This window comes from Phoenix dactylifera, unplaced genomic scaffold, assembly GCF_009389715.1.
Source record: "Phoenix dactylifera cultivar Barhee BC4 unplaced genomic scaffold, palm_55x_up_171113_PBpolish2nd_filt_p 000454F, whole genome shotgun sequence".
Classification (NCBI taxonomy): Eukaryota; Viridiplantae; Streptophyta; class Magnoliopsida; order Arecales; family Arecaceae; genus Phoenix; species Phoenix dactylifera.
The window spans coordinates 178,004-321,518 of NW_024067884.1; the positions used below are offsets into that span (position 1 = coordinate 178,004).

The 143,515-nt window shown below is 39.3% G+C and overlaps 8 protein-coding genes, 1 long non-coding RNA gene and 1 pseudogene across 25 annotated transcripts; 6 read left to right on the plus strand and 4 right to left on the minus strand.

Moving 5' to 3' along the window:
- Nucleotides 1–10,733: 10,733 nt before the first annotated feature.
- Nucleotides 10,734–13,615, plus strand: LOC103711885 (EG45-like domain containing protein). 2 transcript variants are annotated; one of them, XM_026806514.2, is made up of 3 exons: nt 10,734–10,985; nt 11,065–11,365; nt 13,169–13,615. In XM_026806514.2, the coding sequence occupies exons 1-3, from the start codon at nt 10,808–10,810 to the stop codon at nt 13,200–13,202; spliced, it is 513 nt and encodes a 170-aa protein (XP_026662315.2). In that variant the 5' UTR covers nt 10,734–10,807; the 3' UTR covers nt 13,203–13,615. The 2 variants fall into 2 exon arrangements, with proteins under 2 accessions (XP_026662315.2, XP_008796423.2); XM_008798201.4 differs by having other exon boundaries at nt 10,748–10,985; nt 12,417–13,611.
- A 1,947-nt stretch (nt 13,616–15,562) lies between these two features.
- Nucleotides 15,563–23,360, plus strand: LOC103711886. Its single transcript, XM_008798202.4, has 7 exons — nt 15,563–15,822; nt 15,947–16,144; nt 17,966–18,051; nt 21,077–21,223; nt 21,866–21,989; nt 22,417–22,703; nt 22,799–23,360. Exons 2-7 carry the CDS (start codon nt 15,961–15,963, stop codon nt 22,889–22,891), a joined length of 921 nt encoding a protein of 306 aa, XP_008796424.1. The 5' UTR covers nt 15,563–15,822; nt 15,947–15,960; the 3' UTR covers nt 22,892–23,360.
- A 5,423-nt stretch (nt 23,361–28,783) lies between these two features.
- LOC103711887 (3-ketoacyl-CoA synthase 11-like) lies at nt 28,784–31,881 on the minus strand. Its single transcript, XM_008798204.4, has 2 exons — nt 31,740–31,881; nt 28,784–31,124 (listed from the first exon to the last, which is right to left on the minus strand). Exon 2 carries the CDS (start codon nt 30,991–30,993, stop codon nt 29,449–29,451), a length of 1,545 nt encoding a protein of 514 aa, XP_008796426.1. The 5' UTR covers nt 30,994–31,124; nt 31,740–31,881; the 3' UTR covers nt 28,784–29,448.
- A 6,356-nt stretch (nt 31,882–38,237) lies between these two features.
- On the plus strand, nt 38,238–55,029 carry LOC103711888 (carbon catabolite repressor protein 4 homolog 6-like). 7 transcript variants are annotated; one of them, XM_039118967.1, is made up of 16 exons: nt 38,238–38,528; nt 38,626–38,781; nt 38,851–39,094; nt 40,263–40,429; nt 40,611–40,676; nt 42,978–43,030; nt 43,983–44,064; nt 44,185–44,234; nt 44,806–44,896; nt 45,806–45,898; nt 46,104–46,136; nt 46,233–46,327; nt 46,409–47,789; nt 48,264–48,349; nt 54,445–54,529; nt 54,743–55,029. In XM_039118967.1, the coding sequence occupies exons 1-16, from the start codon at nt 38,448–38,450 to the stop codon at nt 54,809–54,811; spliced, it is 2,832 nt and encodes a 943-aa protein (XP_038974895.1). In that variant the 5' UTR covers nt 38,238–38,447; the 3' UTR covers nt 54,812–55,029. The 7 variants fall into 7 exon arrangements, with proteins under 7 accessions (XP_038974895.1, XP_008796427.2, XP_038974896.1 ...); XM_008798205.4 differs by having other exon boundaries at nt 38,626–39,094; XM_039118968.1 differs by lacking the exon at nt 40,263–40,429.
- Nucleotides 55,030–57,668: 2,639 nt separating this feature from the next.
- LOC103711889 lies at nt 57,669–61,467 on the plus strand. 4 transcript variants are annotated; one of them, XM_008798208.4, is made up of 7 exons: nt 57,669–57,839; nt 60,282–60,324; nt 60,407–60,499; nt 60,592–60,654; nt 60,761–60,856; nt 61,039–61,116; nt 61,193–61,467. In XM_008798208.4, exons 1-7 carry the CDS (start codon nt 57,715–57,717, stop codon nt 61,277–61,279), a joined length of 585 nt encoding a protein of 194 aa, XP_008796430.2. In that variant the 5' UTR covers nt 57,669–57,714; the 3' UTR covers nt 61,280–61,467. The 4 variants fall into 4 exon arrangements, with proteins under 4 accessions (XP_008796430.2, XP_026662319.2, XP_026662320.2 ...); XM_026806518.2 differs by having other exon boundaries at nt 61,054–61,116; XM_039118969.1 differs by lacking the exon at nt 57,669–57,839 and adding an exon at nt 57,850–59,652.
- A 1,764-nt stretch (nt 61,468–63,231) lies between these two features.
- Nucleotides 63,232–65,066, minus strand: LOC103711890 (UDP-glycosyltransferase 73C1-like). The gene has a single exon (XM_008798209.4). The coding sequence runs from the start codon at nt 64,929–64,931 to the stop codon at nt 63,423–63,425; it is 1,509 nt and encodes a 502-aa protein (XP_008796431.2). The 5' UTR covers nt 64,932–65,066; the 3' UTR covers nt 63,232–63,422.
- A 6,549-nt stretch (nt 65,067–71,615) lies between these two features.
- On the plus strand, nt 71,616–78,497 carry LOC103707076. 6 transcript variants are annotated; one of them, XR_005508327.1, is made up of 9 exons: nt 71,616–71,730; nt 71,882–72,055; nt 72,177–74,931; nt 75,016–75,524; nt 75,732–75,811; nt 75,923–75,990; nt 76,102–76,222; nt 77,341–77,435; nt 77,985–78,497. It is a non-coding gene; the product is annotated as an uncharacterized LOC103707076 (long non-coding RNA). The 6 variants fall into 6 exon arrangements; XR_005508328.1 differs by having other exon boundaries at nt 75,016–75,488; XR_005508326.1 differs by having other exon boundaries at nt 72,160–74,931; nt 75,016–75,811.
- A 3,127-nt stretch (nt 78,498–81,624) lies between these two features.
- On the plus strand, nt 81,625–89,453 carry LOC103707077 (protein YIPF1 homolog). The gene is made up of 6 exons (XM_008791433.4): nt 81,625–81,950; nt 82,036–82,075; nt 82,177–82,257; nt 82,388–82,577; nt 86,386–86,653; nt 88,995–89,453. Exons 1-6 carry the CDS (start codon nt 81,891–81,893, stop codon nt 89,208–89,210), a joined length of 855 nt encoding a protein of 284 aa, XP_008789655.2. The 5' UTR covers nt 81,625–81,890; the 3' UTR covers nt 89,211–89,453.
- Nucleotides 89,454–95,043: 5,590 nt separating this feature from the next.
- LOC108511315 lies at nt 95,044–99,456 on the minus strand (annotated as a pseudogene).
- Nucleotides 99,457–114,457: 15,001 nt separating this feature from the next.
- LOC103720765 lies at nt 114,458–123,304 on the minus strand. 2 transcript variants are annotated; one of them, XM_008810637.4, is made up of 8 exons: nt 122,667–123,304; nt 121,044–121,351; nt 119,953–120,675; nt 118,960–119,088; nt 118,385–118,590; nt 116,229–116,427; nt 115,454–115,576; nt 114,458–114,989 (listed from the first exon to the last, which is right to left on the minus strand). In XM_008810637.4, exons 1-5 carry the CDS (start codon nt 122,932–122,934, stop codon nt 118,426–118,428), a joined length of 1,593 nt encoding a protein of 530 aa, XP_008808859.2. In that variant the 5' UTR covers nt 122,935–123,304; the 3' UTR covers nt 114,458–114,989; nt 115,454–115,576; nt 116,229–116,427; nt 118,385–118,425. The 2 variants fall into 2 exon arrangements, with proteins under 2 accessions (XP_008808859.2, XP_038974898.1); XM_039118970.1 differs by lacking the exon at nt 114,458–114,989 and having other exon boundaries at nt 115,054–115,576.
- Nucleotides 123,305–143,515: the final 20,211 nt, after the last annotated feature.

Here is a 143,515-nt window from a genome sequence, read left to right on the forward strand (position 1 = left end):
TGGGTATATCCTCTTGTTACTTGGTTCTCCCCTGTGCTCCCACTGAAAATGGATCATCCTAATGAAATCGGTACGATGCCTCCTCAACGTCTTCAAGCATGAAGACCAGCAGAAGCTGAACAACTCCTCAGCTTCTCCACCGTGACGACCTTCGTCAACATATCTGCAGGATTCTGACTTGTATGAATTTTCTCCAACTTGACGAGTCCCTGCTCGAGCAATGACCTCACGAAGTGGTACCGTATGTCAATATGCTTCGTCCTTGAATGAAAAGCTGAATTCTTCACCAGATGAATTGCACTTTGACTGTCTGAATATAACATGCAATCCTTCTGTTCCTTCCCAAGCTCCTTCATCAAGCCTTGAAGCCATATTAGTTCCTTGCACGCCTCTGTGGCTGCCACATACTCCGCCTCCGTAGTCGACAATGCAACAACTGGTTGCAACCTGGAAATCCAACTGACGGCTCCACTGCCCAAGGTGAACAAGTACCCTGTCGTGCTTCTCCTGCCGTCCAAGTCTCCTGCCATGTCTGAGTCCACATAGCCCTGTAACCGGATCTCAGAACCTCCATAGCACAATGACATGTGCTCAGTGCCTTTCAGATACCTCAGTATCCATTTGACCGCGCGCCAATGCTCCAAGCCTGGGCAGCTCATGAAGCGACTCACAACTCCCACTGCTTGAGCAATGTCTGGTCTCGTACACACCATAGCGTACATCAAGCTCCCCACTGCCGATGCATATGGGATTTTTGACATATTGAGCTCCTCCACCCGCGTCTTCGGACTTTGCCCTTTTGAAAGCTTAAAATGGGCACCCAGCGGTGTGCCAACAGGTTTGGCACCCTCCATGCAGAATCTCCTGAGTACTCGGCTGATGTACTCCGTCTGAGATAGTCTGAGGATATGTTTAGACCTATCTCTGCTGATCCGCATCCCAAGGATCTGTTTTGCTGCTCCTAGATCCTTCATTGCAAATTTTCTTGACAGCTTCAGCTTCAATTTTGCAATCTCATGCATGCTAGCTCCTGCAACTAACATGTCATCAACATACAATAGCAAGATAATGTAAGATGTACCGAAGTCCCGGAAGTAGCAACAGTGATCCTCCTGACATCTCCTGTATCCTATCTCAAGCATGTAACTATCGAACTTGAGATACCATTGCCTGGGCGCCTGTTTCAAACCATATAGACTTTTCTTCAATTTGCAAACCAAGTCACCCGTGCCAGCTGCAATGTATCCCTCCGGCTGCTGCATATATATCTCCTCATCGAGATCTCCGTGGAGAAAGGCCGTCTTCACATCAAGCTGCTCTAAGTGAAGATCCTCTACTGCCACCATGCTCAGCACCGCTCGAATTGAACTCATCTTGACTACAGGAGAAAAGATCTCTATGAAGTCGATACCTGCTCTCTGCTGAAATCCTTTTACAACCAGCCTGGCCTTGTACCGCTTCTTCCCATCCTGCTCTTCCTTCAGCCTGTAAACCCATTTGTTTGACAGTGCTTTCTTCCCCTTGGGCAGATCCACCAAATCCCATGTTTGATTCTGCTCCAATGACTTCATCTCATCATCCATGGCCAACTCCCACTCCTTCCTGGTATCAACCTCCAATGCTTCCGTAAAGCATTCAGGTTCGCCATTATCTGTGAGCAGCAAATAACTAAGAGTCCCATCATACCTTTGAGGAGGCTTCCCATGAGTACTACGAGTGGACCTTCTTAGTTGTGGAGGGGGTGCCAATGCTTCAGGTTCTTGCTCTGACAGAGTCTTCTAATCAGAATTTGCAGACTCCTCTTCAGGATCCACAAAACACGGCTCAACAGGTTTTATTTCTGATTCATAGCTCTACTGCATTTTCTCATTGAATACCACATCATTACTACGAATGATCTTCCTGTGTTCGGGATCCCAAAGCCGGTACCCAAACTGTTGACCTCCGTATCCAACGAAAATGCACTTCTTTGATTTGGCGTCTAGTTTGCTTCTTTGACTGGAATCAACATGGACATAACCGGTACAGCCGAATACTCGTAAATGCGCCAAATCAATCTTCTTCGCTGTCCATGCTTTCTCAGGAATCCCAAATTCAAGTTTCTTTGATGGCCCTCTGTTGATCAAGTAGGCAGCAGTGTTAACTGCTTCCGCCCAAAACTATTGTGGCAATCCAGCATGTATCCTCATGCTCCTGGCACGATCATTAATTATTCTGTTCATCCTTTCAGCAACTCCATTTTGTTGTGGTGTCCCTGGAACTGTCCTTTGCCTGACGATCCCAGCATCTGCACAGTAGTCCTCAAACTCCCTGCTACAATACTCACTACCGTTGTCCGATCTCAGGCATTTCAACCTCTTTCCTGTCTCGAGTTCTACCATCGTCTGCCATCTCCTGAAGACCCCAAATACCTCTGACTTGTGCTTCAAGAAGAACACCCAAAGCTTCCTGGTAGCATCATCAATAAAAGTAACATAGTACTGAGATCCACCAATGGAAGAAACTGGTGCAGGCCCCCACACGTCCGTGTGCACGAGATCTAGCTTTTCTTGCTTCCGAGGTTTTTCTTCTTTGTTGAATGAAACACGCTTCTGCTTTCCGAGAACACAATCCTCACAGAAGTCCATCTCAATACTCCTGAGACCCTGCAGCTTTCCCAACTGGTGCACACCTCCAGTCCCTGATAACTCATGTGCCCAAGTCTGCAATGCCATAACTTGGTGTCCACATCTGCTGCAGCAACTCCAATAGAGTTCTCCGTGCCGTTGGCGACATAAAGTGTCCCAACCTTCTTGCCACTAGCCACCGTCAACGAGCCCCTGGATATCTTCCACTGATCAGCTGTGAAAATAGTCTTGTACCCCTGGCTCGCCAACTGTCCAACAGAAATCAGATTCCTCTGCAGTTGAGGCACGTGCCATACGTCCTCAAGCTCAAGTGAAGATCCAGAAATCAACTTCACTTCCGCGCTTCCCCTTCCTTGTATGGTGCAAGGCTCTCCATCCCCTAGGTAGACTTTGCCGAAGTCTCCCTTCTCATATCCTCCAAGAAGCTTCCGTTGGGATGTAGCATGGAAAGACGCGCCCGAGTCTATCACCCAAGACTCGTCACAGGTAGATAAAGATAGAACGAGGGCATCCATATCACCGTCTTCAGCAAGATTTGCCAGATCCTTGCTGACTCCTTCGGTGTGATCGCCTTGCTTCCCTTTAGGAGATTTGCAGTCCCTCCTAAAGTGCCCCGTCTTCCCGCAGTTCCAGCACTTCACTCCCTTGTTCTGAGGTGCTCGAGACCTGCTGGATCTCGACTTCGAGTCGCTTCGAAATCGACCGTCCTTCTTTTGTCTTCCCCGGTCAGAGGTGTTTAGTACACTTCCAGACGACTCCGTAGCTCCAGAAGATTTCCTTCTTGCTTCTTCACTTAGAAGCACTCCCACAATGTCATCAAAGATCAACTTCTCCGTCGCCGAAGAGTTGCTCACCGCCATCACCAGGCCCTCCCAGCTGTCAGGCAATCCGGAGAGGATTAGCAATGCCCGAATCTCATCGTCAAAACTAATCTCCACTAACTCCAACTGGGCCGTGAGTCCATTGAATTCGTTGAGGTATTCAGCTATGCTGCCGCCATTTTTCATACGAAGATTAAACAACCTCTTCATGAGAAATACCTTGTTTGATGCTGAGGGTTTCTTGTACATCCGCGACAATGTTGCCATCAACTCCATCGTCGTCTTCTCGTTTTTGATGTTGAATGCCACTTGGGATGCAAGTGACAATCTAATGGTGCCGAGCGTCTTCCGATCGAGGACCTCCCAGTCTTCATCGGACATCTTCTCTGGTTTCTTTGCTCTACCTCCAAGAGGTAAATAGAGGTCCTTCTGGTAAAGGTAGTCTTCTATTTGCATCTTCCAAAACCCGAAGTTCGTTCCATTGAACTTCTCAATTCGCACCTTTCCTTCATCCGCCATCGCAGAAAACCAATAGCTCTGATACCACTTGTTGTCAGCGATCCGCACCGGAACCCACTCACACCGGCGCCGCCACCGACGTCGGACAAGTAAAGAGAGATACGAACGGATAAGCACTCTCTCGCTCCCTCGACTCCGGACTCAAGGATCACCTCTTCACTCCGCCTACGAAGGGCAAAAGATTACCCCGTGGTATCAGTAGGGTAAAACACTTGAGCACCGCAACGGATTATCAAAGATCAAAGAAAGGAGAAGGAAGAAAATAGCAAAGCAAACACAAAGATGTAACGAGGTTCGGCTACAAATAGCCTACGTCCTCCACCGCTCCAAATCTCAATAAGGATGAACTGATTACAGAGATAGCACACACCCGAACGATCACAAGCGATCGATCTACAAGAGATTCACACAGAATTCCCTTTGCACAAGAAGTAGGATCCCAATCCTCTTCTTCTCTAGAACCCTAGCCTCACAAACAAGAGTCTCTCTCAAAAATACGGCCAATCCACCTTACCCTAGGGCTCTCATGAGTCCTATATATAGTCTCAAGACCTTCAGATGATCATAGCCGTCAAAACGCCAACAAAATCCCAAAAGAAAGCTCATCCGTATGATTCCCGCGAGCCCGAGTCGACTCGGCTGAAGTCCGAGTCGTCTCTGGCACGTTTGGACAACTTCAGCTGTAACTGGCACGATCTCGAGTCGACTCGACACAGGCCTCGAGTCGACTCGACTGTTCCCGAGTCGACTCGACTGTAGCTTGAGTCGACTCTGACAGTCCAGACAGAAACATGGTTTTTGCGGTTTTTCTCCTCTCGGGTCGACTCGACAGGCCTCGAGTCGACTCGACTGTTCCCGAGTCGACTCGACTGTAGCTCGAGTCGACTCTGACAGTCCGCCAGACAGAACTATGCAGAATTGATTCTCCTTCAATTCTCTTCATCACCAAAGGTCTCCACATACCCCAACACCCTGCTCCATACCTATGCAGATTTTCCTAAAGAGCCACGCAATGTCAAAAGTGCCCTTTCACAACTAGGTTGGAAAGCAGCGATGATTGAAGAGCTGGAAGCCTTGTCTCAAAACAACACTTGGCAACTTGTTCCTAGAAAGTCATCCATGAACGTAGTTGGGTCACGTTGGGAATTTAAAGTCAAGTTGAATGCTGATGGTTCGGTTAGTCGGTTCAAGGCACGTCTAGTAGCCAAAGGTCATCTTCAAGTGGATGGGATTGATTTTTCAGAGACATATTCTCCGGTTGTTAAACCTGGCACTATCAGGTTAGTTCTGACTATAGCTACTATCAAAGGTTGGAGTATATGTCAATTAGACGTTAAAAATGCTTTCTTTCATGGTTTCCTCACTGAGGAAGTTTTTATGGAACAACCTCCGGAATTTCAAGACCCTCAAAATTCTGATCATGTTTGCTTGTTAAACAAAGCTATTTATGGATTGAAGCAAGCACCTCGAGCATGGTTTAATCGCTTCAGTTCTTTTCTTCTTGAAGTTGGTTTCATATGTAGTACAGTAGATTCAAGTTTATTTGTCCACTCTTCGGCTGCAGGGGTCTTAGTGTTATTACTTTATGTGGATGACATAATACTCACGGGCTCTTCCTCTTCTCTTATTGAGACATTTACAACCACTTTACATAAGGAGTTCGCAATGGAAGATTTAGGTCTCCTGCATTATTTCCTCGGTATTCAAGTCTCTGCAGTTTCGGATGGCATTATTCTTCACCAAAGTAAATATGCTGTGGACATTCTGGAGCGTAACTTTATGCATGAAGCCAAACCAATTGCTACGCTAGTGTGTCAAAAATCAAAGCCTGACACATAGTCCTCTCCTTATAAGGATCCCCATCATTATCGGTACATAGTGGGAGCTCTGCAATATTTAACTTAGACACGTCCAGATTTATCTTTCTCTGTTAACTATGTTTCCCAGTTCATGCAGGAACCAACTAATTCTCACTTCACTATGATTCGACGCATTCTCAGATATATAAAGGGTACAGTGCATCTCGGCATTCACATACAAGCTTCAAGTTCTTTGAAATTATATGCATTTTCAGATGCTAGTTGGGTGGGGTGTGCAGTCCCTCGTCATTCAACAACCGGATACTGTACGTTCTTGGGAAGCAATATTATTTCATGGTGTGCAAAGAAACAACCTACTGTTTCTCACTCAAGTTCTGAAGCTGAATATCGTGCAATGGCACATGCAATAGCAGAACTCACATGGCTTACGTTCCTATTCAGAGATTTACACATTCCTCTGTCACAAGCACCCGTGTTATACTGTGATAACTTAAGATCTTTGTTGATGACAGTAAATCCGGTGTTCCATGCCCGCATTAAACATATCGAACTTGACTACTATTATGTTCGAGAAAGAGTTGCACTGGGATTGCTTGTTACACATCACATTCCAACTCATTTACAGTTAGCCGATGTATTCACTAAACCGCAGACACGTGCTAACTTAGAGGAATTACGACACAAATTGTGCCTAGTTCCCATGCACAATTTGAGGGGGGATGTTAACAGAGAGGATCAAGTCAGAATAGAAGACCAAGTCAGCACAGATGGTGTTTCAAAAAACTTAAACTCATGAGTCCTAACCACTCTCAGATAACAACTCTTGTTCATTCTTGTTTTACCTTGACCGAGTCTTGTGTAGTAAATCTCGGGATATATGCTGTAATTGGTTATCCCAATACTCAATAAAAACAAGTATCCACCCACTCTGTTAGGTGTGGTGAGACTTAAAAAAAACCATTTTTTCTACTTTAGCCAAATCAAGTGAAAGTAAACAGGACAATGGGTTTGGAATACAAGCTAAGCTTGTCTAGACAAACTTCCCAGTATGCCGAGCGATATATCAGGCGATCCAGTTGGCTGCATTATTTGTCTCCCTGTACACATAAGCTATCTGACAGGAAAACAGCTCCCTCAATAATCTGCGTGTGTCCCGTATCAGCGGATGACCATCCCCGTACCTGTTTGCTCCCAGGATCCAGTCGATCACCAGGGAGGAGTCACCTTCTAGGCATAGGCAGTCGGCCTCCAGCACCCGTCTTGCATATAGAATACCCTCCTAGGTTGCCTGTAGTTCCGCTCCCACTGCAATCAGACCTAGGGTGCTTCTTCCTCCTGCTGCAATCAATCTGCCCCCATGATCCCTTATCACAAAGCCCACTCCTCCAGAAGCACCATCCTCTGCCATGCCTCCATCGAAATTTACCTTAAGATAACCAGAAAGTGGGGGTATCCAAGAGAAACAGATAAATCTGGACGCTGAGACAGCGGTGTAGGTACCCCAGATATCTCTAGCCCTCCCAGGTAATGACGATGAAGCCAAACAAGTAATCTCTACCACATGCCGCATTACTCTATCCATCACGGCTCGTGGAGACGACCTCCTGCTCTCAAACACGCGATCGTTCCTGTCCAACCATATATGATAGGACACATAAGCAGACACAATCCCGGTCTGTGCAGTACTCGGCCTCTAGAAAGAAACACTCAGATACCTGAACATGTCCTCCACAATCTTCCACAGCGAAGAAAGAGGCACTGGTAAGCATCTCCAGGTCTGCACAACTGTAGGGCAACATAGAAGAACTTGGCTGATGGTCTCCTTAACATCAGGGCATATCTCACATGTTGAGGTCATCCGCATCTCTCATCTAGCAAGCACACTCCTGGTCGGGAGCCTACCCCAGGCCACCTTCCAATGAGAAAGTGCCACCCGCAGATGCACCTTCATCCCCAGATCCATGCTCCATCAATTGGCCTATTCGGCTCCTTGGTGGTCCATGCATGAATATCTATGGCGCGCACCCTTGTCCGACCCGTCAGCATCCAAATCAATCTATCTAGCTCCTCCCGTAGAAAATTGGTAAGGCCAAAATCCTCTCCACCAGTTGCTCCCCAAAAGCCTTCCGGATCAATCCCTCATTTCATCTTCCCTCACCTGGAACAAGCAAATCGCATATCTTGTGTCCCACCAGCCTGCCCGAGTCCACCATAGTCGGTAGTGTACTAATCGGTAGCTCAGTCATCCAGCTATTCTCGATTAGAGGTCCCATCCCTGATAGCCCATCGTATCGCCGGAAGCACCAAAGAGGCTCTAGCACACATCTCCCTCTAGATGGGGGAGTGGCATCGACCTACCCGAACACCCGGCCACAAAGTATCATACTTGGCCCTCATCAAGGAGGACCAAAGACTGTTAGGCTCCAACAAGAAACTGGTTGCAAGTTGCGTCACTGATGCCTCCTGTCTCGCCACCAGTGATGGCACGCCCAAACCGCCATGTTTGACCGGCTGACATATTGCCTCCCATGCCACCAGATGGATACTGCCTCTGTCACCATGCCTCCCCCAAATAAAATTTCTAATGAGTTGCTCAGCTGACCTTAACACCGACACAGGAACAATGGAGTTGGACAATAGGTATATCGAAATAGAATAGAGAACTGACCGTGCCAAAGTGACCCTGCCCATCATGGATAGAGAAAGCATCTGCCACCCCTAAATCCTATGTTTGATACTGAGCTCAAGAGTCAAACATTCCCCTCTATGCAGTTCGCCGTCTAGAAATCGGCACACCCAAATATCTCACCATATCAACATGCTCACCTACTCCTATAATCTCCATAATCTCAGCCTTCACAGGAGGCTTGGTTTTCGGGCTAAACAGATGGTAGACTTGGCCAAAACACTATCTTCTTCTTTAAATACTTGTCAATGCCTTGTAGTGGAAGAGTGCAACAACAAGATCGTGGTCCTCGAGTCTCCCTCAACCTCTTCATCATCTTTCTGTATGGAGATAGCCTCAGTGATAGCATCGCTGGCCATAGCAGAAGGGACTACGTTCGGGTGGTCGTGAGCTGAGGAAGAGGATATGCAAACGAGTTTTTAGAGATACGACGCTCGCTTTAGCCTCGTGGAAGTACCGACAACCAACAACCTCAGAGGTGCCGGCATCCGAGAGAAGGGGAGGAGGGGAAGGACTAGGAACAAGAAGCAAAGAGGGTGGGTTTGTTTTTTTGAGTATTTCATTTTTTTTTATTATGAAAAATTATAAGGGCGCCTCCTCAACTTAAAAAATTTTAAATGAATTTTTTAAGTTTCCAAATTATTCAAAATTAATCCTGTTTTTCATCTTTAGTGGTATATAACAATCACATTATAGAAAAAAATTATTGTAGGACATAACTACTCTTGGTTGATATCAGGTGATCTCTATATTTCCCTCTTCATTCTCTCTTTTTCCTCCCAAGTTTTAATCCATTTTTTGCTGTAAAATTCTAAAAGAAATCTCCATTAGATCACCTGATCCTAAATGCATCTCGTGTGGACCAAAAAAATTAGATTTTGCTCATTAATTCTGAGGGGGAAGGTCCTCTCTACATTGCTATCTCTTCGCTGCAGTAATAGCCCTCGTTGATGTAGTATTGATTCCCTTCTTTGTGAGTCTATGAGCTCGTTTGATTCGCGGGAAAAGAAGAAGAGAAAATGTGGTCAACGGAAAAGTAATGAGATGCATCTTGTTTGGTTGGAGTTTTCAAATGAGAGAGATTGAAAAGTTGTATTCCCATTGGAATATGATTCTCACATTTTATAGAAAAGTCTTTCCCATGAGAAATATAGAAAAATTACTTTTCTATGAGATGGGAATCACTCCATTTTTATTTTTTTTCAAAAAGACCCTTCAGCATTAAAAAAGCATTAAAGAGGCTTTTCTATGAGATGGGAATCAGATATTGTTTTGTTTTTACGCCAATGCAATAGAGAACGAATACGAGAAAGAGACTTTCATTTCCAGTCTACCATTATTTAATATTTAATTTAGGGGCAGGAACAAATAGAAAATTTTCTGCATTAAAGACCTAATTTTTATTAAGGGTATAATAGGAATTATACATAACTTTCTCAGGAAAGTGGATGGTCAACCAAACATAAGCATTTTGGAAATCTGTCACTTTCCCATGATCAACCAAATATACCAAAAGTACTTTTCTAGGCATACTATTTCTAGGAATCTGCTTTACAGAAATCATATTCTTAGGAAGGAAAATGTTTCCTGCGAACCAAACGAGCCCTATATTGGAACAAGGGTGAGTCTCCAAGGCCTAATTGCTTCTTAAATTACGTTAAATCTCTATGTAAGTCCTGTTTTTCTTGTGCTTCTCTTCTTTTTCAAGGCATTTTGATGATTGCAATGGGAGCAACCTGAGAATTTGAATAGGATTCGTGTGGAAAAATTTGAGCTTTTGGATGCTCTGTTTGTGCGTATTGTGGAATTTTGGGATTTGGGTTTGGAGCTTTCCTGTGATAAACTAAAGGAAAGGATTTATGAATGATTTCTTTTACATTATCATCGAATTTTTATTTGACGGATCTAAGATTTAGTTGTCATTAGAATCCGTCAAACTTCTCGTCTACAATTATTCTCCTTTTTCTACGGCCTTTCTCCCCTTTTTTTTGAAGCTTCTGGCGATGGAAGAATACCTAGGATACAATTCTAGTGGAAAAACTAAAGCTTGGTTTCCTTGTAATGTTATTGTTAAAGATTGGATTTTTAGAACGATGACTTTGAAAATCTCTAGTTTTGTTCAATTTTGGTTTGGGACCTCGGGCTTGCATGATTGCATCGGACAAAAAAAAAAAGAAAAAAGAGTTGACTGGTCAGCCCAGACATATTTTATAAAATTATCGCCAAATCCAGGCCGGAAAACATCTAAAAGTCGTTGACGACGACGGTTGACCTGGATCATAAAGAACTGGATTCGTGGAGGATCGCGATTGGAAACGATTGAATGGCTCCAGCATGTCTTATCTAGCTTCGTTCACCTCCGAGTCATCGGCGCCGTTCACCTCACCTATGGGAAAGCCTCTGCCTCTTGGCCTCGGACACCTGCTCCCATGGCTTTTGAGCTTCCTGCTGCTCCCCTCTCCATCCCTTGCCGATGTCGGCACGGCCTCATTCTACGGACCGCCGTATCTTCGTAAGTGCCACCGCCGCCCAGAAAAAACCACCGCCATCTCTCTCTTTTGTGCTTGATCGTATCGTTCTCTCTCCAACAGCTACTGCATGCTACGGGAGCGACGAGGGCCAGTTCCCTGCGGACAATCTCTACGCGGGCGCCGGGGAGGGGATTTGGGACAATGGCGCGTCCTGTGGGAGGGTGTACCTGGTGAGATGCCTCAGCTCAGCCACGCCGGACGCGTGCGTCGAGGGCCAGACGATCCAGGTGGTGATCCTCGATCGTGCGGCCACTCTGAATTCGATCCCTTCGACGAACGGGACCACTATGGTTCTCTCGAGCCCTGCTTTCGGAATGATAACCCAACAGTCGGTAGGGGTGATCAACATCGAATTCACACCGTAAGATCCTTCTCCCCCTTTTCTCCTGTTTGATAAAAACAGAGTATTTCCGTATTCTTACCATGCTACGAGGCTCTTTTGTCTTGAGTGCTCATCTCCATCTCCCCTGCTACCCGAGAATGCATTAATGTTCTTCTCAGAGACCTGATAACATCCAACCAATCACTTAACATCCTCCGTCCTGAATAATCTCGGTCCTGAATCATCACACATAGGCAAGTCTTCGCTCATCGAGTGGAGTTTGGCTATATGACCCTACTTGTCATCAGTCAATATTTAAAGCCAGACCCTGTTAACATCATCCCTTGCCCTTCGCCTTTTTTTTTTCTTTAATCTCTATATTTTAGTTCATACCTTCATATAGGCCTTTTTTTGTTATGTTGTATCAAAACAAAAAGGCGTTATTCTAAGATTTTTGTTTTTTGGGCAAATTCATTATTGTAAGGTTGGCGTAATTATAGGAAGTCTTTAGATGTGAATCGTCATGCAACTCTAGCTGCACAGCCATCAGCTTTCGCTGCTGGATCCCTTGTGCTGATTGCAATGACGCTAGTGAAACAGAGTGCATTAGCCACCGCATTGCACTGGATTAGAATTTCTTTTTAATTATTTTTATTATTTAAGGAAATGCACCTGCGAGTTATATTTGTGCTAGAAGGAGCTTTGTTTTTTTTTTTAAAAAAAAAAAAGAAAACAAAGATGAGGAGTGATGTCCTGGTATTCTCTAACAAGCACAAAGCCAAATCCAGGTTAACCCCATGTACCTAAGTTCCAGCCGCCTGAAGAAAGCTACTCTGGCTAATATTTGTATAACTAGTTGCGATTCAACGGTCTGGTATTATTTAATAATATCTTATTGTGAGGCACCGTGAGAGTCTCAAACTTGGTGCTGCAAAGATTAGTGCAACCATGTTACGTAGAATCCTTTCATATCTAATGCTGACCTTTATCTCTTGAACTGTTTCTTTCTTTTCTTTTTCCACTTGTTTGCCGTTCATTCTTGAGATTGTGGTGCTATATGTACAACACTGAATGTTGTTTTATTTTGCAGTATTTGACAGCCGCCAGAGATCCCAAGATCAGACCAATTTTGAAGCATCGTTAAATTAATTTAATGTTTCAGGAAAAACAACAAAAGAAAGTATATTTTTCTTTCTTTTTTTATTTTTTTATTTTTTTGCTAAAGAAAAGTGTATTTTTCTAGTTCCTGAATTGTGCGTATGTTTTTTCCCCCTTTCAACTAGGTCATTTTTATTTCTTCTTCTATACTTTCTTTGCTTTGTAATGCTCTTTTTCCCCTTCAAAAAATGCTTCAACTTGAGCGTTATTGTTTCCCTTCGTCTCTCTTTCCTCTTTCTTTTTTTTATATTTTTTTATAAAAATTTATATAGACGTATATTCTTTCGGTTAACTATTTTAAATGAGATCCTAGTTAGATTGCCACACTCTTTCTCTCGCAATTCGCTTCTGATGTGCCTTTCTTTCGTTTGGTTAATAAAGTCGCCGGACCCTCTGCTCCTCTCTTCCCCCCGCCCCCAAAAAAAAACAAGGGATGGGAAAGAACCTTGCGTCTCGAGCCTGCCAAGAGTAAACGGGATGCGAGTCGCTCATATTGCGTGGTGTCTTGTCATTGCTTTCTTTTGAATGGGCATCGTCAAATGTGCCACCGAGACAGGCAAAGTGATTGGTGCAAAGCGATTTTTTTTTCTGGGAGAACGTAGCATCCGTGCATCCGAATGAGTGCGGTTCTATTTGATGCGGTCGTTTTCGGTTCTCAAGGCCTTCATCCATCATGCTTTTCAGGTTCCATGAAAGAAACAAAATCTATCAAAGCTAAACCGGCCGCCGGTGCAGCCAGGTCAAGTAGGCAGGTACAAATTGGCTATTCTCCACACGGCATGAGGTCAAGGCGTGCTCGATACGGCGGCATTTTTTCGCCCGGAAAGGTTCGGAGGAAGCGTTGAACAACGGAAGGCAGATGTTTCTTGGAAGATTAAAGGACTTAGGAAAATTCTATCCTACGGACAATGTACATGCCCCATCACAGTTTGATGATGGTGATGACACGGGTCTCCAGATTTTTTTGGAAACTGATCTCAAACGGCAGGAGAAGATTTTTTTGGACGTCATGCATTGCTGCATGAAGATTTGCGCGTGCCGATGGGACACGGCTGTATTTTCCGTGCAAAAGATTTGCTTCAAGATGTATGCAGGTGGTGAATAAAATAAAACTGGACGTATTTTGAGATCCGTGCAGATCACGATCTGATGGGCGACGTCTCATTCTTTTGTGTCAGTGATACAACCACAATTCGTGCCGATAGCACCGTAGATGATAAGCGGTTAAGTCCCCTTTGCGCAAATGCACACCTTAAAAGCAAGAGAGATGGTGAATGACAAGGGTTTGTTCGGGGGTGCTGTGATTTTGTGCTGCTTTTCCATAAATTAGTGAAATATTGTAGGGAGATTGGCGTTGAAGATAGCATTTGCATTTTTTTTTTTTGTTTCAAACCAATAAATCTCTGCTACCAAATATATCTTAAGATTTTATAAATAATTTGAAAAAGATAAATATTTTCTAGTTCATGGATTTTTGAAAATAAAAATAGGAAAAACTATAAAGCACTACTAAATGAGTCCTAAGAAACTGGATTTTGATGCGTGCCATCTTGTCCCCATGCATGCATCTGAGTATCTTTATAACCATTTTTATAGACATTTAATTGTAACCTATTATAATGCTCAAAATGCACATGACCACTACTAAAAATTACATGTTTTGAGATTTATTTTAGTAGCTATGGTCTTGATTTAATTAAATTTGATATTTCTGCAGATGTTGGAGTTTTATTATGCGCAAAATCATAAAAATGCTGGCTTCAAAGGAGTTTTCCCCTCAACTGGCTGTTTAGTTACCTCTAAGTTTTTTAATATATAATCATAAAAATATGATTTCCTGAAGCACCTTTTATGGAAAACAAAAAGGATTTTGTTCGTAGCAGAACTCATTTTTTTAAGTTTTATGACTTAGCCAATTTTAGCCGAAGGAGTTTTACAGATAGCCCTCATGCTCATTTTCTTTTATAAAAAAAATTGGCATACTTTAAATTATTGAGAGAGATCTAATCAAGGTCATTATGGGAATTGTAAAAGAAAATATAAAGTATCTATTTGCGATCGTTCATAAAATTATGGAAATCCCAACTTTAAGGGGGAGTTCTTTATGAGGCTCCTTCTTCTGAAAGTGTAATATGAAGATTTCTTTATTACTATTATAACGTTTAGTCAGATTTAAATCACTGACTAGGATCGATCATTGGGAAATTCTAAAGTCGGAAAAGATAGCTTCTTTTATGCAAAGTCAAGTCTCCCATACTCATAAACTTTAAATGGAAGAGTTGCAAAAGAATTACACAAAAAGCTATCTATTTTTCCTTCTCTATAAAATTTATGACCAGCGCGTTGCAATAAGAAAACTTACTTGGTACCGTACCATATACTCCATCAAAGTCTTGTATGCCTCATATGTCTTGACAGGAGGTCATCAAATCCTATAAGGTATGCAAGTTACATTAGTTGTGAGCCCCTTGCAACTTACCAGCTAAATTCCAATATATTAACCAACATTTAGGTGTTTTTGTTAATTGTAGGAAGAGATAAATAAATAGATAAATATTTTTTTAACCAAAAAAAATAGATAGATAAATAAATCAATTAATAAATAATAAATGAATCAATTAATTAATTATTGGAAATAAACAAAATGAAAGAATAGCAATGTCTTAATCAAAATTTTAGGTGACGAATCTAAAATTAATGAACTACTAAAGGTGTCAAACTCAAATCATCAAACTGAGAACTCATCTAATTAATGAACCTATATTACAAGCATAAACTCAGAAGAATTCCCCTAGCGTATGTTCATAAATCCACGATTTGCGTTCTCTTTTGCTCGCATAGTTAACTCATGATGAGAAATGAAATTAGAATAGGGGAAAAAATTGTAATTTTCGAATCTATTGGGCTTAATAAGCAAACAAGTAGATACTACAAACGAGTACTCTAAGTGGACCCAATCCTTTTCTTGGGCCCGGCCGGCAGCGCCGGCCATCGGGGGGCCCGTTTCCCTACAAGATCCGTCCATCAAGACCGTGCATCAACGCGAAATGTCGGACAGTCCAAACTTTTTGATTGGAGGCCAGGGATCGACGAAATCCCAGCCCTCAGATAGTCCGATCAGCGAGGCCCGGGGGGTGTACCCAATGTCGCAGCCGCGTCGCGTTGCGAACTCTACGCCGCCCCACCGCACGTTAGAATTCTATGGGCGACGCGGTCCTCTTCTCCACTCTTCCTTATGCGTCTTCTTCTTCCTCTTAAGCTCCATTTCTCTCCCCCTCCAAAAGGAAAATCTTGGCAGCTCATCGTTAGATAAATCTCGATATTTCCCCAATAGAAAGGTTTGTTTTCTTGGATTTTTCTTCATTTTGTTTCTTCTGAAGTCCGATGCGAATTTAGAGAGAATTATGGCGATTAATTTCTTTATCCTGCCTCTGACTTGATGGTCTGTCTCGTGGGTTCTAGGGTTTTAGGGTTCGATGGAGATGCAGGTGGAGTCGGAGGTGCAGCGGGACGGGGAGCCGAATCCGAAGGATTCCGACCCTCTCCTCGAGAAGAAGGACGACTCGTCGTCGGGGACTTCGGACGAGATAAAGGACGAGGAGATCGAGGCTTCTTCCTCTGCGTGCTGCCGTATCTGCCTCGAGAACGACTCCGAGCCAGGTGACTTCATTTTACTGGCTTCTCAGATGATCGCTTCTTTTGATTTTAGGTGGTTTTCTTTTTTGTTGGTTGGAGCTTCTGTAATTGACGTCTTGACTTCTCGGATTTGGGATTTCTTCGATATTTCTTTTCTGAAAATACTCAAATTTCGATTTCAATTCAGCAATTTATGGTCAGCCCAGTTATTCGTTAGGTTTGTGCCTTTCATCAATTGTCTTCTGAGTCCTTGACTATGAAAGTGTCGGATGACAAATTGAGTGCATGCGCAAAATGCGAACTCTACGAACTGTAAGATGTCATGGCTGCTTGCCAGCATCAGTTGCATGCGATGATAAAGGAAGAATACAAAACCCCTCAATTCTTTAGCCTTAGATCAATTTGAACATCTCTTTGCTGCCAACTTTGAATATGTGGATTATGACATCAATAAAGGTTTTATTGTCTAGCAAAGAATAGTAGAAAGAACTTGTTGTACAAACTGACAACTTACTTCTTTTATCATCGATGCCGGCTAACTAGGTTTCTTTTTTTGGAATGGGGAATAACAATTGTTTTGTGGTGACCCCTTGATGATAATCGCCTCTGCTTCATGGCTGGACCCTATATTGGAAATGTATCTCAGTTGGAAGAGGGTGTGCTGCCAACAAAATTGGGCCACTAGAACAATGTGTTCGTGGTGAACAATTAGGGAAATGTGGTGGAAGGCCTAACCGTTGCATAAGCAGACAGCATGGCTGGAAACTGTAGGAAATTTAGACCAATCTAGAATTTTGGCTGAATTCTTGATTTCACCTTTATAGAGTGCTAGAGTTGTTCCAGTCTGTTGCATCACCGGCTTTGGTATTTCGTGCTTCTTATCCTTGTTGGGACCCTTAATAGGGTAATTGTGGATGTGTTGGAAAAATCTCTAAGAACCATCTTGTGATCCAATCGCCAAATTTAGAGTTTTATACTAATGATAGTTCATTAGTCTGAGTTGTATTTTGCTTTTGGTAAACTATATAAACCTATCCTATCCGTGGAAAGAAATCTAAAATGGTATAAAATAAACAGAGCCTTTTTAAATCTCATTAATGTGTTCTGAAAGTGCGAAAAAATATGACCTTGTTTAAGTAGTTGATCCCGGTAGGGCTTTCATGTTTTTTTTTCTTCTAAGTCTTCTGTTTCATATTCAATCAACATCTCATGAGAAGCCTACTTATTTTCATGACTTTACCAAGGTGGAAGTCAGTGCCTTTATGAGGAAACATGTATTTAATTTTGTTATATCCTTATAATTGTCAGGTTAACATATGTGCATGTCTCTTTGTGCAATATGTTCATGTATTTATGCTTATTGGTTTTGACCTTTTATTTAGTTCCATCTGTCTTGCCAATGGATAGCTAAAACTGAAGAGTAATTTGGGACAGATGAAGATAGATATAGATTGTTAGATCAAGGGCAGTCAGAGGTTTGCATCTCTGCTACTAACATAATGCAGTGGTGTAGATTTTACAGATAACATAATGCACCAGACACTCCACTAATTTCTGCACAAGCACGAGGCTAGGCGTCAAGGGGGTAAGAATCTTATTATGACTTATATTGCATTAGGTACCGTACTTGAAGCCAGCCTTTTATAGAGCTTTCAAAGGTCGTGCTGTTGCCTCTTTTTTTTTGTGGCTAAGACCACTTTATGATAAGAACATGCCATTTCCCTGTTAAGTGACTGCTTTGCTTCTGAGGAACTACATATTGTATAAGTGTGACATACTGTAGCAGTTGGCAGTTAATATCATCATTAAAGTTAGATGACATATGTTATTGTTACTTTGGTGTAGGTGATGAGTTAATATCTCCATGCATGTGCAAAGGCACTCAACAATTTGTTCACCGTACATGCCTTGATCATTGGCGCTCAGTGAAGGCAATTTTCTTCCTTGGCCTTTTATTATGTTAAAACATTGTGTATATGTATTTGCAGATATCAGCATGCCATATTACTCTTCAATTTGGCTATTTTGCACCTAAGGTTTTAAAAGGCAAAAGACAGATATAAGGTGGTTCTAACCTGGTGATATGAGGTGTAAGCCTGGGGATGGCTTGAGCAATGTCTTATTAACTGTAATTAAATTGTTAATACAAGCACCTTAAAATATTTCTAGGTGGAACATATTATGATGACCTCTACTCACAATACCAGAGGTCCAATGGATAACAGGGTTTTCGACCCATATGGAACAGAAAATCTAAAGTAGGGATAAAGTACGGTTAATAACAAATGATCAAGGGAATGTTTAAGTATTGTGATATATTGTTTTCTTATTACTAAAAATACCAGTTCATCAGTATTTTATCAGAATGGTTGTATAGAATAATGATAGAGTAAAATATGCAGGTAGCATGGAGCATGCCAGCATTATAACTGATGTTTGAACGAGTAGAAACTGGATGAAGGATGAAGTTGAGAGGGGTTAAATTGTAGTAATATTATATTTGAAATGTAGATGGTACTAATAGAAATATTTTTAAAAAAGGGTGAACTTTTGCAAATTTTGTACCTGCCTCATGGAACAACCAGTAATGTGTAAACTTGAGCAACCTGTACTATCTTGTTTCTTCCCATCTTCAAGATGCAGATAAAACAAGGGCTTTGTTGCTGTCATAGCTATGGGTTTCAGAAAGGGTGGGCATCATGGGATTTGGAAGTTTACTGATTGATAGGAAAACAACTTGAACTGGTTGATAAGCAAATAGCTTGAAAGCATACTTATCCCAATATTGATTCTTACAGGTCCCAGGCTATACTCCTTTATTGAGAGTCATGTGCCTCGGTCCAGTGAGGTGGTGGTGGTGCCTAGCAGCCATAACAACCTTGTTAAGCTGGAAAGCATTTTTCTCCCGACTTGCTTAAGGCGGTGGGTTTAAATAACTCTTATATTTCATCAATCATTGTACTAAAAAAAGATCAGATCATTGTCAGCTATGAACTTTGGAATATACCATGGAGGTACTAACACCTTTGGCCCCCAAAATACTTTTGACTGGGAAAAAAAATCTGTACATTAGTTGATCCCATCCCCCCCCCCCCCCCCCAACCGAAAAAAAAAAAGAAAAAAATCATGTAATTTTGTTTGACATCATGGGATGCGAAGATGTTTCAATTCCTAATAAAACACGACTATTAGACAGTTTCCATTCATGGCATGATCTCTGTCTGCACGTCTTCCCCTCCCCCCCAACTTCCCTTCCCCTCCCCTTCCTTCTTTACATTTGATATCCTCTTTGCTCAACCCTTGGACAAGTTCCATTCTTGATAGAACTTGACTTATAAATGGTTTCTATTCTCATTTGTCTCTATTTTATATCATAGGTTTCTGAAATTGACCATCTTAATTGATAAATGCTTCATTAATTTAACTTGAGTTTAGATATGGTTGCTGTGAGGCCCAATAGTCCCACATCGGAAAGACTCGTTCCAGAGCCTGGGCATATGAGGCGGGTGTCTCCAAATCCTGCAGACGCGTTTTGGGTGGAAAACAAAACCGGGGAGGGGTGAAGGACGCTTGCGTGAAGCCCCGGAACCGGACAATATCTGGCAGGGGAGCCCCGCGGTCCCCCCTCATGTGGCCCCCACGTGGGCACTGGGTGCCTCACGTGCTCCGCAGAAGCGGGGGCATGACATTTGGTATCAGAGCCGAGGACGGCTCTTGTCCGATGGTGGGAAGGGTGTGAGGCCCAATAGTCCCACATCGGAAAGACTCGTTCCAGAGCCTGGGCATATGAGGCAGGTGTCTCCAAATCCTGCAGACGCGTTTTGGGTGGAAAACAAAACCGGGGAGGGGTGAAGGACGCTTGCGTGAAGCCCCAGAACCGGACAATATCTGGCAGGGGAGCCTCGTGTTCCCCCCTCATGTGGCCCCCACGTGGGCACTAGGTGCCTCACGTGCCTCGTAGAGGCGGGGGCATGACAGTTGCCTTCCCATGAACCACTCATCCTCATGTTCTTTCCCTTAATTAACCAATTTTCGTATATACAATCATTGCCTTGAGCATGTAGGTTTTATATTTTCTTGGACATGCACATACCCATTTTACTAATGCCTATACACATATGCACAGCTATATCACTTATTATTATTAGGGTCTTTTGCATATATACCCCTCAAAGCATCTTTCTTTTTGCATGGATGCCCCTTTCATCTGATTTTTGACTGATTGTGTTAATAAATAACCATTTTAACTGTAAAACAACTTTATTACCCTTTTGCATTAATACCTTTGAAAAATTTATATACAATTGTAGCTTTTTCAATACAGGTTGAACGTTCATTTTTTCAGGAGTATTAACATAAAAGAGAAATAGTGTCAAATGATACTCAAAATGATTATTTGTTGACGTTGTTAGTTAAAAATCTAAAGAGAGAGGCATCAATGCAAAGACAAGATGATTCGAGGGTGTATACACATATACATATACATATACATATGTAGTTGTTGTTGTTACAACGTACGAATAGACATCCATATAGATCCATCAGATATAAGGTGGGCACCTTATTCTCAAATTCAATTGCAATTCCCAAGATGAATTGGCATACCGTATATAAGAATTTAGCCAGTCTTTTTTGGACTTATGTGCATAAGTCAGCAATTTGTCTATGCATTGTTTATTGCTCCTTCATGAATAGTTTGGCGATGTCTGCCAACCAGTGTATGTGCATCTATGTTTATACTGCATAAATCAACACAAGCATCTAGTGTAAAAATATCTATGAACTCAAAATTAGCCAATTTCTGTTTACATTTTGGCTAAGTCATATGTATTCATGATCATGATGTTTGTGCTTCTTTTCTGTGATCTCTTGTAGAATGATTAAATGCAAGATGTTAATTTTTGTCTGATAATAAAAGATCCGCTGATGGTTCACCCGTTTAGTGATTATTTGCAGGAAGGATTTGCCTTCTCTCACTGCACAACATGCAAGGCACAATTCCATCTTCGAGTAGAACAGTTCAAGGATTACTCTTGGCGTAAAATGAAATTCCGCATCTTTGTAGCCAGGGATGTATTTCTTGTGTTTCTTGCTGTGCAAAGCGTAAGTGAAGGCTTTTAATCACCCACTTTTAGCACTTATCTAAGTGGTTGTTTAAGTTTCAAGATACATGCATCAGATTTAATTTGCTGGATATGGTTAACAAATGCTGGCTATGCTTGATTGGTTTGTCAAAAATGTTCAAGATTTAGTTCATATTTATAACTTTAAATAATAGCTTTAACAGGCGATTTGTCATGTGATATCTATCAAAAGAAGTGAAGGATGACATATAATTGCATTACCTGGTTGTTTGGGGCCTGTTTGGATGCGCACACAAACTATACCAGGGATAAATTCCCCACACAACTGAGTTTTGAGAGAGAGGCAGTCATGATAGACAAAAATGAGGCAGCGGATACTTGATTCCTTCTAATTGCTCTGCAACTGATCTTTGACATTCTCAGATTTTTTTTTTTTTTGGATGCATTTCTGACCAGTATCTATAGCGAACTTTTAAAGATGGTTCTCCATGTATTAGAAATGCGTGAAATTTCGATTTCATTTCCCTCTTCAACTAAGGTGCTTGTGGAGATTGTATCCCCATAGGTGGCTTAGTGTTGTTTAGCATTTCCTCAAGAATAACTTGTGTTATCAATATGATGACTACCAATGACTATTTCTCATTTCATGTCTTGTTTGCAGGTCATTGCTGCTATTGGTGGATTTGCGTATTTCTTGGACAGGAATGGGAGCTTCAGAAATTCCTTCAGTGTTGGTTGGGACCGCATACTGTCAAAGCATCCGATACCCTTCTATTACTGCATAGGTGAGTATTGCAGCATCTGTAGTTCAGATTAAGTTGTCCTATTTTGCTGCAGTTTGGAAACTCTAGGCCTTAACAAGAGATATTGAACACAATTTTGTTTGACCAACAAATTGTTCTTTATGTGGAGCTGTTAATTTGAACCTAAAGTTTTGTTGGCTGATATCATGCGTGGTTGTTGAGCCTTCTACGCAAACAGAGGCAGTTGGCTCTTTGCAAATTTTGTACTTCAAAGCTGCGGTGACAAATTCAAATTAGTATGATTTTGGTGTGCTTTGGAGTATTGGTCCCTAATGTGCTGGTTACTTATTGTGTCAAACGTAAGGTTACCATGCTGATAACATAAATAGCAGGAAGCAGGAAAGCATTTATGACAAATCAGTAGTTTTCTTGCTTGATAGTTTTCATGACATTCTGGCAATTGTTTCAGGTGTATTGGTATTCTTCGTGCTGCTGGGATTTTTCGGGCTGATACTGCACTGCTCATCCTTCAATACCAATGATCCCTTCATGGTAGGATGCCGTAACTGTTGCTATGGTTGGGGCATCCTGGACTGCTTCCCAGCTTCAATAGAGGCTTGCTTTGCTCTGGCAGTCATCTTTGTCATTGTGTTTGTCATCCTAGGCATTGCCTATAGCTTCCTCGCAGCGACCATTACCATCCAGAGAATCTGGCAGAGACATTATCACATCCTTACCAAGAGGGAACTCACAAAGGCAGGCAAACCGCATATGATGCACTTATTTCTTCTTTGGGTTATTTTTTTTCTCGTCTACTTTGTTTATTTGAGTTTATTGGCCATCCAATGCAGGAATATGCGGTAGAAGACCTCCATGGGTGTTACACACCCCCAAAGCTGGATCCTGAACATGAAGAACGCCTAAGATTGCTCAAGCTTCTCTAGAGGCAATTGTGTTGGTTGAAGTCAGGAGCATCACTGCACCTTTTTGAAGTTGCTATTATCACCTGGGTAACCATGACTGGAGTGTGTGGTTTCTTTTTTCCTTCATCATGAGGACTTAATGGTACAATCCTCCTAGAGTATATATTTCATATTTTGACTCCTGAAGGTGTAATGGCTGTGTGCAGCAGGACGTGGATAGCTGAGGTGGTAAAAGCCATAGCAGGGTTGTGCAGGTTCTATGTATATTGCCTGCTAGCATCTCATCATCTCTGTAGACTGTAGAACTGAGAAGCATGTATAGGAGGTTGATGTATCAAATTGAGAACTTGCTCCCATGCAAGCATTGATGTACACCATCCATGTCGTGTCCGTTACCTTATGCCTCAGGCCAGCATAATAGATATGGAAGCTGCTGACACCAAGATGCCAAGCAGGGGAGCCTGGTGTTTGGTGCCCTCTGTTGTGACCATGTCCAACACCCTGATGGGTCTACCATGATTCGCTGCTGGCCTCTTCCTTCTACGAGTTTTCCAGGTGCATCAGCGTAGTGTCCATGCAATAAAATGGGCCGGTAGATGGACTTCCTCGACTGTTCGCTTTCTAATTTCTATATAACTCACTGAGGGGGGCGTCCCTAAAATTTAGGCTGCAGTTTGGCCGCACTATTACTTTTCTTTGGAAAAAAATAAAATAAAAATATTTTTTTTGACATTTCTAATGACAGAAACATATTTGGTAGCCATTTTTAAAGAAACAAAAAAATGAAGGTAGGGAATCCCACATACTAAGCGTCTAATAATTAGGGATGGCAACAAGCCAGGTACGAGTTGGGTTGAGCGATGTTCGTATTTGCCCTGCAATTAAAAACTGTGTTTCCTTGCTCGCCTCGTATCCTTCTCGAGTTGGGTAAAGTAGATGGGGCGGGCTATGACGGATGAGGTCGGATCGGGTTAGATAATTATAGTTTATAGCAATAATTAATAAGATTGTAGCTACTATATAAATGAGAGAAGCTTCTAGTTTATTCTCATATGATCTAATACTTTTATTCGAATAGAGAGAATTCTAGCGTATATCAATAATTATAATATATTTTAATAAGAAATAATTCATACACGAATCAAATTAATTGAGTGCTTAGAAATAAAATAAACAAAAATAATCGACTATAGTGATTTTCGCTCTAAGCTTCAACATAATAAATTTCTAAGAAGGGAGGGACAACCAATGCGAACAGAGCTATAAGGCTTATCATCTATCGAGTAACCCAGAGAGGATGGGTGGGATTTAAGTTATATTATATCGGGGCTGAGTATACTATTACCCCTATCCAATCTAAACCTGTTTCGAGTATTATATCTAAAAGCAATACTTGCCCTTGAGTTTAAATGGGTCAGGTAAAACCTACCCTATGTGGATTGGATCCGGTTGGGTACCTCATAGGTCAGCTACAATTGCTATCTCCAGTAATAATATAAACCACACGTATGTGCTACATCAAAGTTTTAATGTGTGGAGGAATGTCAGAGTAGGAGAGAAAAATCTTCATTTGTCCTATCAGCCGGTTGATCTGCCCCCTTGAATACGTGAAATGCGTGACAAAAAGAAAGTGACCGTTTGAAGTGCATGATCTGCCCCCTTCCATTTGCACCACTTTCTATGACCTTTGACGATATAAGATACTACGTGGACATACCAGAGGTAATACCATTGGCAATACTTCGAGTGACTATCGAGGTGATATACTTAAATCCTGGCAAAAAAAATTGAAAATTTCCGGCAAACTTGTAGGACATGAAAGCAGGAGGTGCGACAGAAGACCGATTGGAACTCCTGAAGGGGGTGAGCAGGTCTTTGAGGCCAGGAGTGCTCACAGCTCTAATGGGTGTTAGTGGAGCCGGTAAGACAGCACTGATGGATGTGTTGGCTGGAAGAAAAACAGATGGATATATAGAGGGAAACATTACCATAGCCGGCTATCCCAAGAAGCAAGAAACATTCGCTCGTACATCACGATACTGTGAACAAAACGATATCCTGCTTGGTAACATATGGAATTTATTGGCAAGAGCCTGGTTGGGGAGGATACCAGACGCAGATGGAAGTTATGAGCACAGGTATTCCGTACTGCTGTTTTGACGGGAACTCTTGAAATTTGCATTGTACCTCGAGTACGTTTATGGTGGAATCCCAGATCGTCGGCAATCCTCTGTTGCCCACATGAATCTCTGCTTGGATGTTGAGGTTCTCATAACGCGCCTCAATGATAGGAAGTTCTATTCCAACTCTGGAAAAGAAGGGTAAGAAGCAGGATTAGCAGCCTTTTGGGGATCCAGCTGATGCGAAACAATAAGGCTACCGAGTTCTCACCTGTCGATGCGATCCCTTAGCTTCAACAACAACTTTTCGTTGTCCTTCTCTGCAACTCTAACGAGTCTCTCCAGCAATGTCTTCCTCTCCTGCACCCCAAGGCTCTGGATGTCGATTTCTTTGTGCTCTCCCTCGGCTAGAGTCAGCATGCCCCTCCTCGGTCGGTCGTAGGTCGGCAGTTTCTCGAGAGCAGCCACTTCAGGGCCGCCTCATCATCTTCTTCCTGCGAAGACCGTGAAAAGATGTCGTCTCGACTCCTCCAAATCGAATTGTTCCGCCGCAAACTCCCGGCTCTGAATGCATCACCGGCATCCAGTGAAGCCATCTCCTTCCAGCCAGCCAGAAAAGAAAAACCGAGACCGGAAGAAAGAATGAAAGAGAGGAGCTTCTAAAGGGATGGGAGGGATTTCATAATTTCCAGATTGATGGGATTGATAAGTGATGAACAGCCAGCTAGATACAACTGGCTGTCGTGCAAAGATATCAAAATATTTGAAGAAACACGTCGAGCTTTAATTTTCTCCTGTCTCTTTTTAGTATCATGCCATACATTACTCTGAAAGCATAAATGGACCGGGCCTCTTTTAAGCAATCTGTGACCAACAGTCAATTGTGCCTGTATAAATTCTTTGCTTCTTTGAGTTCGGAGCAGCCATCATTCTACTGATTTATGGCAGTCCACCGAGTCTGCAGCTTACCCCAAGTAGCTCAATTGTACTAAAAACGAGACCATTGCCTTATTAATGCTCAATGGTTTCATGGCCTTATTATCCCAAGTAGTTCAAACACATCATGAATGTTGCACTGATCAGCGATCGCGTGTAGCAGAGATGGAAGACATGCCCTTATTTTTTAGCTAAAATAATGGCTCTTTTTTCGTGTCCAATGGCTGTCACCGCCCAATTTATCATTGTCATTGGTAGTGAATATGCATCAGGAAAATATGCCCTTACTTTTTAGCTAAAATAACGACTCTTTCTTCGTGCCCAATGGCTGGCACTGCCCATTTTATCATAGACACTGGTGTTTAATATGTATCATTAAGTATTTGAAATTCTCCATTTTTAGTTATGTAAACGGAAAGAAGAAAATGCTATATAAGGACCATGTCGAATTGCGTGTCATATTTTGCCTTCTTCGTGCCCCTAATTTGTCTTGGCCTAGATGTGCCAGTGATTACCAGGAAGTATTTGCTCCGACAGTATTCAAGTCATCCCAAGATTAAAAAACCCAAAGAAATAACCACCCCACAAATCGGGAGTTAGAGTTGGAGACCAAGAAAAAGAGAACAGAGACATGTTTAACTTAGAGTAGGAGATGGGAAAAAAAGATAGAGCCCTAATCGACCCAAATAGACCCTCACATCCTTTTTCACCTCACTGACGACAGATTTTTTTCAATTATCATAGTTAGACCACCATTGGTTCTTTCTCTTTCTCCTCTTAACTTCTGACAATCTTGGCTCACGGTGCTCACCAGAGATTTCAGTTGAGCACGCCGGAGTTTTAGATTTTAAGAGGGATTGTCGAAATTATTTAGACTTACAATTCGATTTTGCTTATAAGGTAAGTAATGATCTCTTTTCTTAAATTTTTTCATTTATATAATATTATTTTTATATCAAAGAAGTTGTTAATCGATGTATATATGATTTATGAATTTTATAAGATGGTGTTTTGAATAAAAAATAGATATATTTTTTTGGACTATTATTATATTATTCACTGATATTACATTATATATGTACATTTTGATTGGATTATGATATATATGTATTTTGAGCTTTGACATGTATCAAATTTGAACTTTCATCCTAACTATATTCTAGACCTTGCCAATTTAGGATTATGCATTGGCACTTAGATTATTATTGAGCTCATTGATTTCACTCTTGGTCCCGCCACATATTATAAATGTGGTATTTTAGTCTACCATGCAGAGTATAAGTATAGTATTTTGGGCTACTCCGTAAGGTATAAGTGTGGTTCTGCTTCTAGCCTAACTATAAGGTATAAATATGGCCATAGTTAAAGACTGTTGAGTTGAATGTGATTTATTTTGAATCGGATTTATGATTATGTATATAAATATTTTAAAGATATGAATTTTAATAAATTTGTGTTTTGAAACAGTTATGTCTTTATATTGCTTCGTGATAATTTTTGTTTTACTATTGTATCTTATGTCATTATATGAATTATCTAGCTAGGGTATTCATTACTTACCAGGCTGACAGGCTGTCTAACTCATTATACAATTTCTTATTATTTTTACAGATTCGAAAGAATGAACTTGACAGTCTTGACTTGGAGATTTACCATATAAAGGTGATTAGATGCCAAATTTGACATCTCTAATTTAGACTAGAGTTTAACTAGTATTTAATATAAAACCTTTTAAATATTATTGGCTCTGTGAGATATTAAAATTAGATTCTAGTTATATAAATTAAAGTTTGGACATTGCTTATTTAAATTTATTCCGTTGCTTGTTTATGATATCATGATGAGATGCCTTATATGCTTGTGGAGAAAGTTTTCTATGAATATGTGACGGTTTTAACGACCTTTATATCGTAATCTCTGATCAGGGGTGAAATAGGTATTCTTTGTCTCTTCATTTTCATCGTCTTCTTATTTCAAAGATTTTTATGTGCTTTATGATAACGGTCTGGTACGGGCCAGTCCAAGAGCAAACTTTTATATTTTACTTTCGCAATGCAATCAGGGGTAGCTTTGATTCTTCTAAGTATTAGTTTAGTTTCTCCAAAATTGTCTCTCGTCTCTATTCATTTACCTCTTCTTCTTTCCAACTCTCCAATACAAACAGTGTAATCATGTTTGAAAACAGTAGTTCTAGATGCTTGTTATATATCTTTTGTAAGTTTAAAAGTTTTCTTTGGCGACTCCATTGTCTGATATTAATTGTATCAACATAGTAATTCTGGTGGTGTAGTACCAGCAGGCATGCTTAACAAACTTGGTTTCTGTAGGTGAGCCCAAGTTACAGTCTGCTATTGAAGGAACAGGATCTCTTTACTCATGCAAGCAATATGTGCCCATAAATCCTCATGCAGATCCATTTTGGAATTGTTAATAAAAAGCAATTCAGTAGCTTGCAAATGTGTATTTAATCAAAATGAGGAAGCCCTGCGAGATATTGAAGGTAATATGGATCGAACCTAGGTTTACCTATGTGGAGTCTTTCGGTATTCAAGCAGGGTGATTAAGATGATTCTCATGCCAACATGGCCACAGTTTATTCCTCGTATAATTACATTATAGACGATACTTCTAATCAAAGTACAAAGTGAATACAATAATTCCTACAAGAGATATCATTATTGATCTAGAAGAGTTGGTTCTTGGCATCCCAAGTTTTCCTGACATTTGACTGAAATTTTTTTCCTTCTGTTTTTTTTTGGCCATCATTTCATCCATGCCTCTATGGCAGCTCACCGCCACTCGTTTTCCTGTTATTATTTATGAATACCACATCGTAGCATGACCACTTTTATTAGCATAACAAAGAATTCAAATACCCCTTAATTAGTAGTAGCAGTTTTGGGAAACATAATACATGTCAGGCACATAGGTGTTTTAGCTCAGTGCACATAGCCTTGACTCCCATCTCCACTCTATAAGATTATTTCTTCTCCACCACAAATAGACCAATTCTTTTCAAGTACTGGCATTGAAGTATTAATAGCTACGAACAGCCACTTATCCAATATAAACAAAATAGCTTGGTCCTACAGCTTTCAGAATTGTCTGCAGTGTAACAGTTTCTGGTGCCAATTGCGAAAAATAAAATCGGCAGAACAGGCACAGTGGATTAAAATCAGCTTCCAATTCCTTAAAACCAGCCTACTTGGCATCAGGGAAAATACAATAGAACAAAGCAGTCATCCATGATCATTTACCAAGTGTCTGATCACTCTGGAGATCAACCCAATATTTCTCCTAACATGGTGATCTAAATAACACCACGCCCGCCAAAACGAAAGCAATCTCATGCCCCCTACAGATGTTAGAAATCAACTAATCTTTCATCCAACAGCTTAAACATAAAACAGAAGATCCTTCCCTGCCTAAATAACTTCACTGAATCGCGAACGATTCGCCTGCCGAAAAGGAGTAGTCTGCCCTAATATCAGGAACCAGTTAGTCAGTTCAATCGAACAGAATTCAAAGTGCAGACACTCTAGGAACCACCACCGGGAACTTGTCGATCTCATTAATCCAGGGGTTCTTCTCCTTTGCAGGATTTACAGTCCTGAGAGCCTTCCAGACCGCACTGTTACACTTGAATCCAGATCCAAATGCAATTTGCCATATCCTATCCCTCCTCCTAATCCTTCCTTTAGCCTCTGCATAAGCCAATTCGTACCAAAGAGAGCTGCTTGATGTGTTCCCGAACCGGTAGAGCGTCATCCTCGATGGCTCCATATGCCACTCGGACAGCTGCAGGTTTTTCTCCAACTCATCCAAAACAGCTCTTCCACCGGCATGAATGCAGAAATGCTCGAAGGCCAGCTTAAAGTCAGGGATGTATGGCTTGATCTTCATCTTGAAAAGCTTCCTCCCCACCAATGTAGCAAAGAACAGCAACTGTTCGGACATTGGCAACACAAGAGGGCCCAGCGTGGTGATGTTAGTCTTCAGAGCATCACCAGCTACCCCCATGAGATCTTTTGATAGAAGAACACCGACTTTCCCGTCGGTATCCTCCTGCTGGGTGACGCAGCCAAAGCACCTGTCATCCGCACCTTTATGGGTTCGAACAGTATGGATCAGCTGATACTTGGAGCGCCACCGATCGGACCTCTTGTTTGATAGAAAGATCGCAGCCCCGCCCATTCGAAACAAGCAATTGGAAACGAGCATGGACCGGTTATTGCCGAAGTACCAATTCAAGGTGATGCTCTCCATGCTGACAACGACAGCATAGGTGTTGGGGCAAACCTGAAGAAGATCTTTTGCAAGAGCTATAGAGAGTAGGCCAGCGCTGCAACCCATTCCACCAAGATTAAAGCTAACGATGTTACCCCGAAGCTTGTAATGGTTCACAACCATGGCGGAAAGAGATGGGGTAGGATTGAACAAGCTGCAATTCACTATCAGAATCCCTATGTCCTTGGGCTTCACATTAGTCTTAGCAAAGAGCTCGTCGAGGGCTCCAAACATCACGGCCTCGGCTTCCTTTCTGGCCTCTGCCATTGAAGGATCGGGAGGACTGCTGAGGAGAGCATCAGGAAGGTACGTGGAGTCGCCAAGGCCCGACCTTTCAAGGATCTTACGCTGGAATTCTATGCTCTCCTCGGTGAAGGTGCCCAGAGACTGAGACAGTTGCAAGAAGGTTTCCCGGGTGCATTTCCGGGCTTCCTCGGGCTTGTAGCAGGAGAAGTCAACGAGGTACACCGATCGTGGCCGGGTGAGGAAGTAGAGGGTGGAGAGGAAGACAAGGAGCGCGGAACAAACAATCGCGGATATGAGGTTGAAGCGGAGGTGCTCCCAGAGGGCATGAAGGTCTTGGACAGAGAACGTAGACAGGTGGGCAGCGATAAGGAGGAGGAAGGGCAAGAGGAACAGGTACATGCCATGGGTGATGACATAGTGGTAACCGAGCTTAACATACTTGAGTTTGATAGATTTCTTGAAGTCAGGGAGCTTGTACGAGGATTGTTGGAGCAATGGCGTGTCGTCTCTTGGTCCGGAAGGGGATTTAGCCATGCCTATTTGTTGATTATAAGAGCAGCGATCCGAATATTAGGACGAGGTTTGCGAGCAAAACGGCCCAAGGGGATGGATTGAGCTTGGCAAATGATGGAGGAAAATTTGGAAGATATAAGAGAGCACGGAGCCTGCACAGAGGCAAAAACGAGGAGTATATGATCAGAAGTTCAGAACAGTAATTACAATTGATGATTTCTTCTTGTTTTTTGAAAGAAACATGGAAAGCCCCATCACCTTTTCATAAATAATTCATGATTTTATTGACATTTTTTTATATTCTCTCTTTCTCCTTCGAATCCATGAAAACAAGACATAGCACTTTGACATTCAATCCCAAAATTAGATTTCTTTTTTAATTCAAGATGCAAAAAATTTAAAATTAACAGCAGAATTTATTCATTAAAAAAAGCAGAATTCACAATTAAAAAAAAAAGAAGACAAAACGAAGGACAACTAGAACCCGTTTTATTTATGGAAAGATGAAATTTCGAGAACCAAGATGGCAGCAAAATCCAGACTTGGAAGAAGATTTAATGGGCATCGAGCGGATTTCAGAGGAAGCAAAAAAGGCTAATGTCGAACGACATCCAGAAAAAATCACCCAACAATCAATCTAAATGATCGAGATGCGACCTATAGAGATGAGACGAGATGAAACAGTCCGAGAATCGGAACACACCTGCATTCAAAAAAATTAAAGCACAAAATGCAATTTTGATGGCACTTCAGAGAGAAATACTGACCTCTGATTCCAAATGAGGTCGAAGAACGGTCTGAAGACGCCTGAAGTAGCCCACCCAGAATTAGGGAAAGGAAGGCAGAGAGGGAAAGAGAGGAGGGGGGGGCTTTTTATTTCTTGCGATCCTTCCTGCCCCTTTCGGAACCTCGAGGGAGTCTTTTTATTTAGGGAATGTCGAAAAATTAAATGGAAAGATATTTCTATTTTATTATCATTATTATTATTATTTTATTTGGGGCTGGGAGCGGCGGGAAAAGCGTGGGGGCGACCGGCAGTGCGAACGGCCCGCATGTCGTTTTGAATGCCGATTCTTAGTGCCTCCTACATGGATCCGTCCGCATATTGCACGTCAAGAGGGTAAATTTAGGACTCATTTGGCTCGCATAAAAACTTTTACCTTACTCAAATATATTTTCTACAAAATTAATATATAGATACATAATATCTAAAAAAATAATTTTTATGTATTTGGTTGACTATTTAAAAAAAATATAGAAATCATACTTTTCAATATTATTTATGTTTAATTAAGCAGCTTTATATATATATATTATATTATTAAATATAATATTCTCGTTTACAATATTTAGATCATCAATATCGGCAGTATCAACAACAGAAAAAGAATGCTAAGATATTGATATCTCTATCAGAGCTTCGTTACCCAACTAAGTTTACCAACCAGAAATGCTTAAATTAGGAGAGAAATTATTATCGATGCCTTCATAGCTACTTTTTCTCATAATTATTTTTAAAATAATTAATTAATAATAGAGCATTTTTAGTTTGTAGTGGAACTAGTCATACATGATGGTTGCACATATTCCAAAATATTTAAAGAGATTAAATTTTATCCATTTTAACATGATCTTTTGAGGTACTTTTACAAAAATAAAAATTACTGCGATTCCAACCCATAAACAAAGTAAATTGTCCGTACCTTGTAAAAATTTTTCTTTATCACACAATATTGAAAAGATTATATATATATATAATCTTCAATCAATATAAACTATTTTTTTTATTTGTTAACCACAAATCCCTCCTCCTTCTCCCATAAGTCAAACGAATCAGAAAAAACTATCGATCAGAATAACAAATAAGGATATAAGCCAGTCATCAATATCACTTATTGACTAATCCATGATCTTCGCATTCTTGGTTAGCGGGTGATTGGCAGCAGTACTCCAAATTTAAGAACACTGCTTCAGTTTTTAAAAGTTGATGACTCCTGTTACGTCATACCCATGCAAATATACGATACGACTAATGACTAAAACATATCAGTTACGTAGAATTAACCATATAACTTAGTATCTTTACCTTAAAATAAAATAAAATAAAATAAAAAAACTCAGGAAAGCATGGATGGCCTCAAAGAGCTCATCAGCGGATGGCAGCACACCGTGCAAAGAAATATAAATATTTTCAAATTACTTTTGTGGCATGACACATATTGTTGGATTTATAATGATTAAATATTTTAATTTTTCACCATCCATTGGTGGTACAGCTGGTTGGTATGTGGGATAGTTCTCACAAGGATTTTTGTGTCACCCTTTCTTCCTGCACGAACGTAAAAGCAGCATTTTTGTGTCACCCTTTCTTCTTGCACGAACGTAAAAGCATTTGCTGCTTTTACGACCGTGCAAAAGGGGGCTGCACAAACGTAAAAGCAAGTGCTTTTACGACCGTGCAAGAGGGGGGTGCGTTCTTGAGGGGCGCGTGCTTTTACGACCGTGCAAAAGGGCGTGTTCGCGAAGGATCGCGACCGCGAGAACGCGTCCACGCGAAGGATCGCGACCGCGAGAACGCGTCCACATGAAGAGTTGCGCCCCACAGAAATAAGTCCCGTATAGGTCTATAAATAGACGATCTCTACAGATTAGAAAGATAATTCTTCAGACAAAAAGCAAAGAATTCTAAATTCTTTTCCTTTCTCTACTCTCTTCCTACCAGTTAAAATATTTCTTCCAAATTCTTTTTAAACGGGCTTGCTGCATATTGATTCTGGGTTCGAAGCCTTCTTTGATATGTACAAATCATCGAGGTTGAAGGAACGAGAGGCTGTTGTATCTCAGGAGTAGAACGCCATCCAAGCCTAGTGCACTGTAAGGCGGCGAAATCTACTTCAAGGAAAGTGACCAACATACCACGCCTCAGCATCTCGGGTTCCATTTTTCCTACTTTTACTTTTAATTTTTTATTTTAGCCTATTACTGCCTATTATTTATTGAAGTAGAATAGTTTAGTTTTATTTCTGCTTCAAACATTATATGCAACAATCTTGAAGTAGATTTTCGTACGTATAATAGGCTAGTAATTAGAGTTACCCCAATGGCCAATGCAAGTGACCCGGTTCCTCCTGAAAAGTTTAATGGAACTAATTTTAAGCGTTGGAGAGAGAAAATGAAAATCTTCTTAACCACGCTTGGATTATTTTCCATAATTTTTGACTCTCCTCCAAATGAGGATGAGAATGAACCGGCTAGGACTTGTAATTTAGAGGAATTTAAGAAGAAAGACTACCTGTGTAGGGGTAGGATTTTGTCCTATCTTTCTGATCCCCTTTTTGATGTTTATTGCACTCTGAAAACCTCTAAGGAGATTTGGGATGATCTTAATAAAAAATATGGTATCCAAGATGCCGGAATGGATAAGTATACTGCTAGTCAATTCCTGTCTTATAAGATGGTAGACACCAAGCCCATAGTTGACCAAGCTCATGAGCTAACTGTGATTTATCATGAATTAGGCTTAAGGGGAATGGGTATAACTGAAAGCCTTCAAGTTGCTTGTACCATTGACAAGCTTCCACCTTCTTGGAAAGATTTTGGGTTGTCCCTAAAATATAAGACCGAAGAAATGAGCATGAAAACCCTACTATCTGCCATTAGGATCCAAGAGCAACATCTTGAGAAAGACAATGAGCAAATCATGAACCCTGAGTTTCTAACTAAGGTGAACTTTGTAGAAGGCCAGAATAAAATCTATAGGTTCAAAAACTCCAAATTTGAAAAGGGTGGACCTAAGAACAAAGGAAAATCCATGAAGCCAAAATACCAGATTAATAAGAATGATCGGAGGCCGATTTGCTACAATTGTGGAAAATCCGGTCATATGGCAAGAGTATGCCGGATGAAGAAGAAGAAGTATCAGAACTATGAACATGCACCTTCTCAACCTGCCAATCCACAAACTCTTAGCGGCTTTTCATTTATCAATCTAATTGATTATTTGTGATTCCTAATCACATTCAACCATTGGATCGGTCAATACTTCTAATGTGTGTGACCCCATAGGTTCTATTCTGACTGGTAGTGAGATATATTATGATCTCTATCACAATATCATTGAAAACTCCTTTCAATGGGTTGAAACAATTCCAACTCAACTCACCAGGGATTATCGACCATTGAGATGATCCCTGTGAGTCTCACCATCCACCAGTGACACCTAGCAGTATGTAGTGGCCACCCAGCAGAATAGAATGATGAACCTCTAGGTGCAGCAATCGTATGATACAGTCCTTCTATCGTGGATCCCTACAGATCGGAGGTCATGGAAAACTCGTCAAACCTCGTCGTCTGTCATATGTCTAGATTTATTTGACTTGAGTTCGATAGTAAAAAACTCTTTCTCCACTTTATATTTCTGCCCTGGCCAAGGTCTTTGAACTCAGTCTAACAAATCACATAGGATCACTCCTCTTCTATCAAGGTCGATAGATTCCATGTAAGTGCATACCCTACTCCTACAGTGAACTTACTGCAGCCAATCTACACTACAAGGACCCATATGGCTAGAGACCATGTATACGTGTAGTTAAACTACAATAACCTCACTGTGAGTAGCCGAAGCACCGCAGGTCAAAGGACCAGTCATACTACTGCAACATCAAGCAAGTCACTGACGAGTGGATAGACATCCAAGTGACTTCTTGTCTTGGTCACGCTCAGTACCCTTGTTCTCTAACAAGCACCTGCACTATCACTTCAGTGTCCCTACACTGTGGACTCGAGTCTCGTCCATCCAGAAGAAAAGTGATCTGTGCACTGATCGGATCGATCACCGTCCTCGTGATGATCCATTGATCAGGAGCATCTAGAAATTAATCACCAATGATACATGGCTCAAATTCTCAACTCTTGAGAATATGTATCATAATCTTATTAATTCCTTGGACGATTCATAGACACATAAACAATATGAATGAAAAAGATGCCCATTTATTATTCAATAATAATAAAGTCAAGTACAAATTTATGTCCTAAAATTAATAATGTGTCCGCCAGATTGGCTTCTAGGGCATACATCTAACACTCGGGTTCCATTTTTCCTACTTTTACTTTTAATTTTTTATTTTAGCCTATTACTGCCTATTATTTATAGAAGTAGAATAGTTTAGTTTTATTTCTGCTTCAAACATTATATGCAATACATATGATGTATTTGCATCAAAGTGACTTATGCTCTACCCTTGCTGTGACCAAGTGGAAGTTGTAAATACGGTTAATGAAAGAGGAGCAGCAAAAAAACAGGGGCTGCCTAGCTAATATTTAATATCATGCACATAAGACAAATGTATCATAATTTACGGCAACTTGACTCACCTAACTAAGTAAACATTAGACTTCTTTCTTGACCAAGAAGTACGATGGTGTAAAAATTAATACAAATAGTACCACCATCACCACTAATATCACCAGCAGCCTAATCCTTAATCATAAATGCATTCCATACGTATAATGCCGGGCAATAGTTTTAATGGAAGTTTTCTGGTGCAGATGTGCTCTGCTTAATACTAGATGTGGTTTCCATAGTTAGTGCTGCTTTAGCAGTTATTGTCTTAATGGTACTGGTGTAATGTTATATATCATCTCGGCATAAACCTGAATTCCACAGACCTCACTACCTTTTGGATTGGGCATGGCAAGAGAAAAGGTTATTGGTAGTGCCTTGGATGACATAACTTGTCTTCAAATAATATTTAATACATTATCGAAGTTGATTTTTTTTATGTATTATGTATAATCAATCAAATGATTGAAACAAGCCTAGTTTGATAATTATGAATATGATTTTATTTGTGCATAATATGCACCTCACTGTGTTCAGATACTATTTGTGCATAATATGCATTCGTTATTTATGTTGATATTTTTTTTTTCCCTATCCGATATCATTTTTAGAGGGTTGATAGATTTTATGAGCTCCAAGAACTAGCAATCCGAGGATACACATGTAATAGGAAGGTTGTCATTCTTAAATAATATAAATTCCTTAAATAATATAAATATTCTTAATTTATACTGAAAATAGATTTAGATAGTACATGAATACTAGTTATTTTGAAGCCTCTTGCTCATATCTCCAACCAAAAGACGTTTTCTATAAAGAAAGTCTTTTTGATATGGTCTTTATGTTTCATGATCCCTATCACAAAATATAGATCCTTTTAATAATATGAACATTCTTAATTTAGATTGAATAATATTTAGAAGATATCATTTGGTACATGGACACTAGTTTTCTCTAAGCCTCTTGCTCAGATCTCACATCAAAGGATGTTTTCTATGAAGAAAGTCTCTTTAGCAGATCTCCCACTAATCCAAAATACCGACATGGGGAAGACAGATCAATCGGAAGCATATCATCCCTCTAAAGATTGAAATGATTGTTGTTATTGAAATATTATTTTAAATAGAAGAAAAAACTAACTGTTAAATGAAGGTTTGATAAAGCACTAAGAACCTTCTTTCTACTTTGTGGTTATGGAACTATGGATCACTTAGTCTATAATAATGATGCTTGTGCAGAAATATATGGAAGGAAGATATTTAAGAAAACTCTCATATAAATAATAAAATTAGTAATAATATTATTTAATTAACATGATAACATCTCAAAATCATAAAAACTAAAAACAAAGTCAAATGTATAAATATATATCAATTACATCTAAATGCCATAGCCTGACTTATCTTGAACAGGTTGTGGCATCTCGAGGAACCAACATTAGCTATGCTTAGCCCTAGCTAGGGACTAGAAATGTTAGGGGTGCAAGTTGACTAAATAATCTCCGTCTTAATTCATTTTCGTATTTGAATCTATTCGGGCATGAATAGAAATTTGAGTATTTGATTAATATCTGCATCCGTATCTATATCTGTAACAAAATAGACATGAATATGGATAGACAACTATTATGTATCCAAATATCCGATTCTATTTGCAATCCTATTTTATTTTATATAAAATTCATTAACTTTTAATTGAAATATATAACCTCATTAATATGCTATTTATTCAATATACTATCTACTTAGTAATATTTTTGATTTTTTTTGCCATAAAGTTTGAATTATCCAACTTATATCTATATTTGTGTCCGTATCCATTAAAAATAAATATAAATATAAATTTTTATATTTGATTAATATTTATATTTATATTTATTAGATAAAAAAATAAATATAGATATACCTGGCATAACATTGTGACCCTCGCCGGTTGGGCGCGGGTCTGAGCACATCCGTCTTCCAACAGATCGCGGCGAGTCCAGAAGAACTCAAAAGGCGCCGCCACCAACTCACCGCGAAAGGCCCTTTCAGAGCCTGTGCGCCACTCCTCGCGGCGTCGTTCTTGCTCGATAACCTACCGCGATGCATCTCCCCTCCTTGGCCCGTCTCGAGACATAAAGATATAAGCCATGCGATTTGCTTCTCCTTCACTTCAATGCATCGCTGCTGCCGCGACCTCCAACGCCACCATGTATTCTCCCCGCGTTAATGTAGGCTTTCTCTCTCGCCTAACACTGTGAACACTGGTAATCGAAACCCTAAACTTAGCCCTCATTAAAGAACGTTCGTTTTGGTGCTCCTTGGCAGGCTCGATGCCGGAATCCACGGCGCCGTGGCTTCTGCGACCGGCCGCCGCAGGACAGCCAAGAAGGCGCCGGCGGGCTCGTGAGTGGAGACTCGCACCTGAGGACCGTAAGGGACGCGAATCATGGGTTCCGGCAGGGGCAGAGGGGCGGCGCTTGGGTTCCCTCGGGCCCTCCGCGGCCACCATACGGCCCGCGGCCACGGCAGGGGCAGAGGGGCGGCGCTTGGGTTCCCTGGGGCCCTCCGTGGCCACCATACGGCCCACGACCACAGACGCCGTACCATGCCCCTCCGCCGTACCATGTCCCTCCGCCGCCGCGGTCCCATGGAATGCCTCCGCCGCCAGCTTTTAGAACGCCTGCCCCGGCGTTCGGCCCGCCGCAGCCGGCCTTCCACCAGCCTCTACTGCCCAGGCTTGCGGATTATTACAGGAATTGGAACTTCGCTTTTTCACAGCCGCCCCCTCAGTGTGGTATGTTTTCACTCGATTCATCTACCTAGGCTTTAGGGTTTTGGATATTTCCTCACCTGTCTTGACTTTTCACCTGCCTTAGATGTGTTTTGTGTTGTAATCGAACCTATCTTTTCCTGCATCTGGAATCTTGACTTCTCTTCTCCGGCAAACTTTCCCATAAGTTTCCTTGGAACCGAACAAAGAGGGAACGGAGGATCTTTTCTATGACACCATGAGCGGGTCTCCTGAGAAAGAATTTGGAAAAGTTTGTACCGATAACGGATGCAGCCCTTTCCAGGAATAGTAGGCGAAGAATAAAAAATAAAGATGACCCATGATAGTTGAGATAATGTTTGATGGGTTATGTTTATGTTATAGATGTAATAGTTATCAATTCAGAAATGGGCAATTACTTGAACATTTTCATCAAGTTGAACTTATTGCTCTAGGAAATGAAGATACGCTAAAAACTTGATGTTTAAAATAAATATAGGGCGTGTGAAGAGAAGATAAACAGATGCTCACTAGTGGTTCTCATCGGGATGTGCACCTGATATTGAACATTCCTGCAATAGGGCCTATGTTCAATATATTGGTTATGATACTTCTTGAATTTTGGCAAAGATTTTGATTTCACCTTTTCTTATAAAACAGGTGCCCAAATTCCGTTCTTGAAACAATATACTCAATGCTTAAACTCTGTTCTTCCTTTTATGGAACATTCATGCATGTGTGTTTAAGTCCAAGTGTTGCCAAGGAAAACTAAAATTTGCATGCGGTCTTATCTTTACTTAATGGATTATTTATAGTGATGGCTTCTTGGTTGCATAAACAGTTTGGTGGAAGATGTCATATTATGTTCCATATCTTCTTGCTTGGAAACTATTCACTTGCTTTGTTATCAACTTGTTACAATGCTGAAGAGTAAACCTTGAATTACTGGATTTTTCAAATGTCAATGTACTCTGTTCTATGAATATCTAAGTTCAAAATTAGATGCAATTTTTACATTATCCATACTCGGTGCTGCTTTAATACATCCTGTGTTACTGAAATTTTAATTTACTATATTCTATGCAATTTCTGCATTTTTGGTACTTAGTGCTGCATTGATACTTCTTAAGTTAATAATATTTGTGCTCTTAATATTGTTATATTAGTTAATTATCTCTTATACGTTTACCAGAGCGGTTTATTATGCTCTCATACAATATACTCGCGGACTACCTTGCTAGAGATCATCGATCCAAACTTTACTTTCACATTCCACCTTACATTTTGGATTGGGAATGGCGAAAGAAAAAGTTATTATTAGAGTTCGGATTGTGGGCTCCTGATATAATGTGTCTTCAGGTAATTGTTACTATAACCACGTTGATTTATTCATGTATTCCATGTACCCAGGTAATCGGGACAAGGCTTGATAATTATGGCTGTGTTTTCTTTGTTTACCTTCTTTTCAAATATCATTTATGCATGATATGCTTTGAATATTTATGCTAATGGTTTTTGAACCCTTTCGATATCACTTTAGGAAGTAGATAGATTTCAAGATCTAGAAGCAGAACTGGCAATTCGAGGATATAATGGTATTTGGAAGGTTGTCTCCATCAACTTCTCTTTTTCTTACGTTGATTTAGCCTTAATTTCAAATGTCTCATGTTTTTAGCAAATTATCCCAAGGCTTGTATCAATTTTGTTGTTTTTATAGAACCGTTACCCATGTCATATATGCATGCATATGTTCGTGTGCACGTAAGAAGTTAAATTGCATATGATGCATGGTTCGCATTACAAGGTTTGGTATTCTTGCCGGTACCATGTTGCTATAGGTCGGTTCATAGTACCAATACTTAGTACATCCTCCATACCGAGTATCTGTTCATTACTAGTACAATATGGCTTTACTCCCAATATTGGGCGATGCATCCTTTATGGTGAACGATACTTTTTTGACGTGAGTAGGTTCAGTAGATAACTTTCTAAGGATAAAAATAGTCTTGGTAATATAGTATTGCAAATAGCAATAATCGAATTATTTATTGATATTAATTATGCATCTAAAAATTTGATTGATTGATCCTAAGTGTGTGATTCTTTTCCTTTCTTTTGACTTCCTTGAGACCATTTTATCACTATGGTGGTTTGGTTTGTTTCAAAGAGGCCAGCCATTCGTAGCAAAAAAAAAAGAAAAGAGGCTAGCCACACAAATTCTCTGGTATGTGTGCCATAAGAGACCAGTAGGTTGTTATGTTGAATTAGATGCATCATTATCATCTTAATTCTGTTATTCTTATCTGCTCTAGTTGACTAATTTTGTTATGCTTATCTGCTCTAGTTGACACCAAAAAGGACATAATACAGAATAAATCTGGTTATATGAAGAATTCTTGGAGTATTTATAGATAGGGATTGTTAGTATCAGCCGTACCCGAGCACATTGGAGACATTATTTATAGTATTTTGTGAAAATGTGGGATTGGAGCCTTGGATGTTGGAAACAGGCACATGATTGGTCGCAGCCATGGTGGTCCTCATGTCAAGCTTGTGAGAGACTGGTCTAAAGTCAGAGTGGTTTCAGTCATCTAACTTTGTCGCGAGCATTACCATAACTCATTGAATGATGGGGGAATCTGTCAATTTTATGATAAGTCTCATTGAAGCATAATTTGAAAATGATGGAGGATGCTGTGCTATTGTTGGGTATGGACAAAAATAGAGATGACCACAAGTAGTCATAGCTTTTCCTCCTTTGCCGGTGACCAATGGTTTGAAGATAGGTGCTGCAAAACTCTTTTGATACTTCTAAAAGACGACATAGGATACATGATTGGTAGATTCTTATTTTCCTTTGTGATGTAAACATAAGTTTCTTGCACTATGCCAGTTTTGGCCTATACAAAGTGATGGGCACATTCTCTCTCAAAATTGTGGATCAAAATGTCAAGCTGGTGATCCTATTAGAATTCTAAAGGATATAGAAAATTACAACAAAGAGAAACATTTTTTTTGTGTGTGTACCTGGATATCTTTGAATGGCTATGTCATGGTCACTAGACATCTTGGATATGGATTACAGTAGACATAGGCCTATCTCGATCAATTTGCATGTGTAACAAGGGATGCCATAATACTTTTGGAATAATGTTTTCATGAATTGACGGATGCCTTAGCTAATGTGGGAGCTGTGTACTGATTTTTTAACTATCTTGGCTTATGCTGACTCACATCTCAGTAGGCCAGCAATGCTATATAGCTTATTAAGAGCTCTCTCATGAAATGGGGCTTGCCTCAGTGGTCCTACCCTCTGCCTGGCAACTAAGGGTTCTGGGTTTGAATCTGGGTGGTGCATCCCTAATTATTGGGGCCTAGGTAATTATAGCATGACCGGGTCTCCCTCCCTCTTTCCCTCTCTCTCTCTCTCTAAAAAGAAAAAGCTCTATCTCTTGGGTCAAATTGGTTTTATTTGACATTATGTTGGCTCCAACATGTCATAGATTTTGTTTGCTAAAGTTTTGGATATTTATGAGCAATAACATTGCCTCAGTTCTAAGTTCTAACTGAACACAATATAGGATGCTTGGACTTTGATAGACTCTAATCAGCGCCAAGCTTAAATTTTGAAACTCAGAAATATTTAAAGAAATTAGGTGATTCATAATAATTTTATTGTCTTGGTTACACTACAGTTGGGTCCCAAGTGGTGGGGCCATATTCGTGCATACTATACTGTTGTGCATTTTATTCATTTCTTTACTTTATATGGTAAGTAATGTTGTCATTGTCAACTTCTCGACTTTTATTTAAGTGCTTATGCTGCTTCCTTTTCTGCCATGATAAACCTAAAGAACTTATTTATTGCTGCTGCCTTTTCTGGTGATATCATTAATTGATTATGCAGATGCGCACTGGAAATGCTGTTGATGGATGTGCAATCTTTTGGCGAACAAATAGGTAAACCCTCCTGGTTTTTCTTTTGATTGTCCCAGATGAGTAAGTTTCAAGATGTATCACCAATGCCATTGATTCATAACTTTTTGTTGGTTAATCTTGAAAATAAAAAAAATTTATTTTGTTGTGTTTTCCTATTTGCATTTGGGTTCATTAATTTAAGTTATTAAGAAGCAGTGGATTGAAAATGGCCAACTAATTGCCTCGATCTTTTTTAAAGATAAGAAGAATTGCTTCAATCATAATGGCCAATAATAACACAGAAATTCCTCCACTGTTTTCTAATATATATATATATATATATATGTGAAAAAGAATTCCACAAAGTGCTATAAGTCCCCCCCCCCCCCCCTAAAAACTAGTTAGGACATAGGTGAGGTGCCTCAGTCTAAGAATAAAAAAGAAATTTGACCTCTGCTTGAAGCTTTTGGCTTAAGTTATCCTTCTTTCTTCTCTTTAATTTTCCTTTTATTGCTAAACATTGGAAAGAAGGATTCTGCTCCAACTAATTTTTGTACTAAGAACCAGAGAGGATTGTAAGGCTCTTGAAAATTGGAATTGTATGAAACACCAGGAAGAGCAGCAGCATTTTTGATGATATCCTAAAAGTCTATGCTTTGGACTGTTCATGTCTTATCCCAGATAAAAATACATCTACATAACTTTAAAAAATGCAACAGCAATGCTAGTGAATTTTCACCCGCATCCTTTCTTAGGATTGCCTGGTCTGCTTATCCTATTTTCCTGGGCAAAGGAATGAGTGTACCCTGAGATGTGCATGAAGTGGAGAATTGACATGTATAGTTCCTGGATTCTTGTTATATTTATGGCGATGTTTTGTAACTTCACTATGTAATGTTTCTATTTTGGTACATTTTAGTCCAATCAGTTTGGTGCATGCTGCTTCATAACTACACTACCTTTTTGGTGTCTTATTTATTGGTCATTGCATCAGATTCCAGCTGCGGCATGAAGAGCACATTGAATTCAATAAACTTGGGCTTCGAGATAATGTTGCCCAGATTTGTGTTCTGGAGGTATGTCTGATCCATTGACTCGAAGTTAAGTACAATATGTTGTTAGATGTATGTCTGCTTGATTTTTTAGACATTGTTTATTGCCATTTCAATGTATCAGAATTCTTTTTTTTTGGCCAGTCAAGGATTCAAAGCCGTTCCGAAAAAGAGCTTGCATCTTTACCTGCAAGGTACTCACCAGCATTCTGGAAACTTCTGCTGCTAACCTTGTTTTGATACAACATTTCATCAACTCTATCTCCAAAAACGGGAATTCCTTGTGCTTAGATGCTAAATCATCTCGATGTGAGGATTTAGAAACTTTCCCACCAGTGGTGTTGCTTGTATTGTTCATTATGTTTAAAATTGGCAGTATCTGTGTCTAATGATGCATGTGTGCTTACACATGTTCTTCAATTATGCACCATGCAACCACACCCATAAACATTAAGCTTTCTCCAACTATTTGGGATTTGTTTTGTGTGACGTTAAAATACTTAAAATATTCATCTCTAATTTTTCGAATTTTACTATTCTTAGTCTTCAAATTGCATCTAGTATATTGTCTTGTGTCTGGTGCCAGCCCAAAGTCGGGACGAGGCCTGATTATCATGTATGTGTAGTTACATCCTTTCATCCTGAGAACCAAAACTCCTTTTTTTTTTTTTCCAGATGAGGTACCCATGTATCAACTTTGCCAGGTAGTATTTTAAGTGTTCATGTGATCATTATATGTTTGCTTAATTGGACATATCTGTGCAGCTCTGATCAATCAAGACAAGCTAATCAGGTTGTTATATGTAACATTCATGTTCTGTACAATCCAAAGAGAGGAGAAATTAAGCTTGGTCAGGTATGAATACTTTATTATGTTATATACTTAGATATTTGTCTTAACATCTAGCCTTATAAGTTTTGTTATTCTTCAAATGCAGCTATCTACAAGTTCAAGTTCTTTAAGTATATCCAAACAACATATTTCAAGTCATTTAAATAATAACTTGTTACTTATTCAATTTTGGTTGTTTTGGCAAAGATAACCTTCTTCATTTTGGCTTTGTGTAAGAAAACATGAGTCACAATTTGTTTAATATGTAGTCAGGAACTTTGTTATGTCAGATTGTCAAACTGCCAAATTTACATCGAACTGATAACTTGGTTATGAAATAAAAAACGATTCACAGCTTCAGGCTTAGTTACTCATACTGCCAATTTTCTTATAATTTATGTTCATTGTTTATTATCTAAGGGATGCTTCTATATTGAATTTTATGTTATTTGGACTCGGGGTACAAATGCTGGTGCATGGATAGATGTTGGATCCTTCCAAATTCCTCAAAAATCATCTTGCAATTTGCAAAACATGTTTGTGCACCATATTTGAGGTAAACATATGAGTCTTGATAGATCAGCTTGAATTTTGTGTCTACAAGCCTCGAGCAAAATGAATTTCTACAACTCTGGTTCTTGAAAATGGACTGCCTGACTTGTTCTGTTAATGGTTACTTCTAGCTTCCTAGTTTGATGGATAGCTTAGCTTCTTTGATTAAGGAAGTCTTTCTATATGGTGCACATCATTCTTTTGTAAAGAGTTGAGGATAAAAAAGCCCATTTTATCGCACTTGCTTTAGGCTTTGGTACTGGTGGACAAATGACCTCATTTTGCTCACTTCATATCCCTTTCTCCTAATACCTTTAGCTCATTAGAATGCTCTTTAGCACAATCTTCTAACCAGTATTGCTAAGTTCAACTTGTGAACAGGTAAGGATGCTTCTTGACCGAGCTTATGCTGTTTCTAAGATCTGGAATGATGCTCCAGTAATTATTTGTGGAGATTTCAATTGTACACCTAAGGTGGGCTTTTTTTTGTGTTCTGATTGCTAGCGTCTCTTGTTATAATTATTTCCAATCTACTTCATATTAATTTTTATATTAATAATAGATCAAAATTGTGATATGGTGTTTATGGTGTTACCTATTACTCCCCTTATCCAGTTTCATGCTGCCTCCTCACTCTCCTGACTTATAATTTGATGCCTTCATTTTTTGTATTTTTCAGAGCCCACTGTACAAGTTTATATCTGAGAATAAGGTAAGTCAAAATTTCTGCTAATATGTTGAAGTAACTCGTAGGGTTCTTGTGGTTATTCAAAATATTTTTAGTTTCAAAGTTGTTTCAACTTTACAGATAAGCTTGTATGGACTTGCTCGGGATCAGGTATCAGGACAATATGCTGCTAGTATTTATGCACCAGGATCCTCTGGTGGTCCTAACTTGTCCAGGTAGTATCTTACTAGACAAATGTGCTCTGATTCTAATCTACATAAATAGATATGCTAAAAATGTTTATATTTCTATTGTAGGTACCGGCCTCCTAATGTTAATTCTAATGACACAGCAAATAACATTGAGCAATGTACGGACACTTGCAGTCACTGCAAACATCAAAATGATATTGAAAATGCAAATTTAACAGAAAAAATTTCTTCCCCTCAGGGACAGACAGGCTTGCTAGATTTTTCTCTGGCACCTTGCTCTGTTAGTTGTCATATGGATAGGAATAACACATCACATGATGTTGCCACTAGTGAAATAGGTGGAACAGAAATCTCAAATGGTCAGTCTGTTCAGTCTAGCTCTGCTGAATGTGGACCTGCTGATCCATCAGAAAGTGTTAGAAGCTGCATCCAGCTAAAGACTAACAAAGAGTTCTCTCAGTCTGATCCAGACGTATCCTATGAGTTGATTGATAATCCTCAGCTGGGTTCTTCTACTGAGAACAGGGAGATCTCTCAGGGACTCCTTGATTCATCATCTGAAATGGAAAATAAAAATACAGAAGTTTTAGTTGTCTCTACATCGCATAAAGACTTCATTGGCAATGAAACTCAGAAAGAAAATACAGATGATAGTTGGACTTCATCAACTAGCACTAAGAATTGTTCATCAGATACGGTTGCAGAGAAGTCAGTGCTTGCTGAGACAGTTCTTTATAATGATGCTGATACTGAAGTCTCTACTTTGGAAAGCATGGATAATTCCTCGGTTACTGAAAAGGAAAAGGCTGGCCTTGTTATATCCTGTCAATCTACATGCAAGAGCAACCAGTTAGATTTATCCACTTGTGGTGATTCAGAAGTGGATCTGACATTGCTCAGTTTATCACTTGATAAAGTAGGGGTAAAAGGGAGAGAAGATAAAAGTAGCTCTGAAAATTATGACATTAATTCATCAGGTGAGATTCCAGCATTCATTCCAAATGATGCCTCTTCATCCAATACCGATAATTGTAATAAATCTGAACTAGCGGATTCTGCAGTCAGTCAATTCTCAATGAGTTCTACTGTTGGACCATCTAAGGGTCAGGTGGAAGACAATACTGGTGTCAGTGGAAATAATATTTTGCTCGATGATATATGTAGTTCCGAAGAAAATTCTGACCCTAATTTTTTCAAAGAGCTTATTGGATCAGAGGATTTCTGTAGATTTGGCGAGGTTATATCACCAGCAGGCTCTGGTGAAAATCAACCATCATCTGGCATACGCTGCTTGGAGATGGATCCATCAGCTATCGAGATTCAGGAAGATTCACTCGTGACAGCTCCTGCTGCTGCTAATCTAGAGAAGCATTCATATAATCCATATTTATGGACTCCAGTGGAAATTGAGATTGCATCAGGAAATGCAGAATGCACAACTGTTGAACATAATTTAAAATTAAGGAGTGCATATGTGGATGTAAAGGTAGATGACGCCACAGTATTGCTTTATTTCTGTTTCACATGGCATGATTATTACTTTAACTGCTTATATCTCTTTTATATTGGCATTATGTATGCATAAAAATGCATTAATATTGGGTGACCGACTTAATTTTTTATGATTTCAGACAATTCCTATGTATTCTTGTGATTTTGTAGTTTCTGTTTGTTACTCTGTACCAGAAACAAAGTCTCATATCCAGAGTGCTATATTCTTGAAATCATTACACATGGGCTGAAAAAAGGGAAAAAAGACAGTTAATAGTAGTCCTTCTTAGACTTTTGCACATAGCCATGCTCAAATATGATAAAAAGAACACAGTAGAGAAAAAATACAAAATGATTCCCACTATAGTCTCAAGAAATTATATAAAGGATGCCATGTAATGTTGTTAAATAGAAATTTAGGAAGGTTCAGGACAAAAATTGGTGATTTTTGTTATCTTCATGTTAACAGGATTATGCAGGGACAAAGGATTCAAGCGGAGAACCCCAGGTTACCAGTTACAACAGGCTGTTTATGGGCACAGTTGACTATATATGGTTAGTAACGTGTCATCAGTTGCTGTCATACTTTTCTTATATTGTATTACATGGGTCAACACTCTCCACCATCACCATGTCTGTTCCCCTTCGGTTTTTCGAACTATCCATTTTTTTATAGTTCAAATTGACTCTGGCTGCAGATAATCACAAACAAAGTTTATAAGAATTAGTAGGCTATCACTATGTTAATTTTCCGTGGTATATTTCTGTTTATATCCATGTAAATGAATTTAATGGCTGGAAATAAAGCAGTGATTTATATGCTTTTTACATGCTTCTATTTAAAATGCGACAATTTTCTCATGATGGAAATTGATATAGGTCATACTTGAATGGTTGGAGCTGAAAAGCTTTCTTGTTCATGTTTCATGCGTATTGTGGTCAAACCTTAAAAACTAATAGACTGCTTGTGCATGTGAATATCTGCATTACATTCAAACTGAAGATGTAGTACTTCTGAAATCTGGTCAAGCATGGAGAGAATAGTTGCTTTTGATTAAAATTTTTGAGGAGACATATGCAGATGTAGATTGATGAGCAAATGTTGGCGTTAATGTAATTCTTATTAGGAGAGTCTTTTAGGGTAAAATAAAATATGTATGATCACAAAGCACTTGCACATGGAAAGGGAAATGTTCAAGGTCCATGAATACCATCTAATGCAGCTGTAGATTGAGGAGAAATTTTGGTATTAATCTAATTCTTATTAGGAGGGTATGTATTAGGGTACAAAAAGAAAATATATATGATTACAAAGGACTAGCACACTGAAAACGAAATGTTCAAAGGTCTATGAATACTCTGTTACCACTCTTGAGATTCTTAACAATGGAGATAGTCTATAAAAATCATTCTTTTATTGAGGCTTAATTAAGGATTTGAAATTTGCTTTGTATTGTGCTATTTTTACAATATTTTATCATCTCACAGCTACGTGAATGAGATCAGAGGTATGGCTTTATGTTGGTCTACATTGATATTATGTGTGTCAACTTGTACTGGTTTATTTTTAGCACATGCTTAGACTATTCACAATTACAACTCAGACTTGCTGAACTTGAATGGATGGTTTGGATGAATCTGATTGATTATTTTCTGTCAGACCTGTTCAAACATATAGAGCTTCTTTTTGCAATTGTTAGCTGATGTTTTAGTTTACTACTTGTCAGCAGACAATCATTGTGCTTCTATTTATTTATTTATCTATCTATCAAGCAACACATTTTTTATGGGTTTTTTGCTTGTATATTCTCCAAAATATGCAAAATTGTATGAATGCCCTCGTAAAATTGCTATTTGCATGTATACTCTTATAAAATACTTAGCTTGCACGTATACCCTTCTTTTTTTTTTCTTTTTTATATATGTACCTATACTATCTAGCGCCATTAAAAATAAACGATTTACATTTTAAATAACTTAAATACCCTTACATGTAGATAGATCTGACCACGGTTCCGAACCACCGGTTCCGGTTCCACAAAAACCTAGAACCTTAACCGGAACCGAAAATAGTCGGTTCGGTTCCGGTTCTAGAACCGCCGGTTCCGGTTCTGGTTCTAGACGGTTCTGGTTCTGGTTGTAAAATTTTGAAAAAAATAGATTGTGTAATTAATTTCGAAAATTTTTTTAAATACAAATAGATTGTGTAATTAATAAAAAATGATAATTTGTACCTTATTTTATTATTTACTCATCAATAGAGGGGGGTCGGTAATTTGGATCCCAAGAATTTGGGTTTGGAACATATATTTTCTTGCCTTTATTTGAGCGGGAGGAAGACATTTTTGATAATTGGATTGGAAAAAATGAAAATATGGGAAGGTTATGAAATGTGTAGAGAATTGGAATAGATTGAATAATTGAGAGAGTGAAAAATTGAGAGAGAGAGATTGGAAGATTGAGTCATTGAGTGGTGTGGTGAAAAAATTGATTTGGAGAGGTATATATAGTGTTGGGGATAATTTTCGTTTCTCAAAATGCCCCTCAAACTAGCTATTTTTTAGTTATTAGGAGGGGTAAAATAGTCATTTCCTAAAATGTCCCTCAAACTAGCCGTTTTTAGTTGTTAGGAGGGTAAAATAGTTGTTTTTTTTTCTATTTGAACCAGAACCGAACCGCCGGTTCCGGTTCTGGTTCGGTTCCGGTTCCATCAAACCTATAATCTTAACCGAACCGTATTCCTCAAGGTCCCGGTTCGGTTAAGAACCGTGAGACACGGTTCCGGTTCCGGTTCGGTTCTTCCCGGTTCGGTTCCGGTCCGGTTCTTCCCGGTTCGGTTCCGGTCCGGTTTTCCGGTTAGAACCGAACCGCGGTCAGATCTACATGTAGATACGCAAAAAAGAAAACTTTATAAGGATACACATGCAAATAGCAATTTTGCAAGGGTATTCATGCAATTACGCATATTTAGGAGGGTATACACTTAAAAAATTTAATAAAAAAATGATCGAAATTCAGTAAAGATAATTTAGTTGCTCTTAAGAAGAAAAGGTGGCAAAAAAAGATTAATATTATTATGTCACATGATCTCATGTTAATATGAACTCTTATAGAATGAATCATGCTGGTGGCAAAAAAAGATTAATATTATCATGTCGCATGATCACATGTTAATATCAACTCTTGTTGCCCAAGGTGACAAGCCAAGAGGAGGGGGTGAATTGGCTTTTCTAATCTTTTTCTCTTTTCCCTTTTTTTTGTTGTTCCTTAATAAAATTGATAGATGAGTGAATCGTTTAGTTAATACTAATTAAGTGTGTATAGTGAAAATAGAAAGACACATAAGACAAATACACAAGAAGTATAGTGGTTCGGTGCTCTCCTAAGCACCTACGTCCACTCCCCAAGCGTCCCCTTGGGAATTCACTATAATCCCGCGGATTACAGTTGGATTGTTTTCCGGGCTCACAATCCAAAAATCTTTACACTTTGGTTTTCCAGGATCACCAAAAATCTATGTTGGTTTTGCGGGCTCACCAACAACCTATTCCGTTGGTTTTACGGGCTCACCAACCAACCTTACAAGAAATTTAAAGAAAAGAGAGTTTGAAGCTCCTAAATGAGCAAATATAACAAATATGAACTAAAAGAAGAGATGAGAAATAGTTATCGCTTTGAGGATGCTTTTCTCTTCTTTGCTCAGGTTACTTCACTTCACAATCGGTTGGTAGAGCTGTTGAATGCACTCTCAGATTGCTCAACCACCTTCCTTTTTGGATTTGAATGAAGCAACTTGAAGAAGAATCCTTTTTGGATTTGAATGAAGCAACTTGAAGAAGAATACTAGAGCTTGCTTTCACTTGAATGCTCTATTGATTCCTTTAAAAAAGTTAACTCCTCTGATGAATAGTGTTCCCTAAATACTTTCCTACCTCTATTAGTCACTCCCCATTGGATAGATTTAAAAAACTAGCCGTTACTGATTGTTGGAAGCTGAAAAAGTACTTCTGCAAAACTAGTCGCTATGCCCTTGCCCGAGCTGGGGTCGACCCAAACTTTACTGGGGTCGACTCAAGTTACTGTTCATTAGCCTTAGGGTCGACTCAATTTTCTCTGGGGTCGATTCAAACTTCACTGGGGTCGACTCCTGCTACAGTGTGTCGGCCTTCTCAGGAACCACAGAAACCTTGTTTTTCGCCATTTTCACTAGGGTCGACTCATACTTTCTTGAGGTCGACCCGTGCTACAGTGGGGTCAACTCAACCTCCATTGGGGTCGGCCCTCTCAGGAATTTCGGAGACATAGTTTTCGAATAATTATACTGGGGTCGGCTCTTGTTTGCTTGGGGTCGGCTCCATATGGGGTCGGCTCAAGGATACTTGGGGTCGACCCTCTCAGTAAAATTCAGAGAGTTGTCTTCTTGCTCGCTTCACGTTGGGGTCAGCTCATGGAAGCTTGGGGTCGGCTCCATTTACTGTTCATCTGAGCTATTTTTCCAAGGGCGTGCCAGATGGTTCCAAAATGTGCCAGAGTCGACTCCACTTCTTCTAGGGTCGACTCAACTTATAATTTCCTGCATCTTTAGGTTAGACTAATCCATATGATCAATAAAACGTATTTCAAGCAATTTTGAGTGTATGCCACTATAGAGCTTCATACCTTTAACAATGAAATTTACTGTTTTGCCCTTAAGAGTAGATTTCACTTGAAACTTTGCTGAATTAGATTTGAAAGCACTCTATCGTTCTTCCACTACAAATTTTATCCCGTTGTTGATCATTGGAAGTCATCTTGATCTCATTCTCTCAATATATAATGAATGTATCGAAGGTGTCGTATTCATTAGTGATGTATCAAATTAAACTGTATTATTAATTTAATATTCACTCAATTGTTGTGTTAATCATCGAAATATCACTATCATCCTCAACTCTTATAGAATGAATCATGCTGCTTTTACGAAATTCTCAACTAAAAAAAACAATAACTCAACATTTACAAATCACTAAAAACTATTTTACTAATCTAAGCATCTATAATTAATTTAAATTTGATATGCTTTAATCTTTTTAAAATAATGAAGAATATATAGATGTCATAGATTCAATAATGATAATTATATCAAAGTCAAATGAAAAATAGCATTACTAAAAGGATCACTTAATATTCCAACTTGACCAAGTTATGATCTTAAAAAAAAAATTTGACAATGTAGCTCAATCTTTTTTTGACTCGTCAATCCAATTGAATCATAAAAGACTTAGTAAGTTCCAACAGAGTTTTCATATTTTTTTAATAGATTTTTTGAATGTATACTCTTCTAAATATGAGAATTTACATGAATATCCTCGTAAAGTTGCTATTTGCATGTATACCCTTATAACCTTTTTTGCATATCTACCCATAAGGGTATTTCAGTAATTTTAGTTTTAAGCCGTTTATTTTTTAATGACGTTAGATGGTTATGGGTATATATGTAAGAAAGAAAAAAAGAAGGATATACATTGAATTAGGAATTTTATGAGGGTATTCATGCAATTTTATATATTTAGGAGGGTATACATATGTAAGAAGCTCTTTTTTTTAATAGATTTTTTGAATGTATACCCTTCTAAATATGAGAATTTGCATGAATATCCTCGTAAAGTTGCTATTTGCATGTATACCCTTATAACCTTTTTTGCATATCTACCCATAAGGGTATTTCAGTAATTGTAGTTTTAAGCCGTTTATTTTTTAATGACGTTAGATGGTTATGGGTACATATGTAAAAAAGAAGGATATACATTGAATTAGTAATTTTATGAGGGAATTCATGCAATTTCATATATTTAGGAGGGTATACATATGCAAGAAGCTCTTTTTTTTATTGGGGGCTTAGATTGATTTCAGTTGGTTAAAGGACATCTTTCATTGTTTAGATGTTACCTCTTTCCACCAGGAAGCTATTAAATTATTTGAGATGAATAAGTGTGAATTCTAGTATATGTAAGCTTTGCAATTTTGTCTCTTTCTTCAATTTTGCTTTATCTTTCATGCCATCACAATCTGAATTGCACCAGGCACTGGTTAACAAATATCTTTGCAACATGAGCATTAGTAATTATAATCATTTGACCAAGTTTTCAACAATAATGCACCTGGTCTTGGGTGGGCTTAGCAAACATTGCAGAAGTGCATGCACCAAATCTTAGCATTCAGAAAATTTTGCTGGGGTTCAATTTTCGTGCTTTCTCATTTCTCATTGCGTGAAACTCTTGGTTGCTGATAACTTATCCTGACCAAGCCACATAAGATTTAACTGTAGAGGTTTTTGCAGGAAGGGTGGCTGGTTGGTACATGTATCCATTATCAAGGCACGATGGCAATCATTTATTTAGGTCATATTTTTCAGCATACTGAAGTTTGTACAGGGGCATATAATTCATCAAGTTCTTCTGATTATTGATAAAACGAAATAATAGTTTTCACGCTGCAATGATAAAAGCAGCTTCAGTCCTAAATCATGTTGTTATAATTGCTGTGGTGCTTTTAAAAATTGATGACAGTAACTTTTTGGCAACCATTCTAGCCCATAAATTTCTTCTAGTATATGTCACAATGCAAGTATACTGAATTATTAATATAGATTGCTCTTGATGAATATCCAGGTGCTCTGAAGATCTCCAGACTGTTAAAGTGCTGGATACAATCCCTAAACATGTTTTGCAACAGACTCCAGGCTTCCCCACCAAGGTACAGATGGTTGATTTTGCTAAGTTAAATTCTTGCATGTTGCATCTGGTATCACATGCAGTTCAGTTCTCCAAGGCATAGCCAGTAACTGCTAATAGCCATTGACAAAAATTTCTCGGCCATCCTTTCTTTTTCTTGTTTTCACCTGGAAGATTGTTATTTTTTCCTCCTGCTGCTACAGCTGACCAGTGTTTGTTTAACTCTGCTCCGCAGAAATGGGGGAGCGACCATATTGCCTTGGCTTGCCAATTGGCATTTACAAAGGACTTAAAGACTAAATAGATTCGGTGCGTAATAATGCATATGATATTTATTTTGCCGTAGGATTGTATGCTGTTGCCACAAATGGATAAGCTGTTATTGTTGTTTATTTTGTTTATTATATACATCAAGCATGTGAGCAAGTGTATATAATTCAGTCTCGAGAAGACATAACAGGTTTCATCCCTTTTTTTAAATGTCCCTAATTTTCTTATCTTTGTTCTAAATGGTTTTTTTTTAAATACAGCAGCATCAGCCCTTATTTACATCTTTGTTCTAAATAGTTTTTTTTAACTACCCGTTTCAAACCGTGACTCGCCAAATGTTTAATCCGTTGCGACTTGGCGGATGTTTGTTGTGTCAACCAGTGGAGAGAATCACAGGCTGTAGTTGGGATCGAACGATAGTTGAGCATTCGTGTGCGACTGCTGAATAATTCGTGCTTATCATATTTCAAAAGTGTAGACTTTTAAGCAAGGAACTGGAAAATAATTAATAGCTAGCTTAGGGGCTTGGATTTTTTTTTCCTTGTTTGTCGAATAGGCAATTGCTGCTGGCTTTACATGAAACACTGATTATTGGAAAAATAGTATAGTGTCTTCTTCCATATTGCAAACTGAAGTTAGTAGAAGCAATTTATTAGTACATGCAACTGGTTCGTTGGGGAACAAAATTATTTTCATGGAGTAAGAAAGCTGCATATGGTTTGCTCTGCAGCATCTACACTTGTTTTGATTTGGCAAGTGAATACCTTTTCTTTTGGCGGGTTAGTTTGCATTAGGGAATGGAAAAATAAAATACAATCTATTGAATACTTTAATCTATTTAGATTTTTTTTTGTTTTCTTTTTTTTTTTTTGGTGGGGGATAGGGCATGGAAGAATCTAATCTAAACTTTGGATTACCAAAGGGTGTGATCATTGAGGCAGGTGAAGTTTTACACTGTTAAACCTTTAAGTGTATTGACCTCTATTTTATGTAGATTTGAAAAGTGAGGGACCAAGAAATAACAAAACAACTTAAATATGAGTATTTTTTTTTCTCCAGCTGGTGCTGAAAACTTCATACGTAAGAAAGTTCAGGATCTTAAATTAACTAAACAAGTATCATGGAATACCAAGTAATGCCAACACTAGAAGTTCTATCACAAAGTGGAGTCCACACATGCAGGGATTTCATATCAAGGCTGTTCCTAAGGAAGGAAATGTCTAATTATTTGCAGAGATTAATCCAAACCCCACCGCAACCACTCGTGGCAGAGCTTGCTCCAAATAAGGGTAGAAATGAGTTGTGCCAAGCCTAGATATATCTAGGCTGGTTCGATAATCGAGCCAAGCTTGAGTTCGCTCAATTAATTTTGAGCCAAGCTTCAGTTGTTTGTAAATAACTTATGTTTAAAAGATCTAATTAAATTGAAGATTTTTTCAGACTTTCATCCATATAATTTATATTAATCTATAACAAAAAGTTAAAAAATAATTATTTACATAAATAATAAATAATTGAAATAATATATTATATATAAATTGCTAATGTATTAGTATTCTGAGCTAATTTGAGCTCAGCAAACTAAATCTAGCTCTAGTTTGGCTTGTTTTGGATCTAGTTTAGTTTGTTTCTTAATCAAGCGAGTTGATTGCAAGCCTCAAGTCAAACCAGCGGATGGAATTGCTTGGCGGCTTGGATCTCTCTTCTACTGGATAGAAGTCCAGATTTTTTTTTTTTTTTTTGAGAGGTAAATGGAGGAAAAAGAGTTTTCCCTGGTAGTTTTATTATTATTTGTGTGATGTGACTACTTACACTTTATGTGCTGTACATTATTTGGGAGGGTGAGTGTAAGTGAGAGGTGCCCTGTTTACAAGCAAACACCCTTAGGCACCCCTCACGTAAAAGTCTGTAAGGTTCCAAATCATTATCGCACCCTCCTCCCACAGCACTAAGCATAGCAGCGATACACCAAACTCCGTTTCCGATGGCGAAGTTCGAGCATTTCATAAAAAGATGGGCTAGTTTGAGAACATTCTTCTAGAAGAGGAGGCGATTCCGTAAAGATAAGCAGTATGCTCAGATGGAGCCATTCGCACATAATACTAGCTAAACATTTCCAATCCCACACGTATATCATGAGACTACAATGCAGCGACAAGTTTGATTATATAAAAACAAAAAAAATAAAGGAAAAAAATAGCTATAAGTGAGAGAAGTAGGTGACATTCACTCGCAAGCAGATGATAAATTCTGGCTCTTTGTTTTTCCAATCAGAGAAATAATAGCCATCGAGTTTTTTTTTTTTTTTTACAACGGCGACTTATATTGGTCGAGCATGGATGCAACTAATAGAATTCAAAAAAAAAAAATTTTTTTTTTGACAGAGATGAAAAGAACCAGACTCATAACTCTTCTAGAAAATCTCTTCCATCCCATCAAGTGTCCAAGATTGCAATATATGAATTGAAAAATAATAGCCTAATTTGTTTTCAACTTCCTAATTACATGACACGTGAGTTGGTGCACTTGTTTTGCATAAAAAGAATTTTACCCAGTCTCTCACTTGGAACTGTTAGTGTCATAACCTGCAATACAAATTTTACCCAGAATGATTTGGTGAACGCCCGGAAGTGTGGGATGTGGGTATTAGCCAGCTCTGCCTATAGTCGGTCCGCCAATCACCGACTTCATCGTCCCTTAATTCTCCACGAGGAAGATGTCCTTCCGCTGACGTAATTTTGCTTGGCTGCTCCACTTCCGTGTCCACCGATCTTCCATGGGTCGGAGTCGGACCACCGTCCATTTCCTTTCTGTTTTAATCTCCATCGTCATTTTGTCCACGGACGGGATAGTCCGAGAGACAAGCGATCATAAATACTATGGTTCTCTATCCAGGGAAAGCAGAGGAAACGAGGGTGGGTGGTCCGACTCCGACTCATGGCGTTGTTGTCGCCTCGGTCAATATCTCTCTTCGCCGGCGGCCGATCGAAATCCTTCTCCCCGACCGCTCGTTTCAGAGCTTCCTCGGACGTTCCCGTTCCCGATTTTCTCTCCTCGGCTTGGTATCACGCCTACTTCGCCCTTTCTTTCTTAAACCTTTATTCCATCCGGGACCCTTTCTTCGATTTCATCCCCTTTTCTCCTTCTTTTTTATATTTACAAGAAACCGTCGATCTTTGGCTCTTGTTGGTCAATTTTTATTTAGACGGTCGATTTCCGGCCACAGGTTCCATGCTGGATATCTTTGTGACAATTAAGGATTTTGTCGTCCTTATTTCTTCTCTCTATTTTTTGTTATTCGAGATGCTTCTGAGAATAGGAATAACGAAATATTTGCACTATGGATTTGTTTCTTGGAATTTATACGCATCGAAGGCACGGTTTCCTGCACTATGGTTTTCGGAATCTTTTGTTCGTAGAAAAATTCTTTTTTTATTATATAAATTTCTTGAATTATTTTGGCTCGTGATTGTTTCCTGTGGTGCTTTCATTAAAAAGAAAATTCGTGTGGTGGCCGAGTTATGTTGCAAGAAAAACCTAATTTGGAGTGCTCGGATTTCATCTTTATCACGATGAAGTTCGGGGTTATTGGATGTTGCAAAGGTGATTAGGCTTCTCCCGAGTCATGAGGGAAAAAATTCACGTTGTGGTTATCTTTGAATGCCTGTTAATTTTATTACGTTATGTGCATTAGTTATTTAGGCAGGGACAATTGGACAACCTTTTGGATTCAGATTCTTGGTAGCTTATTAGAGTTCACGTCTCCTCATAACTTTGGAATGGTTGAAATCCAATCTGGAAGTTTTCTATTCATCTGATTGCATGCAATCTTGGCTGAGAATATTCTTTGTGGTCAAATAAGATTCTAGATTTAGACATGTTTTACCAAGTATGCTATATTAACTTTAATTTGCACTATGTGCATAAATTTATCAGACCTCACTGATATTCCTGTTTATGGGATTCAGATTCTTGTTGTCGCAGTAGAGATCACGTCCTCCAAATTTTTATTTGACTTCGTAATGACTGCAGTTCCTATTTCATCTTTTTTTCTTTTTACTATACTGAAGTTATGTGATCTTGACTGAAGATAGTACTTGTGATAAAATAAGAATTTAGTATTTCGAGTGTGCATCTATCAAGAATCTGAAAAGCTGAGAATAATAATTGCACCATTCCTCTTTGAGGATTTGTAGGCTCCAATGAGGTATGCACGTGTGTCCTAACATGTTTGAAACAATCTTTCATGATTGAAACAATACTTTGGGAGATTCTCAGTCAATACTGCTTGCTGTTTGGTTCTTTGTCAACCCTCCTGAGAGTCATTTGAAGGGTTGGACCAATGCTAATGTGGAAGGTTGGAAATAAGGAAGCTCTGGAGTATGTTACTGTGATCTGATTTTGATGGAATTAGTGGTTAGTTTAGAAGTAATAAGCTCCAGCAGGTCTTATCTTCATTGTGCTGTGGACTTCTCAGAATTAGTGCTCTATTCATTCAGAGGAACTGAAGCGGCACTGTTCGCATAAGATGTCAAAACCGAGGGGACAAAGATTCCTTTGTAGCCTCCAAGGAGTGGCTAGTAGTCATTGTTCATTACTGGGGAGATGATCTGTTGACTTTGAGGCTGTTTTTGTTTTTGTTTCTGTTCTTCATGTGCGCATGCGCGTGCACGTGTCCTTGGGACTTTAATTATTATGGAAGAAGATGTGGAACATGTGTATGTTTTGCTTTCTTTGTTTTTAAGGAAATTAAACCTTATCTTCTGAGTATCTTTGCTAGTGAAGGCTTTCATCTGCAGTGCAAACCATTTTTTCGAAAAAAAAAAAGAAGTTCCTTCACAAGGTTTAGCACACAATGAAAGGAACACATTTATGGTAATTCATCTTTCTATTTGTTAAAGCATTGTCAGCCTTAAATTAATTATTCATTGTGTTTTCATTAGCTTTGATTTTGAATACAACAGCAACAAAATAATATGTTGCAATGTAACAAGAGGTTCTATGATACAAAAGGTCAAAAATCAATAAGAGGAGACCATGTGCAAAAGTTATAGCCTGATGAAAAGGCAATATATTGAACCTGATGATCACACAATGGATGGATACATAGATATGCGCATTGTGCTTTTATCTGCATGAATTAGTCTAATACAATAGCTTTATTTATTCAAACATGAAAAATATGATTGCTTGCTGCTCTTTTTTTTTCCTGCACACTTCAAACTTTAACATAACTTTGTTTCTTGTATATTACTTTGATGAGAATTTTACACACTTTCCTTTTATCCCTTTTCCACCTATAAGACATCGTTCAAAATCTAAAATGCTTTTGAGCAGACTTTTCTTTTCTGAAATATGTTTTTTCCACCCTTGAGACATGGTTTGATTCATGCAGGGATATCTATCAATTTTGTAAAAATTTGAATTTTCTTCAAATTATCTGTATTGAAACTTATGATTGCTTCCTGTGATTGGCTTTTGTTTGCGCTGATTTTTTTTTGCAGGCTTGAATCTCGCAGGAAAAGGCCTTTTGGCCCAAGGCTGAATGTATTTCTCTGACTGCAAAACTAGTAAAGTTTGTTGTGTTTTTCTTTCTATAATATACATGCAGTTTGATTTTATATATTAGTTTAGTGCAGAAGAAGCAGTGCAGTGCCAACTTGAAGCACTAAAATACAATGATCAACCTCGTCAAGACTATGGGATAGAAGTCATGTACAGGGTATGTTTTTTTAATTCTTGGGTACTGGCATTTCTTGGTTTACATTTGCATGGAACTCAGGAATCCACTGAGTTTGTGAATATACTTTTCAGTTTGCTGGGTTTGATCCATTTGAAAGGTCGACCTACTTTGGCCCATTCTTTGATTTAGGGCAGGTCAGTCAGTTATCTACTCTTTGAGTTAGTGATGATTAAGTGAACATATGGAAATTTTTTTTTGTATTTCCTATCTTCTATCACTTCTATTTATTTATCAATGCAGTTTGAGCGCTTCAGGCGAATATTTCACCATTCGACTTACCGGGTTTTGCTTTGTCACAAGGAAAGGAAGATCTTGAGCAGTTTGTGGGTTAAAGAGGTATATCATTGCTATGAGTTCAATTTCAGTTTTCTTTGTTACATGAAATATTATTTTAAATTTTAATAAGTCTACAATGTAAGTTTATATTAACTTCAAACATATCTAGAAATATTTAAATTGAATTTTAATGGATATTTTACTTTACTGTATTGTTTCATGATATTTGAACGTGCAAACAGAATCGATTCAAACAGAGAGTTTGGATACAAGGTTCTCGACCAGAGGAGGAAGAAATCTTCCAATTTACCGTGGTTCAGGTTTGTTTCTGCCCCATTCCACAAAGAGATTGTTGTTAGTTGGTATATCTGATTAGTCGCTGCCACTTGGTGACAGAGGGTAGGTGGCTCTTGGGATGGTTATTGGTTAACAGAGAGCTTGCTTCATGATGGAGACGGGTTTTCTGGTGCTGTTGCTTATTGATGCATGAGCGTGATGCTGCATGTAACCTTCCTCTAGACTTCATTAATGTACATATATCAATCACATATTTCTGCAGAGGCATCCAAATTGCCTAGATGCTGTAAATAATACACATTGTGTGCTGTAGTGTGATTATATACTTTCACAGCTTCAAAGGAAGATAAGCTAAAATTCTTTGGTTATTGTTATTGTCCATGTATTATGCTGACTTCTCATTTCTCTTTTTTCCATAGTGCATTAGCATTCATACAACCTTCTACTGCATGCTTTCATACAACTTTTTCTTGTTGTCCTTTACCAGTGACAGCATGTGAAGTTGAGCGGCATATGTGGACATTGAATTATTAGATGACACCATATACAGTTTAGTTAAGACATGTATTGCAATGAACTTTTCAGAACTTCACTGTACAGCAACCGTTCAGTTTACTACAGTTTCCTTTTCTGAAGAAATAGCATTTTTGGTATGCTATGTTAGAAATATCACCTTCTCTTTTGGTCCTCATCTCAGTATATTCCTAGGATTACAGGGTACCAAAAATTCTACGCTTTATCATTTATGCAAGAGATCTGTTAGATCATCTTTATGCAACAGTTTTGAGTTCAATAATTTTGTTAAATAATCTCTCCAAATGTCTAGGCCGCAGGCTGCCTTTTTTGTTTAGACAATAAAGTTTTAGTTCTGACTGTAGCCGCCGTTCTGCTCAAATTGTTAAATTACCCAAATTAAAATCCCGCTACTTTAGGAGCTTATGAAATGAGTACATGGAACCAAACATTTACGAGCTAATGCTATACGACGTTTACTACCCTCTTGACATTAGTTCCATGAAAATAATATTTTTCTAAAAGGGATGGGAATGCTAGTTGTGTTTCTCTAGAAAAGGTGGGGTTCAAGGTCCATCGAATAATGTTGAGGGCAGAAATTGAACCAAGATCTTTCGCATCAACACTAAGAGACTCCACCAACTCCGCCAGTTGGCGCACTTCGTCTTTTTTGTTACATATTTTGGGTTCTATAAATCGGTTTTGTTTTTTTTGTTTTCTTTTTTTTTTTTTTTTTTTTTTTTTTTTTTTTTTTTTTGCTAATGAAAAGGGGTAGGGGGTAGGAAGGAACAAGCCCATCCCCGCGTAGCAGCCCCCACTGGGCCTCCGCCCCGCCAGGAGAATGTTCGATGCGGGCAGAAATGGCCGTGTGTTGGGCACCTCGACCGGTTTTACTCATACCCTCCCCACCCATAGGCCCGGCTCAGCTACTCCTCTGAGCTCTGGCTCGAGTCCCACGTGTGAGTACGTCACACCCGGCACCACCCCGGCTACTAGCGGTTCAAGAGCGGTCCTACACCACAAGTCCAAGCAGTGGCCAAAGTAGTGAGCTCCGGTCCACAATTTAATCGTCGCCGCAGCGATTCGAACTTGGGACCTTATGGTTAGAATTGCTGCCCAGTACCACTAGGCTACCACCTTGGTGGCTAAATCGGTTTTGTTTGCAGCTCTCTTTTGTAAAGGCAATAGTATCTAGCTGCTGGCTGTCGTGAGGCACCTCTCAATGATGGTTCGAATTCTGCTCTTACCCCATGGTTGTGAAAATTCAAAGTGCCAAGCATGCAAAGGTAGTGAAAAAGCCATTACATTCGTTGTTGGCAAAGCTCAATATGCAACTAAATGTTCCGCTTGTCATTATGAAGTTACGAAAAACTAGGATGAGAAAGAGTCCAGTTTGAGTTCATACGATCCCTTAAATGGAGAAAAAGTTTAACTGTATAGAATAACTCAAAAGGCCATCACCTTCGACGGAGCCAGGCCCATGCAGCTCAAGCTGCGGCAGAGACCTAATCCAAAGACTCCAGAATCTGCTGGAGTTTTAGAACGCGGATTAATGAGAGGTTGCATTAAAGAGATGTAGAAGTCTGTTAGCTCGGTACCGTTGATCTCATCATTCGACGTCCCTGTCAAGTATATTGTTTTGGTTGTATTGATGTACTACTGAATTTTAAGTAATGCCGTATTCTCGCACGAAATAATTCAGATACAGTACGCAGCGCAAATAAAGCCGGCAAGTTCATAGACATGGATACAGGAACATGGAGTAGGGAACAACGGCGATTAGGATTAGAGAGCTGCAGCAGGAATGCTCGAAGCTCTAGTGGTCGGAAGAACCAAGAGGGTTGCGAGACTGCTGCAGCTTGTCGCGTACGTACTCGATCAAGAGCGTCATGTTTGCATACGACGATCCTCCTTCCTCCACAGCCTTCCTGGCCTTCTCTCCTAGTTCCGTAGCTCTTTCCCTTCTCCGTTGCCTCTCCTCCCCTACATCCATCAAGCTGCGCACTGCCTTCTCTACACCATCTCTCTTCACAGACGCTTCGTTGCTAACAGTCCCCCAGATCCAGGGATTTTTGACCCCAGCCATGATTCCGGTTCTCAGAGCATCCACGATCAACCTCTCATTGAGAAACTGATCTCCAAAGAAGGGCCACGTTATCATTGGCACCCCTGCCGAGATGGCTTCCATCGATGAGTTCCACCCGCAATGTGTCAGGAATCCTCCAACCGCAGGGTGAGAGAGGATCATCACCTGGGGCGCCCACCCCTTTATGATAAGACCCCTCGCACTCGTCCTCCCTTCGAACCCCCCCGACAGCCATATCTCCACTTCTGGCGAGCTCTCGACTTCTTTGATTACCCAAATGAATGGATGGTTTGAAGCCTCCAGGCCGGCTCCTACCTCGATGATTTGGGAAGGTGACACATGTGTCAGGGTACCAAAACTGACATAAACTACCGACCTCGGCTTCATCGAGTCGAGCCATCTCAAGCATCGATCCTTGTCGATGGATGCCTCCTTCCCCCGAGCAGCCGTATCAGCTGCATCTTTGTTGCAGAGAGAGAGCGGCCCGAGGGCCCAAACTTTCTTCCCCATGACTTCTTGGTACCTCTCCACGTACCATTGCTCCAGTTCGCTGAAACTGTTCACCACTATGCCATCGGCCGCTCGGTCTGCCGCGCTTATGCCTTCACGCATCTTCTCCCACTCGGTTCCAGGGAAAAGGCTTGGAGCTTGGGCCTTCGTTACCTCGATCGTGTGCGCCAGACCAGGCACCACAAAAGGCTCCGTCTCATCAGCGATGGCATCGTGGATGCCATGGCGAAGAATGTTAGATGCGCTTAGGAGATAGAAGCAGCACATCGCGTAGAATGTGAACAATGGTACTCCGAGCCTGGAAGCAACCTCCCGAGTCCATGGGTTGCAAAAATCCGAAACGATGCAGCTCGGATAGGGCTGCTGTTCTCGGAGATATGCTTCAAGCGGCTGTCCTAGTAAGCTAGTCGCTTCAAAGAAGTTCTGTGCTAGTTCTCCCGAAGGGACGACATCCACGTTCTCGCAGCCTTCGGGTAGGCCAGCTTCTGCACAAGGGAATCGTAGTGGGACGAAACGGATCGGCAGGCCGGCCTCCCCTGCACGGTCGATGGTGTTCTTGATTCGGGAGGCGTTGAGGGGTGTCGTGATCACAGTTGCAAGCACGCCACGCTTCGCAAGCATCTGGGCTAGATCAATCATGGGAAGCATGTGTCCTTGGGCCATAAAAGGAACAAAAACGAAATGAACCTTTGGATCGCCGAGGCCGTTCATGGTCGCTTGGTTGGTCATTTTTCGACTTGGTGATTGAAAAAAACACAAACGGGAAAGGATTGCAAAATCCAAAAGGAATGCAGATGAATATGGAGGAGGATACAAAGGGAATGATTTCCATGTTTCTTGCCGACGACTGCATCATATATATCGTGGTGATAGAAGATGGTCCATTCATGCCCTTCCGAAAAGTGGGACACAGGGCGGTTTTGTATATAGGCTTCTTGGAATCTTTGGGCGACGTACTTGGGTGTCTCTTTTTGCTAATTTCTTGTGCCTTCGGCTCGAGTTACTATCAACTTTGTCCTTCCAAGGAGTGGAGCACATGATGGTTTTGTATATATGCTTCTTGGCACCATCGAGCGATGTACTTGAGCATCTCTTTATGTTACTATTATATATCAACTTGGCTCTGAGTTACAATTATATATCGACACGAACAAGACGGGAGAAAATTGCATTTTCATTATCCTTGCTCTACGACATCCCGCTACTGCACCCAGCATGTCTTATCTAAGGTTGACCGACTTCCATGTTCTGTCATCGACCCTTCTTTCACCATTTACCTCCTGTGGATCCTTTTGGCTTTTGGAAAATCACTTAGTCTAGGCTTTTTCCTAGATTTTTCCGGAAAGTGGAGAAGAGTTGCAACGGCTAGCTCACCGGTGGATGACTTGGTAGAGTCCAAAGGTGATGGTTTGTCCACCTCGTGCAGAGATTTTTGGCCTTCTAACTTGGTGGAGCCCCTTGATACGAAAGTTTTCTCACTGCTTAGAGAGGAGAGGCCAGGAGAGAGGATATTGAAGCTTCCCAAGCTGCTAGTTACTGTCCCTTTATTGCATGATTTATCCGATTTCGACCATCCACATGGAGGGCGCCTCCAGAAAAAAGCCAAGCCTCAGTGCACTATGTGTTCGATAAATCCTTCCAATTCCTAATTCCCGCTGCTCGCTGGCTTGGTTTCTTATATAAAGCACGTTACAATGGCCCAAGTCTCTTCCGGGTTGTCGCTTTCTTCGTTGGAGCGGCTCAGAGCGGGAATCCAATTGAATGGATACGGGCAGCAAAAGAACAATCGGTTATGGGTAACACTTGCTGAAAGTGTTTTCTTTCCGGAATTCGAAATGATAAGACAGCCAATGAAGGATGGGGATGCCTACCGACTAGAAGTTTGCTAGCTCGGCGAGGAGCGCAGGTTACCTAGTGCTGTGAGGTGTGTACGGAGATTGAGGAGACTATTGTCATGTTCTTTTGCAGTGTCTCAAGGCGAGAAAGATATAAAGTAAATCATCTGCACCCTTTTCCCATTCGGTGGAGTCGGCACAGGACTTGATCCGTTTGTTGAGAGTTTCTATGCGGAGTCCTAGATTCTGGAAGGGGAGATCTTTAGAGCATACTTGGCTTATCATTAGAGATGGGCACTGGGCCGGGCCGCCCACGGCCCGGCATGAAGCGGGCCGTGCCTGGCACGGCCCGCCAGCTACAGTGCCGTGCCGTGCCTGGCATGGCCCATTTGATAGGGCCGTGCTGGGTCACAGGGTACTGGCCCGTGGGCCGTGCCTGGCACGGCCCGGTCTAGGCCCGCGGGCCAAGCACGGCACGGCCCGCGGGCCAGCACGGCACGGCCCATAAGGGCCTGGGCCGGGCTGGCACGCGGGCCTGGCACGGTCCGGGCCTGGGCCCGGCTCGGCCCGATAAAAATTAATGCTTCATAAATTTTTTTAATAAATTAATAAATATTGAACACTAAGGATTTATGAATATAAAGCCACCTTAATGGTGGGGGGTTTGGCATAGACCCCTACCAGTTTATTAATTTAAATCAAAATGGTACATGAAGGGAGGTTTGGACCTTGGTCTGACCTCCAGAATACAATAAGAAAGGGCCGAGGTTTGGACCTTGGTCTGACCTCCAGAATACAATAAAAATGTACAATTATAAAAAATTAAGAAATCTTACTAATCATCAGTGATTCAGTGAATCAGTATTCACTCTTCAGTCTTCACTCTTCAGTCTTCAGTCTTCAGTAGTATTTGTATCATCATCATCAGAGGATGTTGTATTATGTCCACCTTTATCTTGAAGTCTTGCCTCAGCATCCAGCCAATCCTTGAAGCAGAGAAGCATCTCCACCGTTTCGCCCGTCATCCTACTTTTCTTTTCGTCAAGAACACGCCGACCTGCACTAAAAGCGGATTCCGATGCTACCGTGGACATCGGCACAGCTAAAATATCGCGTGCAATTGCAGACATAACAGGATATTGATTTCTAACACTCTTCTACCAAGATAATACATCTAGATTCTCTATTTGATTTTCATCATATGCAGACTGAAGATCATTTCGTAAATAAAATTCTAGTTCACTACTTAAAGATGAAGAAGATGAAGAGGAACTTGAAGCATGTGTGTGTCTTCTCTGTGCAATGAATGAAAAAATAGATGACGAACGAGAACTACTAGAAGGAGAAATAGAGGTTTGTATTTGTGTTCTAGATCCACGAATTTTTTCATCATATATAGCATAAATATCATAAAGAAGTTGTTTTACCTCATATGTAGCAGATTCAGAATCTTGATTCATATTTTCAGAGTATGCATCAAGTAAAATTAGCATGCCATTTAATTTAACTCTAGGATCAAATACAGCAGCTAAGTTATGCATAGGACATATCTTGTCCCAATACTCATTCCATTTAGATTCCATTAGGTCAATAATAGGCATTAAAACATCATCATATCTATGTTCTGCAAATTTTTGACTAATTATATATGCTTGTTGTAAAAATGAACATGAAGTAGGGTAATAAATACCAGAAAGAACATTGGTAGCATTATGAAAACTAAGCAAAAAATCTTCCAAAATTTTTCCTTTATTCCAATCAGTTTCAGACAATGTAAAGCCTAATCCACGATCATTAATATATGCACTTAATAAGTTCTTATATGGGTATGCATCATGTATCATGCTATATGTGGAGTTCCAACGAGTAATTACATCAAGTTTAAATTTTTTAAAACGTTTACCATGATTTACGCATAATTCCTTAAATTCTTGAAGTCTTGATCTTGAAGCATGAATAAAAGAAACTGCATTTATAATTTTTGAAATCACATCTTGAATCATGCCCATGCCAGCTTGAACAGAAAGATTTAAGATATGACATGCACATCTAATATGCAGTAAATTTCCATCTAATATGGGATGCAATGAGTCTTTTAATAATGCAACAGCAGAATTATTATTAGATGCATTATCAAAAGTAATAGACATAATTTTATCATTAATATTATATGAACATGCAGTTTGATAAATTATATTTAAAATTTTGTTGCCCAGAATGTGGAAAATCAAAAGCACGAAAAGCAAGAATACGTTTATTTAATTGCCAATCATTATCAATATAATGAGCAGTAATAGCAATAAAACAATTACTACCTACAGATACCGACCAAATATCAGAAGTTAATGAAATTTTTACATTTAAAGTAGAAAGTGTTTCAATTAAATTTTGTTTCATTGCTAAAAAGTTGGTCATAGCTACTCTTCTAAATGTACGCCTACTAGTTCTTTTGTAAGCATGTTGTAGGTTTAATTGAACATATTCTTCAAAATTAAAAGATTCACATAAACTAAAAGGTAATTCATCCTTAACTATCCATTTTACAAGTGCTTTTCTTTGATTTTCATGATTATATGCAAAATTACCTACAAGTAATCCCCCTTGTATATTAAGGGTACTTTGAGTTTGAGCATGAGAATCATGCATCCTATGACTCTCTTAATGTCTTTTTAAATGCCCTGTTCCCCCACTACTACTACAACTATAAAGTTTGGCACATTTTTTACATTTAGCTTTCCAGACTCCCTCAACCATAACTCTATCAAATTCATTCCATACAGCACTAGTCCTCTTACGAGAAGAGGTTTGACCTTCACTCGGTTCACCAGTTCTAGAGAAACTAGGAACATAGGGTTGGGGATTAGTTTCTTCTCCCTCAGAAACAGGAGGAATGCCAAACTGACTTTCCTCAAAAGATGACATATCTATGATTAATTCAAAAAATAAAAACTAACCGCAAGGAGGAATTGAGTAGAGGGTCGGAGGGCAGAGGCAGAGCCGAGATTCCGAGCTTCCTCTTGTGCTCTCAACAGAAGCGACCTTCTCTTCTCAACAGGAACCTCCTCTTGTGTAGCACTTGAACAAACTAAAAATTAAATTGCTAGAAGAGCATTTTAGAAGAGAGAAATAATAGCAGTAGAGAAGGAAAGAATGAGAGGTTTGGTGTGGTGAGAATGAGGGAGGAATGGGCTATTTATAGAAGCCCCAAATTTTTTTCCCCAAAATACCCCTCAATTCAGCCGTTATTGGACTGTTGGGAGGGGTAAAAGGGTCATTTTTACGAAAATAGCCGTTGAAAATGGCTATTTTCCTCCCCCCTCTCCAGACGGGCCGTGCCTACAGGCACGGCCCGTCTGGAGCCGTTACGGGCCGTGCCAGGCACGGCTCGTCTGGAGCCGTTGCGGGCCGTGCCTGGCACGGCCCGTTATCGCCCGTTACGGGCCGTGCCTGGCACGGCCCGTGGCGTGCCGTGCCCGGCCCGGCCCACCAATAGAGGGGCCTGGGGCCGGGCCGGGCAGGTGTTCCGTGCTAGACGGGCCGTGCCAGGCACGGCCCGTTTAGTCCTTAGGCCCGGTGGGCCTGGGCCGGGCCGGCCCGGCACGGCCCGTTGCCCAACTCTGCTTATCATATTTGGCTAGACAGGAATGCCGGCCTATTTGAGGGTAGGAGGTCGTCTCCAAGGGTGGTGGTGGATAGAGCTATACTGCAGACGGGAGAGGTTACCGCAGCTACTACGTTGTTCTCTACTGAGATGGCCAGGGACATGTAGGACACTCTCTCCGCTGTCACAACGCCCAGGTTCGTCCTTGTTTCTTGGGTGCCCCCACTCCTTTGTCATCTCAAAGTAAACTTCGATAGTAGTATGTCGGTGGATGGTGTATCTGGGGGTGTCGGATTTGTGATCAGAGATCTTTTAACAGACTGGTAGCAGTCGGGGGTCGGTGCACGCCTGGGCTCACTGTTGTAGGGGCAGAGCTTCGGGTTGCATGAGAGGGGTTGTCATATGCGAGGAGGTTCCTCGGAGCCGAGCAGGTGTATCTCGAGGGGAATTCTTCTGTGGTGATTGACTGGATTCGAGGTGTAGATAGGTATAACGATGGCCATCCTCTCATCAGAGAGACCCATAAGCTGGTTCAAGAGATGGGCGGCTTCCAAGCAGCATATGTGTTTCGGAAGGCCAACAGGGCAGCAGACTGGGTCGCCTCCTTTGTCGCCCGGCATTCCGTAGAATTTCTCTGGACATTTATAGGAGACATTCCCTCTCCCTTGTACTCTTTACTTTCTCGTAATTTGGTAGGATGTACTCACGTTAGAGCTATATAGATTGCCGCTTTTACCAAAAAAAAAAGGATGGCGAGCGAAGCAATGCTGAATATTAATGCAGGACCCTTCCGAACGCCCTAAGGAACGAGGTTTAGCGGCCTTATGTGAGGACACGTGCGAATGTGGGTTTAGTTCCACATCAGTTGTTCGCTGAATAGACTTGGATACTTATACAAAATTAAGAAAGCTAAATAATATCTTCCGGCTAGCCATTTTGGGTGAAGTCTTGAGTTATCACAAATAATATCATAGCAAACATGGCCTATAACCTATGTGAATTAACGAATACTGCAATACGGATCTATTGGGGCTGACCACAGACCAATCGTAGTGCTTGTGATTAGATTTAAATTAATTTGAACTCTTAGCCTAATGAGAACACCAGGGCTTAAACAGCGGGAGGAAGAGGAAGAGTATGTGAGGACTCATGCGGACGTGTATTTAGTCCCACACGGATGATTTGATCTCAAGTTCCAAAAAATAATAGTAATGGATGTGCAGTAAGCCTGTTAACGGGCCAAGCTGCTCGGGCTCGGCTCGTTAGTCAAACGAGCCCAAGCCCGAGCTCAAAATGAGGCCCGTTTAAGTCCGAGCTCGAACTCGAGCAGCACACAAGCTCAAATAAGCCCGTGACTTAACAAGACCACATGAGTTTGAAATTCGACGGTCGAGATCATTTGGAAACCCAAACCTTGCATCCAACGGACCAAGGCCCTCCTCCCTAGCTCTCCCTCTCCTAGTCTCCTAATTTCCTAAGGGCTCGTTTGGTTCGCGGGAAGCATTTTCCTTCCTAGGAATATGATTCCTGGGAAACAAATTCCTAGGAAGAGGATGCCTAGGAAAGTACTTTTGGCATGTTTGGTTGACCATGGGAAAGTGACAAATTTTCAAGGTGCTTATGTTTGGTTGGCCATCCACTTTCCTAGGAAAGTTATATATAATTTCTATTATGCCCTTAATAAAAATTAGGTTTTTAATGCCTTTTTAATGCTTCTTTAATGCTGAAGGGACCTTTTGGGAAAAAGTAAAAATGGAGTGATTCCCGCCTCATGGGAAAGTAACTTTCCCATGTTTCTTATGGGAAAGACTTTTCCATGAAATGTGGGAATCACATTCCAATGGGAATACAACTTTTCCTTCTCTCTCCTTTAAAAACTCTAACCAAACAAGAGACATCTCATTACTTTCCCGTTGACCACACTTTCCCCCTTCTTTTCCCGCGAACCAAACGAGCCCTAAATGGGCAAATGGCTAAACCTCTTCGGCTCCTCTCCAACTCCAAGACAGACTCCAACCATCCTCCATTCCTCCTCCCGGCGGCCGATGCGGTGCTTCTCTTCTTTCTCATCGTCCTCCTCCTCGGCGTCTCGGTGAGTTCCCTCTTCTTTCCTCACTTCTCCTCATCGCGACGGCCTCCATCGCGATGGAAATCTGGTTCTCCTCTTTGCTCCTCTACCGTCATCTCTTTGCTCCATCATCTCTCTCCTTATCTGCTTTTGGTGCGACCTCCATCTCTGTCAGCGACCTCCACTTCAGGATCCTCCACCTCGCCAACCTTTCGATCTGTCGATCGCCAACCTTTCGATCTCGCCTGCCGTCATCGATCTCGGCCATCATCCCCAGCCCTAGCTGGCCCGCCGACGTGGTCAAGGACGAGAATTGCTGGACCGACGTCGACTATTGCAAGCAGATGAGGTGAGTCCTCAATTAAAAAAATCCCATTAATTGATTTTAGGCAGGAGGAAAAAAGGTGAGATTTTGAGGGGATTTTTGGTTTTTTTTTTTTTGAATCTTTTGAGGGTTTTTGGATCGGCAGATGCACGTGTGTGCAGCTGGAGAGGGTGAGTTCATGGCATCTTCTCGGATTAATTTAATGCTCTCTTGGAATGGATTAGAATACAAAGGATTTTGATGTCACCCACCTTCTTCGCCTTTGTTTGGCATTCACTGCGCCCATCTCTCTCCTCTCTATATCACTTTTCTAGTGAGTTTTCCTCTGTTCTCTTCATTTTTTTTGCTAATTGAGATTTTTGTATGAGCATAATGTGATTCCCAGTTGGTTTTGGGATTTGAGATTGCCTAGTTTTGGAATTCTAAGGTATTTTGGAATGGGATATTGATTTCCAAGCCTGTCGTCTTTCTTTGGCCGAACATATGTTTTCTCCTTTGTCGAAGAATGGTTTTCTATGCTCTTCTTCACTTATTTCTCTTCTTCAATTCCCGTGGCATCAGCGATGCTTAACTGAGAGTCTGCTTTAGGTTCGGTTTTCTTGAATGTATGAGTCAACTAAGTTCTATTTATTAATTTTGTTCTGAAAGGGGAAAATGATCTTTTGATTTTTGTTTGGTTTACTAAATCATGAAATCTTTGGATTGCTCTGCTGTAAAATGATGGTTGTCCGAGCTTTTCTGTTTTGTTATTTTTCTTCCACCTTTCTTCCTATAATATATATTTATGAGATACTCAGTAGCATTTCTTTTTCTCTTGAAGTTCTAATGGCTTTGGTACTAAATATGTAATTTGATTGGTTGTCTATGTTTTTCAAGAAATGTCAGATTGCCAACCTCAATCTGATCAACATGCCTCTACAGCTCATAGTGCAAATGAAATTGTTGAATTGGAAAATATTATGGATAAAGATAATGTAATGGACGAAATGAAAGAAATGGGTATAGAACAATCTTGGGATGACCCAAACAAGAGGAAGAGATATGAGGTGTGGACTGAATTTGAAATTGTAACAATAGATAGCAACACAAAGGCAAAATGCAATCATTGTAGCACTAAATTGGCATGGAAGAAGGGGGTGCCACAACTCATCTTAAAAGACATTTAAAAGCTTGCATGCCTCGAAAACTTTCTAGGTCTAGTGAAGACAAAGAGTTAAAACAAAGCTTATCGTCTTTGGAGGCTATTCAAAGTCATGCAATGCTAGCAACTTATAAGTATGATAAAGACAAGGTAAGAGAGATTCTTGCAAAGATGTTTATAGTGCATGAGTATCCTTTTAGGATGGTGGAACATCAGTTCTTTGTTTTATTCTGTAAAGCTCTTAACCCAAAATTTGAGCTAATAAAGCAAATTACTTTGAGGAATGACTGCATGAAAATGTTTGCAATTGAGAAGCAAAAGTTGAGGTCAATGTTAAGAAATGTTGATAGGATTAGCTTAACGATTGATCTATGGACCTCAAATCAAACAATAGGGTATATTTGCCTCACTGGATATTTTTTAGATTTTGAAGGAAGTTGCAAAAGAGAATTTTAAATTTTTGTAGCTTGGCACCTCCCCACACGGGAATTACTATTGCTGATTGTATTCTTCAGTGTCTAACTGAATGGGGGATTGAAGATAAAGTTTCCACTATTACGTTAGACAATGCATCTTCGAATGACACAACAATCAAGGTCTTGAGGGATAATTTTGCAATCAAAGGAAAGCTTTACTTCAATGGAAAAATATTTCATGTTCGCTGTTGTGCACATGTTTTGAACCTAATGGTACAAGATGGTTTATTAGAAATATGAGATGTAATTGAGAATATCCGCAAAAGTGTGAAATATTTGAAGATGTCTCCTTCACGACTTCATAAGTTTAATAACGTTGTTAAACAGTTGAAGTTGTCAACCTCTAAAATTCTTCAACTTGATGTGCCTACTCGATGGAACTCAACATATGAAATGCTAGAGTCAGCATTGGAGTTCAAACTGGTGTTTCCAATGTATAAAGAAAGAGACTCCAACTACAAATAGTTACCATCCGAGGAGGACTGGATACGAGATACAGAGGTTTCAAAATTTTTGAAAGTTTTTAATGAAGCCACAAAAGTGTTCTCAAGACATCAATATCCAACTTCGAATTTGTTCCTTAAAGAAATTTGGAGAGTGAAAAAGAAATTAAATGATATATCCTTCGATACTAGAGATTTTGTGATGCACATGACTTGAAGAATGAATGAAAAATTTAAGAAGTATTGGGGAGACTGTAACTTACTAATGGCAATTGGAGCAGTTTTGGATCCTCGCTATAAAATGCGGCTCATTATATTTTATTTTTCAAAAATTTATAGTGTGAATGTTTTTCAACGCCATATTGATGATGTTCGTGAAGCTTTAGATATGCTACTCAAGGAATATGTATCTTCAGAGGGACAAATATATGTTAGTGCTAGCAATGTCACTAGTACCTCCTCTAAACTGAAAAGAAAAGAAGGGATGATGATAACTTTGATATGCGGGCTGAACAACATGGGGATGTTCTTCCTGCAAACAAAACTGAGTTGGACATATATCTAGAAGAAGGTATTTACAAACCTAGTGATGAAGACTATGACAAGTTTGATGCTTTGAACTGGTGGAAAGCCAACACCCTAAAATTTTGCTATCTATCAAAGATGGCTCGGGTCATACTATCCATTCCTATTACTACTGCTACTTTAGGGGCCACATTTAGTGCTAGAGGTAGAGTGCTTGATCAATATTGTAGCTCTTTGAAGCCTGAGACTATACAAGTTTTGATTTGTACTGGAGATTGGTTGCGTCATGAGCTTGGATTGGAGCAGTCATCAAATGTAAGTATCATTTATAGTATTTAATATATCTTTTAATAGTTAGTTTTTCAATTTATAATTTCTGGTTTCTTGTTTAATTTACAGGTTGATGAAGAGTTTATGCAATGGAACATAGAGACGTCTAAACTAGACTACTTGAGAACTTGAGATTTATTATGTTTATTGTGCTTCTTGAACTTTTTTGTAGAACTTGATTTGTATTGGATGTTTTTTAGTTTGTTGGGGTTTCACTTAGACCATTTAAATTCTCTTTGATTGTCATTGCCTTTGTGCTTGGATATGGTTAATTCTTTTCTTTTTAGTCTGCGACCGGGCTTGCTGTCATTGCCTTTTTTTGTCTGTGACCATTTCAACAATTGCCAGCCCACTTGATGGATCAACAGAAACAAGTTAGTCATGTTCATGGTTCTACATCCTTTAGTTCTGGGTCGTCATTTTATGGTATAGATGGACGTCCATATTACAATGCTGAAGATGGAGCTAGTGGTGCAGATAAAGATCATATGACTTCTCTGCAAAGAAATTTTGGTCCAAGTTCATCCACCTATGAGCAGGAGGTATCTTATTGTTATTCTTCTACAGTTCTACTCAAGGTAATGCTTCATTTAGCATTTGGCTTTGTGCATGAATGATATCCCAAGTGCTGCTGCCATCTACGTTGGTCATTTGTCTTTGTTTTTATTTGACAATTTCATGCTAACAGTATCCTTTACTTTGGGTTACTGCATGAATTTGCTGTCCACAAAGGACAGCTTCCTTCAAATTTGTCAGTTGTATTATTGTACTAATATTGGATGCAGAACCTCTGGAATCTTCAATAGTGAGCACTCAAGATGTTGACATTAGTTGCAAGCTTTACAGATCATTATTTGTCCTTACGGTAACTGTTATTTGTTTTGGTCATATAGACTAATCTTTTGCTGATTTTCAGCTTCCATATGATGTATATGGCTATATTTTGATTTCTTAATATTCTTATCTTTTTCTGCAGAGACAGATGCTGTAATTTATGCGAACTTGAACAGCCAAATTTGTTCCCTAGTTTTGATGCATAATCTGGTGATTATTTTCCAAAATTATTAGATCAAAGGAAAGACATCATGAATTTAAAAAATCACATGTAATTGCTGGAATTGGGTTTTAAATTTTAAAGATCCTTTTCAATTTCAGGAGCTAGGCCTATTAGCTGGAACACTGGTTGGAACTTCACTTATTTAGCAATGGATCGCGGTTGATCTTAGTGGTCTGGGAGGAAAAGCGAGACCTTGTTGGAGTTGGGTCATCGAGCAGTGTTCGTCAGCTATCCATCTTCATCTTTGTTTAGTTTATTATACCTGTTGTAGGATTTTCACCCTACAACAGCCCACACACCGGCCAAGCAGGGAAAGCGACTGCGTTCCTTCCCGAGGTATTGTCCGCTTTGGGGCTAACCCACAGGGGGCTTGGGCGACCCCTCACGGTTTTGTCCCACAAAAGGGCCCTCGGGAGGAAAGGTTGGACCTCCTCATTATAAGGCACAGACCTTTCCGCTGATTAGCCGATGTGGGACTAAAGTTCGGAACCCCATCCCACAATTGCGAAATTTTCACCCCGACAACAGCCCACACACTGGCCGAGCAGGGAAAGCGACTGCGTCCCTTCCCGAGGTATTGTCCGCTTTGGGGCTAACTCTGCGGGCGTGGAGCTCGCACAGGGCGCACACCTGACCTGCGGGCGCGGAGCTTGCAGGGTTAGCCCCAAAACGGACAATACCTCGGGAAGGGACGCAGTCGCTTTCCCTGCTCGGCCGGTGTGTGGGCTGTTGTCGGGGTGAAAATCCCGCAACAGTTGGCGCTAGAAGGAGGGCCCCGGCTGCGCACAGACCTTCCCGCTGGGGGGGCTGTGTTGTGGGATGGGGTTCCGAACTTTAGTTCCACATCGGCTAATCAGCGGAAAGGTCTGTGCCTTATAATGAGGAGGTCCAACCTTTCCTCCCGAGGGTCCTTTTGTGGGACAAAACCGTGAGGGGTCGCCCAAGCCCCCTGTGCAAGCTCCGCGCCCGCAGGTCGGGTGTGCGCCCTGTGCGAGCTCCGCGCCCGCAGGGTTAGCCCCAAAGCGGGCAATACCCCGGGAAGGGACGCAGTCGCTTTCCCTGCTCGGCCGGTGTGTGGGCTGTTGTCGGGGTGAAAATCCTACAACAATACCTTTTTATGTAGGCAAGAGCCAATCCTGTTAACAGCAATGGCTGTTTAGAGATGCTTAGCGTAAGCTGATTTCAATGGCAGATCTGTTAACTCTCATGCCATGGAATGAACAGTGCAGCTTTGTTATGCATATGCCATTGGTTTGATGGCTGTGATCGAATACTGCTGGCTGCTTTATATTACTGTTTTTCTTCATGAATTTGAACTGATTGCAATGCCTTTTCAGATACCTTTCATGAGATATAACTAGGTGGCAACGAGTGCAATGCCCTTTCAGATACCTTTCACGAGGTCAAGAGGAAGTGTGATAAGAGAAAAGAGGTATTTCATTGTTATTTTGCTTGCATTTATTTAATTTTAATTCTGTAATGTTTTTTCATTCTCATTAGGATTGCTGAGTAAGTATTTTTCATGGAACAAGTTTTCAATTTCTGTCTGATCACCCTTTTTTTTTGTTGCACTCAAGGAATTAAAATCCATTCTAAATTCAGAGAATAAGATTATCAAGGTCAATGCCATTGTATATAACATTGTATTTCTATGAATATGCATGCCATTTTTCTATACTATTCATACATTTGTTCCTATAACATGGCAATTCAGGTTGGTGAATATGCCATTGTATTTGTTCCTATAACATGCCATTGTATACTTTTTTCTTCACAAGCAAATTCAGCAAATTCTTAGTTGTTTGAAAACAGGTTGGTGAATGCTACTTATCCGAGTCTTTGATTTGCCATTTCGAAACATGCAAATTAGTTCCCTTTCTTTTTTGAAAAAAAACCCTACAAATTATTTCTTACATTTGCTTTTATAATCTTGTTTTGTTTAGTAGCCACAGCACCTAATTGCTTGTTTGCCATGATACAGTTTGACTTGCGTCCAAGGTGGTCGTTGGGTGAGGAATACTCCCAAGGGAAAAGCGAAGCTCGTTCCTTGAAAAGAGCCAGGATACACCCATAGTTGACATCGCCATAGTTGCTGTCGTGCATCACAGGCTGAACTGATGCGTCAAATAGTCAATTTTCTCCTTCCAGGCCACAGGATGTTGCTGAAATGGAGGTTATCAACTCAAACCACATCCAGAACACCTGGCCGTCACCATAGCTTGCTCATGCAGTGCTCTCTTTATAAATTAAGCAGCGGAGGACAGCGATGAATGTCTAATTCAAAATTTTCTTGTCCTTTTTATTGGCAGCCAATCTGATGAATACGATTTAAGATGTCTTCGTTCACGATAATGCATCTTTTTAACAACTTGTGTTCATACTTTCCTTTAATTTCATGTGACACTTGTATCTGTGGTCTTATGCTACTGCAAGGCGCTGAGCCAAAAAGAATTTATGCTGGCATAATCAAATCTCTCAATCTGAGACTTCTGTAGCCCAATCTTGCTCGTCCATTTCCTACTTGTTTATTGTTTTAGCACTTTATGATTTCTTTTATATACATTCAAATTATTTCTGTGTTGTTTCAAGAAACCAAAAAACAGACCATTGAGCTCGTATCGAACCCGAGCCCGAGCCCGAGCCTGAGCTCGAGCTCAAGCCCGAACCTTTGTTTTGCCAAGCAAGTCCGAGCTCGAGCCCAATACAGAGCTCGGTACCAAGCCCGAGCCTGAGCCTCGGCTCGGCTCGTTAAGAGGCCTAATATGCAGGCCTCTTCACTTCTTTATGACTAACATCCATTGTAACTATATGCTATGTCTGACCTTATTCTTTTACCGTTTCATTTGTTGTTCCCCTTCTTAGCTGCTTCCGCTGCCGGTAGTTATTGTCTTATAACATATAAGATCATCCAGATTCCGCGAGGACATAAGCAACTACTCAATTTGCACTCTTGCTGGAAGTCCGTAATTGCACAACACATACACATAACACAATTTATTTCTTAAAAGACTCCAGTCTCACAGATTATTTCACAAGCATGGTTGCTAAAAACTATGGATGATTTAATGTTTACTTGATAATATAAAAGTAGTTTAGAACCACAATATAGTTGCAGAATGTTTCATGGGACAAGTGCTTAAGAACCAAGCAAATGAGACGAAAGGATACGAGAAACAATTTGGCGAGATTGTATGAAGGTTAGCTTGAAATCAGAAAACTGTGGAATTGCACTTCCGGGGTGCTGCTGAGGTAATCGCAATATACAATTAACATGCGAGGGAATCGTAAAAGCTGGTAGCAAGAACGTTATACAAGATTGTTGCGGAAACAACACCAATAGAACGTTGGTTCGGATGTTGTGCTGGATTTCTGCTAATTAAGAGCAATAATGTAGCGTATAAACTATCTGGCAACAGAGTAGCCCTGGAAGTTGCCTTCGTAATGGCTTGAACAATTAGTGAAAAGTGCAGTCGTTTTTCCTGGTGGCCTTGGAAGCAGAGACTCAAGGCAGCCCTTATGACGATATGCTGGAGTTTGTGTTGAGGGGTTTGAGAAGAGGATGGAAGATGCGAAAATCTATCATAGCTGTAAAAGGATCGGTGGAAGTTTCCCTCGATGCAGAGTATGTTAAAATCTATCAGATTGTTATCGTTGAGTATGTTTTTTTGCTTGCTGGATGTCTTACGGGATCACATCTTTTTAAGCTTTTTGCAGGTCATAATTCATTTTCAGGGCTATTACCTTATTATGATTATGTCGGCAGAGCAAATAAAATCCTGAGCCATTAGTTTGAAATGTTATTTTGGGGTCTAATGATTGCACCGACAGCTTTGAAGAACAGAGCAGTTACAGTGAAACTGGTGAATGAAACTTTGGTATATTAAACATGCGCAAATGATTGCAGAGGTGTGCTGGGAGACTTGGAGGGAGAGAAATGCCCGCCCGTCTATTTCTGCACGAGAAAGGATCTTTTTGCCATGCAGAAGATTCTTCAATCATCCCGGCCGGAGTTGGGTCCACATCTGTTCTTTGAAGAAGGAAGCTGAGGGAGACTGATGCATCGGGACGTTAGCTGCTAGGGCGGAGCTTATGGCAGCTTGGGAGGGTCTCACTTTCGCGAGCCGATGGCTGGGGGTAGAGCACATCATCTTGGAGGGAAACTCAGCCACTGTGATAGACTGGATTCGAGAGGAGAGGTAGAGGGGGGATGCGAGCCCTCTACTTTAGGACATCTGATAGTTATTAGGAGGTTGTAGTACCTTTAGATTGTGCATGCCTACCTAAAGATAAACCGAGCTGCCAATTAGGTGGCTATCTATGCGACGCAGCATTCTAGAGAGATCCTTTGGACTCATCAGAAGGTCTTTCAAGCACCGTTGTGCTAGGTTCTTGCTTTTGATTCGGTTGGCTACACCTACACTAGAGAAGAATGAGTAGCCGGTGTATCAAAAAAAAAAGAAAAAAAAAAGAAAAGAAGCTGAGCATCAGCGCCTCTGGAGTAGACTTGAATGCTTGGCGCCTTCTTTTTTTGCACTTTCTTTGCACTCCGTAACAATCTTGTAAACTCATTGGAACTTCTCTGTAATTCTGTACACTATTTTAATTAGTAAACGGAGGGTAGCGACCTGCTACCTGCTATTTCCATAAACAATCTAATAGTCTGCTTTTGTTCTTCAAAGACCAGAGTCTACTCAAGGCAAACAGGTGACCCCAGTGCTTGAAGAGTTGCTCCTCGTTGTGAACAACAAATTTCAGCACCATTCATGGGAGTGTTAGCTTCTTTATATCACTGTAAACAATACTACAATGACGTGGAGAGTCTGATTTGAGCTCCCGCATACAAACTCCATATTTTGGAGAAAGAAATTAATGCCCATAAGGTGTAAGATAATGGTAGAAGGTTTACATGTTATGTACATAACCACATAGCAAAAGTTAAGTAGCTGATATAGAGTTGTATATAATTTGGGTCGGATCGGTTTCGAGTTATTTTTGAAATCAAACATATTTAAATTGATTTCCTAAAATCGAAATGAGGAAACCAAATCGACCATTGAAAAAAGGGATTGGAATCGATCCAAAAAATTTGCTTCGGTTCGGGTTATTAGGTTGAATAAGACTAGGCTAAATGGGGCTTCTGTTAAATAAATTATGCTAAATATGCGTCTATCAGATTTCCAAGCCTGAATATTTTAGATTGTTTCTATAATATTTAAAACCACACACACACATATATGCGTGCATGTATTTATGTATGTATGTATATATAAGTTGGTTCGGTTTAAATATGTATGTATGTATGCATGCATGTATATATGAGTTGGTTCAGTATAAATTGATTTTTAAAATTTAAGCTAAAATCAAAATAATTTTTCAGTTTGAAGAATTTCCAAATCAAAACCAAAGTGGATATGAAAACTTGACTTAAACAAAACTAAAATAACAAGTTCAAATTGGTTTTATGGTTTGGTTTGTTTTCTTGCACAACCTCAGTAGAATCTATATTTCTTGCAGATGGTAGGTGGGAATCTAGAATTTTTGCAAATCTCGAGGAATAGAGTAATTTACTCTGGTGAAGAATAAAAGGATGCCTTGTGGCCGCTGGGCAGGGCAACAAACAGGCGGAAACAGTGCAAAATTCGGGCCATGCGGGTTCGCTAATTCGCAGATGCGAAATTCGGGTCTCTGAGCTCCTGCTTTCTCTAAAATTCGGAGCGGACCAAGAACAACCAACCCCGTGGGCCGCGTCCGCCGCTGCCCGTAAAACGTTTAACCTCTTGTTAAAAAACGGAACTTTTGGACCTCTGTACGCTCCGCGTGGGTGGCTGTGGGAGAGGCGTAGAAAGCTCCTCCACCGCCGGTGGTGGAAAAAACAAGGTGAAAGAAGATGATGTCGGGCGGTGGCTACACCTCCATCGACAACCAGAAGGTCCCCAGATCCGTTCCGGTATGCCACCGTCTCCCTCTCCTCTCTCTCTCATCTCGCTTATTTATCTATTCTCACTCCCATCCCCTTCTTCGTCTTCTTGCAGGCCGTCTCCGGTCCGGATCAGGTCACCGTCAAATTCGCAGGTTGGGGTTAGGGTTAGAATTCGGCTTTTTTAGAGTTTTCAGATCTGATGTTGTTTTGTTTCTTGGGTGGGATCACTGATGCTTGATTCGATGCGCTACAGAGTCCAATCTCCAGACGTTTCCACCTTCGGAGGCCCAGGGCAAAATCTCCGCCGTCTTCCGTCCCCCTTCCGATGCCGACGGTACCAGATCCATCTCCATGAAATCATCTTTGTTGCTTTTGATATTTTGATTCGGTACCTGTTTCATCTTTGATTCGTGTTTTCTGTGGTTTCTAAATTGTTGTCTGATCTGGATTTGCATTCTTGACAGATACGTTCTCGAAGCCGGCTCGGGGGAGCTCCGATGAGTCGCAACCAGCGGGATGGATGCACAAATTCACGGTGGGAGCTTACAAGCCCTACTTCGATGTTGACACGTCGGATGTTCTGGAGAGGATAAGAGACTCTCTCTTCCCCTTCAAAGGGAGTTTCACCGAGAAGACGGCTGAAAATCCGGACTTGTATATTCCTCATCTCATCTCCACATGATCTACTACTTCATTATTACCCATATTACCTGCGAGTTTTCAATCTAATGTAGCTCTTTAGGGCATGTCGTGGTAATGACTGCTTGTTGGGAAAAGCTCTCCGATTGTCTCCTAGTCTTTTAATCTTCCTACGGGCATATGATTCTTGATTGGTTATGGATTACTTGCATTTCGTATGTTATCAATACATTAGTATTGCAATTCATTCTTATCCAGTTCTTGGAATTGACGAGACATGTCAGCACTGAGACGTGAACATCCCTAAGTTTGTCACTACCGTGAATTGGGTGGTCTTCTGAATTTGATGTAAGGACTGCAACATATTAGTAGAAATCGATTGAGAAACATAAATGAATTGTGACCAGCAAGAAATATGTGATTGAGAAATGCTGGCTTGCTATTGGGTGCAAAATTGAAAGATGAAAAAAATTGTGAAAAAAATGAGCAAACTTGGCAGATGAAAAAATTCAGGTGAAAAAAAATTGAGCTTTATCTGTAGCAATATTGTTCAGTAAATGTGCAGTCTCTGTAACTATTTTTTTTTGTCTCTGCAGCAATATTTTTCTTCTCCTTCGTAGATTTTTACGCACAGAGGTTGAAGAAGTTTGGTGTGGTTCAATTTTTAATTTGGAGAATAGGGACTCGGGCTACCATAACCTGACTAAAAGTTTTCTGTAATTGGCTGTATTATTCTGCCAAAGTCACTCACCTGTTTGTTTATATCAAACACTCCTATATACAAGATCTTTGAGCCTAGAAACTAGCACAAAAGGCTGTGGACCAATACAAGCCCCATTCCTATACCATACATCCACATATTATTGGTTTCTCCTTGTTATCCAATTTTTACAGCTACATTTGGGTTTGGGGAACACGACAAGATCTTCCTGAAGAACAGTAGATGGTCTTTTCCTTTGTACCGTGGGATAAAAGATCATTTTCATTTTGTGTAGATGAATTTCATATCAAGGATTTATGTTTTTAGAAATGCATTTTGGAGGACTTCCTCAAGAGGTAGTGACAAAATCTAGGAGGCAGACTCTGGTCAACAGGAGCCATTGAGATGACATGGCCTTCTACATAGTTGAAGGCATTAACAAGAATACAAGTATCACATCTGATTGATTTATGTTAATCATGTAAAACATGCCTCCTGTATGAACTTGCTTTTGGTTATCAGTTTGTATGGTTCAAACGTGTTGTCTTTTTGAGGTGTACCAGTCTTCAGAGTTATTGATGCAGTGTAAATTTCTAATTTTGATAAATCATAACCTCATTCAGAGCTAGCTAAGTCTAAATTCACAGTTGTGCCACAACTAACAGTTGCATATCAAATTATAGCAACATTTCATGCATTAAGTTTCGTGACCATTTTTTTGTTAGGTAAACTTGCATTAGGACTTCTATTTCATCATAGAGACTAGAACTAGTCAAAGTCAATTTATCTGACCTTAGTTTTTTGTGGCTCAAAATCACTGTAAATTTCAATATGAGATTTTGAGTCCTAGCAATTTTTCCAGGTTCTGCCAAGTCCTAGCCCATCCTGAAATTGCTTGTGGCACCAGTCTCACAAGTCTTTTCTAATTTATGCTGACCCAATTTAACCAAACTGATTTGTATCATTGCAAAACAATGAGTAACACATAGCAAGAAAAAGGCCTTAACTTCATTTTAACTAAAGAAACAATTACTAATAACAAAGATTTATTTACTGTAGATAGCAGACTAGGTCAAAGAGACCCCAGATAATCATTGTTGCTATACATTTGGACTGGTATTAGCAATTTCCAGCTTAACTTCTAAATCTTCTTCTTGATTGATGACACATGTTTTCTGCTGAGCACTGAACTGCAAGATTTATCATAATTGAAGCTGCATTAGGTCTTCTCTTCTGGCTGTGTTGAAGTGAAAAGTGTTAAGTAATGTTTGTATCTTTGTCTACTACAAAATTTCATCATAAGGTTTTCCTCAGAATCCCATGTCTTGAATACTTATCTTTAAATCTCACTAAGAAGGAACCCACTTTCCTTGGCTTTGCAGAAAAACTTGGTAAGGAAGCTAAAGCTAAGTAGAAAAATATATATTGAAGTTCTGCTGCCTGATAATGATATAGGACGAGCCATTGATCTGTCGACCGTGCTCTTGTCATGCTCGTTCTCCTGCCTATCCTTTTCATTTTAGTACTTCTCTTTTTTCCACGACAGTCTTATATTACTGATGATAACATTTCCACATCAACTGTAAAAGCCAGCAAAAGATTTGTCCTTTTAATATTACACACACACACACATATAGGGATGGATTACACTCCCCTCAAGAGGAGAGGTTTTATTTTCCTTTCAAATCCACAGCAAAATGGAATGTCCAAATTAAAACTTCACACTATTGATTGTGATCTATACCGCTAAAGATACCTTAAACTCAAAACTCACATATTTTAGTGGTCTCTAATCATGTGGACACAAAAATAGGCGGTTTTCATTGTATTATTGTGCTAAAATATATGATAAAATATTTAGATTGAGAATCCATCTTATCAATTATGATCTACACACATTAAAATATAATATAGATTGAAAATCAACGGATTCTAGTGATGATAGCAAAACATGGTCTCACATTATTTTAACCTTTTTTTAACCTGCTTGATGCAGATTAAGACTAGCAAAACACATGATTTGTGGTTTCTAAGCATTTTTAATAGTATAGGTCATAATCAACAGTCTAGATCTGTAATTTGGTTGGCCCCTTGTTAATCTTGGACTCGAGAAGAGTAGATGCCCTTTCATTTGGATAGGAGCAAAGTCCATGTGTGTATGTTTATCCATATTAGAGTATTTGGGAATAATTTATAACTAATTAAAACTGAAGACACATATATGCACATGCATATGTGTATGGCATACAAATGTGGTTGATTTTTTGATATTTGAAAATGATGAGGGATTGCCCATGTACCTTGCTTTTGTAATGTGCTTGTCTTATGCCTTTTTTCATTGTACATTGATTTTTGTTTCTCCATTACTCCATATCAATAATACGAACAGTAAACAAAAGGAGGCAAGTTCATTCTCTATATTGGAGTTACAAAAAGGCTTTAGAAAACTGAAAAGGGGAAAGCAAGTAATCTTATACCTGTAATGCTTAGCATTTTCACATAAATTTGTTACTCAATACGCAACTCTGTTTTTCCAATTCAACAGAAAAATATCTGAAATAAAATAATGATAATTTATTTTTAGGAAGCAGGAAAATAATCAAGAAAATCATAGATGATGTGTAAGTATAAACACAATTCTTTTACCGTCAATTTGGGTTTGGCTATGAATCCTCCTTTGCCACTTGATCCTATCCAGGGTAAGTTTTTCATGATGGAACTCTTACATCATTGGCGATGGCACCAGTCATTATTTGGCTTCACAAGTGAATTATACAGATGTTTGCATCTCTCAGTTTCATATAATTGTCACATGTGCATATGCCTGAACTAAGAAAGCTAGCACATCAACTTATCTTTTGGTTCAAAATTTCTCAAATGATTCTGTAAATTGCAGCATGCAGGTTCTAGAGTTGAATGTGTGATTCATAATATTGTAATAACACTTTCTGTTTGAATTGCTTCATTTTTTGATCATGTTTAATTCCTTCTTTTGTTAATGAAGACTCATGCCTACATACAGAACAGGTGCATTACTTTATGGTGCAAATCCTAGTCTTCATGCCTAATTTCTTGAATAACTTACAATATACTGTAATGAATTTGATCATATGATTTGGGCAGGTATGGTCCATTCTGGATCTGCACTACTTTGATATTTGTAGCAGCAGCTATTGGCACATTTGTTACATACTTGGCACACAAATTGGAGAACAAAGAGTGGAACTATGACATTAACCTGGTCACATGGTCCGCTGGTTTGTTTTATGGCTATGTTACTTTTGTCCCTCTTGGACTGTACATCATTCTCAAGTACTTCTCAGCACCATCCGGGCTTGTTCAACTGTGGTGCCTATATGGATACTCTCTATTCATATTCATTCCTGCCCTGGTAAGTTCTACAAATTTAGTTACATAGAACGAGTTCATCATATAAGCAGACAGCAATGTCCTTTGTGTCTACCTTCTCATCCTCTTGCTCAGTGAACAATTTATTTTGTAAAACAGCATCCTTGGATTATGAGATCGAATAGGCATAGATTGGCAAAATATGCATTTTGTTGAGTTTGTTGGCTTAAATTAATCAATTTAGTGCATCTATTTAGGCCTTGTCTTGGATTGCTATTAGTAGTAGAGCCTTTAAAGCATTTGGAAGTAGAGCTTTTGAGAAGTAGAGCTTTTACAAAAGGTCATTTGCTGTTTGGTAACTATATTCGTGAAGTGCTGTGGCACTTTAATGTTTGTTTGGTAACCAAACTGATAAAGTGCTTTTGGTATGACAAAATAATGATAAAGGACATTACATACTATTGCATAGTAGAGTATAATACAGTGTAATATTACATATTATTATATATTAAAATATTATTACATAGTATAATATTATGGTAATGTAATATATTGTGATATATTTTTGGAATATAAGATAATATTGTAATGTAACACAATAATGTTATATAATAATACTATTACATAATAATATTACATAGTATATAATTATAATCTATTCTAATATTATATTATAAGATAGAATTATTTTAATTATAATGTACATTAATATTATATAGTATAGTGTATAATAAATAATATGAAAAGAGATGATATAATATACTATAAGAATTTATTATTATATATTAAAATATTACTACATAGTATAATATTATTATAATATACTATAATGCAATATATTATTGTAATATAATATAATTAGTAATGTATTATTATATTATTATAGTAATCTAATGTAATATAATAGTGTAATAATATAATGTAATATAATATAATATGATATGATATAATATAATATATTTATAGTGTCATAATATATATGATATAATATGGTATAATATAATATAATAGAATATCATATCAAGTATATATTTGTTCATGGGCATTTTGGTCACAACAAAATTTTTATTAAATCTAAAATAGCTTTCCAACATCTGGTAGAAAGCATTTTTGGGGAGAAGCTCTAAAATGGAGCTTTTCCCAAGTAGATCTTTTTCAGCTTTTTGGCAAAACCAAAATAGCTTCCAAATTTTTACCAAACATCACCATACCATCCAACAGTACTTTTGGAGGGTTATAGAGAATGCTTTCTGGCTCTCCAAAAGCTTTGCCAAATAGGGCCTTAATCATTTGTCATGGACTTCTTGCATTTAATGCATCAAGAAAGGTTGATTTGCCTACCAACCAACTGGCCCTTTGAGTTTTCGTGGAGGAGGCTTTTCCCTTTCTTGAACGTTTCCTGGACATGACATATGATGCAGGGCTAATAGTTGGTTCAGAACTGATTGTAAAGTATGACAAGGCTTTTTGTTAGTTAGATCTCATGGCTGAATGCTGTAATTTGAAGCTGTCTTAAAATAGGTTCTTACATGTTTTTTTTTTCATTTATGGTTGAAAACGGTACTTTTCTGGTTCGCATGCTTGCTAACTTTTTTATCTTCCTTGTATTCCTATACACTACATGCATTTCGGGGAATTGAGTTCCTTAAAATGTGATGTTACCATGCAGGGTGAGATCAAGATACAAGGCTTCTATTTGAGGGATTGTTTTGGTCAACTTGGGGTTTTAGACACATCATTTGTTTAATTTCAGCTATTCTCTATAAATTTGGTCATAACCAAAAGAATATTTTACCCTGAAATTAGAAAATTCAGTTCCTGGAAGCTATTGGAAGAAATGTGTTTTGAACCCTCTTGGTTTTGAACAGAATTCAAACATCTTGACATGGATCATTCCATCAGGCTTGATTGAAAAGCCCTAGGAACCACTTATGTCCTCCTGCATGTATGAAATTTGCAAATTGTTCTGCTAGACATTAGATTTCCAACATGACTGAATCGTACGTATGTATGTATTGCCTGTTAAGCTGGAAACTTGTTCATTCTTTTGTTTATGTTTGTCTCTCTGGTGGAACTATTTAAATTTAATTTTGGTTGTATGATATCTGTTTAGTTTCTCAGCTAACATCTCCATGATTTGGTTGGTTTTGGCGAATCTAACTAGTATGTATGTACGTATGTATGTATATGTGGTGAATCTAACTGGTATGTATATTTTGGCTGTTAAGCTGGAAACCTGTTTCATTATTTTGTTTGTGTTTGTCTCTCTGGTAGACTATTTATATTTAATTTTGGTTGTATGAGATCTGTTTAGTTTCTCGGTCAACATCTCCATGATTTGGTTGTTTTGGCGAATCTGACTGGAACATTTTGCATTGTGACAGTGCCTCTCCATTGTACCAGTAGAGATCTTCAGATGGGTGATTGTTGGTGTTGCAGGGTTTATGTCAGCAACTTTCGTTGCTCTTAACCTCCGGACCCACATTAAATCAGCTGGCGAGAGATGGTTCTTCATTGTTGCTGGAATATTTTTGTTGCAATTGGCTCTTGCTGTCATACTGAAACTCTATGTTTTCACTCTAACTGTAGGAGCAGTTTAGGTCTAGATTTCAGGACAGACATCATTGGAAGAGATCCGGAGAAGACATACGAGGATTTTTTTTGTTTTTTTGTTACTGTGGTTGTATTTTGTGTATTAGTTCAAGCAAATGAACATACTTCTGTAATCCATTTGCATTCGTTCATCTTTTAATTTTAGTAACCTTGTAAGCTGGCTGTAGCCAGGTTCTGCCTTTCTATCATCAGTGCACCACTCTTGCGGATAAAACAGTTTACTCTTTGCTTATCTGTATTGATATGCCCCACCATCAAAAGCTGTTAATACAAAGCAAATAGATGAAGGAATATAATATTTCAAAATAAATATTGCAAGGTCCAGCAGGCTACTTTTGTTTTAAAAACTTTATTTTTGTGCTAGAGAACTATCTTACCGGAGCCTGGGTGGTCTACTTTTGCTGTTTCTTTCCTGGTGATTTCATCTAATAAGTTTCATGGCTTGCAGAACAGCCCATACAAGAGACGACGTCTCTTCATCTCTTGAGAGTTCTGGAACTCGTTGCTGTCAAGTCCTTGAATGAGATCAGGTGGAAAGAGGGCTCTCCAGGTATCTCTCTTGTTAGGGAGTGGGAAAGTGTTTATCATTGACTAATGCCCCAGTGCTCCTTTTGTTTGTTTGTCGCTCGCAAGGTCGGACACTATCACAATACATGGCGGGGCTTTTTGGCTAAGATATCAAATGTTCTTTTACCCTTCTTACGTATATACACGTTATTTTGGTTAACAAGGACATCCCTATGCTCCATCTTCGATTAAATCGTGCCATATATCCTTCCCTGGCGGAGATGGATGAAAGCTCAAAGGAAAAGGTGAAAAAAGCAGACAAGATCATGGCGTAGCACTCCAAAATCAATTTTCTGAATTCACACAGAATATTTCTTTGCCGTATGAAGATTATGAATAGAGCAAAAGAATCAAATTAAGATGGTGGAAAGGCTAATGAATAATGCAGTTGAATTTAATCCACATCCGGTTAAGCATACTGCGAAATATAGCCCGTTTATTCCAGTCGAGTTCACGGAGGACGGTCCGCCAATTTCGATCGCCTTGCTCGCCTTCTCATGGAAAGCTAACATAGACCACGGACCTGGGCTTCATTGAGTCGAGCCAACTCAGGAACCGGCGTTGGTCCCAGCTGGCCCGCCCCGTCGACGTCTCGGTTGGCCTCGATGCACCATGGCTCGACGCCATCGAAGAAGCTGTTGAGTACCATCTCCCTTCGGCGGCAGACTCCGCTTCCAGCGCGTCGCGTTGGAGCTTCTGGAGACCACCACCCGGCGATGACGAGGCAAGCCGAAGCCGGGCACCAGTAACGGCTCCAGCTCGTGGGGAGACTGCCTCATGGATGCCGTGGCGCTGGACGGGGTGGCAGCACGGGAAGGCGAAGCGGGCGACGGAGGATTTGACGAAGAGATCGAGGTTCTCGCAGCCGTCGGGGTTGCCGGTGGCGTGGAAGCGTTGGATGGCGGCGTAGGGGAGACAGGCGTTGACCAGGGTGGTGACGAGGACGCCGCGCTCATGTGGCCCTGGAGCTGGGCCATGCCCGTGTCATGTGGCCCTCGTGATTGAAGCAAAATGAAGTGGGTATTGAGGCACTCGTATAGGAGCAAACCAAAACATAATAGCCCCAGGAAGAAAAATGTTAGCGATAATTGCTCAAAATTGGAGAAAAGATTAATAGTCCTCTGACCCTGGTAGGGAAGGAACAACAAAATCCAGGCCCCAATACGACCACTTCACTTAGAGATTTTGGCCGAAGGAAAAAAAAATGATTCGGAATGCTCCTGAAATGCAAGAATTTTAGAATTTTGTATGAAACATAACCCCTGACTGCACTGGCATTATCTAAGAAATTACTTCATCCTCTCTAAATCCAAATTAGGAAATCGCATTCAAAAAATGGAGCTACGGGGAAACTGCAATTCGTTTCCAGGAATGCATTTGAACACAAAACCAGAAACTTGAGTTAGAACAGTACCAAGTAAATAGGTGGAATACCTGATGGACTCTTGCAGCCAACTGCTCTGCGGTGAAACTTGATAACACGGGCACAACCCTCCGAGCAAGGATATGGCCAGAAACATAGTGCTCATCTATAAAATGAACCATGGGGCCAGAATATCTGCAAGTGTGATGACATAATCTCACCATTAGAATTTAGAGAGGAGGAAAAAAAATGCAGTACATATACCTTTAATTGGAGACTGGAAAAAGGCAAATACTGGTTATTGAAGATCAAATTGTACAAAAACACTCTGCTGAGAGAGGACACTGTACAAAGTTGATTCTAGATTTACTTCAAAACAAAGTTGACCACACATGTAAGCCAAATGGCAGCCATCCGTCATTGATCCTAGCATATATAAAGGTCAACTTATAGGGAAGAACTCTCATATCACCCTGGCATATGAATTCTCCCCAAAATAAAATAAATATCTTATGTTCCTTATAAGGTGAACAACTTGAAGCACCTGTTGGAAAATCTCATGCCAAAATCACAGCCTGCTCCACCCAAATAACAACTATTTGCCATTTAAAAAAGCCTATGAATATGGGACGAGACTCAGATTTTTGTGATTTACAATAAACTATGGGCCTGCTACTTGGCTGACCATAATTCCACAACATTGCTTATATTGTCAACCCTAAAATTAACTAGCATAGCGCAGGTGTGACCTAATTTTATTGCTAGAATATGATCTTCATGGTCTCTTTGAATAAATTTATAATACTGAATTCAAGTTTGAGAATCTTACCTTCGCTATCTATGAAGCTTACAATGCAAATTTTACTATGAAAATAAGTTAATAATGCAGATAAAACAATTTATCTGCAGCAGTTCAACTGGCGTATATGACAGCACCATTGAAGGTTTGTACTTTTTGAAAGTCGGAGACCATGCAGACTACAATTATCCAGAGCCAGATTCTTGGAGATACACCGCCCAAACCCCAGCCTAGAATCTTTCATTGCTAAGCAAGGACATGCGACCCTTGGGGAAATCCTAATTCACCAGCACTATGAGATTTAACCACCTCCAATCTTGCAGTTGAAAGGATGACATAAGGGCATGAACTAATAAGCTTACTAAAAATGCCTGGTGTTAAGCTTGATTATGCCAAAATGCCCATGTCTTTAACCAGTATCATGCTCATTATATATCGAGAAAATTGAAGGGGAACTGCAAAATTTGTGCATGTAGATTTCACATTCCAATAGTGAAAGGATAAGAAACTGTTACCCCACCTAGACCCAAGAAGAGAGAGAAGAATGTCTAATATAGATCTTGGATATGCCCGAACCAATTTAACGGGCATAAGTTTCAAATAACCAGCAAGAAGAAGAAAGTCAACCTCAAATTTCCTGTGAAAGTAAGGGTATCAATAAGAAAAGGATAATATATATCAGAGCAAATAAAGTTTGCATGCTTGATGGAGATATTACATAACTTAAATCCTATAAAGTTAGAAATGCACTTAAAACTATTATAGGACTTAGCAAAAAGAAGGATGTTGCCCCATATCAATGATATATTCTGGATAGTATTGAGCTATCATTATTTCACAAATTTCGTCTCAAGTTCTTTGTGAATAGTGATACAGATAATTAGCCAGCCCATGTCTATGGGATTGTCAATGGCCATTGAAATGTTTGGGAACAACTAGTCACAATCATGTCATGGTGTGTGTATATTGTTACAGATATTTTTCCACAAAAAGCAAACTTTGAAGTTACACATATAGCCAAGCTGAAGTAATCTACAAAGTGAGAGTGAAACAAGCGATTAACCAATAAGCAGCAATAATAAACAAGATGAGATACACAATTCCCCACAATGCTGGAGGCATTAATAGGTCGGCCATGAGGTCACTTGTGATTCATTTTTCTACTTCTCATTGATAGCCCTTGAACTTAGCCTCTTCAAAAATTGCATCTGCTAAGTCCAAGTCCGATCAAAGACACCTATATACAACACAGCATATACATGGTATAAAGCAAACATAATATAGGTGTACAAACTAAATACAGGTTGTTCGATTGGTGTCTTTAACACCTGTCATCCAACTCACGCTATATCAAAGACCAAGAATGTACCCAGAAAAAAAAAAATGAAGACTTCTAAATACTAATACATGCTTTCGAGTAGTCCGCAAATTGCATAGTCACTTGAAGATACGAAAGTCAAATAAAATCCAAGTAACAGAGAAAACTGAAATGTGACTCTAGACTGTTTTGTGATCATTGAAGATTGTGGAGACCTGAAAGGACACATGATACATTTATAAGTCCAGCTTTATTTTATATACCCAGATGTTGGAAAGTTAAAAAAGGCATCAAGCATGGAATAAGCTGCAAAACAAGAAGCATGCTGAAGTGGATTAGTGCTACCAACGTAGATGGAGAGAATTGACACCTACAGTAATAGATGGATGTGCCCTATATATAGGCTGAAGGGTCAACGAAGGAGAAGCCCCCAAAAAAAAAAGAAGATTGGGAGAGAGGCAGCAAGAACTGATTTGAAGCACCTCGCAATTAAGAGGTCTTTGCATTGGCTAGGAAGTCGATATAGAATCTCATAATTAAGGGATATGTCTTATGGTCTATGGTTTAACAAAATAGCTGGCACATTGAGTTGGTTCAAACTGTGAATGGTTGGGGGCTGCAACAAAGAACTCTAACCTGCACAGCAAGATCGCCTTTCTTGGCCTCCCATACAGTCTGCAGAATGATCAGTATGTTTTTAATGAATTGTCTGCCCATGCATCAATATGTGAAATATTCTACAATGGTTTTATCTCTCGAATGTTTTAAATCAATGAAAATTTTACCTGTTCGGTTCCATTCTTGTGATCGATCTATCAGTTCCTACACAGGAGGTTAACGCATCAGCCTTGAGACACGATTGACATCCCAGCAGATTTGGAAGAAGTTTTTTTAAACAAAGACTTTGTACTTACAGCAGTGCCGGTCACTAGTATGTAGAAACCTGTGGGCTTGATTCTGCAAGATCACATCCTCCCTCTGAGGAAAATATTCAGCTCTCATCTCAGAGACCTCAAAAGAAATAGTTAAACAATACATTGAGGAAAGAATGTACATAACACTGAATCACGGAAGTTTCGTTGCCTATCGGCTATGCCACGCACATTAAATTTGGTAATTTGCAGTTGATGTGCTACTGTGCCACGCATCTCATGGAGAAGTTGCAGGGAGAAAGCAACTTATTGGGGTTGTGCGGCCTAGTTTATATTTGTAGCGGTTAATGCCTCCATTTATACGGCTGCGACGCATCTTGGTTCTTAGCAACTTGGTAATCAACATCATCTCCATGTCATTCTTCGGAGCTCATGTGCATTTCTAATTCTGATCTCAGTTCTGCTCGAGGATTGATAACATGTCAATTCCCCTTTGTTAGCTCTTATTAGGAAAGAGCTTGATATGTGGGATTTTTTTTTTTCTCATTTTAATTCTTTTTGAATGTGGGAGGCACGCAATAAGGCTTGGTTTGTTGTTTCCTCAGCCACATGAATGAAGCAATAGCTCAACAGCTCTCTCTCAAAGTGAAGAAAAACCATCTTCCTTACGTCCGACATGGGGCAACTAGTGATAGGGAAACGCTTAAGATCTGTTAGTCAAACAGCACGGAACGCCACTGCTAAGAGATGTATCCTTCGATCGAAAAATTACATATCCCTCATGGGCCTCTGCGAGGCATCTGATCTGAGCCTAAAATAGTCGAAAATATGGAGGCTCAGAGTACACTTTTGATAAATAGCCAGATATGTTAGCACCACTCAGATGAATATGAGCCTCGAGTAGTTGGAAATGGTTGTTGCAACCAAACACATTTGAAAGATCTCTTACAAAACTACCATCTTCCAGTCATCTGAATAACAGTAGCCACAAGCAAAAATGCTCGGAAACAGTAAAAGCAGCTTGATGTAGAATCCTAGCATCTCAATGTTCGGAAAGAGAAGCCTATAATCAAAATAATCACTGATTTGCATATGATTTCAATTAGCCGATCCTCAAAGCCAAATTGTTAGGCCTCTTAACCATGTGAGTTTTTTACAGCACAAGCCCGGGAGGACACTTATTTCTTTGGATCATTTTGATCAATAACCTTACTGAGAACATGGCAATCAGGTGGAGTGATGTTCGTATAGTAATTTTGTATCGTATCTGTGATTTCAAACCCAAAGTTCTTATAGAAGGCAATGGCATCATCATTGTTTGTTTGCACATGCAAGTAGATCTCATATATGTTCTCCCTGGCACAAAGATCCAGTACATGAGTTAACAATTTTGTACCTGCAAAAACAAGCAACAGTTCTAAGTTGGACAATATTCTCAAATTCATAACTTCCAAATGTCAGCATTGATAAAGATAGTTTGGAAGTAGAGGCTATTCTATGAACTAGTTAACTAAAACGCCCTCCATCTAAAATACATGTGAAATTGGGACTAACTGCAGAGTAATAAAAGTCTTCAAAGCCGAAAAAACACGATACAATCCAGCTAGAGGAGCAGATTTTTCATCATATGAGAATGGATATGGAGAGACACAGTTCCAGAGAACTGAAATATCACTTTGTAACATGATTTATGCATTCTTCAGGAAAAAATTATCATAACTTGAGATATTCAATCTTTAGTCAGCACAAGGAAGCTTAACTGTAATGTTTATTAAGGGAAGAAGTTGAAAACAGCTATCATTCACTTAGATTTCAAATGTAATGGAAGGGCAATGTATGTTTTTTTTACAAATGATAAAAATAAAAAAAGATTCTACCAAATTATACATGTAACATTATGTCTGCATATTTTATTAGATAGAAATCAGGGGCAAGATGACAACATGGACAAATCTATAAAACAAAAGAAACTCAACAGCATTCTGCAGACAACAGAGATTAGTCCAAGAGGAATCCATATGCTTACCAATTCCTAGTCCACGGTATGGTGCCAAAACTCCCAGTGTCATAATATAAACGCGGATGCCCCCTCCCTTTTTCTCAAGGCGACATGCAATTGAACCGACACAAATGTCACTGTAATAAGCTACAGAAAAATAGAACTATGTCAGCTAACTAGGACACTCCTGCAAAAATTTAAAGATAAATACTAACATTTCAATGGCAACAACTGAAACTGAAAATCCATGAAAACGTCTTCGTAACTGTACCATGATATCAGCAGGTTACTACAACATTGATATCAATTGAAATTAAAAAATTGCCTAGGGCATTAAACTTGCCAAATCAACAATGTCACTTTTAAAGTAGTATTAGACCAAACATACACGTAATGCATTATAAATTTGGCAGGAATGCTGCATCTCAAAAAAGTAAGCCATAATAAAATGTATACAAATAATAATTATATCAAGATCTGTTATTGAAAGATACTGTTCTTTGGTGGGCAAAGACAAGATAATATATTTATGACTTGAAAACAAATACATCGTTTAAACAGCACAAGTCATAATTCCAGTCTAGAGCTCACTCAAAAAAAGTAAATGATGCTCGAGCAACAAAAAAGACAAAAGAAAAACATAATCAGAGTGTGTACTTCGCTACACCTATATGTTAATATTGAAGAATTACATAGCCAAATGTATAAACTAGAAATGTCACGTCCAAATAATGGTACCATCGCATAAAGTCAATTATCTAATTGGTGAATATAGTAAACTACCTATTCACTAATTTGACTGCTCCTCAGTTCAAAAAAGAGAGCTTCTTAAAAATTTTGGCAAACAATTTGTCAACCATTCATATCTAATTCTAAAAAATTTTAATTGACACATCCTTCATTTTTTTTTGAATGCACAATTCTAACGGACACAACGTAACAGTAATCACATAATAATAACAGAACTAATTAAGAAACACCAAGGCGACTTACAAAGCACATGCAGAGACAGGACAACAAATCACAACCATGAATCATTGAGCCAACTATTATGTTAATACACAGTGAGAAAAAGAATCTACACTAAGCACAAACAAAAGGGGGAAAACCAATTAACTACTCAGTCTCTGGTAGTAAGTGAGAATCGTCCAAAGCACCAAAATATCCAAAATGCTCACATAAACAATCATCCAAAAAAGACAAAAACAAAATCAACCACAAAACCTGCGTAGCAAAATCAAAACCAGGCAATGTCAAGCTTCATCCCATCTTGCAGTCCTCATCACAAATACTATTCCAGCAAACAAGTTTTCTCAAATAATAAGACCTAAAAGCCTAAATCCTAAACCCTCTCGAGTAAATTACTAAAAGCTATTCGTACAATCAGAACCCCAATCCACACGTGTATAGCACACTTTATGCCCTCCAAAACAGCAGCATCTCACTAGGTAGAAAACCCTAGTAAAAATAACGCAGGAAAGCTCACGAACAATGTAAAGGATTAAGCCAAACATTAAAGAAAAGATCAATTGTAGATTTTTTTAAAAAAAAGACAAAAGCCAAATCTCCGAATCAGATATACATCAAGAACAAAAAAAAACCCACGTACAAGCCCCACTTGTCAAGATCGATGGATCGATCGCAAGCAACAACCAAGCACGCACGAAGAAGATCACCATCGACATTAAACCCAATGAGATACGAAGAAGAAGAAGAAGAAGAGAAAGAAGAAGAAAGATGAAGACGAAGAGGAACGGACCGAGCTTGGTGAAGGGGCCGGAGAGAGGGCGTCGGCGTAGTACTTATCGTCGTAGCGAACGGGGAAGAGAGCGGTGTTGAGCTTCTTAAGCTGCATCACGTTCTTTTCCCGAACACATCGAGCGATATCATCCCATCTCTCGCCCCTCTCCCTTCGCCCGCCGCCTCTCTCTCTCTCTCTCTCTCTCTATATATATATATATATATATATATATATCTTCTCTGTCCAATATATACTCCCCACTCCCACCCGCAAGATATGAACTCAACCAAGCAGAGGAGGAGAAGCGAAAACTAAGAATGATTAACGGAGCGAGTGAGGATTGGTCGCTGTCTTTCCTTCTTGTGCTGCCCGTTCCCGGGACGGAATGGAAGGGATGGCTCCCAACCCCTATTATATATAATATATATATTATAATAAATATATATTTATATATAATAATTTTATAAGCTAAAACTACTACCTTAGGCAAACGGAACCCTAGGGTTTCTACGGGACCGAGTTGGAACCGATCCGTCCTATCGGCCATCGGGGTTCGAATTTCCTCAACAACATTAGAACCGGGCGCCGCGAGAGAGAAATTACCCCTAACCACGCTGACCGCTGCTGCTCTTTTCTTTTTCTTTTCTCTTTGTTTTTTTTTTTTTTTTTTTATGTGCAAGAAGCCAAGAACGGGTGATTCATATCTACAAATGTACATAATTAAATTAAAAAATAAAATATCTCAGAGTGCCCAGAGCAGCTCCCATCACTAGCCTACAATGTACTACCAGCATGGCTAGCCACATATAGGGGCGGCTCAATGCATTTGAGGCTAAGACAACTCACTAAGAGAGGCTTTTTTTAAAAAAAAATTGGATCTAGCATGTGTCATCCAACACAGTTTTTTTTCACCGTCACGAAGAAATGGAATATTCTCTTCCAAACTATTTTGAAAAAAAAATACCTAAGGAAACTATTTTTCCTTAAAAAGCAAACCTATTTTTGAAAAAAAAAGAATCATTAAATTCCTAACTTCTCCAAGCTCCAAATAAAGAATAAACAAGAAGAAAAGTCGGACTAGTGACTCTAAATTGAAAGATTCATATAACTCCAATCAAATTTTTTAGCCTTTCCTCGTATTCATCTCTAAAGACTTAAACCCCGGGAATAGATACTCGTGAATCTCTTAGGACCTAAAAGCAAGCAAACCCTTCAAATCTCCTTTTTATCCAACAAAATGGTAACTTTAGATTTTAGAAGGGAAGGAAAAAAGAAGGCAACCTACAAATTGCTCTTTCTTACTAAAATTCCACAAAAAAAAATTGACATACGGCTTTAGAAACTAACAAAAAGGAAGAAAGAATAGAATTATTAAAATTAAAAAGAGGCAAAGTTTTCACCTTCTAAAATGAATTTCCTTATATCTTGTACAAGATCTTCAGATCTTGTTCTGCCTCATCTCCTCAAATTTCGAGTTGGTAAGCTCTTTGAGTTTCTGGAGGTTTCTCCTCCTCCTCGACCCACTTGAAGCTTGCCATGCGGCAAGAGAAGGTTATGTCAGTATTACCATCCATGACGGTAAGAAACAAAACAGAATAGAGTACACCAAAGAGGACGAGGAGGGAGAGACCCTTGAAGTTGAAGGCCGCACTCTGTGTGTGTGTGTGAGAGAGAGAGAGGGGTTTCTTAGAAGAAGAGTAGGTCCAATTGAAGGAGATGAGAAGGGAGGGGCATCCAATCCATCCTCTCGCCATCAGAGATATCTCTCCCTCTCAGTGCCAATCACAAAGGAAAAAAAAAAGAAGAAGCCTTAACCTGCCTCGTCGGGGCCCAGGCCTAGGACACGCAGTGCTTGACTAGCTGAGTGGCTGAGCGAGAACTCCGGTCTCCGGACTCTAGAGCAGGGGTGGCCGCCAGCCCAAGAACTGAAGAAGTCGTCGAAAAACTAGAGAAGAACTGGAGTCTGTGGGTGGGGGGAGAGCCGGAGAGGATTGAGTCACTGAGATTCTGAGAAGAACTAAAGAAGCCCCAGAAGGTTCAGAAAACAAAAAATGCACTGGGAGAGAAGAGGAGGAGGGAGAGAAGAGAAGGAGGGAGGAGATGTCCGTTGGAATTTCTTGTCGTAGGCTTGTAGCTCACCTCTGTCCCCAACTTACCTATATCCGTAGCCTGTCTCGCTGTCCGTCGATGGGAACCCACTGTAGCGGTGTTGCCAGGCGGGACAGACATCCTCCTACTCCTTCCTAGCTTTCGGATGTGAAAGCTATAGCTGTGCAGGCGGCAAAATGGGCCTTCGTTGAGCCGAGGGACTTAGGCGACCGCCTCAGTCGCCTAAGGCTCGAGCCGGCTCTGACCACATAAGCGGTCACCCAATCTGCAGTCTCATTAGCTTTACGAAAAACATGCTTGGCCTCAAAAGCCCCTCCATCCCTCGTCATGGCCCAGATGTCTCGAAGTAGAGGATGGTTGCTGCCAGTACTTCTCAAACCTTCCAAATTCAGCTGATGACTATGATCGAGTCATCCTCCAGGATGATTGAGCGAGCTCGTAATCCTAGCCGGGCATGTCGAAGGCCAGAATCTGATTGCTTGCGGAGGAATGAGTGTAAGAAGGGGAATGCGCCAGTTCTTGGGATCTTTCCAATTAACCATAACTACAATGTCGCAAGTGCATGTGTTTTTTTAAAAAAATTAATAAAAAAAGAATAATAAATAATGGGACCCAAATATGGAACATGTGAAACGCAAATGATTAGACACGCCTTGCACGGGTTTCATAGTAAAATAGGATAGATAAATTTTTGTTATTATGTATTTATTTATTTATTTTGGTGATCCAATTCTTTAGGTTGTATCCCTAAAACTCTTTAATCAACGTGGTATCATGCGCGATCAAGATTTTCATCTGGACGTCAGCTTATCCCAGTCTTGGGCAGTCATCAAGATTTCAAAATATTGATATAAACCAATTCCTCTTCGATATCGACTAGAGCAGGATGTAGACTGACCGTCCAGCTATCCAATTCCCCTCTAGGCTGATGCTCATGGTGTAAGAGGTTTGAATTTGAAATTTGAAACGGTTGTGAACCGTTTCTCCCCATTTAAACTCATTTAAAGCCATCCTAAATGCAATACAACGTTGGGCTCCAACGTTATCCAGATGGGGAGAGAGGAGAGTCTCTCACTCATTAATTCCTTCTCTTCACATCCGTTAGAGTTTTTTTCCTTCGGCGGTTTTCCTTGCTTTTTGATTTTTTGCTTTTCAAGCGGTGAGGGGAGAAGACAAGAGGGGTTATCTTGTGTTGGCTCCTCTTCGCCGATCACTCTTCATCTTTTGGCTTTGAATCAGTTTTGTACGAGCATACAGAAAAATCCTGCGGAGTTCAAGAGATTTTGTAGTATGTGCACGTCTACAAAATCAACGGTCCGTTGTATCTTGGGAAGGGATCGCCAGAATCCGGTGCATATAAGGAGGCGAATCTCTTTCAAAGACAGTGACTACACGCCTCGGACCGATCTACAGGTATTATCTATTTTATTTTGGATCTAAAGAAAACGACATCAAAGAGGTACGCATTGGAATCAGTTGTTTCAGTGATATTAAATTATTTAAGTTTTATTTGAGTTCTTTGAGTTGATTATACAACATTTTTGAAAGAGATTTCGTTCTGAAATACAAAGATGGACAAAGTTAAGAACTCATTAAACGATATCCTGAAACCCGAGTCATTCGATGGAAAGAATTTTGTTAGATGGCAAACAAAGATGGAGTCTTGGTTAGACACATTAGATTTATTTTATGTGGTTTCAAACAATCCTTCAACTAAGGACCCAATGGATCATGAACCCGGCAGATCAGCTGCTAAATACAAATTTGATAAAGATGATCGTTTGTGCAAAAGTTTGATACTTAGTGCACTAAATGATAACTTATACGACATCTACTCTAGAGCTGAGGGTACAGCTAAGACATTGTGGGATGAACTTGAGTCGAAATATGGTAAAGAAACTGAATCAGAAGAAAAGTTCATCATAGGAGAATATTTTTCTTACAAAATGGTAGATCAAAAATCAGTAATTGATCAAGCACATGAAGTCCAGAATATAGTGGCGAAGATCGTCGCAATGGGAATTTCTATAGATGAGAGAATTCAGGCGGCAGCCCTTATAGAAAAGCTTCCATCTTCCTGGACAAATTTTAAAGTCTCTTTGAAGCATAAGAGACACACCCTCTCTTTGGATCAAGTACTTGTGTCCCTTCAAATAGAAGAAAAACACAGGAATAACCATAAACAGGACTTGGGTATTGACTCAGAAGTTAATGCAAAGGCAAACTTAGTAGAAACGAAGAAAACTAACTTCTGGAGAAATAAACCCAAGAAACACTTTGAGAAGCCAAAACCAAAGATTCAAAAGGAACAGAGCAAGAGAACATGTTATGTCTGTGGAAAACCAGGACACTTTGCCAAACAGTGTAGACATAGAAAGGACAAAGTCAAGGGGCAAGGTGACAAAGTGACTCCTCAGGCAAATATGATAACAGGTTCTGGCTCTACTGGAACCGAGGACAGGTTAGTAATCTCAAAACTTGAGTTAAATCTGGCCTACAATCCAACCGAATGGTGGATTGATACAGGAGCTACTGTCCATATATGTTCTGATATTTCCTCTTTTTCTTTCTACCAGGAGGTTAAAGGGAGAACTGTGACCATGGGCAACTCCAGTGTTGCACAAGTGATTGGAGAAGGAGAAGTAAAATTGAAGTTCACATCTGGAAAAATTATTACTCTCCACAACGTGCAACATGTGCCAGATGTTCGCAAGAATCTTGTTAGTGGTTTTCTTTTGAGTCAATTAGGCTTTAAATTAGTGTTTGAATCAAATAAGGTTGTAATTACCAAAGGTGGGACATTTGTAGGGAGGGGTTATGTTGCTGATGGGTTATTTAAATTGAGTGTATTACCATGCAACAATATGAATAAAAATGTTTCTTCTCCACTTGTTATGCATATTGACTCTTTAGAGATGTGGCATAGTAGACTTGGACACGTGAATAACAATACTCTCAAAAGAATGATGAGTTTAGATTTAATTCCTAAATATAATTTAGAGAAGAACAAAAAATGTGAAATTTGTGTTCAAGCTAAACAACCTAGGAAACCATTTAAATCAACAAGTAGAAGTTCTAACCTACTTGATTTAATACATAGTGATATTTGCGAGATGAGCGGTATTTTGACGAGAGGAGGAAAAAGATACTTTATTACCTTTATAGATGATATGTCAAAATACTGCTATGTATATTTAATAAAAACTAAGGATGAAGCCTTAGAAAAATTTAAAATTTATAAATCAGAGGTTGAAAATCAAACCCAGAAAACAATAAAAAGACTCAGGTCAGATAGAGGAGGAGAATATAGTTCAACAGAATTTGGAAAATTCTGTGAGGAACATGGGATTATACATGAGACTACTGCCCCTTATTCTCCTCAGTCAAATGGAGTTGCTGAAAGAAAAAATAGAACTTTTCTTGACATGATTAACTCAATGCTTACTAGTTCTGGTCTTTCCAACAATTTGTGGGGTGAAGCTCTAATTTCAGCATGTAAAATACTTAATCGTATACCATTTAAAGATAACCAGAAAACACCATATGAGTTATGGTGGGGTAGAAAACCTAGTCTAAAATATTTTAAAGTTTGGGGTTGCCTTGCAAAAGTTAAAATTAACTCTAGCAAGATGACTAAACTGTCTTCTAAGACTTTCGATGCAGCTTTCATAGGATACGCGGAAAATAGTAACGCATACCGATTCTTAGTAGTACGATCAGATGTACCTGACATTACACCGAACACTATTAAAGAATCGAATGATGCAGTATTTTTTGAGAATGTGTTTCCTATGAAAGAAAAGAGAAAGTTAGAAATAGGAGAATCCTCTAAATCACAAAATGATAACACTGAAATAGAACCCCAAGTTGAACTTAGAAGGAGCAAGAGGCCTAGAATAGAGAAAAACCTAGGAGATGACTTCTACACATTCCTTGTTGAAGATGAACCTTTGACTTATGCTGAAGCAATGAAATCTAGTGATGCACCTCTATGGGAGGAAGCCATTAAAAGTGAGATGGAATCAATCCTTTCACACAATACATGGGTGTTAACCGACTTACCTCCAGGGTCTAGACCACTAGGATGCAAATGGGTCTTTAAAAGGAAACAAAATCCTGATGGATCCATTGAAAAATACAAAGCTAGATTAGTTGCTAAAGGTTTTAGTCAAAGAGAAGGAATGGACTATTTTGACACTTATTCTCCAGTCACTAGGATAACTACAATTCGAGTGCTTATAGCATTGGCGGCATCTTATAAACTTGAAATCCATCAGATGGATGTGAAAACAGCCTTTCTTAATGGCGAGTTAGATGAAGAAATTTATATGGAGCAGCCAGAAGGTTTTGTAGTTCCTGGTCAAGAGAATAAAGTGTGTAAGCTAGTCAAATCCTTATATGGATTAAAACAAGCTCCTAGACAGTGGCATGAAAAGTTTGACCAAGTCATTTTATCATATGGCTTTAATATTTGTGACTTCGATAAATGTGTATATTGGAAAATATTTGATAGGTCTATTATTATCCTATGTTTATACGTAGATGACATTTTAATTTTTGGTAGTGAACATGTCACAATTTTTGAAGTGAAGAAATACTTAAGTGATAATTTTGACATGAAAGATCTAGGATTAGCTAAAGTAATCTTAGGAATCAAAATTAGAAGGACACAAAATGAGATTGTTCTAAGTCAATCTCACTATGTTGAAAAAGGTGTTAAAGAAATTTGGGTACGAAAATTACAAGCCAGTTAGCACCCCATATGATCCTAGCATAAAATTAAAGAAAAATGGTGGGGATAGTGTTTCCCAATTAAAGTATTCTCAATTAATTGGAAGTCTTATGTATTTATCTAACTGTACAAGACCAGATATCTCCTATGCTGTAGGAAGACTAAGTAGATACACTAGTAATCCCGATAAAACACATTGGAATGCAATAGAAAGGCTTCTTAAATATTTGAAGGGTACCATTAACTACGGGATATACTATTCTGGTTTTCCTACTGTACTAGAAGGGTATAGTGATGCTAACTGGATTTCTGATTCCGAAGATACAAAGGCCACTAGTGGATTTGTCTTTACACTAGGTGGTGGTGCAGTCGCTTGGAAATCTTCCAAGCAGACCTTGATTACTAGATCCACCATGGAGGCTGAGATGGTAGCCTTAGAGTTAGCTGGTGGAGAAGCAGATTGGCTTAGGGTCTGTTATCAGATATTCCCATGATGGATAAGCCTATTCCTGCTATTCTAATTAACTGTGATAATCAGGCGACTATAGCAAAAGTGAAAAGTAAAAATCACAACTCGAAGTCGTCTAGGCATATTGAGCTTCGATATAAAATTTTAAGGAAGCTCACCTCTACTGGAGTTATAACTTTAAGTTATATTAAATCAGTGGAGAACTTGGCAGATCATCTGACCAAGGGCTTGTCGAGAGGACAAGTTCAATATGCTTCGAGGGGGATGGGTTTAAAGCCTATTTTTGAGTCACCGTCAGCGGCAACCCAACCTATCTGACTGGAGATCCCAAGATGTAGGTTCAATGGGACAAACAAGCTGACTGAGTGGTTGGTAGGAGCACCAAATTTAAAGTGAACTCAGTTCACTACCCATCTCTATGGAGCAGGTGCTCAACTGCACTAGACAGGAGGATGGCGTAATGCCTTAATGATATCAAGGCTATTATAGCAGGGTATAGAGTTGCAGTATACCCTTGGAGATATCACCGATGTGAGTGTGACTGTGGGGCCGCAGTCAAATAGAGAATTAAGGCTTGTTCTCTAAGAGACACTCACAAAACAAGATACCTGCGCACGGCCGTAATGCGCTACCCCGATGGAACTCACATGCAGGGTCAACTCTTAGTTGTTCGTATTTTAAAATCTATACATAAAGTCCAAGTTCAAGACTTTGTTCACTTCGGACCGGTGTGGATGGCAAAATACCAACTAGATGAAGGTTCAAGTCCGAAAGACACCTTTCATCGAAAGCTAAGTGTACTGAATGCTCGTACTTTGAATTTTCAAAATTTTGACATTTTCAAAATTATCTCAAATTTTTTTTCGAAATTTCAAAATGGTGGGGAATGTAAGAGGTTTTGAATTTGAAATTTGAAACGGTTGTGAACCAGTTTCTCCCCATTTAAACTCATTTAAAGCCATCCTAAATGCAAAAACGTTGGGCTCCAACGTTGATCCAGATGGGAGAGAGAGGAGAGCCTCTCACTCTCATTAATTCCTTCTCTTCACATCCGTTAGAGCTTTTTTCCTTCTACGGTTTTCCTTGCTTTTTCTGATTTTTTCTTGCTTTCAAGCGGTGAGGGGAGAAGACAAGAGGGGTTATCTTGTGGTTGGCCTCCTCTTCGCCGATCACTCTTCATCTTTTGGCTTTGAATCAGTTTTGTACGAGCATACAGAAAAATCCCTGCGGAGTTCAAGAGATTTTGTAGTACTGTGCACGTCTACAAAATCAACGGTCCGTTGTATCTTGGGAAGGGATCGCCAGAATCCGGTGCATATAAGGAGGCGAATCTCTTTCAAAGACAGTGACTACGCCTCGGACCGATCTACAGGTATTATCTATTTTATTTTGGATCTAAAGAAAACGACATCAAAGAGGTACGCATTGGAATCAGTTGTTTCAGTGATATTAAATTATTTAAGTTTTATTTGAGTTCTTTGAGTTGATTACTATAACACATGGAATAACGCTACATATCTTTACAGGAACCCTGGAGTAGACTCTCACGTTCTATACTTAAGCAGGATAATATTATTTTCCATTACTGGGGCAAAAATGGAACGCGCAAGCCATATAATAGGGAGCATAGGCAACAAATATACACTCTATTTTCATGTATCATATGACACACTACTGCATTTAATGACCTTATAAAATGAAAAAAAGACATAAGCTCAGCTGACCCCCTGATGGCTTATAGCGTTAAGGACGGAAATGCAACAGCCTGAAAAACATGGTTGATACAACTTAACAATCTCCTATGGCCAAACATGGATAACCTGATCTACAAAAGTTATTTAATTCACAATCTATCCATGGTGAATTATGATCCCGATATCCCAAAGAATTAGAGACTTGCCTGGACTTCTGAACTCCTTTGACATGTCTGACCGGATCAAAACCTACATGCCATTCTTCTCCCGGGTTCATGTCCTGGAGACAAAAGCAAACTGGAATAAATGATATTCACTCACGAAACACAGTATACACCATTGACCAGATTTACGACTTTTAACTCCTATCATTTATCCCCTAGATTCTATCTATATGTTTTTTTTTACCTTCTAATACTTCTTTTTCTTTTTTATCTTGCCTCCCTTATATTTTTGTGTGTTTGTGCGAGAGCTCCTACATGTATTGGTTTGTAACGTGCGTACCATGTTTGCCAACCTGGCGTTGTGCATTGAAAATTAGAAGTTCTCATCAAAAAATTACTCCAAAGACCTTTACTATTTAAGTACGTAGGTTTTACATGTAAGCAAAAGTATTCCATGAACCTGCAAAGTCTTATGAGAAAAAAGAAATCTATGATAAGCTACAAATGCTCAAACTTTAGACCCCTGTCAAACAAAGTAACTTTTCTCCTAGCCCAAGATTAAAAGCCATAACTTTAATTTTTGCTACATTCATGCAACTTTGAAACTATTGCACATACAGGGAGGGGGAAAAAAGCGCACACCATCAGCCTGCAACTCTTAGCAGTAAGTTATCACAAGAAATGAGGTGAGCAAAAGACAAATCTTTGTAAAAGCTGGAACTTGCAGACCAAAGAGCCATCGAAGAACACCAGAGATAAAGTTTAACGGCCCACCAACAAAAAAAATGAAAGAGAAAAGAAGAGGATATGACAATTTCATGCGCTAGACACGTGCGTATGACTCTCTGCATCAAAAATAGCACGATTACGAAATGATTTCAAGAGATTCTTTTGGAAAAAAAAACCCTTGGATAACTATATAACATAAAGAACCATCACACGATTAAAAACAATAATGCCAACCAGCAAGAGTTCTAAGTTCTTCTTAGGGGCTCGTTTGGTTCGCGGAAAAAGAAAGAGGAAAAGTGTGGTCAACGGGAAAGTAATGAGATGTCTCTTGTTTGGTTGGAGTTTCCAAAAGAGAAAGATGAGAAAGTTGTATTCTCATGGAATATGATTCCACATTTCATGGAAAGTCTTTCCCATGAGAAACATGGGAAAGTTACTTTCCCATGAGGCAGGAATCACCTCATCTTTATTTTTTCCCCAAAAGGTCTCTTCAGCATTAAAGAGGGCATTAGAAACCTAATTTTTATTAAGGGTATAATAGAAATTACACATAACTTCTCAGAAAAGTGGATGATCAACCAAACATAAGCACTCTTTTTAAATCTGTCACTTTCCCATGGTTAACCAAATATGCCAAAAGTACTTTCCTAAGCATCCTCTTCCTAAGAATCTGCTTTCCAGGAATCATATTTCCAAGAGGAAAATGCTTCCCGCGAACCAAACGATCCTTTAACGTGTGTGGAGGGATCAAGAGGAGTAGAGACAGGTTGACAATCGGTATAATTAAATTTATTGAGAATCTTGTTAAATAATGACTTTGGAATAACTTAATACTATTTGCACTTCTAATTATTTTAATATTTAAAATTAAGTCAGCTGTCCCAAGTCTTTTCATATCAAACTTATGACTTAAGAATTGCTTTACTTCATCAACTATCTGAAGATCTGTCCTAAATATCAGTATATCATCTACATAGAGGTACAAGATTGCAAGTTTATTTTCAACTCTCTTATGGTATACCACATTTATCTGTACCATTTGATAGGAGGAAAATGGATCCTCCAACCCACAACTAAAAGGGCCGCCAAAGTTTCGGCCCAGTAAATGTCAACGACAACAGCTGAATCTTCACTTCGGCCCAGAATCAGCTCGACTTGGGACTTCGTCAAAAGCTCCACCAACTTTAGATATTTCGCCGACTCCCTCGACCAAGCTCGGGGTACCTCCAGACATTCACCGACCCGCCCCGACCAAGCTCGGGGCACCTACCCAGCAGTACGTCCCGACCCTCGAGCTCGGGGCGCTCTACTGAGCATATCTCGAACCTGGAAAGCCGAGCTACTCCCAGCACCCGCCAAGCCGAGCTCGTCAAACGCATGGCCGACTACTTAACGAGCTCGGCCTCGCCAACAACCACACCCATGTGCGGGCCTACGTCCACCTACGTGGTCGTACTTCACAATACTACCGTGTCACGTCTCCATAATCGGCTTCAGCAGTCAGATAGCACCTTGACTACTCCGGCCATTACCCTGCTATGACTGTCAAATCCTACCGTTCTCAAGACGGGCAGTACTACACACCACCAACCAGCCTAAGCTGCACGCCATTCGGCTCAGAGCCACGTCTCCTCATGATAAGGGCCGACAATGCCTCTGCCACCTAGGCCACTCCAATGAGACTATAAATAGCTCGATCAGGTAATTTCTAAGAACTTTTGGCTAGACCAAATTTACTCCACTTTAACTTGATCGTCAGAGGGCTCTCATCGAGAACACCGGTGAGGCTTTGTGCAGGTCCGCGGTCGTTGCACAGGAGGTGGCTCCCATCTTCTCCTTTCAACCACGGTGGCTCCTTCGACTCCACCGGCGTGGTCACTCTCGGGCCAAATTTGAACCACAACATTTCTAACGCTAGAGGAAGGGCCTGAGTTGTGACCACAAGGATAATGAGTCAGGGGGCCCAAAACGCGTCGAACAACCGAGAATCAGCGCTCGACTGCTCTCTCCAAAGTCCACCTCCTATATCGCACGTGTCGGCAGACCAAACTTCTCAAATCCAGCTAGAGCAATTTTATTTGCTCGCCCAGCAAGTCCAAACCCTAGCTGTGGTTATTCAAACCCTTCATCCGGCTAGAGTTCATCAACCACTGAACCGACAGGAAGGCGAGGAAGCAAGACGACAAATCCAAATGTTTTGGGATCAGGTCGTGGAACTCCGTCAGGAGTGTTATCGATCGAGGAGCAGGTCCCCTCGGAAGTCTGGAGATATCTCTCCCACCGAAGTTTTGAGGAGTATACCCCTCTTACGTCCTCTCGGGCTGAAATTCTCAAGGAAATTGGAGGGCTGCGGTTTCTCCAATTCTCCCGAAGATGCGACCATCCAAGTCATGGAAGCGTTTAGGCAAATACTGCCGCTTCCATAGGGATCATGGCCACAACACGGAGAATTGCTATCAGCTCCATGACAAAATCGAAGTCATCATCCGCCAAGGCCTTCTGAGCCGGTTCGTTGGCGGGTCGACCGGCAGAGCGGAGCTCAATGGCAGACTTCGGGGCCATCTGACGGATCCGACAACGGACGTCCCAGTGCGGGTATTATCAATACCCCGTCTATGAGTCTCACACGTTGATGCCTTCTTGGCTCCAAGGGGCCGAAAAGAGGCCACACTCACCGGCCCAAGGTGGTGACCCCAGATGTAAACTACTCCTCCAAGGAAGGACCTTAGCCTCCTTCAGGTCAGGGCTTTCTCTCTCAGACCGTAATCTAATGAAGTTGTCTTCCGAAATTTTCCCAAGGCGTCTCTGAAGTGTTCTAGGAAGCTCGGCGCACGTTTGATGTTTGGCAGCGCGAGTTATATGCCGATAACTTTATAAAGTTGCTCCTGGAGCTTGCCTCGGGGCGCCCTGCAGGACTTAGCAAGAGCCAAGGGTCTCGCACTGCAGGTTCTATTTATAAAGTCGCCCCTAGAGCTTGCCTCGGGGCGCCCTGTAGGACTTAGTGAGAGCCCAAGGGTTTGCAACTGCAGGTTCTATTTATAAGTCGCCTCTGGAGCTTGCCTCGGGGCGCCCGCAGGATTAGCGAGAGCCCAAGGATCTTGCGACTGCAGGTTCCATTATAAGTCATCCTTGAGCTCCGCTCGAGATGCCTTGCGGCGTCAACGGGGAGTCGAGAAAGAGCACCCCCGTCCGCAGGATTCTACAAGTACGCCCCTAATCTGAGTGGGGACGCATCTACAAAGTCATCCTTTGAGCTCGGCTCAGGATGCCATGCGGCGTCAACGGGGAGCCGAGGAAGAGCACTCCCGTCCACAGAATTCTACAAGCATGCCCCTAATCTGAGTGGGAGGCATCTACAAAGTAATCATTTGAGCTCGGCTCGGGATGCCCTGCGGCGTCAACGGGGAGCCGAGGAAGAGCACCCCATCCGCAGGATTCTACATGCCCCTGATTTGAGTGGGGGGCATCTACAAAGTAATCATTTGAGCTCGGCTCGGGATGTCCTGCGGCATCAACGGGGAGCCGAGGAAGAGCACCCTCGTCTGCAGGATTCTAAAAATAATAGCTAGATCAGTTCCAGATCGGTGGTGGAGCACTAGGCTCACTTAAGTACCAGCCTTTCTTAGGCACGTATGCCTTTTTGGTAAACTTTTCTTTAACACTATTAGTTAGTGGATATAATCACTAAAGATTACACGAATTTAATTTTTAGAAAAGCTTAAGTGTAAATTTAAATTGGTTATTGTGTATCAATCAATTTTCGAATTTTCAATTTGACTTTTCGAATTAGTAATAATTGATTACTAATTTAGTGCTAGCAAATCAATTATTATAATTGAGATCTAAAATGTCAATTCAATGAATTATATAATTTATTATCTTATTAGAATAATTGATTACTAATTTTGTGCTAGCAAATCAATTATTATAATTGAGATCTGAAATGTCAATATAATGAATTATATAATTTATTATATTATTAGAATAATTGATTACTAATTTTGTGCTAGCAAATCAATTATTGTAATTGAGATCTAAAATGTCAATTCAATGAATTATAAATTTATTACCTTATTAGAATAATTGATTATTAATTTTGTGCTAACAAATCAATTATTGTAATTGAGATCTAGTTTATCAATTCAATGAATTATATATTAGAATGATTATTACCTTATTAGAATAATTGATTGAGATCTAATAAGTCAATTCAATGAATTAATTATTATGTATTAACCAATTTCTGAATTTTTCATTTGAATAGAATCGGAAATTACTCCTTGGATTACTAAAACAAAATAAATAAACACTTCTTTGGATTGATAGCAATATATCATATAAATAAACAAATAAATCTAATAATTGCAATTAATAGAAAATTTTAAACAAAATAATATATATTTTATTCGAGATCAGAATAAATCTATTTTATCACAAAAGAAATCTATTCTAGCACAAAATAAATCTATTCATTTAATAAATTCAAATCATAAAATTGCAAATCCTACACATCTACTAATATTAAATTTAAAACAAAAGTTAGAGGAAATAGCCTAGTTGAAGGCAGATCGAAGCGCGTAGACGCTGTTCCAAATAAGTATTTACCCCCACGTATGGGTCTTCCAACAATCCTCCTCAGAGATATGACGACTCTAAACTTCTTCCTCGATACGTCTCGGAAGAAGCCAAATCGACCCCGATCGGACTTGCAGATCTAGCAAAGAACGAAATAAAAAGAATAAAATAAACTGAATAGAATTGTAAAAATAAAAATCAGAAGTGGTTAAGAGGAAGAACTTTTCTTCAGAATTTTTCTGATATTTTTTTCTAATTTTTCGTGTGTCGAAAGAGATGAAATCAAGGAGTATTTATAGGGGTGTTTTAGAGGGGCTTTTTGATTTTTTTGCGGATGCGCTCACTCCCGCGGTGATTTCGCGAACACGTTTCTCGAAATTCAAACGCACACGCAGCTGAGTCTCTGGCCGCATGTACATTTAAATTTTTCCAACATAGTTTACTTCCTAACTTTAAATTTACATAAGCATAGTTGGTTCCCGAGATTTTAGGACTAATTGCATAGTTTTGGCCAAAGAGAACTAAAAAAGATAAAGTTGCACTAATGAATTTGCCCGACCATCCTTTCGAATTATTAACTTTCTATGGAACGCGTGAATAACCTTTGGGTATCCGGACCAGAGTTTTTTGGTTCCTATCTACTGCTGATGAAGCGAGAATGAGTACCTCCTACCGCTTCGGGCTAAAAAAAAAAAAAAAGCAACCACGCCCACGTTATTTCCAACTAATCTCGCATATTAATTAGTTCTCCTAGGTTTTGTCCTCTAGCATTTGTTAGCTTTGATTCTCCTTCCTCTCTCTCTCTCTCTCTCTCTCTCTCTCTCTCTCTAAAACATTCTCGGCACATCCAAGGCTCTTAGATAGAGCATACTCTATCACAGAGAGGAAGAACCCACGTATCACCATCTCCCCGGAGGTGTCTCGGCGGCCAACAAGCGAAGAACTAGGTAGTGATCTTACCACAACAAAAAAATTGTGGTAAGCGTCAAATAATGATCGGAGAGCAGCATAAATGAGATTACAATTCTGATCCCATATAGTAAATCAGCACCTACATTAAAGTTTCTCGCATCCCCATCAACTATCATCTTAAAGCCAAATGGTCTTATAAGCTACCCAACCCAACTCATCATTAAACCCTGCCAAACTAATGTGACTACATTTTTATAAAAATCATAGCCAAGAATGACTTTTGTCTCTCAAATGGATGTTTAGAAATATTTTCTCCCAATTTGACTCATAGGAGATGGTATATGAACCTTTTCTATCTCCATCAGTCTAGCATTTAAATATTTTAAATTTAATTTTTTTGGTAATTCAGCTAAATTAAACCAATCAACAATAAATACATTCATGTAAATTAGAAATCAAAATATTCAAAAATTAAGCTGGAAGATTTGCTGTATGGTCTCTAATATAATCCCGGTGTGGTTGGCCATATAGGCAGTCATCCAGGAAGAGGAAGCCGCACTAATAGCTAGAATCTAAATCTTGAACTGCACAAGATTATTGTTGGTTCAGCTAGATAGGGATTTTGACTTAAAGGAGACACTGGGCTGCGTGACGTGGGAACGAGCAGGCCATATTTAAATTGGGTCGGGTTAAGAGAAGACCCACTCAAAAGAAGGTCAAGGATCCGGTTGGGTCAGCTTGCCTGTGACTTTAAGAAAAGCCCAACCCAATCCGAATCCAACTTGACTGGGTGATCCATGAGCAGCCCAACTGAATCGAAACTATGGGTCGGGAGCTGAGACAGATTGGGCGTCGGTTGACCCAAACCAAGTTGCAACCCAGCCTAGCAACTGCAGTTTAAAACGGAGCAAGACAAAATAATCAGATGCTGGGCTTCTAGGACGCAGCAATTGCTTGCAAAAATTTCTGCAGAAGTTGTGCCATGGTAAAACAGGCCTCACAGCAGAAAGTAACATGGATGTGTCATAGTAACAATTTGCACTGCATCAGCTATAGTGAGAGGATAAAATTAAAATGACATGATTTATGCAATTTTTTTTTTTTTTGGGTCCAGGCGTGTTTGTCTGATATTTGTGCAATATATAGGAGTTTGCCTGTATATAAAGAAAAAAAAAAAATTGCGCAATGCACCCAACATTATATCAATATTACATATAAAATTTATCCTGTTGATATTTACGATTCATCCTCAAGAAGTAAAAGCCAGCCCCATCTCGCAAAGACAACCTCTCGGCATCAGCACTTCGTGGTTGCTAGAAACCACGGCACATCATCTCCTTTCCATTCAGGGAAGCAGCATCAGAGGCAGAGATGCAGGATAAGACAACTTATTGTAACCATCTCATGCCGTCTAGGCAAGACGGCGAGTAACCTAGGAGAAATTATACCCTACATTGCATGCACCACATAGTCTGCCACAACCAATCGCAGCACTCGTTCCTATAGACCCTATTCATGAAGCGCTCATATCGGCACACCTCTGAAGAAACGAGAGGGCGGTTTTGCAGTGTAGGGCATAATTTCTTGGTGAGAGGGGTGAGCATAGGATAGTGCTCACACAAACAAAGATGATTCCTGAAAGTACTGCAGAACATTTTTTGAGCCCACTATATTTTGGATCACAAAACCTTGGATGATCATGAAAGAACGGTAGCTTGATCAGCTGCAATGGATGCAAGAACATTTAGCATCAATTTAAGGAGGGAAAAAGATATGCCAGAAATTTATATGAAAGGAACGGCATTTTACGATTTCTATTAATTTCAACATTTTTTTCATAAAATGTTAAACATCCAAACTATATAACTGATACATCAAACGAACAACATTTTTGATGCAGCAGTAGCCGCACAAACTGTACAGATCTAGCTTGCTTCATGGAAATCATGGGTTCCAATCGACAAAAGATTACATATAAGCAGTTGATGACGCCAACAAAAATATGGAGCTCTAGCAACCTGATTGAGTAATCGGTCTGGCTCCAAAACTAAACTCAAACAGCATAACCCACCCCAACCCCAACAAAAAAAGAAGGCATATACAGTTAGAGCTCTGCTTCCTTCCCCATGAGACGAAAAGAAAAAAAAAGAAATATGTGTAAAAAAGATCAAGAAATAAATATGCTACCGTCTTTGGAAGGTGTCTGTCGATGGTAGCAATCTAGTAATAAAAGGTACAAGAGCAGCAAGCAGTGCCCTTTGGGCACTCCTCATGTGGCAGATGTCCACACCCTGATACTGCAACAAGCCTCTGCAAGATATTATGGCAACATGACAAGAATTAATAGAAACATCTGGAAAAAAAATTGCTATGCTAAACAGTTTTCCTTAGCCCCAACCATCTTCTATAGCAGAATTACTCGCTACTGCAGGAGATAGGGATGTATAGAAGAAGGCAATATTATTCTTATACCTAGTTTAGTAGCAGTGCAATGCCTGAAGGGGATCTCGGTTTTAGTGCTTGTAAGGTCTTAAATCAAAGCCAGCAAACAAGATAACAGGAAATGGGCATGGATTGAGAGGGGAATCAGGGAATCAAAGAAAAAAGAGATTTACGTATTTTCAAAGTAGAATAGAGAATTATGAAGGTGTGCTGAGGAAGAAGAACAAATCCATAATCAAGCAAAACTTGTATAAGATGCGCTAACAAACAAATAATAGCTACTAACAAACAAGATATGCAAGCAGAATACTATAAATTTTTGAATGGAAGGGTAGTCCAAAACTTCCATCATTAACTTTATTTGATACCATTCCCTTCAAATGAATAAATGTACAAAGATGCATAGCAGTTTCAGTATAACCACACAGTATATTATATAGTAGACAAGAACATAATGTTATTCTCCCCGAAGTATGAAGAAGTGCTCGAATTAAAGCAAAACTGAAGCTGTGAAACTTACCGAATTTACAAGCCGTGAAGCCATGCTTGAGCTGATTAAGAGAAACAAGTGCGTCCTCAGCACCTGCTACTACCAATACTGGAAACTCTTCTACAGATTTCAGCAACGTCGCTGCATTTTGTGGGGAGAGAACTGTTGCAAATGACAGCCGTCCTATCTCATGTAGTGCTTCATCCCAACCTTCCACAAATAATGGGGCCTGTATAAAGGGATATCAGTTTTGAACTAAAACATAGCATGCTTCATAGTTTTTGCATAAGCAGGCACTGCACAACAGCTTTAAAACTAAGATTTTTTTTTTTCCAAAAATTGACTCTGTATATATGCCTCCCAAAACAAAAAATGCATTTTTTACCCTTCCCACTTATGTTTACACTTACATCCTAGTTCTAAGTTGTTTGTTTAGATTCTAAAATAGATTTTGGGCAGTTAGTTCCAATTTGCACTATGATATGCTAGCATAGACTTCACTTCATGGACTATAGAGCATTAGGATATCTAGTTGATCCCTTCCCTATCTTGCCCTTCAAATCGAAACAAAACAAAAACCAACGAATCTACTCATAAAAATGACCACTCTTAACTCCCCACTCAGAAACAAAGTTGCATTGCTTTATGTTAACTCACGACTTAGTATGTTCAAGCAATCACAAAATTTAATCAAAGCATATACAATTCTCTGCTAAGAAAAGGTTTGAGTTTAGAAACAGGAGATTAGATCAAGATTTTACAATTCTGGTGGGATGGTGTGCGTCCCAGTCGTCCTGTCCCGTTTCTGTGAGAAAAAGAGATCGGGATGTGGTCGGAACTCCAAAACCAATTCCACACAGGAAGAGAAGAAAAAAGAGGGAAAAAAACAACGGAAGGAAAAATGATGAAAAGAAAAAAGTGAATGGAAAGAATAACAAGAAAATGAAAGAAAAAAAGCAGAGAGAAGAAAAGGAAAGGAAGGAAGAAGGAAGAAGGAAAGAGAAAGAAGAAGAAAAGGAAAAAATAAATAAATAAAATAAGGGATAAGAAAAAAGAAAAAAGAAAGGAAAAGAAGTGAAGGTAGAAGAAAAAGAAAGAAAAGAAGAAAGAAAGAAAGAAAGGAAGGAAGGAAGAGGGAAGAGAGACGGAGGATATCCACCAGGATGCATGACCGGAACCACTGTTAGAACAGGACGAGATAGCGGACGTCCCATTCCATGGAGAAATTGGGACATCCTTCATCCCACAGGATATAAAACCTTGGATTAGACTACCAAAATAGCAACTTTTTTACTTATTTGACTAAAGGCTCTAAATGCCAAAAATCCGTCATAAGATCTTAGACAGTCATAGAAAACCAAACTTGAGAGACAAGATTAAAAGGTAAAAACCTTGTCATATGTTGGCAGCTGTGCTAGTAACTAACTACTTCATACACAGATTATGTTGTGTTATAGCAAATAATAACATGCTACATGCAAGTTGGTGCTTCCGATTATGGGAGACTTAGAATTGGCACCGCTCCTAAATAAACAGTTTATTAAGAACAATAGGCATATTATTTAAAGAAACTATGTTTCATGAGGACGTAACATTTGTATATGTATATAGAAGCTGACATAATCAAAAAATGCTCGGAATACATTATTGTCAGTTATGTTTCATAACATCAAGAGAGGCTCAAGCTAAAATTTAGAGATATCAGAAGGATCCACACCACACACACACACACACACACACACACACATAGAGAGAGAGAGAGAGAGAGAGAGATGCTACTTCACCATATTCCACATTTTAAATGAAATGTTACATGCTTGATAGGCATAATCTGCAATTCAATGAATTTTCTGCTCCAAATCAAAGTGATCAAGAGATTCATTAAGTTTTTTTTTTGCAAAAGCATTGTGCCAGAAGTTAACACCAACACGAGACAACATCGCCAAAGAAATCCATAAAACCACTGAGTATTTCTTTTCCTACAAGTATTTCCATTTTCGAAAGGACAATATACAAGGAGAAAGAAGGGAAATTTATACTCCAAGGAGTTTATGAGTCAAAAAAAATCAAGCACTGAACCAACATGTTCGGATAAAAGAGTGCAAATAATAGGCTTTTAGTTAGGACAGGTTATGCTTATGAAAATAAAGATGAAAACAGAGTAGGTATCAAATAATCAATTATACCTTGTACAGGCTTAAAACTTCTGTTGTTTAGCTTGGTAGCATCAATACCATGCACGGCGGTTAATGACTTGAGTAATTTCAGTACGCAGCAAAGGACGGACCATGTGCTTCTTCCCCAGTGAAGTATGCAAGAGAATTCGGGCAAAGGCAGGAACAACTTCTCTTGATAAGCTGGCACTAACAAGTACGACTCCCTTGACTTCAATCTAAAAGATGCAAGCATTGAAGTTCAGAAAACAAGCTAGCGGACCAGAAAAATTTTAAGAGATACCAAGCATCGCTTAGTAATTACTCTGCAAAGGAGAAGTTTTTTTCAAAATAATGCTAATGTTCACCTAGCATTATATGCCTACAAATTCCATTCACATGATTTCTACATGTACGTCTCAGTGCAGACATAAATTAGCAAAAGGGTTGGGCGTCTCAGTGCACGAGGCTCCCGCAATTGTGGGGGGTCTAGGGAGGGTCAGATGTATAAAGCTTTACACCCGCATATGGAAGGGTTGTTTCCATGAAAGGGGTTAGATCACAATAATATCAAGATATACCATCAAAGGCATAATCCTGTAACTCACATTGGCAGATTGACCAGAGGCATGTGCTTTTTCTGCAGCTTTCAAAGCAAGAAGGCCTCCATCATCATGTCCGACCAAAATCACAGATGAAAAGCCCAGCTCCAAGCAGAAGGAAATAAGAAGGTCAACCTACACATTGTTATGACAAAGGATCAACTTCTTCAAAATCCATAACATGAGTAAAAACAAAGACCATATGTCAAAAACTATTGGAAAGAATGCCTTGAATAACTGTCAAATGATGCAAAACCTACAGTTGTGCACATATGACACATGGCCATCAACTATTCTGGATTTCATGATATCTCGTTCCAAGCCACTTTCCAAAAGTTAATCCGAAGACTTAAAGAACTAATTACAATTACTTCACATGTATAATTAAGAAAATTTATACATTACAAATGGAATACTAAGAAGATATGGAAAGAAAAACATATAAATAGCACATCTGGTAGGTAAACTAAGAAAATATGGTGAAGAAAAGACATATCCAAGTTACACAGAAAATATCTCCACGAAAGAGATCTGCTAAAGCTTCCATCCTGTACTCCAACTGAGAATACCAACAACATAGATAAACAAAATAAACAAATATAAGTTTCTGGCAACAATTGATAACCTCTGACTTGTAAACCAAGTCGACCATTCTGAGGGAACAAGGCAGAGTCATTTGAAGAAGTAACCTAAATTCATCGAAGGATGATGTAAATCAGAAGGAGACAGTATAACAGTACCAAGAGAGAATGGATAGGACAAAAAATAAACAGAAATTGATTTTCTACTCTCATAAAAGGCATGAAATAAAAATATACAATAAGGTTTTAATGTCTTAGAAATAATAAGTAAACAACTTCTCCTAAGGAAGCACTGAGCAACTGGAAAAGAGAGCCAGTAACATGTGCTAAAGATTCTATACATGTATGTATTTAGCTTTGCAAAAGACTTGAACGAACAGCAACATATGGAACTGGACATAAAGCGTAGAAGAATCACCTGGGATTCTAGCATGTATGGGTTTGGTAATCGCTTGTCTTCCCAATCCTTCCTGCGTGGGCGAGACGTTAATCCCCACCCAGGCCGATCAAAAGCCACAACTGTGCAGCCAATCTGCTGAGCCAACACACCCATCACATGCCTCCACGAGAACACACCTCCTCCAAACCCATGGACCAAGATCACAGCAAACTTCCCCCTATCCTCTACCCCGGTTCCCAGACTAACAGAACTAGATGAATATCCATCACTTTTGCCATCATCAAGGCTCAGAACAGGAATATCATCAGAGTGGAATGGAGGCGGAGTTGCAGATTCTGCTAATAGTGGTGCATACAGAGACGAATTTTGGAATTGGTTACTAAAGCTTCTGTTGAGACGATGGTGGCTTTTAGATGGAATTGTCAAAGGCCTTTCAAGTTTAAGCCCTGCCGAGGAAAGGCTTGGTGGGCTCACATCAGGACTAGATTCATGGAAGGGTGAGGAGGTTAAAGAATAAGAGCTTGGTGAGTCAAACAGACTGAGCTTATAATGAACTGTAAGCCCATGACAGGCAATGAACAAGCTATCAATGTCTGCAAGAAAACTGATCGGAAGGTCGCGCCCATCACGAACTATTGCTTTTCTTTTCATTTCACTGTCACTCTTTGAATTTCTTCCACAAGGTGTGGGAGATCGAGGGATCTTATGGTAACCAGAAAACATATTCTTGCATGTGAGGACCTGATATATAGAATAAGAGGAATTTAGCTGTAATAAGATATGGATGATATTAACAGCATTCTATGCTCGACAAGACTAACACTTCAGAAGTCAAAAAGAAATGCAGAAAACAAATTCTTTTCTCAAAAGCAGTATTTTGATGACTTCATGATACTGAAAAAAAAAACAGAAACTTGAAGTGCTGCTCTGTTTATATATTATATACTTGCAGTTAAAAAAGAAAATTTGTATATCTATATAAGTAAGTTTACAAAGGATAATAGTATATAAAATAAATTCTGAAGTACAGATATAGGGGAAATATAGCACATAGAAGCATTTGAATCAAGAAAATAACAATTAGAAAAATGTACATGAAATGAACATACTGATTCTGTATCTACACGGTGAAACAAGAGCTTCCGCCGTGCTCTGCAGCTTGTCCTGTAAGCAACTACAACATGACCAAGTGCAAAGACCAATGAAGAAAGGAAAAGAACAGGCATCCCCCATGATTTTCTTAAATGCAGTCTCTCTCTCGCCAATGATGGTGAATGTTCAGGTTCTAACTCAGAGATAGGAGTGTAAACACAAGCCTTAACCGACAGGATGAGCACCGAAGCTAGGGAACAGAGTGTTACTATTCCAAGATATGGACCATGGGAAAGCTCAGGACCATCGCACAAAGAATAAACACCTGCAAGATGAAGATATGATCGTGCATGGGATATAAGTACTTGGAAAAACCAAATGTATTGTCAAGGGATTTGAATCTGATCTTAAGTAGAATTTTTTTCTCTCATTATAATTAATCATTAATATAAAAGAAGAAGCAGAGATGGTTTACAGGTGAAAGAATATTCATTTTCTTTTTTTCTGTTCATGAATAAAAAAATATGCTTTGAAATATGTTTCCACTTTGTAAAGTTCTAAAGAAATTTGGCAAATATCATACTGCCAAAATCTTTAGAATTGTCATTAAGAAAAAAGGTATTTTTTTTAGTAATAAGTCTTAATCCACCACCATTTGTGTCGTTTAGATTAATTCATTTCATGAAAACACTTCATGTACCCAAAATAAATTTTATATATACACACACACACACATATAGTGTGAAGATTGCCAACTTAAATAAAAGAATAGCTAATGATTCATTGAAAAGGGATTTTTTCCCAAAAAGAGTCATAACGTGTTCCTTATTGAAAGAATTAAGCAAATAACAGAAGAGAGAAAGCAAGAGGAACAGAAAGAAAACAAAGCTTCATTGAATATTATGTTAAACAAGGTCTATGTGGGAGGAAAAAAAAAGAAAAAGGAAAGTCTTTCTAAGTTTTCAAACCTACAGATAGGTTTTGTGAGTAAAAAGTCCCAAAATTATTTAATACACGTTAAAAGAAATTAGGGTCTCGATTTTACACCGCATCTCGATTCACCAATTAGAGAAGCTGTGAATATTTTCAACTTAATCCTATCTACAATTCAATTCGATGGGGGAAAAAAAATAAAAGCCGTCTTCCAACAGAAGTTTAACCCTTTTCCGGGAGAAAAAAAAGGGAAAACTATGAAAATTGAGGAAAAAAGTTTAAAATAGCTTTAAAAAGACCAGAGAAAAAGCAAAGCTCATGAAGAGAAAAGAAGAGGAGGAAAGAAAGACGAGAAAAAAAAAAGGAAAATAAAGAAAACTTCTTTTTCTGCTCAAAGCTAAAAAAATTGTTAAACTGGTAATCATTTCCAACAAAAGGCAAAGATGATTTCCCTTCCAATTCTGAAAACTAAAAGCCATCTTCTGTTCATGAAAACCAAGCACCAATTCTCATTCGAGAGAAGATTAATCATACCAATCATGTTGGAAAACGAACCCAAAAAAGTAAGATCGCGAAGTAATATCAAAAATTCCAATACGTTCTCGGCCAGGCTACTATTTCTGATTGCGCGACATATCATCGAGGAATCAGCCAAGAAAAAAAAGATCGGAAAGCAACCAACGGAGTGAGGAAGAGCAAAGCTATACATGTGATTATAAGAGATCGGATGATGGAAACGAGAGGTATATCCATGAGCGAGCTCTTGAAGCCGTATCTCTCCATGTGGTCCTTGACGCCGTAGCACCTTGCGCACGCGAACCTCGACGCCAGCGCCAGCGACACCGTCACGTCCCCGACGGCCACGAGCACCGGCGCCGACGAAACGAGCAGCGACGCCACCATCGTCAGCATGAAGAAGGCCGTCCTAAGGCCCCTCCGGACCCTCTCGAGATTCCCCTTTCCCCCGGTGGCCATGGCCGCAGCTCCCGTCGGAACGCCGCCAGAAACCAGACCCCCTCTCCCGGACTCCAATCGATCACTCCCTCGTCGTAGAGCTCGCGAGAATCAGCAGCGGCGGTGTGGGAGAGTACAGCGGGAGAGGAGAGGCCGAATCTGGCGAAACCCTAGACGGCGATGAGAAGAGATCGGGGGTTCCGGCTTTCGGTGGCGATTCGGCCATTTCCTAACGGGCTCTAGGCCGGTGGCGGATCGATCGGAAACGCCATGCGCCAGGGTTCCGAGAGAGGGGACGGAAGAAAGAGTCCAATAGGAATCAGCGGAGAGGAAAAAAAACGGAAAATAAAAATACGAAGTACAGAACCTCCCGGCTTCAGTTAGAGAGAGGGGTGGCGATGGTTTTTATTGCATTAAAGTCCCTAATCGTTATATTATTCTGCAATAATTTGAAATCTTCGTGTTCTCATTTGTGCCGACTATCAAAATCGAATTTAACGACGATCGTTGATGGGTTGATGGAATTTAATCAGCTCTTTGTTAAGTTAATGTCAGTTACGCGCCAGCTGTTAATGCTAAGGGCGATGAATCCCAAACGGTCGGTCCAGGAATAAGGATGAGAAACCAACCGTTGGATCGAAATCTGAGTCTTCCTATGACGTCTGCCTTCAGTCTCGCTGCGGGAAAAAAGAAAAAAGATTCATCCCACATAAAGTGGGCCCCGCGGTGGTAGAGCGAGAAATTTGAAAGTGGAGCCGGTCTTATGGGGCCCACTTCTTGGTCATATTTTTTTTTTCGGGGTACATACGCTGCTTGGTCATATGACAACGTGAAATGATCTGACGGTGGGGCCACCAAGGAGAAGGAAAGTATATAGCCATCGCGACGACCAGCGCGACGCAGAGGCATCACAACTTACTCATTTTGTGGATGCGAATGGACGCGTAGCTGGCCCCCAGTTGTAGAAGAGCGGCGCGACCTCGGGAAGGGCAGCGTCGTCATTGCATGCAAGCTTCAGGGGCAGAATTATAATCAGAGCGCTGCTTCCGAGAACGTGACCGTTGGTTGGTGGGGCGGATCGTGGTCGGACCGAAAACCGAAGTTGGGGAAGCGAGGACCTGACCGCGGGGGGCCCACATGGCCCTTCTGGCGTTATGCCACGTGGCGAGCGACGAGGGGGCGAGCGCACCTGAACGAGATCGACAGGGGGAGGTAACGGTCAGATGATGGAGCAAAGCGGACAGTGCCGGCTTCTAACTAACGCGGCCGATATATTTCGGTGATTCGGTGCATCGCCCACGTACACGTACCGGAGAAAATTAGACCGCTCACGGCATTTAGACTTAAGAGGTAGGAACAGGAGCGGCAGAGGGAGGGACCGTCGCGGTGAGATAAGCAAAAGCTGGGACTGAGAGATTGGTACAGTGACCGGCGGCTCTTCCTCACGAGCCTCATGTGTGTCGTTTACCTGCCACTATCCCGTTGGGAACTGAGACCTAAATTCATCAAATAGTTTATCCTTACAGACGCTATCTTTCACGGGAAGAGCAGATTTTGCCTGTCCAGTATGTGAAATCTTTCTTCTTTCTTTTGGAAATAAGCTATTTAGATTTTATGGAGACAATCGATGACCGCAAAGATCCGCTTAAGTGAAGCATCTAGTCATGCCACTTGAGTCTTGATCAAAAGCGGGACCAATTCCAACATGTTTTGTCCGTCACTTACCGCATGAAGAGAACAAGGAATGTGGAGTAGATTTTTCAGGGTGACAAGAACAATGATCAATTTATTAAACTCACAACGCAGTTATAGAATATTTTGTTTTTTTCTTTTGCTAGGAGATTGGGAAGAATACTTGCAAAAGGCTTTGGAGGCCAATATCTAGCATATAAGCCTATTTTTCTTTTTCCTAATATCTAGCACTATAGATGTTCCATTACCCTTTAGAAGGAAAAACAGTAATTGCTCTCCTCGTCATGGGCGTGTTTAATGGAATACTTTTTTTTTTTTTTTTGGTGAAAAATGGAATACTTCAGGCCTGGAAGCAAGTGTCCCATTATTCATGGATCAAACCTGCATGCCATGCGCATGAGAGCAAAGGATCTGCAGTCTAAGATGCACTGCCCAAGAATAAAATCTAGATCATCTGTTTCTAGAGAAAGGGGTATGGCCGCTGTGAGATCATATTCAGTGCGAAGGCCCACTTTTTGAATCTTTTCTAGAAAACTAGCATTCATATATATTAAGGCAACTTGCCCGATAGAGACAGTAATGTGGCCCCCCCTAGGTTGCCTTTTAGCTCCCTTCTAAGATCTCGACCGTATATGAGAGTCTGGGTCCATTTAGCCTTTTAACTTCTTTGTTTGGTTGAGAAAGACGGATCATCTCACAGGAAACAAGGTCAAACTTTGTGCGTATTCAAGTTTGAATTTATCTACTGTGGAATATAAAATAGCTTGATTAAATTCATAGGGCGGAAAGAAAGCTTGATCATTGGCTTTTTGACCACCTAACAACATCTCTATAATAATGAATTGGTTTAGAGCATGAGATATTTGTATTAAAAATAAGCTTTTGTTCATGGCACTCGTGTGTTTTATATACAAGTTGAGCTCTCGGATATAGTATAATATAATAACAAAATCCTATTATTTGGTACAAATACTAAAATTGAATATTACAATTAGATCCTATGATTTTTGGAGATTGATCAGAGCTGATATATTAAGATTGTGCATGCAATATGTGGTGGTTGTGAGATCCAATATCGTATATACAATAATAGACGAGATTATATATGATTCTGACAACTGTAACACTCCCCCTCAAGTTGGTGCGTATAGATCCGTAACAGCCAACTTGTGTGGCAAATAAAAAAACTGATCCGCGCCAAGCATATTTTCAAAGAGGCAAACGGAGCTACGGACTGGGTGGCTTCGTATATGGCTAGCCACTCCAGGGGCACTTTGTGGGTTGGGAAAGGGGAGCTGCCTAATGCGCTCCGAAATTTATATTTTCTGATCATATTGGATATATCCATACTAGAACTGTATTATAAATATGTTTTAGCAAAAAAAAAAATGATCACGACCCAAAGCTTTGGTAAAAATATTAGCACGCTGGGTGTCACTTCGAACATACTTGGTCTGAATTGTGCCTGCTTGTAGTTTTTTTCAAACGATATGACAATCTGTTTCGATTTATTTTGTCCACTTATGAAATATAGGGTTGGTAGCAATATGAAGTACCGCTTGGTTATTACAATATGAATAGACAAGTCAGCGGGCAGCATTTTGAGCTAAACTAATTCACAAGTGGTAGAGGCCATTGATCGATACTCAGCTTCAGTGGTGGAGCGAGAAAAAATACTTTATTTCTTTGTGCGCCATGAGATAGGGCTATTACCAAGAAAACTGTAATAACTTATGATAGAACGGTGAGTAGTGGAATAAGTTGCCCAATCAGCATCACAATAAGCACTGAGATGAAAGTTGCTCGAAGTAAGCATGATGATACCAAAGCCAAGGCGTGATTTAGGTATCTTAAAACTCGAAGAGCAGCGTCCATATGAGTTAGCATGGTGCCTACATAAATTGACTAAGAAGATTGATAGAAAAGGTAATATCTGGATGAGTAATTGTGAGATAGATTAAACGACCTACAAACATCTATATAGTCTAGGATCATGCAAAGATTCTCCAACATCATATGATAATTTTAAATTTTGCTCCATCGGGGTGTGATGCTTGTTTAGTACCTAAAACTACTGCATTTCCAAGAATATCTAAGATATATTTCTATTGAGAGAGAAAAATATCTTTATTGGAGAGTACAACTTCAATGTGCAGGAAGTATTTAAGTGCGTCAAGATTTTTAATTCAAAATTGATGTTGGAGGAAAGATTTAGTGTAAGCAATGGAAGAAAGATCACTCTCAGTAATGAGTATATCATCAATATAAATAAGCACAATGGTGATGTTGCCCTTGGATTTGAGGATAAAGAGTGAATAATCGACAACTGATTGAGTGAAGCGATAGCAGACTAATTGTTCTCCTTTCTCTCCCTTTAGAAAAAAAATCGATGGCAGTTGCATATAAACTTTATCATTTAAATCACCAAGGATGAAGGGATTATTGACATCAAGCTGGTACAAATGCCATTATTTGGTAGCTGTAATGGTAACAAGACAATGAACTGTGACTAATTTGGCAATATGAGCAAATGTTTCATAGTAATTTAGGCCTTCAGCTTGAGTGCAGTCTTTAGCAACAAGCCTTGCTTTATATCGTTCAATACTACCATCGGACTTGTATTTGATCTCATATACCCATTTGCATTCGATGGCATATTTGCGTAATGGAAGTGGCATCACGGTTCAAGTATGATTAAACTTTAAAGACTTAATTTCATCGGCTATAGCATCATGCCAATGAGCATGTTTTATTATTGAGGAAAAAGACTTGAGTTCTTGAGAAGAAAAAATAGAAGCTAGAAAATCACAATGAGAGCTAGAAAATTTATTAAAAAAAAAGATAATTTTGGAGTGGGTACTTAGCACCTGTCACGAGATTGTTTTGGTATGGGCAAGAAAAGAATGAAATTTGAGAGCACTGAAAATCTTAAAGCCACTCAAAAGGACGTCGGATCCTTATGGAGCATTTTGGAGGCGGATCGACGGATGTTTTAAGAAGATCAACTGGTTCGATGGAATCTTAATTAGAAGTGGAAGAAGGCCGAGTAGATAAAGATGGAAGATCAATTGAAGGAGTAGAGAGAATGGGTTCATCACCATTATCAGTAATATGAGGAAGAATTGGTGATTGGGAGGAAGAAAAAATGTGAGATGTGTTGGCAAATGAAAAAAATTGATTCATAAAAACTGACATCCCTACTAGTAAATATTTTTTCTCAAGTAGGCCATACACGCAGTAGTCTTTTTGGTCATAGGGATATCCTACAAAAATGTATTTATGTGCGCGAGGTCCAAATTTATTTTTGGCTTAGATATAAGCAAAACAAAGACATTTGAAGGAACATAAATGGTGGTAAGAGAGTTTTTTTAACAAAAAGCATTTAATGAAAAAATTTACTATTTAAAATAGGAGAAGTAAGTCGATTAATAAGATAAGTTGTAGTTAAAATACATTCATCCCAAAATTGGGTTGGCAGGTTTGCTTGAACATGTAATGCTCGGGCTACTTCAAGGAGGTATCTATATTTGCGCTCAACTGTACTATTTTATTGTGGCGTGCTAATACAAGATGTTTGATGAATAATTTCTAAAGAATCAAAATAAGGTTGCAATTGATGATCCATAAATTCCATCCCTGTATCACTTCTAACCGTTTTAATTTTATGAGAAAATTAGTTGCCTACAAGAGCAATAAATTTCTTAAGCAAATAAAATATTTCATGTTTGAATCACATGAGAAAAATACATATGTAACATGAAAGTCATCCATAATTGTTAAAAAATAACGTGCACTAGTATGAAATGGAATAGAATAACCTCTCCAAATATTAATATGAATAAGTTCAAAAACGGTGGAAGTAACATAAGTAGTTGTAGGAAAAGAAACTTTAGTTTGTTTGGCTAGAGAACAAATAGTATAAGAATTTATTTTATTTTGAAAAGTAGAAAGAGGAACAAAAATATCTTGGGCTAAAATCTTTAATCTTGGAGTTGACGAATGACCCAAACGATTATGCCAAAGACACAACTGGATGCAATAAGCTGTAGAAGAAGGAGAAATTGAACCCTTATAATAGTAAAGACCATCCTTTTCTTTACCCAAACCAGTCAGCTTCCTCATTGACAAGTTTTGAAAAACACAGAGGTCGGAAAAAAAGATGGCAACACAATTATATGTTTTAGTAAACTTACTAATGGATGATAAACTTAAATTGAAAGTATGTAAAGAACATTTGTTAACTCGAGATAAGGGTATATTTTAATGGTTCCTTTTTAGGTTATTTGAACTATATCTCTAGTAGGTAGTTTAATAAATTGATGAGTTGGTAAAGGTTCAAGTGATAAAAGAAGATTAGAGTCAGAAACCATATGGTCAGAAGCACCTATGTCAATTACCAATATCACGGGTTGTGAGTTAGAGGGAATACTTGTTATATTGATGAAAATGGTGGTTTTGTCGATGCTTAATATGGATAGCATTTGGACATATTGCTCAGGCGTGAGTCGGGGCACAATAGATGGGCCAAGAGGATTTTCACTATTGGCAATATGATTTACAGTGGGAGTAGGAGTTTTGGTTCCTCTACGGTGGTTTAGATAGCCATGTAATTTGTAACAAGTGTCACGTGTGTGATTAAGATTATTGTAGTAATCATAGTGTGGTCGTCTTCGACCGCCACGACCTCCTCGTTGGTTATTGGAATGACTAGAATCATGCTTGTCAAAATGTGAAGTAGGCATGGCAGTGCCTTCAAGAGACTACATCAGTTTAATTTGTAGTGCATTTTGTTTCTTCTTTTGCAAAATCAGGGAAAAAGTTTTACTTACTATAAGTAGTGGCTCCATGGTGAATATTTGGCTCCGAACGGTTAAAAAGGAGTCATTGTGCCTCATAAGGAATTGAAAACTTTTTCATCTTGAGAGATCTAGTTCAACTTTTTCATTGCACTGCAGATATAAGTAGAAAGTGGGCATAGATCATTGATTTCATCCTAATATACTTTGAGTGTAGTAAAATAAAAAGCAACCGAAGATTGATCTTGAATATGTATTAAGATATCTCGTTTGATACGATAAATTTGGGCAGCCTTACCATGAGAAAAGCCCAATATTACTTTATAAATTATGAAAAGTAGTTTTTGGATCGCATCTTGCATAGATCTTGAAGTGCTCCAAACTCCGCCCATTCATCCCTCTTACAACTGATGTCTGCTGTATTATGAGGAAGGTACCCTCTGCTGGTCGTTCAACTACTCCTCAGCTATATTGGTTATGAGCAAAACCCCCAAGAGATGAGGATTCTTAATTGTGTCCATTACCCTCTTCTCGTCTTCTTTTGGTTTCATAACATTTCTTATGAGACATTTGTGGGAAAAATTAAATACGCACGTGGTCTTCTTAGGCCACATGCGCGTTTGAAATTGGAAATGCCCGTTGAGCCTTTTTTTTTTAATAAATGGGCACGCGCCAGCGGGCGCCACGCTGCCAGCATCCGAGTGAAGAGCGCGGACGCGTCCGCGGAAGGCGCGTCCATAAATTACCTATATATCCTTGCACTAAAACCCTAATAAATACCTTGTTTTTCATCCTTTCGGGATACAAAAAAAATAGAGAAAAATATTAGAAAAAATCTGGAGAAAAGTCCTTCCTCCTTTTAGCTACTTCTAATTTTTATTTTTACTCTTTTATATTTTATTTTATTTCTTTTATTTTGTTCTTCACTGGATCTGCAAGTATGATCAGGTTCGATTTAGCTTCTTCCAAAACGTACTGAAGAAGAAGTTTAGGATCGTCGTATCTCTGAGAAGAATTGCCAGAAGATCCGTACGTGGGGGCAAACACTTCTTTGAGACAACATCTACGTGCTTCGATCTACCTTCAATCAGGCTATTTTCTTTTACTTTCATTTTAAATTTAATATTAGTAGATCTGTAGGATTTGCAATTTTATGATTTAAATCTATTAAATTAATAGATTTATTTTGTGTTAGAATAAATTTCTATTGTGCTAAAATAGATTTATTTGACGCCTAATAATATATAGATATATATATATATATTATTCTTTTTAAGAGTTTCTATTAATTGTAATTTGTAGATTCATTTGCTTATTTAGGTGATATATTGCTATCAATCCAAAGAAGTGTTTGTTAATTTTTTTTGTTAGTAATATATAATTTTGTAAATCATTTTAAAAAGGTAATAATTTGTTTAACCTCCAAGAGATTAATTATACCCCCATTTGGACTCCTCAAGGAGTAATTTTCAGATCCCATTCAAATAAAAAATTCGAAAATTGGTTAATACATAATAACTAATTCGTTGAATTGACTTATTAGATCTCAATCAATTATTCTAATAAGGTAAGAAATCGTATAATTCATTGAATTGATATTTTAGATCTCAATTACAATAATTGATTTACTACCACAAAATTAGTAATCAATTATTCTAATAAGATAATAAATTTTATAATTCATTGAATTGATATTTTAGATCTCAATTACAATAATTGATTTGCTGGCACAAAATTAGTAATCAATTATTCTAATAAGATAATAAATCATATAATTCATTGAATTGATAATTTAGATCTCAATTACAATAATTGATTTGCTAGCACAAAATTAGTAATCAATTATTCTATTAAGATAATAAATCATATAATTCATTGAATTGATATTTTAGATCTCAATTACAATAATTGATTTACTACCACAAAACTAGTAATCAATTATTCTAATAAGATAATAAATCTTATAATTCATTGAATTGATATTTTAGATCTCAATTATAATAATTGATTTGCTGGCACAAAATTAGTAATCAATTATTCTAATAAGGTAATAAATCTTATAATTCATTGAATTGATATTTTAGATCTCAATTACAATAATTGATTTGCTAGTACAAAATTAGTAATTAATTATTTTAATAAGATAATAAATCTTATAATTCATTGAATTGACATTTTATTTCTCAATTACAATAATTGATTTGCTAGCACAAAATTAGTAATCAATTATTCTAATAAGATAATAAATCTTATAATTCATTGAATTGACATTTTAGATCTCAATTACAATATTTGATTTACTGGCACAAAATTAGTAATCAATTATTACTAATTCGGAAAATTCAAATAGAATATTTGAAAATTGGTTAATTCGTAACAACAAATTTAAGTTTGTACTTAGGCTTTTGTAAAAATCAAATTTGTGTAATTTCTAGTAATTATATCCACTAACTAATAGTGTCAAAGAAAAACTTGTCAAAAAGGTATACGTGCCTAAGAAAGGCTGGTACTTAAGTGAGCATAGTGCTCCACCACCGATCTGGAGCTGATCTGGTTATTATTTTTTTCGATATATCAACTAGACATTAAAAATTCAATACAAATTTTAGTGCAATCTTTTGATATAGACTTTTTGCCTTCATTCAAATTTTTGTCACTTCTCTATAATCTTGAACCTATGGCCTCAAACACTAGTGACCACCTTAGTGCCAAACCTGAAAATTTAATGGCCATAACTTTAGAAGGTGGAAGAACCAAATGCAGTTCTAGCTCACCATATTAGGGTTGATCTCAGCCATAGGTGAAAGCACTACTGAAGTTGATAACGGGTCCAACCCAACTACTTCACAATATGCTACTCGCCAAAACTCAAATCGGAACTCAACCTCCTCCAACACTGAACCTTTTGCCTCCACCAGCACACTCTCTAGGATATCCTGATGAGATATACTATCATTGCATCCCTAGAATTTTAGGTGCCCTTTCTGAGAGGCTGTATGATATCTATTACACAGCCAAGAGTGTCAAAAAACTCTGGGACACCCTAGATAGCAAATATGGTCTTGATGATGCTGGGATAAGGAGATTCAAGATCTCCGACTTCAATAATTTTAAGATGGTGGACTCAAAGCTTATGAATGACCAAATCCATGATTTTGAAATCATGATCCACTAGCTTAGGGCTAATGGAACCAATTTGGATGAATCATTCCAGGTAGCCTGTTTGATAGATAAACTACCTACTTTCTGATCTGATTTTGCTAAGACTCTGAGCTATACTCAAGGAGGTCTCACCCTAACCCAAGTTTTGAACTTCATTAGAATTGAAAAGCAGTATAGGCTCAGGAGTAAAACCTCTACTGGACACAAGAATAATGCATATAATGTAGAGGCCTCAACTAAAAAAATCAAAACCGACCCTTCCGTAAGAATTTCAAAAAAAAACCCTACAACCCTAAAAACCCTAACCACAACTACAATGAGAAACTTATTTAATCCTAGGAGCAGAAGAAGAAGAAAGAGGATGGTGGTGTCCGTTCTTGTTATGTGTGTGGTTAGACTAATCATTTGTCTTCCCAGTGTTTATATAAGAAGACTGAACCTCTTCAATCCAAGAAGAAGGGTCCACACACAACCAGTGTTCAAGTCAACATGGTGACTTCCGGCGCTAGCTCCTCTGAGACAGCTTTTAGGTCTCAAGTGGAGGAGCTGTGATCCTAGCAAACAGCTTGGAGGCGCGTGTGCTAGGAGTGGGACGTGTAGACGTAAAGCTTATCTCTAGAAAATTTTATCCCTGCACGGCATCCAACATATTCCAGTTGTTAGGAGAAACCTCATTAGTGGTTTCTTGGCTTGTCCAGCAAGGCTTTCATCTCGTTTTTAAGTCCAATAAGATTGTAATTTCTCATTATGTAATATTTATTGGAAATGATTCCTAAGTGATGGATTGTTTAAGTTGAATGTAATAGTTCCTTCAAAAAATAAAAATCCTTTGATTATGAATATAGAACCTCTTTCTATTTGGTATGGTGGATTAGGTCATGTAAATTATAATTCAATTAAGCAATTTATGAACCTAAATCTAATACCAAAAAGTGATCTTAAGAACCATGAAAATGTCAAATTTGTTGTAGAAGCCAAACTCCCTAGGAAGCCTTTTAAATCTGCTAATAGAAATTCGGATCTATTAGAGTTGATCCATAGTGATGTTTGTGACTGGGTAGAACTTCTAGAGGAGGTAACAGATACTTTGTGACTTTCATAGATAATCTATCCAAGTTCTGTTACATTTACCTAATTAAAACCAAAGATGAGGTGCTTGGCAAATTTAAGATTTTTAAGATCGAAGCTGAGAACCAACAGAAGAGAAAATTAAAATTCTTATATCAGATCGGGGATGTGAATATACATTAAATGACATAACTCAATTTTGTGAAGATCATGGAATCATTCATGAAGTGACTGCATCCTATTCTCCCCAATCAAATGGAGTAGCAGAAAGTTAGAATAGGACTTTATGGTTAACTCCATGCTTATAAGCTCGGAAGTACCAGAGAATTTGTGGGAAGAAACTCTAGTTTCAGCCTGTTATATTAATAAGATTCCCTCTAAAAATAATGATCTAACCCCATATAAAGTTTGGAAACATAAAAAATCCAATCTTAGCTATTTAAAAGTGTGGGGGTGCTTGGCAAAAGTGAAAATACCTGATTTTAAAAGAAAGAAAATAGGACCTAAAACAGTGGATGCGATATTCATAGGATATGCAGCCAATAGTAATGCCAATAGATTTCTAGTGATTAATTCAGAAGAAAATGATATTAGTAACAACACCATCATTGAAGCCAGAGATGCAACATATTTTGAAGACACCTTTCTACTTAGGACTAGAGTAGATAGTGGTATAGCTATTAGCTCTAGTAGAATAAGGACAAGTGAAATAGAAATAGAAGCAGAACCTTCGAAGAGTAAGAGATCCAGGGTAGAGAACACATTTGGATATGACTTCTATACATTTCTTATAGAAGACTCTCCAACTACCTTTGAGGACGCAATGAAATTCTTGGATTCACCTTTTTGGAGAGAAGCTGTGGACAATGAGATGCAGTCAATTATCCAAAATCATACTTGAAAATTAATTGATCTTCCTCCTGGCTGTAAAACTATAGGATGCAAATGAATCTTTAAGAAGAAACTTAGGCCTAATGGCTCTGTAGATAAATTTAAGGCTAGATTAGTTGCCAAGGGTTTTACTCAGAGACCTGGGGTAGATTTATTTGATGTCTATGCACCTGTAGCTAGGATTACAACTATTAGGATTCTTATGGCATTAGCCTCCATCCATAGATTAGTAATTCATCAGATGGATGTCAAGACAGCTTTTCTAAATAGAAACTTAAATGAAGAAATCTATATAGACCAGCCATAGGGATTTGTAATTCCAAGCCAAGAAAATAAAGTTTGCAGACTAGTCAGATCTCTCTATGGTCTTAAACAAGCACCCAAGCAATGGCACTTGAAATTTGATGAAACCATAATGACATTTGGATTTGAAATCAATAGCATAGACGAATGTGTATATCATAAGATAGTTGGATACAAATTTATGATCTTGTGCCTCTATGTTGATGATATACTGATCTTTGTAACAGATCTTCAGATAGTTGATGAAGTAAAACAATTCTTAAGTCATAAGTTTGATATGAAAGATTTGGGACAAGCTGACTTAATTTTAAATATCAAAATAATTAGAAGTGCAAATATAATTGAGTTATCTCAAAGTCATTATGTTGACAAGATACTAAATTTTAAATTTCGATTGTCAGCTTATCTTTACTCCCTTTGATCCCTCTACACACCTTAAGAAGAACTTAGGAATTCCTATCCTTCAAAGCCTATATGCTCAAATAATAGGCTCACTAGGATTCATAGCAAACTACACCAGGCCAGACATAGTATATGCTATAAATAGACTTAGTAAATATACTGTTAATCCAAATAGAGATCACTGGACAGCATTAGAGAGGATCCTTGGGTATCTTAAGGGTACCAAGTCCTATAGTTTGCACTTTAGTGGGTTTCTACTGTTCTTGAAGGCTATAGTGATGCCAACTCGATCATAGATACCTTCGATGTTAAATCTACCACAGGATATGTCTTTCTCCTAGGAGGTGCTGCTGTGTCTTGGAAATCCACCAAACAAACCTTGACATCTAGGAGTATCATAGAGTCTGAACTGATAGCTTTAGACACCACTAGCATTGAGGCTGAGTGGCTTAGAGATCTACTTATCAACCTTCCTGTAGATGAGTCACCTTGACCACCTGTCTCCTTATATTGTGACTGTAAATCTGCTATAGATAAACGCAACCAAGAAAATGCTAATGTAAAAAATGAACAGGCACTTAAAAGTGCATCATAAATCATTAAGATATAAATTAAAAAAATAACGTTATTTCTTTGAATTTTGTAAAATCATAAAATAATTTGGCTGGTCAGCTTACAAAAGGTTTATCTAGAACAGTGGTTCTAAAGTCGTCGAGGGGGATGATGTTAGAAAACCCCGATCATGCCGCTGAAATTTTAAAAAAAATTCAGATGCAGCGGAAGAGGCATGCGCGGGATCAACCGTTCATCTCATGAACGTTGTTCAAAAATCGTTCGTAGATAGATAAGGATTAAAAACTTTTAAAACCTTTAGAAGATCAGATCTTCACCTTGTGCGGGTAGATGATCACCGCAAACTGAAGTTCGTGGTTTTGAAAGAAGGTTCGCTTGAAGCCGCACACGCGTCCGGCCTCTACGGGTATCCACACGAAGCAGAGGACCAATCCAAACACTCTAATCTCCCCGGGGTGCTAGCTCCCTTGCGGAGATTTGTTTTGATGGCTGATCACCTCCTTCTCAATCAACTCTTGAATGTCAGAGGGAGGATGAAGAAGAAGAAGACTGCAGGGAGAAGAATCAAAAGGCTAGTTGCAGCCTTTTGATTTCCCTGCGTTGGAACCAAGGATGAAGGCCAAGAGGAGGCGCACAGCTCCTCTTCTTTTTCCTTTGCTGATGGCGGCTGAAAACCCAAGAGAAAAGGGTGGCTCACGGTTGAAAGGAGGGGGAAAAGAATTCACCTAGGGTTTGTTCCTTTACCTCCTTATAAAGACACATGAAGCTCCTACATTTTAGGAGCTTTATGTTTTTCCTTTTGGAGCCAAGAAGAGGGGCGCACGCCCCTCTTCACTTCTCTTTGATTTCGGCCAAGGAGGAGGTCCTCCTCATCACGCATGCCCTACTTGATCCAATCAAGTGGGGCGTGGGGTCTAATGCAAGGTGGTCTAGTCCTCTTCCAAAGAGGATTAGGTGCACCTATTTGTTTTTCCTTCAAATCCTAATCCAATTAAGATTTGATTGAATCATGACTCAATTGAACCTTTCAATCCTAATCAAATTAGGAGTCATCATAATTCATTAGATTAATAATTAATTAGGACTTAAGAAATCCTAATCCAATTAGGACTTATTTAATTTTAGTCCTAATCCAATTAGGACTCTACTTTGAATCCGAAGTCCTAATCCAATTAGGACTTCTTAGGAATCCTATTCTAAGTAGGAATCCAAATTGAATTCAAAATCCTAATCTAATTAGGATTGTAGGAATCTTACTCCAAGTAGGACTCCCAGTCCTAGTCCAAGTAGGATTTCCAGTCCTAATCCAATTAGGACTCTAGGAATCCTACTCCAAGTAGGATTCATATTTTAAGTCCAATTAATTAATTCCCAGTGTTCCTTCTTCAACTGATTATCAATCGAATTGATTACTCGTGATTCATAATCACTATTCAACCATCGGATCGGTCAATACTTCTAGTGTGTGTGACCCATAGGTTCTATTCTGACTGGTAGTGAGATATATTGTGATCTCTATCACAATATCATTGAAAACTCCTTTCAATGAGTTGGAACAGTTCCAACTCAACTCATTAGGGTTTATCGATCATCAAGATATACCCTGTGAGTCTCACCATCCACCAGTGACACCTAGCAGCATGTAGTGGCCACCCAACAGAATGGAATCATGAACCTCTAGGTGCAGTTGTCGTGTGATACAGTCCTACTATCGTGGATCCCTACAGGATGGAGGTCATGGATAACTCGTCAAACCCCTTCGTCTGTCATATGTCAAGATTTATTCGACTCGAGTTCGATAGTGGAAAACTCTTTCTCCACTTTCTATTACTGCCCTGGCCAAGGTCTTAGAACTCAGTCTAACAAATCACATAGGATCACTCCTCTTCTATCAAGGTCGATAGATTCCATGTAAGTGCATACCCTACTCCTACAGTAAACTTACTGCAGCCAATCTACACTACAAGGACCCATATAACTAGAGACCATGTATACGTGTAATCAAACTACAATAACCTCACTGTGAGTAGCTGAAGCACCGCAGGTCAAAGGACCAGTCATACTACTGCAACATCAAGCAAGTCACTGACGAGTGGATAGACATCCAAGTGACTTCTTGTCTTGGTCACGCTCAGTACCCTTGTTCTCTAACAAGCCACCTGGCACTATCACTTCAGTGTCCCTACACTGTGGACTCGAGTCTCGTCCATCCATAAGGAAAGCGATGTGTGCACTGATCAGATCGATCACCGTCCTCGTGATGATCCATTGATCAGGAGCATTTAGAAATTAATCACCAATGATACATGGCTCAAATTCTCAACTCTTGAGAATATATCATCATCTTATTAATTCTTGGACGATTCATAGACACATAAACAATATGAATAAAAAGAATGCCTTTATTTTTCAATAATAATAGTCAAGTACAAAATTATGTCCCAGAATTAATAATGTGTAGCCAGATTGGCTTCTAGGGCATACTTCTAACAATCTCCCACTTGCACTAAAGCCAATCAGCCATAAACCTAAGCCCCATCTTCTCAAGATGCGCTTCAGTTTTCTGCCGACTTAGCTGCTTAGTGAATGGGTCCGCCACATTTTCTGTGGAGTCTACTCTCTGATCCTCTACTTATTTCGTTTCGAGGTAGTCGCTTATTAGGAAGCGCCGCTCTATGTGCTTCTTCTGGTGAGACCTTTGGCTCCTTAGCTAGTGCTATGGTGCCTTTGTTATCGCAGTAGAGTGTTATGCATCTGATGACATTACACCTAACTCTGCAATGAACTTTTAAACCAAAAGTTTCCACTGCACCCTTAGAGACGGCTTAACATTCAGCTTCTAAGGTAGAATCTACAATGATGGTTGTTTGGAACTCTTCCAATTTACTGTACCACCATTGCACATATTCTGATGTAGACTTTCTATCATCAATATGTGTGCATCCTTCTACTTCAATCTATCTTCTTCAAAGACCAAGAACATGTCCTTAGTTCTTCTCAAGTACTTAAGACTGTTCTTCACAGCTATCCTTGCTTCTTGCCTGGATTTGACTGATATATGCTCGTGACACTCACAGCATGTACTATATCAATCACGTACATAGCATGGTACATGAGGCTCCCTATAGCCGAAGCATAAGGGATCTTGCTCATCCGTTGAATCTCTTCAGATGTGTTGGGGCACATCTTCTTGGAGAGATTTATCCCATGCCTAAGGGGTAATAATCCCCTTTTAGAGGTTTTTCATGCCGAACCTCTTCAGCACTCCTCTATGTACATTTCTGTGATAGGACAAGCATCCTCTTAGATCTATCTTTATAGACCTTAATTAAAATATAGGATGCTTTCCCAAGGTCTATCATGGAGAATTTTACACAACCAAAACTTGACCTAAGTTAGCATGGAAATATCATTGCCAATTTGAAGGATCATCGTACAATACGAGAAAATGCAGTCCTCCCACTAACTTTCTTAAACACATGGTTCCTCTTCGTTCTTGATGAAATCAAACGATTTGATTATATCGTTGAAACGAGTGTTCCAACTCCGAGATACTTGTTTTTGTCCACAGATGAACCTTTGCAGCTTACAGACCTTGTGATCACCATCATCGTATCATGATATGCTGCAACAGCAAGCAATATTCGAATGGACTTTTGCAATGCTACAGGTGAAAAGTATCCTTATAATCAGTGCCTTCGCACTGACTATAACCTTTCGCCACTAGCCTTGCTTTATAGGTCTCTACCTAGCCATCCAAACTTAATGTTCTCTTGTAGATCCATTTACACCCAATAGGTACTATACCTTCTGGTGGATCCACTAAGATCCAGATTTGGCTGGAATGCATGGAGTCCATCACTGACTTATCGCTTCCAGCCATCTCCCGGAATCGATGTCTAACATTGCCTCGTTGTAGGTATTTGGATCCTTACCTTGATCCCTATCTCCCATGAGGAATACTTCCTCTACATCCTCTGTAAGCATACCTAAGTACCTTTCAGGCGGACGGGAGATCCTACTAGATTTACGAGGTGGAGAGGTACTACGTGTACTGGCTTAATATGAATAGGTTCTATAGGCACAATGGCTCGTTGCTCTTTAGAGACTTTTTCTTAGAGCTCATTTTTCCTCCCACTGTCTCTATCAAGGATAAACTATTTTCATGAAGATAGCATGGCGTCTCACAAACACTTTGTGATCCTTTGGGACGAAAAAATCGTATCCTAATAACTCTTTCAGGATATCAATAAAACGAGCATTAATTGTCCTATCCTCTAACTTGTCCGCCTGTTGTCGCTTGACGTGGGCCGGACATCCCCAAATCTTGAGATGACCAAGACTCGCTTCTTACCATGTCATATCTCATATGGTGTGGTAGGAACGGACTTTAGAGGAATTCTATTCAATAAGTAAATAGCTGAAAATAGGGCATCTATCTAAAGAAACAAGGGTAAATCAGTGAAGCTCATCATGGATCGGACCATATCCAATAGAGTCCGATTCCTCCTCTCCGACACTCCGTTGACTGAGGTGTACCAGGAGGAGTCCATTATAAAACTATACCATTCTCCTTGAGATAATCACGGAACTCTCCACTAAGGTATTACCTCTTCGATCTGATCGAAGAACCTTAATGAGTTTTTCTTATGTTTTTCTACTTCATATTTAAACTCTTTGAACCTTTCAAAAGTTTCAGATTTGTGTATCATACACATATCCATATCGTGAGTAATCATCGGTAAATGAAGTAAAAAATTATAACCCCTAGCCTGCACATCGAATGGGCCACACACATCAGTGTGTACTAGGATAAGTATTTCAGTGGACCTCCCTGTGTCCTACAAAGGATAACTTGGCCATCTTTCCTTGAAGGCAGAATCCACAAATCGAATATGACTCGAAAGTCAATGAGCCCAAAGCTCATGTTTCTCCAATTTGTTTATTCTGTCTTCTCCTATATGGCCAAGCCTGAGGTGCCACAAATACTTTAGATTTATCTCATTTCTGGATCTTTTAGATCCTATGGTATTCACTGTTTGCTCAGATACATTCACAGATACATCCATATGTATGTGATAGAGACTGTCAATCATAAAACCACATTGAACCTAATTTATTTCTCAAATAAATGGAATAGTAGTCTTAAAAAGATCTTTCTGTGCTAAGATACAGAAATCAAATTTCTGCTAGCAACAGGTAACAGTCCCTAAGTATCCTGAGCATATCTGACATACTTCTGAAGGTCTGTCACCCTTTATGTTCTTTATGCTTCCCATGTATGTAGGACAGTTCCTCTTCCAATGGCCGTCCATGATGCAATGGAAAACATTTTTCCTTGCAATTGGCCTTTTTCTTGGAACTTCCTTTTTGGCATTTTCTCGGTCTTCTGTTTCTTCGCAGGCTTTTTCTTCTTCCAAATAGACTCTCTCTTGAAGTAGAAACCAACTCGACAGTGAGAACGATGCCCCTTGAACTCTTCAAGGCCCCTAAGGTAGTTACCAATTTATTTAACAATTCTGTTTTGGTGCATACAATCTTGTTCATATGGTAATTTACTATAAACTGTTCATATGAAGCTAGAAGGGATTGTGGATCAAATCCGTTTGCCAATTCTTTATGCATGGTCATGCCGAGCTTCTCAAGCTTCTCTAAGTCTTTATCATGGTCAAACCATGATCATGGAAGGACTGGTCCCATCGCGCATCTTTGCCTTGAAGAGCCTCTTGGACACTTCAAAACATGCTGCGCGACTCTGATCGCCATACAACTCTTGCAAGTGATTTAATATGTCCTGGCAGTCTTCATGGTCTCATGCTGGCATTGTAATTCATTGGACATGGATGCCATTGTGCAAGCACCTAACCTTATTGTCATTGTTCGTCCACTTTAGCATGCGTCTTACGCTGATCAGTGATCGGACAGATTGGTAACATGGAGATTCCATGGTCTAGCACATACCCTAATTCATAATTCAAAATTATTTTTGAAGTTTGCTGAGCCAGTCTTTATAATTGGGTTTGGTCAAACGGTTGTTCTATAGGATATGAGTTAAAAGTCTAGCAGCTGACTTTATAATCCTCAGAGAGTAAAGATTCTAGTTAGAATTTTGTACTTGATCCTAATTTGTTCTAGGGTCTTTAGAACAAATGTACCTCCCACTATTTTCTCGAATTCCTCATACTCCCCTGGTAGAAAAAACGGAAATCCCACACGACTAGGGTTTCTAGTGGGTACTGCGGGTCCCACCGATTTACATGCCACCTCACCTAACAGTTATTGGTAACACATAGATTGATGAATGTACAACTCTTGTACAATACTTCTCAAGCATGTTGCAGTGTAACTTGGGTCTCTAAGCCATGAAAACCTCACCTAACAGTTATTGGTCCCATTTTACGTTAAGTCAGACCCACCGTATAACCGTAGGAATAAAGTCGTCATTGGTCCTCAACCTAACAGTTATTGGTGCCCAACCCCACCTTTACCCTACACATCTCATGTCTATAGAGAGGTCCAGCCCCCGATGCAACTTGACCACTGTATCCAGCCGAGACAAATCAACATCAGAAAGGCCTTAGCAGCCTCTACTACAGTGGAAGACCTAATTGACTTAATATTGGTTAATCAGGTCTTAGTGTTGCCAACTTGAGCTCTTCATAAGAGATAATCGAACCAATTTGGTCAGGTAAGCAGGTGGGGGCTTCCCCTTACTCAGAGAGTAAGGTCCTAATTAAGTAACCACCTTTCATGCTTCCTAGACACCCAATTAGATCAATTAATCTAATATGACTGCTCATGTTGGTTCATTCTCGACTTGATTGAGGAGGTTTTAATTAAGGTCTCAATTGGGTTTGCTACATCACATGTAAACCTATCTACCCGGCTTTCATTCACATCACATGCAAACGGCATATCACAGGCAGTTATAATCGCAGCAGTAAATAAAGCTAAACTTTAAATAGGTGATGATCATGGATTCTAATTAGGTCGTATTACAAGCATATGCACGTCAATCGATCAACTGGTCTTCAACTCTTGAATTGGTTCCAAGCCTCCTTGATTCGATCCTTGATCAACTCTTGATCCAATCGCCATCAACTGCTTAGATCGCCTGTTCATCTCATGCCTTGTCTTCAACTTGATCGTTGACGTACATCACATCACAGAAATACAACCAGATGTAAAATAAATAAAAATAATAATAAATTACATCTCCTTTTAGGAGGCACGCAGGCCTCTCAAAACATCAAATAAGATGCATGCAAGCATCTGAAAAATTACATGACATTGCAGATCACATCGCAGGTCTTTACATTTAATACCAAAAGGGTTTGAATCCTATGATCATCACCACATGCAGCAATTATAATTTTCAGATCTGAAAACTAACTGATATATCATGACATAGGTTGCTGATCATGCTAATCATGATTCTAACTTTGTAATCTCATTAACAATGCAATTAGAATCATCATCTTATCACATAAAATCAGCATGCAAAAATCAGCACCCTAGAAAAATCTGCGTGCAGAAAATTTTCAGCATGCATAATCTTTCAATTTTCAGATCTAATAAGCCTATTAATAATTAATCCTTACCTTAATCTACGATGGCCTAGGCTCTGATACCATTGTTAGAAAACCCCAATCATGCCGCTGAAATTTTAAAAAAAATTCAGATGCAGCGGAAGAGGCATGCGCGGGATCAACCGT

What these genes read in the sequence shown, in the direction of transcription:
- LOC103711885 (XM_026806514.2), top strand. Translation starts at nt 10,808, where the DNA reads ATGTCTTATCTAGCTTCGTTCACCTCCGAGTCATCGGCGCCGTTCACC. An exon ending in CTACGGACCGCCGTATCTTC is followed by an intron (nt 10,986 to 11,064) that starts GTAAGTGCCACC and finishes TCTCTCCAACAG; the next exon opens with CTACTGCATGCTACGGGAGC. An exon ending in ATCAACATCGAATTCACACC is followed by an intron (nt 11,366 to 13,168) that starts GTAAGATCCTTC and finishes CATGCTTTTCAG; the next exon opens with GTTCCATGAAAGAAACAAAA.
- LOC103711886 (XM_008798202.4), top strand. Translation starts at nt 15,961, where the DNA reads ATGGAGATGCAGGTGGAGTCGGAGGTGCAGCGGGACGGGGAGCCGAAT. An exon ending in ATCATTGGCGCTCAGTGAAG is followed by an intron (nt 18,052 to 21,076) that starts GCAATTTTCTTC and finishes GATTATTTGCAG; the next exon opens with GAAGGATTTGCCTTCTCTCA. An exon ending in TGTTTCTTGCTGTGCAAAGC is followed by an intron (nt 21,224 to 21,865) that starts GTAAGTGAAGGC and finishes TCTTGTTTGCAG; the next exon opens with GTCATTGCTGCTATTGGTGG.
- LOC103711887 (XM_008798204.4), bottom strand. Translation starts at nt 30,993, where the DNA reads ATGGCTAAATCCCCTTCCGGACCAAGAGACGACACGCCATTGCTCCAA.
- LOC103711888 (XM_008798205.4), top strand. Translation starts at nt 38,448, where the DNA reads ATGCGATTTGCTTCTCCTTCACTTCAATGCATCGCTGCTGCCGCGACC. An exon ending in CCCAGATTTGTGTTCTGGAG is followed by an intron (nt 44,065 to 44,184) that starts GTATGTCTGATC and finishes TTTTTTGGCCAG; the next exon opens with TCAAGGATTCAAAGCCGTTC. An exon ending in CTCCAGGCTTCCCCACCAAG is followed by an intron (nt 54,530 to 54,742) that starts GTACAGATGGTT and finishes TCTGCTCCGCAG; the next exon opens with AAATGGGGGAGCGACCATAT.
- LOC103711889 (XM_008798208.4), top strand. Translation starts at nt 57,715, where the DNA reads ATGGCGTTGTTGTCGCCTCGGTCAATATCTCTCTTCGCCGGCGGCCGA. An exon ending in GATTTTCTCTCCTCGGCTTG is followed by an intron (nt 57,840 to 60,281) that starts GTATCACGCCTA and finishes TTTTTTTTGCAG; the next exon opens with GCTTGAATCTCGCAGGAAAA. An exon ending in GCAGTTTGTGGGTTAAAGAG is followed by an intron (nt 60,857 to 61,038) that starts GTATATCATTGC and finishes ACGTGCAAACAG; the next exon opens with AATCGATTCAAACAGAGAGT.
- LOC103711890 (XM_008798209.4), bottom strand. Translation starts at nt 64,931, where the DNA reads ATGACCAACCAAGCGACCATGAACGGCCTCGGCGATCCAAAGGTTCAT.
- LOC103707077 (XM_008791433.4), top strand. Translation starts at nt 81,891, where the DNA reads ATGATGTCGGGCGGTGGCTACACCTCCATCGACAACCAGAAGGTCCCC. An exon ending in AGGTCCCCAGATCCGTTCCG is followed by an intron (nt 81,951 to 82,035) that starts GTATGCCACCGT and finishes GTCTTCTTGCAG; the next exon opens with GCCGTCTCCGGTCCGGATCA. An exon ending in TCATATTCATTCCTGCCCTG is followed by an intron (nt 86,654 to 88,994) that starts GTAAGTTCTACA and finishes GCATTGTGACAG; the next exon opens with TGCCTCTCCATTGTACCAGT.
- LOC103720765 (XM_008810637.4), bottom strand. Translation starts at nt 122,934, where the DNA reads ATGGCCACCGGGGGAAAGGGGAATCTCGAGAGGGTCCGGAGGGGCCTT. An exon ending in CCGATCTCTTATAATCACAT is followed by an intron (nt 121,352 to 122,666) that starts GTATAGCTTTGC and finishes TTCATCTTGCAG; the next exon opens with GTGTTTATTCTTTGTGCGAT. An exon ending in CATACATGCTAGAATCCCAG is followed by an intron (nt 119,089 to 119,952) that starts GTGATTCTTCTA and finishes AACAATGTGTAG; the next exon opens with GTTGACCTTCTTATTTCCTT.